General features: G+C 40.9%; 1 protein-coding gene across 1 annotated transcript; it reads left to right on the top strand.

The window, feature by feature from the left end:
• Positions 1–230: 230 nt before the first annotated feature.
• On the top strand, positions 231–100,259 carry LOC124622430 (high mobility group protein 20A). The gene is made up of 7 exons (XM_047148125.1): positions 231–622; positions 17,087–17,248; positions 20,789–20,913; positions 42,261–42,410; positions 57,235–57,310; positions 85,104–85,319; positions 99,485–100,259. The coding sequence occupies exons 1-7, from the start codon at positions 394–396 to the stop codon at positions 99,628–99,630; spliced, it is 1,104 nt and encodes a 367-aa protein (XP_047004081.1). The 5' UTR covers positions 231–393; the 3' UTR covers positions 99,631–100,259.
• The last annotated feature ends 21,637 nt before the right edge of the window (positions 100,260–121,896 follow it).

Here is a 121,896-nt window from a genome sequence, read left to right as displayed (position 1 = left end):
CGTGTGTAATGGACAGAGATAGGTTGAATGTTTAATAGTAAACTATAACAAACAAAAAAGCGAAGTTTCACTAAAAGAAGGGGACAGTATGTGAACAAAGGTATTATTACTATACAGCAATGACTGAATGGTGTCTAACGCAAGTGAAAAAAAAATAAAAAATTAAAATCATTCTTTTGAAATCACAATTAATGTCGGTGTGCATTTCGAGTGGGGCGTCTTGACGTTTGGTTAGCTTTGCTAAGAGCAGTATGTTTATGTCTGGTGTTGTTTGTTATGAATGGTGATTTGAAAGTGCTTGTGAATTTGTTAATCCCGTATTAGTTTACGTTTCCCAGTGTAATTGACTCGTATTTGCAATTTCTGTTAACATTCAAAGGACGATTTTTGATTATGGATCCGCTTGTGTCAGATCTTTATGCCATCCACGAGGGTATTAAGGTGGAGCCGGAATCGAAGGAGAATACTGCCCAGGACTCAACAAACACAACACAGTCAGATAGTTCTGGCCATCCACCAGTCGTTCCATCATCCGCTGCCCAACCAACACCACCTCAACAACCTGCAGCAGCCGTCTCACCAAATCATTCAAGTGTGGACAACCAGAGTTCATCACAGAACGGTGCGTTGAGAGATTATTTTGTTCTTAGACTCTTAGAATTTCGCAAATATTGGAGCCGTAAATAAGCTTTCACTTAAACACTTTTCGACAGTAATATTTAGTGATAATGCTACGAATAAGAATAATAAGACCTCCCTCCAGAGCGCGGCAATGAATTGTTTACACATTGTCGGTTGGAAAAAACGCTTTCACTGGCGAACTAGATGACTTTAATTTTATTTTTATCTATATTGGGTTTTGTGTGAGGTGGCCGATCACTCTTTAGTTACATTCTTTGTTTCGTTTTGCAAACAAATCCCTCCCTATTTTATTTCAAATCTATCTTTTAATGATAATTAATTGAAACCCTCAGCTGCCGACAGTTGTTGTTGATATGCCTCGATGTTGACAGCCGAAAATGTGAGCCTCGACCGGGACTCGAACCCATCTCCTACTTACATGGCAGACGCTCTATCCATCTGAGCTACCAAGGACACTGATGAATAGCGCGACTTCAGGGACTTATCCCTTGCACGCTTCCCGTGAGACCCAAGTTCCCAACTGTCAACAATCTACATACGTAATGTTCCTAATAGATATTTGCCCATTCACTCATTAATCGTGCACACTAAGCTGACGATACCCATAAGAGTTTGGGCAACTTGTGAGCATTTTCACAGACGAAGGTCACTGGTCGGGTAGCCTTTAATTATATATGAAGATAGTAACTCTTCTCGAAGCATGCAAGGGATAAGTCCCTGCAGTCATGCTATTCATCTATGTCCTTGGTGGCTCAGGTGGATAGAGTGTTTGCCATGTAAGCAGGAGATCCGGAGTTTGAGTCCTAGTCGAGGCACACATTTTCATCTGTCCGCATCGAGGTATATCAACAACACTTGCCGGCAGCTGAGGGTTTCGATTAATTATCATTTATTTCTAGAGAAGCTGCACGGTCATCAATGGTATCTGTTTTTTTTCGAGAACAGTTACTATCTTCATCTATCTTTTAAGATGAACCCTTCCTGCTCCTTCCAAACTTGCCAACCATTTAAGTAACAGCATGTAGGATCATCGTTTACTCTTATCAGGGCTTATAAATTTTAAGGAAAAAAATTCCGCAGTGTTCTGTACAACTGAAAATGAGTTTTTAGGATTAGTAAACAACATGATACCGCGCCGAGAGATTGAACACACTGTTAACACGGTGGAGATGCCAGTAACTAGTAACAACAACACTAAAACATTTGCTAAACAAATATCAAGAAACAAACAAAATCTTCCAAGGATAGTGTTTTTTGGTGGAGAGATATTAAACATTTGAAAACATCGTACTGCAGTGGGAAAAAAAGTTCTCAACCAGATGTACTACTAGAAACTATATAGTCTATTAATTAAAGATTTTTGTGACACACTTATTGGTTTCGCCAATTTGCAACTACTTATTCACCTTCCAGCATAACTGAAGCCTAGGGTTATGCTACATCTTTTGGTCTATCACCACAATCTTTTTTTCCTTTTAAATCGCTTCTTATCGTGATGTATTTTGTAGCCTTTTAACTCACAACCAATCAATTGCCTTTCAACCTGACTTAGGCCCCAGGCTACCCTCAGATCAGCCAGTCACCACAACAACAAGCAAAATCCAGTTCACTAACCATCTTTGTGAGACATGTCTCAATTTAATATACAATGCGATCTATGCCGCAAATCAGAATAACTAAATGTCATATTGTTTGTTTCATATTCCACGCATCATTTGTATTATAAATCAAAATGACCTGTAAATAAAACACAGACAATGTACAAACAAAACACTGTGTGCAGCAATTATGTAACATATGACATTACATTTCAAAGAATACAGCAATGATTTCTGTTGTTCATGAGATCCACATTTCTTTCCATCAGTATTTTGAGCTAGTTTATTACTACATGCCATTATTAACAGTCAGTTTAATCATCCTTGAGCAGGCCACTCCACAAAATTTACATTATGCTCGTTGTGGGGTAACCATGACCCATGTTTTGCAAGAAGGATAATTAATTTGATGATACAGAAAGGGGTAAAAGTTACATATTGGACCTCCCTTTCATTTTTCAATATGTCATTACCAGTTAATTTCTAACCACAACCATATTTTCTGCTTTCACATTAATTGGTTTCGTCAACTCATGACCAAATTGTCACCTTCCAACCTAACTAGACTATGGGCTACGCTGCAGATCAATCTGTCAGCACAACTAAGATTTCAAGGGGGGGGTTCCAGTACATAACTTTAACCCAGGACAGGTCTAATCTTAAACTGTTAACATATTTTCGAAAATAAGCTATTACACAGACGTTTTGTAAACATGTAGGGTAATTTTATGATCTATCAAAAGTAAAGATTTGATTCTAAATCAAGAAAAATAGCCTAAAACCATTACATCACATCCACTGAAGTTTACTGTTACAGTAATTATTTCGATAAATACGTTTTACCAAGTGACTGATGGGCCAACATACACTCACATTACTGTGTCTTCATGTAAGGTGTCTCATAACTTCATCAGACCTGAAACTTCCTGGCAGATTAAAAATGTGTACTGGATCGAGACTCGAACTCGGGGGCAAGTGCTCTACCATCTTGAGCTACCCAAGCACGACTCGCGGCCTGCCCTCACAGCTTTAATTCCTCCAGTAACTCGTCTCTTACCTTCCAGGCTTCACAGAAGCTCTCCTTCAAACCTTGCAGAACTAGTATTCTTGGAAGAAAGGATATGGCTTAGCCACAGAATTAAATTTTCACTCTGCAGCGGAGTGTGTGCTGATACAAAGCTTCCTGGCAGATTAAAACTGTGTGCCGGACCGAAACTTGAACTCAGGACCTCCTTCTACTGGTCCTTAGACCAGGGACACTTATATATATACCACTTAAATACAGTTACCCATCCATTCTTGTCATTAGTGAGTTTTGGACAGCTCCTCAAACATGATAATAAAGTCTTCTACATCAAATCAAATTATTCTGTCACTGCCTTTTCAGAAGACATTCTAAACAACCATTACATTGCCTAAATACATCAGCACACTATTATGCTTCACCAAAGCTTCAAAGTGTTGACAGTCTTCAATAACATACATACAACTACTATAATTGTTTATCAAGTGTATCCAAGTAAAAGCTAAATATTTTTAACTACTAACATACATTACAATGGCTGTGATTACCCATCGCAACTTTTTAGGTATATTTAATACAAATTCTGCTATGATTGGTAAAACTTTGTAGCCTAACTGTTTCTTCATGCACTCTCTTTCCATTCTTTTTTATGCGTCTTTCCATTATCGTGGGTGAGATGCTACAGTGATGAAATTTGAGAGAATCATCCTGATGTTGATCTGTTGAAATTTCTGCAAATCTTATTAGGCAACCATGTCACCTGTGGTTGCCTTGTTGGCCACTTTAGTAGAGCTGCAATCTCTCTGGTCAACCAAAAGTTGTGAGTCCGCCCTTCTGTTCACTATTTACAGTTCCTGCTGTAGAAAGTTAAATCTCAAATAGGGAGAGTGAGTGTGGGTGTGTATGGTTTCATTTAATTCAACAAGTTGTACCTGTTCAGTAACAGATGATCAGTCTTATCCTTTATCTCTTTGACATTCCAAGTGCCATTTCCATCTTCCCAAACTTTCTGCTGTACAGCCATTCTTGATAGGTCTTCAATAACCTATTGAATTGACATCCACATTTTATTGATTGTTTGTTCATGTATATGCAGAATTGCCCAGTTTTTACAGAGCCATTGGAGAAGTGGAGGTCAACATCCAGGAAGGCAGCATGCAAAGCTGTGGAGAAGCAGCTGGGAGATATGTTTTCCAGGAAGGCAGCATGCAGAGCTGTGGAGAAGCAACTGAGAGAGAAGATGTTTAGGCTGGGAGGAATGTTGATAGTGTTTTGACTTTGGGCTAAGATCACGATGATACGGGCAGTGAACTGGGATCTGACAGGTGCATGTGATTATGGGTTGCTAGGGAGGTTTCCCAAGGCCCACAAACGGATTGGCACAGTTGTATGCCATAAAGATGTCTTAGATTTGCTTATTCCCTCAAGGAGAAGCAGTTGTGGGCAAAGACCTAGTAGTCGGGTCTATAAGCAATGAGGTGGTGACACTGAAGTCTAAGACTTTTGGAGAGAGATGTTCAACATTATCAAGGTCACAGATATTAGTGAGGGTAGTAGGGGGAGGCTTGTGTAGGCAGGTGGTGTCATTAGTGACAAGTAGGGTCCATGTGCTTATAAATAAGCAGATAAAAGTGTCCATTCCTTCCTAACTAACTACATAAATGTCAACCAGATGTGGCTCAAATTTAAGAAATAATATTGATAAGTTTTATACCAGCTAAATTGCCAAGAGACGGCACAAATCCCTGTGGGACGTAAACCAGGTTCGAACACATTCAAAGGCAATGAAAAAAGCATAACAGATTTAAAAGAACACAAGATCTTCAAGACTGGCAATGATGTATGGTAGTTCGAAATTTAGCTCTTGTTTTTAGTACTTTCCTCAGTGTTTAATAGTTTCCATAACAATACTCTGTTACAAAATCTGGCAGATAATCCAAAGAAATTCTGTTCATATTTAAAGTATACTAGCTCAAGTACACAGTCAGCACCTGCACTGCACAGTAGCAATAGTAACAATGCCGATACAACACCTGTAAAGCAGTGTTACTAAATGTAGTTTTCCGAAAATTATTCACTAAAGAATACTCAGTAAATATTCCAGAATTCAAATCAAGAACATCAGCCAAGATGAGTAATTTAGAAGTAGACACCCTCAGTATAGCAAAGCAGTGTAACTCATTTAATAAAGGCCAGACTTCCAGCCCAGTTTGTATGTCAGTTAGGTTCCTTTCAGGATATGCTGATATATGAAAGATCCTTACCTAAAGATTGGAAAATTGCTCAGGTCACACCAGGCTGCAATAAAGGGAATATAATTAATTTGCTGAATTATAGAGCCATATCATTAACACAGATTTGCAGTAGAATTTTGGAAGGTATGCTGTGTTTGAACATTTTAAAATACCTGAGAGACAATGATGTGTTAACAGACAACTATCACGGATTCATAAAATATCATTCTTGTGAACCATAACTGAGACGTTCTTAATGCAAAGTAATGAGTCCTATCAATGAGGTATTGCAAGTTGATTCCATGATTCTAGATTTCTGGTAGGTTGTTTACATCATTCCTCACAAGCAGCCTCCAATCATTTTGTGTGCCTGTGGAGTATCGTCTCAGTCATGTGGCAGGATTTGTGATTTCCTGTGTGTTCGTAATAATTAATGCATAGTCATCTAGTAGAACAGAAGTGATATCTGTGGTACTGTAAGGTAGTTTTACAGGCCCTCAATTGTTCTTAAACTATATAAATGATTTGGAAGATAATCTGAACAGCCCTCTCAGATTACAGATGATGCTGTTGTTTACCACCCAATGAAGTTATCAGAATATGAAAATCAATTGCAGAGTGATTTAGACAACATATCTGTATAGTGCAAAAAATATGAGGTCTTCCACATCAGTACTGAAAACAAAAGTTAATAAATTTTGATTACACAATACATCACACAACACAAATTGATTACACAGAATGTCACACAAATGTAAAGGTTGTCAAGTCAGCTGATTACCTTGTGATTTCAGATACAAACTGCTTAAATTGGAACCACCATATAGAAGAGGTTTGTGGGGAAGGAAAACCAATAACTGTGTTTTATTGAAAGAAAACATAGAGATGCAAACAATCTACTAAAGAGACAGCCTACAATACTCTTCTCGATCCTCATGTGGGGTATTGTTTCATGATATGGGATCAGTACAGTTAGGATTGATGGAGAACATCAAAAATGCTCAGAGAAAGGTAACTCATTTTGTGTTACCATGAAATTGGTGAGAGAGAGTTAAGAATATTATATGCATGTTTGAGTGGCAGTCATTAAAAGAAAGACTTTTTCGCAGTGGTGCGATCTTTTCACAGAATTGTAATCATGAACTTTCATCTCTGGATGTGAAAATATTTTGCTGAGGCTTACCTACCTGGGGAGAAATGACACTCATATTAAAATAAGAGAAATCAGAGCTTGCAGGGTTTAGGTCTCCATTTTTCCCACGTATTATTCGAGAGTGGAATGATCGAGAAGTAGTCTGAAAGAGGTACTATGAATCCTTTGCTACATATTTTAAGTGTGAATAGCTGAGTAGTCATGTAAAACAATAGAAAATCCCAGATAGATCAATATGTAGACCACGGGAAAGGCAGCTGCTCACCTATAGCAGAGTGAACACAGACACACAGTAACAGCAAACAGTAGTCATGCTACATTTAAAGCTCTTGCTCTTTTCCTAGCAAACGTACACACATTCACTCATGCAGACACACAGAAATCCAAGCATGCACTCCTGTGTCCACGGGAAGATCAATTTAGTGGGAGTGCATGTTTGAGTGTCGGTGTGGTTGTGTGAATGAATGTGTGTACTTTTGCTAAAAAAAGAGCAAGAGGTAGAAAGCCAGTGTGGATACTGTATCCTGTTACATGTGTCTGTGTTTCACGCAGTTATAGGTGAGTGGTTGGCTTTGGAGATGGTTGGCAGATGTTGAAAGAATTCGATTGTGTCTACACTGCAGGTGATGGGTTGGAGGTGTTGGTAACCAGTTAAAATGTGGCATCCTGGGTTGCTAGACTTATGGATTTTGGGAGGAATGTAGAAGGTGGTATAGAGGAGCGAAATGGATTCAGGGGAGAGGTTTGGAATGGGCGTAAGGATTTGAGTAGGGATAGAAGATTGTTGTTGTGGTTTTCAGTCCTGAGACTGATTTGATGCAGCTCTCCATGCTACTCTATCCTGTGCAAGCTTCTTCATCTCCCAGTACTTACTGCAACCTACATCCTTCTGAATCTGCTTAGTGTATTCATCTCTTGGTCTCCCTCTACGATTTTTATCCTCCACGCTGCCCTCCAGTGCTAAATTTGTGATCCCTTTATGCCTCAGAACATGTCCTACAAACCTGTCTCTTCTTCTTGTCAAGTTGTGCCACAAACTCCTCTTCTCCCCAATTCTGTTCAATACCACCTCATTAGTTATGTGATCTACACACCTAATCTTCAGCATTCTTCTGTAGCACCACATTTCGAAAGCTTCTATTCTCTTCTTGTCCAAACCATTTATCATCCATGCTTCACTTCCATACATGGCTACACTCCATACAAATACTTTCAGAAACGACTTCCTAACACTTAAATCTATACTCGATGTTAACAAATTTCTCTTCAGAAACGCTTTCCTTGCCATTGCCAGTCTACATTTTATATCCTCTCTACTTCGACCATCATCAGTTATTTTGCTCCCCAAATAGCAAAACTCCTTTACTACTTTAAGTGTCTCATTTCCTAATCTGATTCCCTCAGCATCACCCGACTTAATTTGACTACATTCCATTATCCTCGTTTTGCTTTTGTTTATGTTCATCTTATATCCTCCTTTCGAGACACTGTCCATTCCGTTCAACTGCTCTTCCAAGTCCTTTGCTGTCTCTGACAGAATTACAATGTCATCGGCGAACCTCAAATTTTTTATTTCTTCTCCGTGGATTTTAATACCTACACTGAATTTTTCTTTTGATTCCTTTACTGCTTGCTCAATATACAGATCGAATAACATCGGGGAGAGGCTACAACCCTGTCTCACTCCCTTCCCAACCACTGCTTCCCTTTCATGCCCCTCGACTCTGCCATCTGGTTTCTGTACAAATTGTAAATAGCCTTTTGCTCCCTGTATTTTACCCCTGCTACCTTTGAAAGAGAGTATTCCAGTCAACATTGTCAAAAGCTTTCTCTACATCTACAAATGCTAGAAACATAGGTTTGCCTTTCCTTAATCTTTCTTCTAAGATAAGTCATAAGGTCAGTATTGCCTCACGTGTTCCAATATTTCTACAGAATCCAAACTGATCTTCCCCGAGGTCGGCTTCTACCAGTTTTTCCATTCGTCTGTAAAGAATTCGCGTTAGTATTTTGCAGCTGTGACTTATTAAACTGATAGTCCAGTTATTTTCACATCTGTCAACACCTGCTTTCTTTGGGATTGGAATTATTATATTCTTCTAGAAGTCTGAGGGTATTTCACCTGTCTCATACATCTTGCTCACCAGATAGTAGAGTTTTGTCAGGAATAGCTCTCCCAAGGCCATCAGTAGTTCTAATGGAATGTTGTCAAACTCTTCATGCAGTATTGTATCTCCCATTTCATCTTCATCTACATCCTCTTCCATTTCTATAATATTGTCCTCAAGTACATCACCCTTGTATAGACCCTCTATATACTCTTCCACCTTTCTGCTTTCCCTTCTTTGCTTAGAATTGGGTTTCCATCTGAGCTCTTGATGTTCATACAAGTGGTTCTCTTTTCTCCAAAGGTCTCTTTAATTTTCCTGTAGGCAGTATCTATCTTACCCCTAGTGAGATAAGCCTCTACAGCCTTACATTTGTCCTCTAGCCATCCCTGCTTAGCCATTTTGCACTTCCTGTCGATCTGATTTTTGAGACGTTTGTTTTACTTTTTGCCTGCTTCATTTACTGCATTTTTATATTTTCTCCTTTCGTCAATTAAATTCAATATTTCTTCTGTTACACAAGGATTTCTATTAGCCCTCGTCCTTTTACCTACTTGATCCTCTGCTGCCTTCACTATTTCATCCCTCAAAGCTACCCGTTCTTCTTCTACTGTATTTCTTTCTCCCATTCATGACAATTGTTCCCTTATGCTCTCCCTGAAACTCTATACAACCTCTGGTTTAGTCAGCTTATCCAGGTCCCATCTCCTTAAGTTCCCACCTTTTTGCAGTTTCTTCAGTTTTAATCTACAGCTCATTGTTGTCAGAGTCCACATCTGCCCCTGGAAATGTCTTACAATTTAAAACCTGGTTCCTAAATCTCTGACTTACCATTATATAATCTATCTGATACCTTCTGGTATCTCCAGGATTCTTCCATGTATACAACCTTCTTTTATGATTCTTGAACCATCTTGTCTCATCATACATTTCATCAATTTCTTCATCAACTGCAGAGCTAGTTGGCATGTAAACTTGTACTACTGTAGTAGGCATGGGCTTCGTGTCTATCTTGGCAACAATAATGCGTTCACTATGCTGTTTGTAGTAACTTACCCGCACTCCTATTTTTTTTATTCATTATTAAACCTACTCCTGCATTACCCCTGTTTGATTTTGTATTCATGACCCTGTATTCACCTGACCAAAAGTCTTGTTCCTCCTGCCACTGAACTTCACTAATTCGCACTATATCTAACTTTAACCTATCCATTTCCCTTTTTAAATTTTCTAACCTACCTGCCCGATTAAGGGATCTGACATTCCACGCTCCGATCTGTAGAACGCCAGTTTTCTTTCTCCTGATAACGACATCCTCCTGAGTAGTCCTCGCCCAGAGATCCGAATGGGGGACTGTTTTATCTCCGGAATATTTTACCCAAGAGGACGCCATCATCATTTAATCATACAGTAGAGCTGCATGCAATTGGGAAAAGTTACAGCTGTAGTTTCCCCTTGCTTTCAGCTGTTCGTAGTACCAGCACAGCAATGCCAGTTTGGTTAGTGTTACAAGGCCAGATCAAACAATCATCCAGACTGTTGCCCCTGCAACTACTGAAAAGGCTGCTGCCCCTCTTCAGGAACCACACGTTTGTCTGGCCTCTCAACACATACCCCTCCATTGTGGTTGCACCTACGGTACAGCCATCTGTATTGCTGAGGCACCCAAGCCTCCCCACCAACGGCAAGGTCCATGGTTCATTGGGGGGGGGGGGGGGGGGGGGGATTGGAGATTATGCGATTGTAACTCTATAGCAGGGCTTGAAGGTGAAAGAAACAGACAGTTGATGGGTACCTTCAGTCAGGTAATTACTCTGATTCATTGTAACAGCGTTCATAGGTAGGATAATTGAGGTTGAGGATGGCTGTTCTTTCCTTTGCCAGGAGGTTTATGTTATTTGGAAGGAACTTATGAAATAGGGTAAGCACAAATTGGAGGTAAGAAAATCCAGGAAGGTATCGATGAGGTGGTTACATGCGAGTGAGGGAGGGTCACAGTTGGATAGTATTAACCAGAACAGATAAGATTCAGTGTTAGCTTTTGGTCAGAGAGGTCGGTGGCAGGAAATTGTTTCCGCAGTAGGAATCTGGAGAAGGAGAGTAGGTATTTGACAAGTCCAGCTTGATTAATTCTGGGTGTGGAGGCCGCAGATGAAGCCTCTGGGTAGCACTGAAACTTCTATGGGTTGGTGTAGCAAGGAATCAGGTCTACGTGGCATTTCGTGCTGTGAACATACATTAGTTGGTAAACTGTTTGAGAGGTTTTTTATGTTTCCCTGTCTCTGAACTGTTAAGATTTACCAGTGGTGGGACTGGAGCAAATAGTAGTAGGTCGAGGCATGAGGCAAGTTTTACATTGGTAACAATTGGGGTATGGATAATGTTCTGGATATGTCATATGGTTTTAAAAGGACAAATGTGTGTGCCAAAAGTAACTATAGGTGGTATGAAGAGATCATAGAGAGGTGACCTCATTTTAGGACTTGACCTCAGAGAGTCAGCCATGGAAGAGTAATGTCTTGAGATATGGATGGGCTGGCTGTCAGTTGGGAAGGAAGGGAATACTGATACTTTTTGCAGATGCAAGTTTTTTTTTGTCTTAGTATCAGAGCAGAAGACTGCCTTGGAGAGTTGGTTGTGGACAAGACCTATGTGGTAACTGCAAAGAGGAAAACCAACCGGTTATACCAAGTTTAGATGATGAGAGATTTGGTGTTGGAACCGATATATTTACCCAAGATGCCTAGGCTGTAGGTATAGAAGCATTTGATATGGAAGAGTTGGCAGTTATTGAAGTTGAGGTATTGTTTTTTAAAGGTTCATGGCCAGTGTGTGAATGTAAACACCAATGAGCTGCATGTCAACATCAAAGAAGGTGACTTTGGATTTGGAGAAGGGTCATATGACATTGAGTTTGGAAAATAAAATAAACTTTTGCAGAAAGTGGAGGTGTTTCTTGTCACCATGAGTCCAGACCACAAAGATGGAATCAATAAATATCTACTAAGCCTGGGAGCATATCTCCAGGATAATGAAGAACATTTCTTCCTTGTGGCCCATATGTTTATCTGAAATTCAAACAGCCCCATAATGGTGATTTTCTTCCAACTCTATCTATCTTCAAAGGAAAATAACACTGCATTTATGTTGAAGGTCAACATTGTAACAGCACACGGACAATACCATACGTGGGCCTAATTCAGTGAGCCTGTGAAATTGAGTTGTGTAAAGATCAAACAATAATTTTCATGTCTCACTGCACTGTGTGTGATCATTGCAGCATCCTACTCAGATGCTATGCCTCGTTGTTATTGCTGTTGAATCGGTCTTATGGCAACTTGCAATCTGTGGAGACAACACTATAGTGCAGACACATTGTTTGTTTATGTTGCACAAAGTGTGAACAAATGAGTGGAAGATGTAGCCAAATTTTTAAAGAATATGGTAGTGGTTTCCAGAGGTTCCAGTAGTCCAGGACAGGACCACATAGAGCTATAGGGGTACAGTTGACCATTATTTGTTTGTCAGTGTCTGACTGTGCCACTGTTGCACCTCACAATAATTGGCATTTTGCAATCACACCATCTGCTGCCATCTATGTACAAAGACAATTAACGACTTTGTGCCTGAATAAATTTCTAATTGAAAGATAAAAATCAAAAACTGTGGTGCTTTAGAGGTACCCAAAACACTCAGGAGAATGCGCCACTTGTCAGAAGTGTTGTTAGCTTCATGAAGAACAAGCATCTACTGGCATTGGTATTCAAAAACAGTTAACCTTCCAGTTAGCACAGCATTGGTATGATGCGAATTCGCTACACCTGGCATTGAGATGTTCATATCCAAAAGTCTTAGGAGACAGAGACCAGTTATACAGGTGGCTTGGTATCTTTATTCCTTTGATTAAGTTATGAAATACATTGAAGAGCCAAAGAAACTGATACACCTGCCTAATATCGTGTAAGTCTTCCACGAGTACAAGGAAGTGCCACAACACAATATGGCATGGACTCAACTAATGCCTGAAGTAATGTTAGGGGGAAATGACACCATTAATCCTGCAGGGCTGTCCATAAATCCGTAAGAGTACGAGGGGCTGGTGATCTTTTCTGAACAGCATGTTGCAACGGATCCCAGATATGTTCAATTATGTTCATGTCTGGGGAGTTTGGTGGCCAGTGGAAGTCTTTAAACTCAGAAGAGTGTTTCTGGAGCTACTCTGTTTCAATTCTGGATGTATGGGGTGTTGCATTCTCCTGCTAGAATTGGCCAAGTCCGTCGGAAAGCAAATGGAGATAAATGGAAGCAGGTGATCAGACAGGATGCTTACGTACGTGTCACCTGTCAGAGCCGTATCTAGATGTATCAGGGGTCCCACATCACTCCAGCTACACACACCCCACACTATTACAGAGCCTCCACCAGCTTGAACAGTCCCCTAATGACATGCAGGGTCCATTGATTCATGAGGTTGTCTCCATACTCATACACGTCCATCCGCTCGATACAATTTGAAACGAGACTCGTTCGACAAGACAGCACGTTTCCAGTCATCAACAGTTCAATGTCAGTGTTGACGGGCCCAGGCGAGGTATAAAGCTTCGTGTTGTGCAGTCATCAAGGGTACATGAGTGGGCCTTTGGCTCCAAATGCCCATATCGATGATATTTCATTGAATGTTTCGCATGCTGACACTCATTGATGGCCCATCATTGAAATCTGCAGCAATTTGCGAAAGGGTTGCACTTCTGTCACATTGAACGATTCTCTTCAGTCGTTGTTGGTCTTGTTCTTGCGGGATCTTTTTCCAGCCACATCGATGTCAGAGATTTGATGTTTTACAAAATTCCTGAAATTGACGATACACTCATGAACTAGTCATACCGGAAAATCCCCACTTCATCACTACCTCGGAAATGCTGTGCCCCATCATCCATTTTCCAACTATAACACCACCTTCAAACTCATTCAAATCTTGATAATCTGCCATTGTAGCAGCAGTAACTGACCTAATAACTGCACTAGACACTTGTTGTCTTATATAGGCATTGGCGACTGCAGTGCCATATTCTTCTTTTCCATATCTCTGTGTTTGAATATGCACACGTATACCAGTTTTTTGGCGCTTCAGTGTAGAGCACATCTGACCTCCTACTGTCAGCAAGTCAACTGGCTGATGAACAGTGGGCCATTATTCTCTTCAAATATGAATCTGGATTCAGTCTACAAACTTAAATGCGAAGAATTCACATTTGCAAAGAACTAGAAATAGTTATAGTGTAAAATACACAGGAACAAGACCAATATGGACGCATTTTGTTAACGTCAAGAGGGATCATACAGCAGGAAAACCATGTTTGTAAACCCATGAGCAGTAATAGCACCAGGTATCAAGATGAGATTTTGAAATGTAGTGTCCAATTGTGGTAAGGTTCTCTTGACTGTGATTCCCTAATGTTGAACAATACTCATTCACGTAGAGCATGCCTGGTGGATTAATTCCTCCAATGTTGACAGTGTTTTTCCATCTAAATGGCTAACACTTCCCATATGCAAATGCTGTAGAGTTTGTTTGCGATACTGTTTGCCATCAGTTTGCTGTATACCAGCATCCACTGCCAACATTCTTATGATGTTTCTTACTCACCCGAAGAAGGAGCTATTAACTGTCAACACTAGAACTGCTGACTAGATTGATGGTATGCAATAATGTTATCATACCACTCATGCTGTTAAAACTTGTTACAGACAGAGAATGGTTTCCACATTAGTGACAAAAAGTTTGTGTACACAGTCATTTATTTTTGCTAGAAGTTCTTAATCTATAAATCTCTTTTTTTAAAGTTTGTTGAACAGCATTCATTAGGTTCAGCAAACTCATTTTTGGTTGTTTGATCAATTTTTTGTGTGTTTCTAGTTTGTTAGTTGTTTGCATGTTCCCCAAATCTTAATTGTGATCTCTCACGTCATGGGGAATGTGTTAGTTTGTGGACATCAGTGGTTTTTTTTTTTTTTTACTACCTAATTTATTGATGAAACTAATTGATTACATTTTTATCTTTGTGCTTATATGAGATGGTTGCAGATGTTGGGATCATTTCTGGAAAAGACAAGAGGACACATTTTGCTTCAGTCCCTCGTGTTCCCCGTATATCAACTCTCCATCACTTTTGTGTCAGTGATACCTATAATTACTATAATAATAAAATATGTAAAATATTTTAATATAATATTAAAAATAATAATTTGTTTACATCGGTGCTTAGTACACTACTTTAGTACAAATACCGGAAAATTGCAATTCATAGAAATACAGAAATGAAAAATATTCATCCAAAAATTTGAGAAATATATGGGTCATGCAAATGATTTAAGACTATGATAGTAACATACTCACAGCTTCAACAACTTCAAAATTTTCTCATTATAAAATCAAAATGTACACACACATCATCATCAGTATTTCACTTGGCATTACGATTGTGAACATAGGACTGTGGATGTCGACGTGGTCTATGACTGTGCGAGTTTGTAAGTGAGAAGAATTTTTTTTTGCCTCTCTCTTTTTTTCCAGTCATCTCCACCTAAATTTGAGAATTGGTTCTTCCTGTTATGTTGTTCTTAGTAGGAGCAAGTGTATCTTCCCCTTTCTGTTTTGGCTTGTACCCAACTTCCATTGCTTTGGTGATTAATACTTGTGGACTCCTGAACTATGTCTCTTTGTTGTTGGCAGCAGGTACAGTTAGCCTGTGGATGGGTGCCTTTACCAGGCTGGAATGCCCTCCATAGGCAGTTAGGATGCGAGCCCATCCACCTGGGCAAGAAACTGAATAGTATCCAATGTTAAACAAAGCTTTTAATTTTCTGCAATTTCTTGCCACTTTTAAGGCTCTTAATTTTCAAACTGTTTTGATCTTCAAAAGTTACCTGAAAAATTTGAAAATTGATAAATGTAAAAATATAAACACTTTTACTGTAACGTTTCTTTTTTTACCCTCTGTTCATTTGGATTTGCAATTGATTTGAGATCATGGGAGCTTCTGTGTCTATATTTTCTGTTAATGCTGTTGATCTGCATTTGATTTTAATATAGAAGAAAGAAAATACCTAGCAATGATAGAGATGGAACACATTTGCAGTACATTGCTATGATATGAAATTTATTTGCACTTGCTTACAAAAGGAACACGTTTTCCAGTGGATATATGTCTATATTAAAGATAGTTAAATGAGAGGAGTGTGCTTTTGTTTTTATACAATATGTACTTTATCTGTACCCCCTCCCCCCGTTTCAACACACACAAAATATTCAAATGTTCTTGCCATTAAAATTGATTTCACTTTATTCTTAAAATACCATCAATTATCCTTTATTTCTCTATGGGGGAGTCAAATGATGTTATGACAGACACTTGCTGTGCCAGAATCAATTTCATTTGTGAACAAGGGCGGCTGTTTATGATTATTAATGCTACTATTGCATTTCTCAGATTCTGTACAGTTGTCCTTTCACAATATATCTAGGAGTAATCAGGTTTGATTCCATGAGAGTAATTTCCCCCCATGACTGTGATATAATCCAAGACAGAAAAAAGGTTAGCATCACTTGTAAAGTCATCTACATTTTCAAGCAGATGTAGATTTCAGCTATCATCAGTGCAGTGTAGGTAGCCTAGTCATGTAGACTCAGTGTGGTTATAACTTTGGTATGTACAGGCGTCAATTGAGAAAGAGTTCAACTGATGCTTGTATATGCCAAAGTTATATTGTAATTGTGTCATTATAACTACGTACACTGAGTATGCATGACTGCCTATAAGGCAAGCAAGGAGGAAATGGACAGGGATTGCAGATAGGTGGCACTCAATGGGAGAGTGGTTTGGCCATGAGGCGTGCTGAAATAGTCCGCTTAGTTGCATTAACACTGTGTCCTAGATGGCACAGTGATCTACGCACCTGCCTAGCAAGCTGGAGATCCTGAGTTTAAATCATGGTCCTCTGCTGATTCCACTTAATGCGCCAGTGCAGCTGAAATCAGTAATCCCTTCCTGTTCCTTTCCTTTCCTTTCTCCCTCCATCCACCTTCATTTTACATAAAACATAAAGTACTCTATAAGGTTTTTGTTCAAAAGCCTTTAAATCAAATGCTGTTTATCATTCCTTCTACATAATGACAAAAAGTGTTATAATGATATTTAAGTTTTTAAGACAGTAAAGTATAAGGAAGAGTTTGTCAAACAAATTGAACTGTTTATAGTAATATTTAGATTTTTATCTACAAAATAGTATTACTGCTTAACACTTGATTTATTGCATGAAATTTGCAGCCACACAGCCAGTGACAGCAGTGACAAAAGGAACTGGGAGCTCAGATGAAAAAGCTCCAGATTCATCAGACAATGGTAATAAACCTCGTGCTGGTTGGCCTAAGGGAAAGAAGCGGAAAAAGAGCCAGCGTGATCAAACTGCGCCTCGACAACCACTGACAGGTAGGGCTAATGCATGAAATTTTTCAGTTAAGTTACTTGATAAAGAGAAGAGTGGGGCCACTATTTCAATCAGTGATACCCTATAACGACAATTCCAAGATGAAATAATATGTAAAATAAAGGAAAGGCAACCACCCACCCATGGGTGACTGATATGTGGCACACAGAAACACTCAACAGGAAACAGTATTTAGATTAGCTTTCAAGCTTGTTGTTTGTCAGGTAAAAGTACACACACACAGCCTGCAGACAGACATCTGGTCCAAGCATCTGGAGATGGCGGTCAATTGTGGGTGATGTGTGTTTCTTGTATAAATACATGTGTGTGTATTCTTTTTTGAAGAAGGCTTTGACCTAGAGCCAAGTGCGTAACTGTCTTTGCATTGTGCCTATCTGCAGCATGAAGTGTCACCTTGACAAGTGGCAGTCTATTTTTTCCCATTGTTTTATAATCGTTTATGTTTGTTTCTATGGTGAAATAATGTATAATCTGGTTATCTGTAAACTGAGATAACCATTTTAATCTACTCTTGGAATAGTCTCATTATTTGTAAGTTCAGTAATTTTGTTTGGTTGCAAAGATTTATACAGTGGCATTGCTTTGCTACAAACTTTTATGGTAGATTGGAGATAATGTTATTTATCTGCCTCTGATATTTTTGTCAATGGTACACTACTGGCCATTAAAATTGCTACACCATGAAGATGATGAGCTACAGACGTGAAATTTAACCGACAGGAAGAAGTGCTGTGATATGCAAATGATTAGCTTTTCAGAGCATTCACACAAGGTTGGCGCCAGTGGCGACACCTACAAAGTGCTGACATGAGGAAAGTTTCCAACCGATTTCTCATACACAAACAGCAGTTGATCGGCGTTGCCTGGTGAAACATTGTTGTGATGCCTCGTGTAAAGAGGAGAAATGCGTACCATCACATTCCCGACTTTGATAAAGGTCAGATTGTAGCCTACCGCGATTGCGGCTTATCGTATCGCGACATTGCTGCTCATGTTGGTCGAGATCCAATGACTGTTAGCAGAATATGGAATCGGTGGGTTCAGGACGGTAATACGGAATGCCATGCTGGATCCCAACGGCCTTGTATCACTAGCAGTCGAGATGACAGGCGTCTTGTCCGCATGGCTGTAACGGATCGTGCAGTCACGTCTCGATCCCTGAGTCAACAGATGGGGACGTTTGGAAGACAACAACCATCTACACGAACAGTTCGACGACGTTTGCAGCAGCATGGACTATCAGCTTGGAGACCATGGCTGCGGTTACCCTTGACACTGCATCACAGACAGGAGTGCCTGCGATGGTGTACTCAACAACGAACCTGGGTGCGAGAGTGGCAAAATGTCTTCACACCCCCCCTCCCCCCCCCTCCCCCCCCCCCCTCCCCCCCGCTTCGAATGAATCCGGGTTCTGTTTGCGGCATCATGGTGGTTACATCCATGTTTAGCGACATCACGTTGAACGCACATTGGAAGCGTTTATTCGTCATCGCCATACTGACGTATCACCCGGCGTGATGGTATGATGTGCCATTGGTTACATGTCTCGGTCACCTCTTGTTCACATTGACAGCACTTTGAACAGTGGACGTTACATTTCAGATGTGTTATGCCCGTGGCTGTACCCTTCATCCATCCCTGCGAAACCCTACATTTCAGCAGGATAATGCACAACCGCATGTTGCAGGTCCTTTACGGGCCTTTCTGGATACAGAAAATGTTCGACTGCTGCCCTGGCCAGCATATTCTCCAGATCTCTCACCAATTGAAAACGTCTGGTCAATGATGGCCAAAAAACTGGCTCGTCACAATATGCCAGTCACTAATCTTGATGCACTCCTGAATTATAGCTTCTGAAGTAATCCCCACTCTCCATTACCATGCATGAGATCTCTATTAGAAATATTACATGTATGACTTCGTTTTCCAGTGAGCTGTTTTCTGTTGAATGAGAGATACTCAGCCCATGACATACAGCCTTTAGGAAGGGTGGTTTTTGTTAGTCGTTGGTAGGACTAACAATCAGTTGATGATGGCCTGGTTCCACGTTTTTAACTATTTTTGTTGAAGCCTATTTCTCCTGACAAGTTTAGTTCATATTGTTTGTTTTCTCAGTTTATCTTGTTCTAACCGCATTTCTATCATAGCTCATTTGATGGTAGTGAAGTATTCTACTTTCTCAGTTCACTCCTAGACGTATCTGCTTAGACAGTTAATCTGGATTGTAATTTCCAGAAGTTGAGCTGTTAGTGGTATATTGTCTGCACTGATCAACCACTCTTTACCTCAACTATTGTTTACCTTTACTCCTTCCATTATTTATTTTCCACAAAGGACTTGTCATTACGATGTTTAATGCAGACTGAAATTGAAAATTTTCTTAGGACAGTACTGACATTAGAGTAAACCTTCTTGTTATTCACATGCTGGACTGTCCAGTTTCTGCTCTGACATCTTAAATACTTTATGTCAGTAATATCTCCCTTCTCGTGGACAGGGCAAATGGAAGCTTAACCCCAGTCACAGAGCAACTTTTCCATTTTGTCAGCAGTTATATTAACCTAAGTGGAATGTAATAGGTCACCCACAATGATGTCCTCTCCAGCTGTCTTATTATTCTTTTGTAGCATAATAAAGAGACTTAACTTTCCACTACAGGAGCTAGTGAGTGAGTTTTGTAATTTGTGCTTGCTGACAGTTGAAGTTTTCATTGGGTGGACTGTAATTGACCGTTTCTTTACACACTCTGGTAGGGTATTACTTGTAAGATATATGGCTCTTTGAATCTCTAAAGTAAAGGCTAGGGAGACTATATTTTCTGAGATTCTGATTTATTGTCTAATGTCCATGTTTCAGAAACATATTCTGACATATAGGTTAATTATTTATGTGTAAATAATTTTAACTGCAGGCTTGTAATTGTGCCGTGATAGAACGTCTCAACAAACAGTTCACCATTCGGGAGGACGACGGTTCAATCCCGCGTCCGGCCATCCTGATTTAGGTTTTCCGTGATTTCCCTAAATCGCTCCAGGCAAATGTCGGGATGGTTCCTTTCAAAGGGCACGGCCGACTTCCTTCCCCATCCGCCCCTAATCCGATGAGACCGATGACCTCGCTGTCTGGTCTCCTCCCCCAAAAACCAACCAACCTAACAGTTCACTTGAAAGGGGAAAAGTAGTTTCTATTCATAAACGTGTGTCCTGAACAGAAAAGACTACACCTTTCATGACAGGCAGATGTTGGCAACAATTCATGTACCAGTTTTAATTGGTATTACATGTCCGCATTTTTGTGTGTTTCTGTGGAAGAAAGGATACTTACTGCTCATTCGTTAAAAAATAACTTTATGTGCCTTCAATTTTTTAGTAAATTTTATATCTTGTTTTGAAACAGTACTTTTCAACATTGCATTCTTAAGACTGGAAATTCAAGTTGTTTGAGAACTTTGTGTTGCTACATTTTTTTACGCATTACATCATATGAAGCACCAATTCTTGCATTTCGAATTCTGTTACCAGGTTATGTGCGGTTTTTAAATGATCGCCGTGAGAAGGTGCGAGCAGAAAATCCAAACCTCCCTTTTCCAGAAATAACAAAACTGCTAGCAGTGGAATGGAGCCAGCTCCCTCCAGCCCAAAAACAGGTATTCCAAGATAGCAAAGCTGTAGATAGTGACAAATATTGTTTATATAAATGTAGTGGAGATTGCCAGCCAAAGATTTGTATTTATGAGGGTTCCCTGCACATTTTTATGAACAACCATGAACTGTAACATTATTATTTATTTTAAGAATTGTCATTTGTTATTCTTAAAGAAATGTCAGCTCAGAAACTGAATTTGTGATAAAATGCAAATTTCACATGAAGATATCTGTTTTTTACAATTTTATAAAGAACTAACTCATCAGTAACACCTTAAATCCCTTTGTTCACATTTAGTTATCAGTCGCCATCAGAAAAAAGCTCTTTACCCAGTTGATTTGTAGAATTTCATTGTGTTCATGTTCTCTCTAGTGATAATTTTTTTTTAGCTCAACTTCAATATAGAGGTATCCATAGACATATCAAAGCCTGCAATGTGTTTTATTTTTCATGAATGTTCAGCTAGGTCTGTTTCTGATGGATTCTACACAACTATCACTGAACCTCAAGAACTGTGTCTCTATTGGTGTAAGAGAATGCTCAAAAATTTCAACAGAGGAAATACAAAATCTCCATACAACATTATAAAAGGAAATAAAAATTGGATGTATTCATATAAACTGGAAACTAAGCAATAATCGAGTGTTTGGATGTTCCAGGATGGACTAAAACTAACTAAACCAGTTCATTTGTGAAGCACTTGCAAGAAAATGATCATTTGTTTTCTTTGTTAAGCTGCACTGGTCATGCCCGTTGCTTTAGAAGATCAAAGATCAAAGGACAGTTAATACTGGATGGTATAGAACAATTTTTCTGCCACAAGACTTTGATGAAATGACTTTAATAGGTCAAACCATAAGAGTCCTGAGTGACGCAGCAATGAATTTTAGCAGTCGAGCAAGATTTTCACAGCTATATTGAATGACTTGTATTTTGAAAATTTTTGGGTGCAACTGTAAACAATAGTAGATAAAAAAGAATGTGTGGAATAATGTGTTACAGAGAACCTAGGGCAGTTAGATGTAATAGTTATCTCTTGACATTTTTTCTATAAATTAGATTTCAGCCTCCTTCTTCTTTGCATTTTCCTGTTTGTCTGTGGAATCAGCATTGTTGGGCCACGGCAATGTTAGTGGTAGTTGGTAGCTGAATGTCCTTCCTGACGCCACCAGTCCTCCCGTGGCAGGCTTTGTACGCCATATCGATCTGCGTCTAAAGTAAATCTCATTTCCATGAAGTGAGACTGTTTTCAAAACGTTTGCATATCGTGTATCTGAGAAGGGGACGTGGGAGCCAGCTGGGTATTTACCTAGGTGGGTGTGGGAAAGTGCACAAAAATGACATCCTGGCTGGCCAGCACATGAGGCCTTGTCATTAATCCACTGGACAGATTCTATCCAGGGCCTACATGCTTTCTTATATCCCAGAAGCTGACACTTTTACATGCTCAGTGATCCGCGTTCATACTAAATTGATCCTGAATGATTGGGAAATAATACTTTTTGTAACATGTTTATTGTTATACAAGGTGCGTGAGAAATGTAGTGAAACTTATAACACTTGAGTGATCTGTAAATGCTGTGTTGTTCTACTTGTGTAGACTGGTGTGTTCACCCCATCCAGATGCCCAGTCTGAGTTTCATCTCCATACAGCCATCACATGAGTTTTGAGAGCGCAATCAGTGAACTTGCATCTTTGTTTTGTGTTACGAAAATGGAAGAGTGGAATTTAGAGCAACATTATGCCATCAAGTTTTGTGTTAAATCATCACGCATCATGACAGTGCCACATGTCAGACGGCCAGTTCTATTAGGGGTTTTTTGACCTCAAAAGGCATTCCTATTGTTCCACATCCACTCTACTCACCCGATCTGAGTTCTTGCGAGAGTTTTCTTTTCCTGAAATTGAAAAATGTTTTAAAGGAACATCATTTTGGAATTCTGGAGAACATTCAAAAGAATACAACCAACATATTAAAGGCCCTACCAGTTGAAGCCTTTCAGCACTGCTACCAAGACTGGGAATGACGACTCCGCCCATATATAGCTACTGAAGGGAACTACTTTGAAGAGGATAATATTATTGTTTGAAAAAATATAACCTTGTTAGATAAAAAATCAGTCTCATTACTTTTCTCTCACCCCTTGTATTGTTCGTGATTCAGAGAGGTCCATGAGCAAAATGTTTCTACCATTCTTCTCCAGGCGTCTTACATGTTTCACATTTTCTTGCTGTCTGATTTCTTCTACTGTTGACTATAATCAATCAGTTTTCTACCCATGATTTAAAAGCTGTCAAATGACACACACACACGCACACACACACACACACACACACACACACACACACACACACATTTAAACTTTTGTGACTGTTAGTTATCATATTCTGTCATATTTTTATCCCAAGATAATATAATCAGTTTGCCATAACCAAGAGGTGTCATTTTACATTGTATTGTGTTCTCTGCCTTTGTTAAGCGCCAGTCAACGTTGCAAAAAGAACTGTTATTTACAGGCATTCATTTCTTTTTTTAGCATCACATGGCTTTTTTAAGCTGTAAATCAAATTAATGTTAACACCTTGTTTGAATTCAGTGTTCTGATTTATTTTTCCGACACTATCTTGTACATTTGTTGTTGTTATTGTTGTTGTTGATGATGATGATGATGATGATGACAATGATAATTATTCAACAGCTTTGATTTCAAAAATCATCGCAAATCATTTTCTGCTAATCATTTAATGTAAGTCAAAAGTAATAGTATGCCCACAAAAAACAGGAGATTACTAACCCACATGCAAGTAAACACAAGAATAGCACAGCATAGTCAGCAGTAGAGTACATCAGAGGATGAGCACCTGCCGTACCGTCCTTACATAGGGAAAAGCTATAGTAGGCAGTATAGTGGGGCAGGTGCTGTGCTGTATGCATGAGTTATAGCAACCTCTTTAGCCAGCCTCTATAGTCGGGGATAGTGGAGGCCTGTCCAGCAAACCCTGCTGAACTAGGTGAACAGCATAGCATAAAACCAGATCGGCAGCAACATCAGTTGTGATCTGGGAGCCAGTAATAGAAAACCCTTAGAGAAAAGGTGCTCCTCCGATGTGGGCATCAGGACAACTTGACGCATCCATGGTGTCTGTGGCAGGCACTGCAGGTGATGACAGCAGCAGCGGAAGGAGAGTCCAGGCTGGAACTGGTGAATAAGAACAGAAGTGGCACAACCGTGGATGTGTGCAGCAGCCACTAGCCCTCGAAGTAGCAGAAGAGGTGATGAGTGACAAGGGTACAGAAAGCATCTCGACATCCTGAACCTTGATGTAGTGGAACTGTGCTCTGCTGGCGAATCAGTGACAAGGGGAGGGGGGGGGGGGTCACAGCCTGCAACGGGGCTTCACAGGGAGGTCCAGCAGCAGGCATCGGGGCACTCCAGAGGAGAGGCATGAGGTAGTGACATCTAACAGGAAGGTGGGTCTGCTCTCACAGAAGGGGCGCTCTGCGAGATCTGGACACTTGCTAAAGGAGGACAAGGCGGGGGTGTCAGACGTGCAGACCTTGCCGTGGCACAAAGAAGTAGCTGGTCATGATGACACGCCACCAGCCTGTCACTGGCGTTCATCATACAGAGGTGGCTGCACCAATTGCTGTGGAAAAGGAGGGGCTGTCATATGGCAAATGCCTTAACAAGTGCAGAAATCAGGCATTGTCTGAGACACAAACTGAGGACCATTATCCATTCCAAGTGTACATGGCAATCCTTCAGTAGAAAAAATTTTGGGAAGGGTCTGACCCATAGTGATGGTTGACATAGAAGGACAGCAGACAACTTACAAAAATTGAGAGAAGCCATCAACAACCAACAACCAATAAGAAGTGAGGAAGGATCCCACAAAATCAATGTGGATGTCTTACCACTGGCAGCCTACAAAGAGAGCAACACCCTTATCACCATCTGTTGTGTATCGCACACTGATAGCAAGCCACGACAAGACAAATAATTTCACCGTTGATGCTGAGCCAAAAAACATGCTACAGGTCAGTGACTTGGTGCATGAGACTCCCCAATGCCCCTGGTGTATGAATTGTAGCACATCCCACTGGAGGGCTGGTGGGACCACCAACCTAGGTTGCAACATGTCCGTAGCTTTAAAAAAAAAAAAAAACTCAGCCACTGAAAGGCACTCGCAGAGGGCAGTATAGTTATGTAAAGAATCAGAAGCCTTGCCCAGAGATGTGGCTGGTGAACCATGTTGAACAAAGTGAACAGCCTGGTGCAAAACCTGATCAGCAGCAACAGCAGCTGTGATCTGGGAGCCCGTAATAGGAAACCTCCCACTGTATGTTGTGCTTCAACATCTAAGTTTAAATATTGGAGCTCATTGTGATCAAAAGTACGATCTGGCCCCATTGGAAGCCAGGACAGTGCATTGGCATTGGCATGCCACATGGTAGACCAAAATGTATTTCATAGTTCTAGTGAGATAGAAACAAGGCCCAACATTGGATATGATGTGCTGCCTTTTTGAGCAATGAAGCAGAAGGATTAAACAATGAAACCAAAGGCTTGTGGTCTGTAATGAGGTGGAACTTGGACCCTTATAAGAATACATTAAACTTTTTGAGAGCATAGGCAATATCAAGCATTACCTTTTCAACTTGGGAGTAGCCCTGCTGAGCAGAGAAAAGCATTTTTGGATGCATAAGCTGTCAGACAGTTGGAACTATTATAACAATGAGCAAGAGCGGTCCCAAGGCCTTATTGGGACTCGTCCATAGCCAAGATTAGGTGGTGGCCAGGATGCAAAGTAGCCAAACAAGGAGCAAAATGTAATTTACTCGTAGATTTCAAAAGTGTAAACACCTGCTCGCAGGCCAGTGTCCACTGAAGAGAAACAACCTTGTGAAGTAATTCGTGGAGAAGGTGGGCCAACTTGGCCACAGCCGGAATGAATTTAAGATAGTAGGTAATTTTTGGTATAAACGCTTGGAGATCTTTGACATTTGTTGGACGAGGCTGAACCGTGACAGCTGTGACATGGTAACGCAAAGGCTTTTGCACCATCCCAAGAAACCTCAAACCCCAGATTCACAATTGATGGCTGCAAGAAGTCAGAGTTAACCAAGTTGCACTTGAAACCAGTATGTGAGACCAAGTGAACAATGAGCGTAAGTGTCCATCCGTGAATTCACGTATCATGACGATGTCATCAAGATAGTTGATGCATCCTGGAATGAATATCATCAATTGTTCCAAAAAAAGCTGAAAAATCCCAGGGGCACTAGCCGTACCAAATGGGATGTGCTGACATTGGTACAACCCAAAGGGTGTGTTCATCAGAAGGAGCCATTTCCAATCCTCATCCAACAGAATTTGTACATAGGCTTCAGATTTTAGAAAAAAACTGACCCCCTGCGAATTTGGCCAATAACTCTTCCTGACGGGGTAAAGGGTAGGTGTCAAAGACAGATTGACCGTTGACAGACACATTAAAGTTGTCACAGAAGTGAAGCTGAACATTTGGTTTTTTAACAATCACATAGGGGGTAGAGCACTCACTTGGCATAAAGGCTGGATGACCCCAATAACTTCAGTACGTTCAACTTGGATTTCACTGTATCATACAAGTCCATTGGAATAAGTCACGCACAAAAGAAATGCGGCCATGCCGTAGGTTTCAGAGTAATGTGGGCTGTAAAATTAGTGGCACAACCCAACCCCTCCGAAAAAAGAGAGAAGAATTCAGGACATACAGAATCTAATTGCTGGTAAGGCACCTGGTCAGACTTGAGGTGCACTGCATCTGCAATAAAAAAAAAAAAATAAAATAAAATAAAAAAACCAAAAGCAGTGAAAGCATCCAGACCAACCAGATTGTCGACAGTAGTATCATCCATTACCAAAAAAATCAAGGAATGAACCACCGATTTATACACAGTTGGTGTTGTAAATTCCCTCAAAATTGGAATATGCTGCTTGATGTAACTCACCAACTGTTGAGTAACAGGAGATAACACCAGAGATCTGAAGTTGATGTAAGTCTGTGTGTTCAGCAATGTCACCGCTGCACCCATGTCGGTGTTGTAAATTCCCTCAAAATTGGAATATGCTGCTTGATGTAACTCACCAACTGTTGAGTAACAGGAGATAACACCAGAGATCTGAAGTTGATGTAAGTCTGTGTGTTCAGCAATGTCACCGCTGCACCCATGTCGGTGTTGTAAATTCCCTCAGAATTGGAATATGCTGCTTGATGTAACTCACCAACTGTTGAGTAACAGGAGATAACACCAGAGATCTGAAGTTGATGTAAGTCTGTGTGTTCAGCAATGTCACCGCTGCACCCATGTCCACTTGTTGCCGGAGCACTTTGCTCATCACTCACATTTCAATAAACAATTTTTTAGTTGCATAAGGGCTGCAGATACACAATAAGAACCATGTCCACATCTGCAGGAGAAGGATGAGAACGACACATAGATGCTACACACTGATCAGCCAGAACATTATTACCACCTCCCTAATAGCCAGTATGTCCACCTTTGGCACGGATAAAAGTGGCAACGCATCATGGTATGAAAGCAGTAAAGCCTTGGTAGGTCGCCGGAGGGACTTGGCACCATATCTGCACACACAAGTCGTGTAATTCCCATAAATTCTAGGAGGGGGTCGATGAGCTCTGACACTATGTTCAATCATGTCCCAGGTGGGTTCGATCAGGTTCAGATATGGTGATTTGGAGGACCAGCACATGAATTGGAACTTGCTACTGTGTCTCTCGAACCACTCCTGGCCTTCTGACACGGCACATTACCTTGTTGAAAAATTCCATTGCCATCAAGAATCAAGATCATCATGAAGATGTGTATGGTACTCATTGGCTATCATGGTGCCTTGCACAAGTTCCAGTGGACCCATGAGTGCCCATGTGAATGCTCCCCAGAGCATTACGGAGCTTCTGCCAGTTTGTCTCCATCCCGCAGTACAGTTGTCAAGGAGCTGTTCCTCTGGAAGATGGTGGATTCGCACCCTCCCATTGGCATAATGAAGGAGGTGTCGGAATTCATCAGCCCATGCAGTGGTCAGCCACTGCACCAATCTCCAGTGCCAATGTTCATGTGCCCATTTCAGTTGTAGTTGCCAATGTCGTGGTGTTAACATTGGCACATGCATGAGTCATCAGCTGTGGCTGCCCATTGTTAGAAATGTTAATGCACTTCATGTGCAGACAAATTTTTACTCTGCCCAGCATTAAAGTCTGATGTTAGTTCCACCTGTCCTGTTTTACCATTCTGCCCAGCCTACAATGTCCGACATCTGTACTGTGGAGTGGCTGCCCAATCCCACAACATCTGCATAGGGTTTCACCGTGGTTTAGCCACGTGTTGAAAATTCCACCACAGCACTTTTCGAACACCTGATGAGTTGTGCAGTTTCTGAAATGCTGTGCCAAGTGTCCGGGCCACTACAATCTGCCGTCTGTCAAACTTGGATAAGTCGTGTGCCTACCCCATTCTACACATGAACAGCACGCACACTGATACTACATGCACCACGCATGTGTCCGACTAGCAGTCGTTCCTCACCAGGAATATTCTGGCTGATCAATGTGTGTCCTTTTATTCTACAGTTGTTGCAGGTCACCCAGCACTTAGTGCACACAGCCCTCTCATGTTTCATGAAGCAGTATGGGCAAGATGGGAGTGCCTACCACTGCCATTGCTATGGTTGTGGCTGTTGTTGTTTGGTATGTTGCTCTCCACCGCAACGCAGAGGGCACGTTTGTACCACTGCCACATCACCTTCCCCCTGAGAATGATGCCAAACGACCAGGAGCAGGATCCACCGTGTTAACATCAAACCAAGCCTCAGTCTGATCGCCAGCACCATGAGACATCTCAAAAGATTGGGCAATATTTAACCCTTCAGCCAAAGACAGATTTTTGCACTGTAGTGCACACTGATGCACCTCCTTGCCAGGAGCCAACCAAACTATAGGACCATAGAATCAATGTAGGAATCGTGATGGGCATCGGTAACAAACTGACATTTGCGGCTGAGGCCATGGAGTTTGGCTGCCCAAGCCCCTAAGGCTGATGCGGCTGTTTATGACAGTGCCAGAACTCGACACACATCGCAATGACTTGCATGCATTTATGGTGATAATTAGACAACAACATACACATTTTGTCAAATGAAAGTGATGATGGTTCCTGGAGTGGGGCTAACTGGCACAACAACTGACAAATACGAGGGGAAATCCAAGAGAGAAGCAAAGCCTTGCACATATTAGCATCAGTGACACCAAAGGCAAGCAAGTGTTGCTGAAGCAACTTCTCCTAAGCTTCCTGGTCTTCAGTCGCATCATCGTAGGGAAGGAAGGGTGGCGGGTAGGCTGATGGCCTAGAAGCCTAAATAGTCACAATGACCTACAAATTCATAATAGTAACCATTAGAGTCCGTTGCTGCTCAAGGAGAGACTCGAGCATTGCCTCCATACCCCTCAGGGGGCTCACCACTCTTTAGTAGGTCTCTGCTTGGCTACCACAGGGCACCAGCCTTTGCAGCATCTTTTCCCTTCCCTGTTGAATGTCTATCTTCTTGCTATTCTTTTTCCCCTCCATTGGAGATTATGTCTGGGGTGTTATTGGGAATGTTCTGCATTGCCCATCGCTGACATAGGAATAACCTCACCACTGTTTTTCGTTCCCTTTTCCTTTCTTTGTTTACCTTCTCCTGCCCTTCCTCTGCTTTGGCGTTTGAGGTTGCTCTTTTTCTTTTTCCTTCCTGTGTTCCTCTGAAGTTCATGCCACGTGTCTTGACACATAACAGGTGGCCGGGTAACGTAATTCCCAGCCCCAGGTCGACAGGTAGGGTTCGCATTTACCCCTGGTTACGGGCCAGGCCCAGGGAGGGAGGCCTGAGCTCCCCAAATTGCCGATTGATCCCTCTGTCAGGTGTTCAGGAGGTGTGATCTGTGGTGTGAACAATCACTTAAGGCGGTTGCACCCCCTTGTGAAGGGGGTCCCCACTTGGGAGGAGCACGCCATTGGAAACACTGGTAATCATGGTGGATTTTCTTGCAATGAGCCAGTCATCTTCACAGTCAACATTATGAAACCTAAACGGAATGAAGCTAACGATTCGAAGACCTTTCCAGCTGAACCACAGTTCGTCATAGTTTCACATACTGAAGATGGTCAGTCCTTCGCAATGGTAAATCCGCTTATTATTCAGAAAGGTGTTGGTGCAATTGCCGGTCGTGTGAAATCCTGCTCTCGTTTAGGGAATGGCACTTTGCTTTGGAGACTACTTCTGATTCTCAAATACTACAACTGCTTGCTGCTTCGCTTCTCCACAGCTATCCTGTTCGTGTCAAGGCCCATAGAGCTCTGAATTCTTCCCATGGTGTTAATTACTACAACTGCTTCCTGCTTCGGTTCGCCACAACTATCCTGTTTGTGTCGAGGCCCATAGAGCTCTGAATTCTTTCCATGGTGTTATTTACACTAGGCTGCTCGACAGTCTGACTGAGGCCGAAATCCAATGATACCTCTCTGAGCAAGGTGTCATTGCTGCCCCTCGGGTGATGAAAAAGGTAGATTCCTCCTTAGCGCCCACACACACTCTTCTTCTCACCTTTGATAGAGTGATGCCTCTGTCCAAGATCAAAGCAGCTATGAAATAATCACAGTCCAACCGTACATTCCGAACTAGATGCGCTGCTACCAATGTCGTTGTTTCAACTACTCTCTAATGTCTTGTCGACACCTGGCCAGACATGTAACCTGTGGTAGGGATGCGCATGAGGTTGATTGTCCACCCCCTTCTCCCCGCTGTTATCAACTGCAATGGTGACCGTGGTGACCATGCCACCACCTCTCGAAATTGTCCTGTGTATCTGAATAGGCTGTCCAGGAGATCCGGTAAAGAATAAAGTGCCTTACAGAAAGACTCCAAGAAGTCGAACAAAGGCAAACAGTCTTCTCCTTCGCCAACTCAAATATCCTCTTCAGCGGTGTCGCCACGTGATACCCTCTCCTGGCTGACCTCCATATCACCAGTGTGCACCAATAAACATTTTTCTGCCCTGGACTCTGCAGATCGACAGAGGGAGAATGCTGACACCTCTGTAGATCTCATGCAGCAGGATCTTCCGGCCCCTGCACCCGGCAGCTGCTGAGGTGACATCCCTTCATTTTTTCCCTCCTCCTCTTTCCTCGTTATGACTCTCCTTCAATAGAACCTTCGTGGCCTTTGATCAGACAAAGAGGATTTATGGCTGCTCTTAGAATTCTGGTGTCATCTTGTTCTCTGTATCCAGGAAACAAAATTGCATCCTCATGACTGTTTTGAGCTCCCGCATTTCTTCTCGGTCTGTTTTGACCTACCCTCCAAGGATGACATTCCATCTCATGGGGAGTCATGCTGCTCATATGGAATGACACTCAAAGTCATCCCATCTCCCTGACTAACCACATTGAAGCTGTTGCAGTTCACCTTTTCCTCCCTCACTTGACCTTTTCCCTTTGTGCTGTTTACATCCCTCTGTCATCCAATGTCACCAGGGCAGACTTCCTCCAGCTTACTGGGCAGCTACCTCACACCTTTCTGCTGCTCGGTGGCATTAAAGTGGAACATCCCCGTTGGGTTCTCCCAGAACATGTCAGAGAGGTACCCTCTTGGCTGACCTTCTTAATCAACTTAACCTCTTCTGCCTCAACACAGGAGCACCCACATTCCTTTCTGACTCCTCGCACACTTGTTTCCTTTTGGACTTATCCTTCTGCACTGCCCAGCCTGCCCATTGTCTTGAGTGGTCCATTCTTTCTGACACCTACCCGAATGACCATTTCCCATAGTGATGTACCTTTTGCATTTCTTGCTTACCGCTGCAGAATGTTCCATTCCTTGCACTTCCTCTTTACCACACCGTGTCCCAGTCCCTTGGTGGACTGAGGCGTGCTGCAATGCAATTCATGAACAGAGACATGCTCTCCGTGTTTTTAACCATCATCCTACATGACAAACTGCAGTCATTATAAACAGATACGTGCACAGTGTCATCGCGTTCTTTGGCATAGCAAAAAAGTTAGCTGGATTTCATTCAACCATTCTTTTAACATTTCCACCCCCTCCTCTGTCGTGTGGGCCAACTTTGACAGCTCTCTGGGACCAAGATCCATTCCCCAATTTCCGGCCTGACAGTACAGACTATGTCATCCTGGGCCCTATTGCTATCTCCAACACCTTGGGCCGCCATTTTACAGAAATGTTTAGCTCTGTCTTCCTACTATCACCCTGCCGTCCTCAATAGGAAACGAGTGGAGGAGACTTGGTTAATACCCTTCTCTTCTCAGATTTGAGAGTGCTACCATGCCACCTTTACTATGAGGGAACTAGATCATGCTATCAGTTCATCCCGATCCTTCGCCCCGGGGGCAGGTGCTGTTCACCTTCAGATGTTGCAGCACCTTTTTCGTGTGGGCAAGCACTTTCTGCTTAATATGTACAACCACATCTGGGCAGAGGGCACATTTCCCAGATGCTGCTGTGAAGCCACTGTCATACCCATACCTAAGCATTGTAAGGACAAACACCTTCCTTCTAGCTAACACCCCAACTCTCTCACCAGCTGTGTTTGCAAGGTGATGGAACTTATTCATGCCTGGCTGGTATAGTGGTTCGAATCACGCCATTCTGCAGTCGACCATCTTGTCACTTTGTCCACCTGTGTCATGAATGGTTTTCTGTGGAAATCCCAGACTGTGGCCGTGTTTTTCGATTTGGAGAAGGCCTATGACACCTGCTGGTGAACTGGTATCCTCTGTACTCTCTGCATGTGGGGCTTCTGTAGCCGCCTGCCCCATTTCCTTGAGGAATTTTAAAGACCGAGTTTTCAATGTGCGTTTGGGTTCTGCCTTTTTCGGACACCTTTATCTAGGAAAACAGTGGGCTTCAGGGTTCCGTCCTGAGCGTCTTCCTCTTTGCTATCGCCATTAACCCTATAATGGCCAGTCTCCCACCAGGCATCTGCAGCTTCCCTTTTGTTGATGGTTTTGCCATCTATTGCAGTTCTCCGTGGACCTGTCTCATTGAGCGACATTTTCAACACTGTCTCAGTCATCTTTACTCATGGAGCATCAACAGTGGCTTCTGTTTTTTTACTGACAAAACTATTTGTATGAATTTCTTGTGGCGCAATTGGTTTCTCCCACAGTTTTTACATCTTGGCCCTGTTGCTATTCCATTCATTGAAACTACGAAATTCCTAGGGCTCATGCTCGATAGGAAACACTCTTGGTCCTCCCATGTGTCTTACCTGGCAACTCACTGTACAGTCCCTCAATGTCCTATGTGTCCTCAATGGTACCTCCTGGGGTACAGACCGAACCACCCTCCTCTGTTTGTACCAGTCCCTTTTCCATTTGAAACTAGACTATGGGTGCTTTGTTTATGCATCTGCATGCCTGTTCCCCTTAGGCCATCTCAACACCACCATCACTCAATACTCACCATCATGGCATCCGTTTGGCCACTGGCGCCTTTTACACTAGCCCAGTTGAGAGTCAGTATGCCGAAGCTGCTGAACTACCGCCGTCTGACTGCTGTGACTTTCTCTTCAGCAGGCATGCATGCCATTTGTCAGCAATGCATGACCACCCATCCTATGCCTCCTTTTTCAGTGACTCCATTGATCGCCAGTATGGGGCACGTCCCTCTTCTCTGTTACCTCCTGGAGTCCACATTTGGCTCTTGCTCTGGCAACTTGAAGTTATAACGATTGGATCCCATCCTTGTCACCAATTGTTATAACTTCAAGTTGAACAAATATATTTCAAGGACAACGCAATACATGAAAGTCACAGATCAAGTAAACAGAGTAAGACATGTGTACACTTTAACAGTCAAATCCTAACTGAGTCCAAGTCTAGCGGCCGCTGGCTGGCTGGCCACTTAGGTGACGCTGCTGCTGCATGGCTGGCAGACAGCGCCGCATGTAGAGGACGCGTGTGACTGCACGGCGGCACTTTGAAAGATCGGCAAGTCACAACACATTAAAACCCTGATATTCATTTATAAACACCCTGTAAATTTATGTTAATCGAACCTAATGGTAATAAATGTAGCACCCCCCTTCCCCCTTATGAATTTTTTCAATGTCTTCCTTTAATCTGACCTGGTGGAGATCCCAAACACTGAAGTCATACTCAAGAATGGGTCATACTAGTGTTCAAAAAACGAAGATGATGTGACTTACCAAACGAAAGCGCTGGCAGGTTGATAGACACACAAACATACACACAAAATTCAAGCTTTCGCAACCAACGGTTGCTTCATCAGGAAAGAGGGAAGGAGAGGGAAAGACAAAAGGATGTGGGTTTTAAGGGAGAGGGTACGGAGTCATTACAATCCCGGCAGCGGAAAGACTTACCTTAGGGGGAAAAAAGGACGGGTATACACTCGCGCGCGCGCGCGCGCACACACACATATCCATCCGCACATACATAGACATCTCTGCCCAAACTCTTTGCCTTTACAAATGCTGCCAATCAGCTGCTGATAGTGCCTGCACACGCTGTACATGGTACGGAAACAACTGGTTCTCCCATAGCACTCTCCATACAGTGACGTGGTCAACATTACCTTGTACAGCAGCAACTTCTCTGATGCTGACATTAGGGTTATCGCCAACTGCACGAAGAATTGCCTCGTCCATTGCAGGTGTCCTCGTCGTTCTAGGTCTTCCCCAGTCGCGAGTCATAGGCTGGAATGTTCCATGCTCCCTAAGACGCCGATCAATTGCTCCGAACGTCTTCCTGTCGGGACACCTTCGTTCTGGAAATCTGTCTCGATACAAACGTACCGCGCCACGGCTATTGCCTCGTGCTAATCCATACATCAAACGGGCATCTGCCAACTCCGCATTTGCAAACATTGCAGTGACTGCAAAACCACGTTCGTGATGAACACTAACCTGTTGATGCTACGTACTGATGTGCTTGATGCTAGTACTGTAGAGCAATGAGTCGCATGTCAACACAAGCACCGAAGTCAACATTACCTTCCTTCAATTGAGCCAACTGGCGGTGAATCGAGGAAGTACAGTACATACTGATGAAACTAAAATGAGCTCTAACATGGAAATTAAGCGTTTCCAGACACATGTCCACATAACATCTTTTCTTTATGTGTGTGTGAGGAATGTTTCCTGAAAGTTTGGCCATACCTTTTTGTAACACCCTTTATATGCGGTCTCCTTTAAAGGTGAACCGCACTTTCCTAAAACTCTCCCAGTAAAACAATGTGAGCCATTCCCCCTCAACGTTACAATCCTTAAATAGTAGTTCCATTTTATATTGCTTTGCAACATTATGTCTTGATATTTAATTGACCTTGTTGTGTCAAACACCACACTACCAATGCTGCTTTGTAACATTACAGGATTGTTTTTACTACCTATCTGCATTAACTTACATTTTTCTACATTTACAGCTAGCTGCCATTCATCATACCAGCTAGAAATTTAGTCTAAGTCACCTTGTATACTCCTACAGTCACTCGATGATAACAGTTTCCAGTACACCATAGCATCATCAGCAAACAGCCTCAGATTGCTTCACCTTGTCAGCCAGACCATTTGTGTATATAGAGAATAACAGCAATGCTATCACACTTCCCTGGGGCCCCTCCTAATGGTACCCCTATCTCTGATGAACATTTGCTGTCAAGTACAGTGTACAGGTCCTAGTATTTCAGAAGTATTCAAGTCACCAAAAGGTTCAAGATTTGATACACGGACTGTAGTGAAGACAGTGTATACTTCTGACCATTAAAATTTCAAAAACAGGAAGAATATCAAATAATAAAATTTTACTTATTGTGTGTATACAGTATGGTGGAATAATAAGTGGTTAGATTTGTAAGTGATGTGAATGCATACAAGGTGTAAAATTTAGTTCACAGAGCTTCCACCTGTGGCAGCAACAGCAGCTCTGACCTGGCTGGACATCACGTTGAACTGAGAGTGGATGACAGATATGGGTACATCATTCCACGTTGCATCATCATTCATCAGTCACAGTGGCAGGCCAGTCTCTTAGCAACACATAACCAGATGTTTTTAATGGAAAAGACATCTGGAGAAATTACTGGCCTGGACTACAGTTTTTTTGCATTCTTGCATTTTGTTGCTGAAAGATAACATGAGGAGGACATGGAAGTTACAGCAGTGCCAAGAGTCTTAACTCGTCTGAAATGTTAGAGCTGCTGTCCAAATAACCAGTTATGCGACCAAAGGTGTCCAAATTACCGATTATGCAACAAAATATGTCTTACTTACCAGTTATGTGACCGGAGGTGCACATGATTTGTGCTCAGTGGAACCCAGTGCCATCACACCAGGTTCTAGGCTGTAAGATGAATTGCAACACATTCTAGTAGACATTTTTTCTTTGTACAAGAGGCACAAAGTGGTCTTTTGACAAACGACCAACATTCAAAATCAATTTGTGACTGAGAACCTGCTGTGTAATCTTTTCTTATATGCAGAATTTAGGTGACATTACTCCTACCTACTTGTGGGAACTGGGCTACAATGCTTATCATTTCTTTAACCAAACATGTAGTAAACATCATACCAATATTATGAAAAGGAAAGTTGCTGCTCACCATATAGCGGAGATGCTGAGTCGCAGATAGGCACAGCAAAAAGACTGCCATCAACCAATTTTGAGATTTGATGCACGTCATCTTCAGTATGTTACAGTTTTAATGGCCTACAAAGTACTTTGGGAGGAAAGTGATGAAAATACTGGCAATTATGAAACAAATACTTCTCATGAAGTTAACAGTGAAATCAGTGATGACTGTGATTAGAAGGGTGATATTGCTGTTTAATTTGTCTTCATTGCAACATAAAAAATGTGATTAAGGTTGACCATATTGTGAACAGTTTTTGTAATTGTGTAATGTGTGATATTTTTTCTCCACTGATTTTTTTCTCTTTCTTCTTATAGTCAGGCCAGTATGGTATGTAGAAACTATCTCTCTAAAATTTATTGCTGATACACAGTGATATAAATCTTGATTTGTATGCTGAGATATATTAATTTACGTAATTTGTTTATGTAGACATTTTCACATTAAAGTACATTGTGAGAGCAATCAAAGATATCAGATTCAGTGCGGATACCTAGTTTCTTGTCACTGCACTTGCATAAATTATTCCCAAGTTGTACACGTATAAATTATAGAAATCAAGAATGCAGTGTGCAAACTTTTATTTGATCCATTGAAAGTCATTTTATGTTTTATAGATAACACAATTATACCAAGAGTTATTGAGTCTCTGTAACGTAATTTATCAAAATGTGTAATACATATAAATATGTTATTTAAGTGTAACTTTGGGAAAACCATGAAAAAGACTTCATAATCTGTATGTATTATTACAATGTTGTGGCAGTTGCATAAGGCACTGGACTCAAGATCCAAAGGAGTATGGTTCATACTTCACGTAGACAGCAAGATAATTTTTTTATGTATTTCCATTAAGCAATTCAGTAGCTTGGCTTTATGATTACATTGAAAAATGCCACACCTGGTTCCTTTCCACATCCTCCACCAGCTAAGTTTGTGCTCAGATTCTTAATAACATTGTAAATTGATGAGACATTCGTCTTCTTTATATATATATATATATATATATATATATATATATATATATATATATATAGACACACACACACACACACACACACACACACACACACACACACTTATCGCGAATGGACCCAGAAGGATCACGCAAAGCTTTCTGACGTCGTTTCTTCCATACTTCTTTCATTCGTTCTCCATGTTTTCTTTTTCTTTCTTCTGTCCATTTTGTTCCTGGTCTCTTTAGTGCTTCCTTCTCCGACAATACAATTCCTTCTCCGACAATACAATCCACTTTTCCACCTTATTTCTAAAAGTTTTTCTATCTTTGACATCTTTAAGTTCAATATTTGCTTTTTGTAAATCTAATTTTACTTGGCTAATCCATGGTGTTGTTGATTTGACTTTTTCTATGTAGGTGAGAATTCTGTTGGTGAGTCGTGTGGGGGGAAGTCTAGTGACATGTCCATAAAATTTTAATCTTCGCCTTCTTATGTCTGCTGCCAGGTTTGATATAGTTTCTGTGGTTCTTCTTGATTGTATCCGGTATCCTTCTTCTGTTAATTTTGGACCTAAAATCTTTCTCATAATTTTTCGTTCTTCTTTTAGTATTTTTTCTAAATCACATTTTGTGTGGAGTGTGAGCGTTTCACTAGCATATAGTGCTGCTGGCTTAATTACTGCGCAGTAGTGTCTGATTTTTGTGTTCGAGGAGATGCATTTTTTATTGTATATTTCATGTGTCATACCATATGCTCTCTTCATTTTCTGTTGTCTGATCTTCTGTGCAACTTTCTCTCCTCTGGTTGGCTCCAAAATTTCACCTACGTATTTAAAATGTTTTACTCTATTTATTTTTCCATATTTTGTGTTCAAACTGTGTATATGGAATTTCGTACAGAAAAATTCTGTCTTTTGAAACGAAATTTGTAAACCTACTTTATCCGCGCATTCCTTAAGGATCTCTATTTGTTTGGTGGCGATTTCTTCATCATCTGCAAGTATGGCCAAGTCGTCCGCGAATGCTAAACAAGATATCTCCACGTTGTCTTTGGTTCTACCAAGATGGATTGGTTTCCAGTAGGATTGATTTTTTAATTCTTTTTCCCATTCCTTAATGACTTTATCCAGGACTATATTAAACAGAAGTGGAGATAGCCCGTCACCTTGACGTACTCCAGTTTTTATGAGAAAAGGTTCAGAGATTTCTCCCCTGAATTTAACTTTAGATACAGTGTCTGTCAGTGATTCTTTGATAAGCCTTAGTGTTTTGGAGTCAAGTCCAAGTTCCTCTAAAATGTTAAACAAAGATTGCCGGTCAATTGAGTCATAGGCTTTCTTAAAATCTACAAATGTACAAATTATGGGGGCATTTCTAATTGCTTTGTGTTTTAATATTGTCTTTAAATTAAATATTTGTTCTATGCATGAGCGACCGGGGCGGAAGCCTGCTTGATAATCACCCATTTGGCGTTCCAGCTGCTCTTGTGTTCTTTTCAGCAGACATGTTGAGAGAATTTTGTAGGTGACTTGTAAAAGTGAGATTGCCCTGTAGTTATTGACATTTGTTCTGTCTCCTTCTTTATGTAACGGGTGAATAAGGGCACATTTCCAATCCTCTGGTAATTTTTCTGTTTCCCATATTTTTGTTATTATTTTTGTGAGCTCTTGCAACGTCTTTGGTCCTAGGTTTTTTAATAGCTCTGCAACAATGCCATCTTCGCCAGATGTTCTATTATTTTTTAAGTTTTTAATGTGACATTTGATTTCTTCTTGTGTTGGTGGTAATGAATCCGGTTGAGCGTTGGCACTGATTTCTTTGGGAAACCTTAAACTAGGTTCTGGGCAATTTAGTAGGTTAGAAAAATATTGAGCCAATACTTGGCAGTTTTCCTGGTTTGTTAGGGCTAATTTACCATCTGGTTTTCTGAAACATAAATTTTGAGGGATATATCCTCGTATTTTATCTGCGAAAGTTCTGTAGAAGTCTCTTGTATTATAGTTTTGGAAATTTTCTTCTATGGCATCCAGTTGTGCCTTTGTGTACTTCCTTTTTGCTTGCCTAATAGATTTTGAAACCTGTTTTCTAACCTCGTTAAATAAATGTAGACTTTCTTGTGATTTTTTACTGTTATATTCTTGAAATGCCTTTTTTCTCCTTTCCAATGCATTTTCACAGTCTGAATCCCACCAAGGGTGTTTGAATATCTTTTTCAAGGGAATAGTTTCCTTAGCTATTAGCGTGATTTTAGAATGAAATTCTTCCCATGTGTTTGCCTTTTCCTTCTCCCATTCTTCTTTTACTTTAGATTCTTTAATCTTCTTGGTGTCATATTTCTGTATTTCTGTTTTCTTCTGATGACTTCTTCGTGCTGTAAACTTGATTTTAATTCTAGTTAGGTAATGGTCTGAATCAATGTTTGCTCCTCTGCGTACTTGGACGTCGTAAATTTCTTTTTGTACTGGGTATGAAATCGCCACATGATCTATTTGAAACTCGTCAATTTGTTGTATAGGAGATCTCCATGTCTTTTGTTTTCTTGGACATTTTATTAGAGATGTTGACATTATCTTCAGGTTATTCTGCTTACATAGTTCGACGAGCCTTGTACCATTTTTATTGGTAAATTTATGTGCAGGATATTTGCCTACGGTTTTTTGGTGGATTTTCTCTCTACCAATTTGGGCATTAAAATCGCCGAGTAGAACTTTTGTATCATCTTTTGGAATCTTGGCCATTATATTCTCCAAATTTTCCCAGAACTTTTCTGTTTCTATGGGGTTTTTCTTGTTGTCTCCGTTTGTGGGAGCATGAACATTAACCATTGTGTATGTTTTGTTGGCACATTGTAAGCGCATCGTCATTATCCTATTATTTACGGGAGTAACTTCCTTGATGGAGCTGAGCACGCTCTTGTGTATGATAAACGCCATCCCGAGATGGGGGGCTCCTCTTCCGATTCGTTTATCCGTCTTGCTCTTAAAGATGCGATAGTTGCCATAATCTGATGTTTCTTCATCTGTAAAACGTGTCTCCTGTAAAGCTAGTATTACTATCTTTTGCTTTTGAAGTTCTGTTGTAAGGTTTAGAAGTTTTCCTGGTTGGATTAATGTATTTATGTTAAAGGTTCCAATGTATGTAGGTGTTTTAAGTGGAAGTTTGCCAGAGAGCTCCGACTTTCTCTGATGTAATCGTGTAAGTCCAGGTTCCCCAGAATCCGAATTCCTGGTTGCCATCTGTTGATGGGTGGATTGGTTACCACCTGGGGTAATGTTGTTATTACTTGCACGAGTCATACTTGCTTGTAATCAAGTTGGTCCAGTGTTTCCACTGGGTGTTTAGAACCAGGGATTGTTAGTTCCTGGCGCATTATAACCAGCCGCACATTGTGTGAACAGACGCTGACCAGGATACCGATGTTTTTTTAAACAAAGATGATGTGACTTACCAAACGAAAGCACTGGCAGGTCGACCTGCCAGCGCTTTCCTTTGGTAAGTCACATCATCTTTGTTTTTTGATAAATTTTTCCCGTGGGAATGTTCCCCCCCCCCCCCCCCCCCCTCTCTCTCTCTCTCTCTCTCTCTCTCTCTCTCTCTCTCTCTCTCTCTCTATATATATATATATATATATATATATATATATATATATAATTTTATGTCAGTTATGTGGAATGAGTCTGTTTAGCAAGTACTTGCACACAATCTTAAGAGCAAAACTTCAACATGCATAGTCACGATGGAGTGGCATGTAGACTGACTGAACCGTAATTTACACAATCCTTTGCTGAGTATATATATATATATATATATATAAAAAATAGAGGGAAACATTCCACGTACGAAAAATATATCTAAAAACAAAGATGATGTGACTTACCAAGTGAAAGTGCTGGCAGGTCGACAGACACACAAACAAACACAAACATACACACAAAATTCAAGCTTTCGCAACAAAGTGTTGCCTCATCCTGATGAGGCAACAGTTTGTTGCGAAAGCTTGAATTTTGTGTGTATGTTTGTGTTTGTTTGGGTGTCTATCGACCTGCCAGTGCTTTCGTTTGGTAAGTCACATCATCTTTGTTTATATATATGCCTCTTGTACTTTGAATTACTGTAGTTAGCTAATTTCTTATTCTGTACTTCATTTGCACAATTTTATGTCAGTTATGTGGAATGAGTCTGTTTAGCAAGTACTTGCACACAATCTTAAGAGCAAAACTTCAACATGCATAGTCACGATGGAGTGGCATGTAGACTGACTGAACCGTAATTTACACAATCCTTTGCTGAGTATGTGCTGAAGTTACCTTTCTGTATCAAAATAGACATTGACTATGTATTATCCTATTACAAAAATTAACCTGAAAGTAAGTAACGATATAATTAATAGTAAAATTTATATTTTCATTTCATGAAAAGAGGAAAAACATATTGAGAAGGTTACAAATAATTCCGTGTAAGATTAGGGAAATTCCAACAGTTGGGTAATTTGCATTATTTAGCAACAGATTATAGGAATTCAGTTCATTCTGTGACATGATTAAAATAATTTTTCGACATTGTACTGCATATAGTCTGCAGGTACCAAATCTGCATGGTTGTTTATTTGTGAAAACAGCTTTATTAGTTTGAATCCATACATGTATGCACTTCATAATTTATTATCAATTTTATTTCAATTCCAGAGCTATCTAGATGCTGCTGAACAGGATCGTGAACGCTATGTCAGAGAACTAAATGCCTATAAACAAACAGAAGCTTATCGTCTATTCACACAGAAGCAAGTGGAGAAGAAACAGCGTCAAGATAAACAAGTAGAGCAAGTTGTCCAAGAGGTAACTTTAAAAAAATCATTGTTGATTACATCAGCTCTGTGACTTTAGAACATACCTCTGTCCAGACTGCTCCTGAATCACAAGTGTGGACCTTCCAACATTCTCACTATGGTATTTGACTAAACATTACATCACTTTATATTAAGCAGGAGGCCTTAATTCAAATTCATTCCATGATAAGCTGTACCAAACAGAGATAACTGGACATTCATGAGGAGACCTTTCTTGTTGCACTGCTGGAGTAGCAGTTGGAGAAAGTGTACCTAAGAAGATGATAGCAAATATTGCAAAGCTACAACTATGTTACAGTTATAAATTTGATTATTTTTATTTTTCACTTTATTTTGCACATTTTTGGCGTAGAAATTAAGTGAATTATTATAAACCACATATATTTCATAAATATAAGGGGCAGTCAAATGAAAATGAGATAGATGGAAAAAAGTAAGTAAAACTGTGTGGAGCAATAAGTAAAATAAGAGAAAGACAACCAGATTAGATTAGATTAGTACTTGTTCCATAGATCATGAATACGACACTTTGTAATGATGTGTAACGTGTCAGGATAATAAAAGGTGTCTATACTTTTTTTGTGAGCGTTGGCAAATTACCCACTTACTATATCCAAAAACTCATCCAATGAGTAGAAGGAGTTGCCATTAAGAAATTCTTATAATTTCCTTTTAAATGCTATATGGCTATCTGTCAGACTTTTGATGCTATTAGGTAAGTGACAAAAGACTTTTGTGGCAGCATAATTTACCCCCTTCTGAGCCAAAGTTAGATTTAACCTTGAGTAATGAAGATCATCCTTTCTCCTAGTGTTGTAGCCATGTACACTGCTATTGCTTTTGAATTTGTTTGGATTGTTAATAACAAATTTCGTAAGTGAATATATATATATATATAGAACCATTACACCAACAACCTGAAAACAACTTTCGCATCCCGCAACTACCCTCCCGACCGTGTATAGAAGCAAATAACCAGAGCCACTTCCTCATCCCCTCAAGCCCAGAGCCTCCCACAGAAGAACCCCAAAAGTGCCCCACTTGTGACAGGATACATTCCGGGACTGGATCAGACTCTGAATGTGGCTCTCCAGCAGGGATACGACTTCCTCAAATCCTGTCCTGAAATGAGATCCATCCTTCATGAAATCCTCCCCACTCCACCAAGAGTGTCTTTCCGCCGTCCACCTAACCTTCGTAACCTCTTAGTTCATCCCTGTGAAATCTCCAAACCACCTTCCCTACCCTCTGGCTCCTACCCTTGTAACTGCCCCCGGTGTAAAACCTGTCCCATGCACCCTCCCACCACCACCTACTCCAGTCCTGTAACCCAGAAGGTGTACACGATCAAAGGCAGAGCCACGTGTGAAAGCATCTACGTGATTTACCAACTGACCTGCCTACACTGTGAAGCTTTCTATGTGGGAATGACCGGCAACAAACTGTCCATTCACATGAATGGACACAGGCTGACAGTGTTTGTTGGTAATGATGATCACCCTGTGGCTAAACGTGCCTTGGTGCACAGCCAGCACACCTTGGCACAGTGTTACACCATCCGGGTTATCTGGATACTTCCCACTAACACCAACCTGTCAGAGCTCCGGAGATGGGAACTTGTCCTTCAGTATATCCTCTCTTCTCATTATCCGCCAGGCCTCAACCTCCGCTAATTTCAAGTTGCCGCCGCTCATACCTAACCTGTCTTTCAACAACATCTTCGCCTCTGTACTTCCGCCTCGACTGACATCTCTGCCCAAACTGCAGACATATCTATCCGCACATACACAGACACAAGCAGACATTTGTAAAGGCAAAGAGTTTGGGCAGAGATGTCTGTGTATGTGCGGATGGATATGTGTGTGTGTGCAAGTGTATACCTGTCCTTTTTTCCCCCCTAAGGTAAGACTTTTCGCTCCCGGGATTGGAATGACTCCTTACCCTCTCCCTTAAAACCCACATCCTTTCGTCTTTCCCTCTCCTTCCCTCTTTCCTGATGAAGCAACCGTTGGTTGCGAAAGCTTGAATTTTGTGTGTTTGTTTGTGTGTCTATCAACCTGCCAGTGCTTTCGTTTGGTAAGTCACATCATCTTTGTTTTTTTATATGTATATTTTGTGAGGCTACAGTGAAGATTTCTAGCTCTTTAAATAAGTGTCTGCAGGATGATCTTGGATGAGCTCCAGCAATTATTCTGATTACACGCTTTTGTGCAGTGAACACTCTTTTACTCAATGATGAGCTACCCCAGAATAATGTGCCATATGAAAGCAGAGAATGAAAATAGGTGTGGTAAGTTACTTTACTCAGATGTATATCGCCAAAATTTGCAATGACCCTAATAGCATAAGTAGCTGAACTCAAACGTTTCAGCAGATACTCAGTGTGTTTTCTCCAGTTCAACCCCTCATCAATGCATACACCTAGAAATTTTGAATATTCTACCTTAGCTACCAATTTCTGATCGAAGTCTATATTTATTAATGGTGTCATTCCATTTACTGTGTGGAACTGTATATACTGTATTTTGTCAAAGTTTAATGAGAGCCCATTTGCAGAGAACCACTTAATTATTTTCTGAAAAACATCATTTACAATTTCACCAGTTAATTCTTGTCTGTTGGGTGTGATAGCTATACTTGTATCACCGGCAAAAAGTACCAGCTTTGCATCTTCGTGAATATAGAATGGCAAGTCGTTAATATATATTAAGAACAGCAGAGGACCCAAGACCGAACCTTGTGGCACCCCATTCTTGATTGTTCCCCAGTTTGAGAAATCACCAGTTTTTTGCATATTATGTGAGCTGTTTATTTCAACTTTCTGCACTCTTCCAGTTAGGTATGATTTAAACCATTTGAGCACTGTCCCATTCATACCACAGCACTTGAGCTTATTGAGAAGTATTCCGTGATTTACACAATCAAAAGCCTTTGATAGATCACAAAAAATCCCAACGGGTGGCTTCCGGTTATCAGAGAATTTCATATTTCATTAGTGAAAGTATATATAGCATTTTCTGTTGAAAAACCCTTCTGGAAACCAAACTGACATTTTGATAAAACTTTATTTTTACAGAGGTGTGGAGCTACTCTACAATACATTACTTTTTCGAGAATTTTGGACAAGGCAGTCAGAAGAGAGATTGGGCGGTAGTTGTTGACATCAGATGTATCCCCTTTTTTATGCAGTGGTTTAACAATGGCATACTTCAGTCTATCTGGGCAAATACCCTGCTTCAGAGAGCTATTACATATGTGGCTAAGAGTCCCACTTATTTCTTGGGAACAAGCTTTTATTATCCTGCTGGAAATGCCATCAATTCCATGTGAGCTTTTATTCTTGAGAGAGTTTATTATCCTCCTAATTTCAGAAGGAGAGGTGGGTGGAATTTCAATTGTATCAAATGGTGTGGGTAAGGCCTCTTCCATTAACTGCCTTGCTTCTTCTAATGAACATTTCAATCCTATTTTCTCTACAGCATTTAAAAAATGATTATTCAAAATGTTTTCGACTTCCGGCTTCTTGTTTATCAAGTTTCCATTCGCTTTGATGGTGATGCCGTCATCCTGTACCCTTGGTTGCCCTGTCTCCCTTGTAATAATATTCCAAATTGTTTTGAATTTGTTATCAGACATGGTGCACATGCTTCTGGACTTTTTAATAACCTTTCTTAATGTAGCACAGTAGTTTTTATAATATTTGGCTGTTTCTGGGTCATTACTCTTTCTTGTTGTTAGATAAGTTCCCTTTTGTGGTTACAAGATATTTTTATTCCTTTAGTAAGCCAAGGTTTTTTGCATGGTTTCTTGTAATTAGATTTAACTACTTTCTTGGGGAAACAGTTTTCAAATTCTCTTACAAGTGTATCATGAAATAAGTTATATTTTAAATTAGCATCAGGTTCCTTGTACTTCTCATCCCAGTCTAATTGCCGAAGATTTTCTCTGAAATTTCTAATTGTTGAGTCATTAATTGAACGCACAACTTTGGAGGGTAGTTTTGAATTACTGAATGGAGCTATGTCATATACTGTAACTAGCCGAGCATCATGATCGGAAAGCTCATTCTCAACAGGACAAGAATTTATGTTTTTAAACCTATGTTGGTCTATAAAAGTGTTATCTATCAATGTGCTGCTGTCCTTTACTACCCAAGTAGGAAAATTAATGACAGGTGTCAAATTGAAAGAACCGAGCAAGACTTCCAGGTCTTCTTCCTATTACACTCTTTCAGTGAATCAACATGTAAGTCCCTACAAATAAAAATTTGCTTTCCCCTATCTGACAGACAGCACAACAAGGCATCCAAGGTTTCCAGGAATAAATGAAAGTTTCCTGAAGGGGACCTATATACTGTTACAACTATAAAAGAGCCCTCCTTCAGTTTAAGTTGGCAGGCACATGCTTCTATATGTTGCTCTATACACAACGTTTTTTGTATCTAAGCTTTCTACACAGTGATAACTTTTGACATATATGGCAACTCCTCCTCCCACCTTATTCTCTCTACTCATATGTGCAGCTAGTTTATAACCACTGATATCTACCTTTTCTGTATCAGACACAATGTGATGCTCAGACAGGCATAATATATCTATTACAATATCAGATTCAATGTCATCTAAACAAACCAGGAGTTCATCTACTTTATTCTTGAATCCCAGAATATTTTGGTGAAAAATGGTAACATTATTTTTTACTTTACTTTTGTGAGAATCTACTTTCTTCTTTAATCCACCAATATTTTGGTTAAATATGGTAACATTATTATTTACTTTCCTGTTGTGAGAATTTTTTGAGCTTTGGACCTCTTTGCACCTGCCTGCCTGAACTTCTCATTGGATACTGATATTAGTCTAAAAAAGAGGTACATCCATGAGTACTAGTGTCCCCCCTTATGGATTTCGCTAACAACCCTGCCAGTTTACCCTTCCCTTTCCTACTGAGATGTTGGCCATGCCTTGTGAAATCTCCCCTATCAATAGCCTCGACAGGAACCAATCCAATGTCTGACAGAGTGGCCGCCCTACGCAACTGATCCACCTCCATATTTACCCTTCTGACAGAGCGGTTCAACTAGGGCTGATCATGCCGCACGAAAGCAGGCAACAGCCCAACATTCGTATGGGTCGTTACAGAGGCTATTTTCACCAGGTCACACTCAATACTGTAGTCCTGATCCCTATCAGTACTGTTTCCCACTCCACCCACTATCATCACATGATACTGCTTTGTGAATCTCTTGCACAAGGAACCTATATCCTCTACCAACTGGGTAAGACTTGCACTTGGCTTGAAAAAGTTTGTGACCTGGTACCGTCACCTAATTTTTCCTGCAAAATCTGGCCCACACCTCTTCCATGGCTGCTACGTAGCAACAGAACTTTCCTCTTACTTTCTACTTTTTTTGAAACAGTTGGTTTCTTAGTGAGATTCTGTTGCATCTTAACTACATCTACTTCTACTGGAGCCTCTTCCTTACTTAACTGTGGTAGCAAGGCAAATCTATTGGTTGTGCCAATTGGGAAACTGTCAGACACTGTCCTCTTTCTGTGGCCCCTGTTCCCAGCTACCACTTCCCATTGCTGTTTGCCCTCCTCCCCCCTTAACCTCTTCAGTTCCTCCCTCGCTCTGTCCAAATCAGCCTGAAGGGCTCTAATTTTCTCCTCCTGTTCAGCTATAATCCTATCTCTTGAGCAAACCCTGCAAAAGAATGGAAGAGTCTTGTTTGCTTCTGCAATTCCCACGCCGCTACAATTTCCCCAATGAAACCACCTGTCACAACAGCTGCACAAAACCCCTGAACTAACTTTCCTACTGCAGCTCACACACTTAGTATCCATGGTAGTTTGGAAATTAATTAAGAGATTTACTAAGTGATAACGATAATATATTAAATACAGATGCAAAAGGACACTAAATATGTTTTGGAAACTAATATGTAAGTAAACTATTACTAAATGCACTTAAATTTGTGGTATAACGCTAAATATGCACGATCAAAAATTAAACCTAAACAGCCGAATGTAACCAAAACAAACTTTTTGCAGTAAGTGGAAGAATACGTAAATAAAAGAAAAACCTTTAATGGCAAGCTTGAAGAGCACACTAATGAATGTATTTAATTAGTTAATCTATACCAAATGCACTTAAGATTGTGGTATAACGCTAAGTATGCACACTCGGAAAGTAAGGCAAAGCCGTGAAATATAAACAAAACAAACTTTTCGCGATTACTGGAGCAATGCGCAAATAAAAGAAAAACCTTTAATGGTGAGCTTGAAAAGCACCCTAATGAACATATTTAGTCAGTTAAACTACAGCAAATGCACTTCCAATTGCGGTATAACGCTAAACATGCACACTCGAAAAATTAGGCCTAAGCAGCAGTTAGTAAACAAACGAACTTTTCGCGATTACTAGAACACTACGCAAATAAGAGAAAAACTTTTAATGGTGAGCTTGAAGAGTACACTAAATAATGTATTTAATTAGTTAAAAGTGTTCAACTACAATTAATTACAACCTAAATTACTTATCTTTCACGAGAGCTCTGTCTCCGTACGTGCGGGCTTGTGCAGGGATACCAACCAGCAGATCGAAGTGTGGAACACAGTAACACATTACAGCAAACAGCATTCACGCTAGCTTTCGAGCTCTACCTGACTGCTTTGATCTATGGTTTTCAGGATGTCATAGGAGAAAAGTGTGAATTGGGGTTTCACATGACTGATATGTGCTGAATCTTGCTGGTTGGCACTGAGGATGTCTTTCTGTTTGAGTTACAATGTTATGTTTGAGCTCAAAATTATTCTGAGATTCTATAATAGACAGATGTCGGATATTGGGTAGTTGTTTTGTGGATCACTTCTGCTACCATTCTTGTAGATGGGTGTGATGTGCTGCTTCTTCCAGCTATTGGGCACGGTTTTTTTGTTCAAGGTTTATTTGATGTATTATGCCTAACTCAGCTGCAATTTATTTTTAGAATCTAATAGGGATTCCATTGGGACCTGGCATTTTGTTCAGTTTTAGTAATTTCAGCTGTTTCTCCATGCCATTGATACTAATATTTATATCTATTTATATCACTCATCTTTCAGGTGGTGCTAGAATTAAACTGGGGCGGTACACCTGTATTTACCTTTATAAAGGAAAAGTTTCAAAATGGAGTTCAACTATTCTGTTTTTGCCTTGCTATCAGGATATACTGTTAAAAGAAGTTGACTTGTTAAATTCTTGGGATTAAAACTTCATAGTAAATTCATATGGGAAGTGCTGAACCTTGTTTCCTCCTCCTTTTTTTCCCCAATGCAGATGTTATCAGCTGCAGATGACATAAAAATTAAAAAAAAAAAAAAAAAAAAGTGGCTTGCCTTCATTCCACATTGGCACACAGTCTCACTGGTAATTATCAAACCCAGCTGAAGTTTTCTGGGTTCAAAAGCATATAATACAAATATTTGTAGTTTGAATTCAAGAATGTCTTTCAGCCACTTGTTCAGAGAACTGGGTAAACTAACTGCACTATGGCTTCTCAGTATATTTATTCATTTGTGAAACTTGGCATGAGCAGTCTCTTTCTTTCAACCCTTAAGTTCGTTGTACAGAATCCGTTCCAAGAATAAGAGTTCTATTCATAGTCACTCAATCCAAAAAGTCATTGTATATTCAGGTGTAGACATTTTCAGTAGCTTGCCAGCAGCTGCAAAACTTTGGCTAGTAATGAAGTACAATTTACAGAGAGCCCAAAGGGTTTATTATTAACCAACTCCTACTCCACTGCTGAATTTCTTAGTAGAATCAGTTGACAAAATATTATTAACAGTATCATGCGATATGTGAGGTGTTTAACTTTTTTTTAAATTATTCCACATTCTTGAGGATCTTTTCAGTTAGTATCTGTGGAAGGGACAAAAGTACATCAGTTCTTTTGTAATTAAGTATTATGTTTTTCTGGTCTTTTCAACATCCTCAAGGATCTTCCCACTATTGGTCTGTGGAATGAACAGTTTATCTGATCTCCTAACTAATCTAGTATTCTGTGTTGCAGAAGTATGCTTAGGTTTAATCTTTCTTCCTCTTTTCAGTGTGCTATCATTTACATATAAGGAGTAAGACCATAATCTATATTTCCAGCAGGGCACAGTAACCAAGTCCCAGTTGCATGTTGCATATCTGATAGCTTCCAGGGGTCAACAAAAATTTAATTTTCAATGCTTCATACAGTTAGTGACCAAATTTAAAAATTTAACATTTGTCATAATATAATCATTAAGAATTACAATCAGATGTGACAGTTTTAACACAGAAAGACAAGTATTAAAGTTGGAAACTATGTACATGTCCTGAGATAGAGCCAGAGCCAGTTCGAGAACATTTTTCGACAAAAGTGAGTTATCTTTGCCCCCCCCTCCCCTGTCAGTCCACTCTATACTCCCTCTTTTTGCCTTGCTCTCACACATTTTACTCACATCAGTTTATGCTGCTAATTGTGATAGACATTTGTATACAGATCATGCATACGGGTGTCCCCCTCAGCTTGATGCCCCGAGCAGAGCAGTGTGCCCATGGAGACAGCATATTCATCCAGTATTTGTTCATTGGAGCAGTTACTGACTTCCAACTAACTTTAAACATAATTTCAGACCTTTTCTAAACTTTTTGTTGGTTGCATATTTAACATATTAACTCATTCGTAAACTCATCAGAAGTGCGAAGCTCTTTTGTACGTTGAAGTTCAGTATTTGAAACGATTGGGGTTTTACTGGTGATGATACAAACCACCATTTCAACATCATTAGTGTTACTCTAGGTCAGGAAGACCAAAGCATGTGCTGCTTTTGTGTCATCATCAGTACTGTGATTCTTCAGTCTCCTGATCTTCATGAAGACAGAATGATTCTGAGGCCTTTGGATGGATATGTGCGTCCAACAGTCAAGATATTTTGCAAAGTGGCCATGCTACCATCATGATGTTGTTGTTGTTGTTGTTGTTGTTGTTGTGGTCTTCAGTCCTGAGACTGGTTTGATGCAGCTCTCCATGCTACTCTATCCTGTGCAAGTTTCTTCATCTCCCAGTAACTACTGCAAACTACATCCTTCTGAATCTGCTTAGTGTATTTATCTCCTGGTCTCCCTCTATGATTTTTACCCTCCACACTGCCCTCCAATATTAAATTGGTGATCCCTTGATGCCTCAGAACATGTCCTACCAACCGATCCCCTCTTCTAGTCAAGTTGTGCCACAAACTTCTCTTCTCTCCAATCCTATTCAATACCTCCTCATTAGTTATGTGATCAACCCATCTAATCCTCAGCATTCTTCTGTAGCACCACATTTCGAAAGCTTTTATTCTCTTCTTGTCCAAACTATTTATCGTCCATGTTTCACTTCCATACATGGCTACACTCCACACAAATACTTTCAGAAATGACTTCCTGACACCTAAATCTGTACTTGATGTTAACAAATTTCTCTTCTTCAGAAATGCTTTCCTTGCCATTGCCAGTCTAAATTTTATATCCTCTCTACTTCGACCATCATCAGTTATTTTGTTCCCCAAATAGCAAAACTCCTTTACTACTTTAAGTGTCTCATTTCCTAATCTAATTCCCTTAGCATCACCCGACTTAATTCGACTACATTCCATTATCCTCGTTTTGCTTTTGGTGATGTTCATCTTATATCCTCCTTTCAAGACACTGTCCATTCCGTTCAACTGCTCTTCCAAGTCCTTTGCTGTCTCTGACAGAATTACAATGTCGTTGGCGAACCTCAAAGTTTTTACTTCTTCTCCATGAATTTTAATACCTACTCCGAATTTTTCTTTTGTTTCCTTTACTGCTTGCTCAATATACAGATTGAATAACATCGGGGAGAGGCTACAACCCTGTCTCACTCCCTTCCCAACCACTGCTTCCCTTTCATGCCCCTCGACTCTTGTAACTGCCATCTGGTTTCTGTACAAATTGTAAATAGCCTTTCACTCCCTGTATTTTACCCCTGGCACCTTCAGAATTTGAAAGAGAGTATTCCAGTCAACATTGTCAAAAGCTTTCTCTAAGTCTACAAATGCTAGAAATGTAGGTTTGCCTTTCCTTAATCTAGCTTCTAACATAAGTCTTAGGGTCAGTATTGCCTCACATGTTCCAATATTTCTACGGAATCCAAACTGATCTTCCCTGAGGTTGGATTCTACCAGTTTTTCCATTCGTCTGTAAAGAATTCGTGTTAGTATTTTGCAGCTGTGACTTATTAAACTGATAGTTCGGTAATTTTCGCATCTGTCAGCACCTGCTTTCTTTGGGATTGGAATTATTATATTCTTCTTGAAGTCTGAGGGTATTTCACCTGTCTCATATATCTTGCTCACCAGATGGTAGAGTTGTCAGGACTGGCTCTCCAAAGGCCGTCAGTAGTTCTAATGGAATGTTGTCTACGCCTGGGGCCTTGTTTCGACTCAGGTCTTTCAGTGCTGTGTCAAACTCTTCACACAGTATCGTATCTCTGATTTCATCTTCATCTACGTCCTCTTCCATTTCCATAATATTGTCCTCAAGAACATCGCCCTTGTATAGACACTCTATATACTCCTTCCACCTTTCTGCTTTCCCTTCTTTGCTTAGAACTGGGTTTCCATCTGAGCTCTTGGTATTCATACCATCATGAGCATCGCGTTTTTTCCGAAGAATTTTTCCCAGTAGACTCACAATCTGTTTTTCAGTACTAATTAACAACAGCCCTTTTGATTCTTCAGTCTGAGTGTTACAATTTTATGCAGAACTTGCTGTACCTGGCATGTGTTACAGTGCCGTGGAAGGCAAGAAATTGTTTGATTTTATGATCTTTTTATTCAAGTGCTTTTGAATATACAATATTATTTTATTTTTTCGTCTGATGATGTGTTCACAAATATGTCAACATGGTTTCCTGATGTGTGAGCAAGCCACATAGTGTTGTCCATCTGAGAAGAATGGATTTTTCACATTTAGTCCACACACTTGTACTGATTGATTGTCCCTGCACCTTGTTGATGGTCATTGCAAATGGGGGTCGCATCAGAAACTGCAGTTGTTTGATCTCGAAAGGCGTATCTGTTGGAATCATTGTGATGCAATTAGGAATATTTACTTTTTCAATTCATTTGTTGCTAATAACAAACCTCAAAAAATTCTAGACCAAAAGATATGATTTTGACACAGTGTTGCGTTGGAATACACATTGGTTTTGTATACTTTTTTTAGAACATTTGTGAAATCTATTGTGGATAACTTTAGTAGTAAATAAGTAATAAAACAAAATGTCATGTCACGTGTGGCAGTTTCTCATGCATCTCAATGTTTATGATGTCATATCTCCTGCACTAAGTGTTGAAAAGTGATATAAATTTAGTGATATATGTGGACACTGTATGCAAAATATGTTGTGAATAGAGTTAGTAGTAACAAAGTAATATGTTAAAACATCATGCCTGATGCACCAGTTTTATAGCATGTACAGTGAAAATGTAGTAAACAATAACCTTTTATCGTTTCATCATTTTGTGGGGAATGTCAGCGAGATAAATTTTCGTAGAGGTTTGAAACTACAAATTATGTTAAGTTTGTTGCCAGTCAGTAAGTGCCCTCATCCTCAAGTGGTGGATGCATAAATCTGGATATTTTCGTACTATGGTGTGTTATTGCTTATGGTGTCATATCTCCTGAACTATGTGTTGAACTCTTTTTGTGTGTGTGTGTGTGTGTGTTGGGGAGGGGGGGGGGGGGGGGGGGGGTCCTAGGAACCTTCTGGCCAAATGGAGAACAGCTCACCAAAGTTTCTTCGCACTCTGATAAATGGCTTAGGACCGCGCAGAGGACAAACATACAAAGAAACATTCATTTTTATTTGTATAGTTATACAGTTTATTTGCCTATTTTTATGGAAGCTGTGATACATTATTGCTGTAACATTCATATCGGACATTTCCATCAGGTCCTCAGTACTTTTGACATCTAACCACTGCAGTCTTTGCTGAAAATTTTAACATGTACCTGAATTAATCAACAGACACTTCTGCAAATTGCTGATACATTATTTTGGCTCCTGTTCATCAAGTTCAACACAGGAGAAAGCAGATAACATCTTAGCTTAAGAAGAGCAAATAATACGGAGAGGAGGAGGATACTACAAATCAAATCATTTTCCTCTTGTTTTTAAAGAATTTGTAGTGTCTGCGGACCTGCATAACAGAAATTAATAGAAGGTAGATAGTCCATGAGTGAGCGATATGCCTGTAAATAAAGTTGATTCACTCCCAAAAGGAAGGAAATATTTATTTTGCTTGTGGCTTTATTGCAGTTCCATGCCTTTGGATGTGTTTCAGTTACAGAATGCAAAGTAAAGTAGCAACCACATTTTATTAGAAAATTTGAGAATACATTTGTGTGCTTAATTATTTTTTAAGCATTGTGATATCCTTTGACAACTCATAACTAGCTTAATAGAACAATTTGTTAATACATGGTGACTGTTACAACTGACTTAAGCTAAAGTAAGGTTTATGTATGATTACCAAGGTGTCTTTCATCACTGCTCTGCCATTATCAGTGTTTGTTTTTTACTTCCTCTCTTTACTACCCTTTTTTACAATATTCTTTCAAATTTTCTTACAGTTTCATTTTTTGAGCTGCATTTGCCATAATATTACTAACTGATATATACAGGGATAGGCAAAATAATGTGAACAGTGGTAACAATGGAATGGTTGTGTTTGACGGTCAACAATGCAGGTAAGGCACATGCCATGCTGGACTGTGCATGTTCAGTACAGACTAGGCATTGGTGCAGGATGTTTACGAGTACTGCACACTTTTCCATTCAGAGCCCAAGGTCAACACGCAATGAAAGACCTAACAGAGTTACAAAGATGGCAGATTGTGGGGGCCTGATTAGCTGGAGCATCAGTAACCAAGGCAGCCAAGTTATTGAATGTTGCAAGAGCAACTGTTTCAACAGTCATGACAGCCTAAACAAAACATGGAAAGACACCATCTTGTAACCATAATATTGGGTGCAAATCAAAACTAAATGACTGAGATCATCTTATACTAATACGAATTGTGTCAAAACAATACAAAACTACAGCGACTAAAGTAACCGCAGAGCTCGGTATCCACCTTCAAGACCAGCTATCTATTGACACTGTCTGCTGAGAACTCCATTAAGTGAATATTCATGGGCGAGCTGCTATACTGAAATCATTAGTGACGACAACTAATGCAAAGAAGCATAAAACATGTTGTCAGGAACATGAATCCTGGGCAGCTGATCAGTGGAAACACGTCATATGGTCTGCCGAGTCAATGATTTTGTTATTTCCAACATCGGGCTGGGTTTATGTCTGGAGAACCCCAGAAGAAGCCTACAATCCTGATTGCTTGATTCCAGCAGTGAAGCATGAAGGTGGTACTGTGATGGTGTGGGCAGCCATATCATGGTATTCTGCCCGTCCCCTCATTACTCTCAAAGGCCGTGTCACAGCCAGTGATTATGTGAACATTTTAGGTGATTAGGTGCACTCCATGATTCAAATGTTGTTCCCCAACAATGATGCCATATGTCAGGACAACATAGTACCCATTCACACAGGTAGGGCAGTACAGTGATGGTAGGAGTAGCATGCAGCTGAACTGCAGCGTCTTCGCTGGCCAGCAGAATCCCGGACTTGAACATTATCAAACCCTTGTGGACAGGATTATAACGCAGGCACTGGAGCAGACTTCTGCCTCACTCATCACTACAGAAGAGGTTCTGATCGAAGAGTGGCATAACATTCCACTGGAGAGTATGCAATCATTATATGCCAATATTCCAAGAAGATTCACAGGCAGTTAGGGGTCCAACCCCATATTAATAAACCTTTCCCAAGTAAATACAGGTGTTCACATTATTTTGCCTATACCCTGTATATATACATCTACAACAATCATGACCCCCATTACTTCAGTGCCTCTGAACAGATTATCTAGTTGGACATAACTCATTTGATACATTTTTCACACTATGGTAATTTCATTGGCATGTTTCATACTTAACTGTTTCTTCAATAGTAAGTATCATTTGATTACCTATGTAATTTCTGTGTTTGCTTAGTTTGTCCTGGTTATGAAAAAGAAAGCTAAAAAAAATATAAGAAAGTTTATATTAGGCTTCTTCTGGGGTTCTCCAGACATAAACCCAGCCCGATGTTGGAAATAACAAAATCATTGACTCGGCAGACCATATGATGTGTTTCCACTGATCAGCTGCCCAGGATTCATGTGTGAAGTCTCATCATGTTAATTTAGAAGTTGGTGGTCAGTGTGCTGAATTTTACAAGTCTTCAATCTTTGTAGTGTATGAATGAAAATGTCTATGTTTTACCATCTTATTGTATAATTTAGAGCATGGTTAATATGTGTGTTAGTCAGTCTTTCTGTGTAATCGTTATGGGCTACACTTTATAAACAGGGTGTATAATTATCCACCTTCTTGCCAGCTGATCTATTTAGCAGTTTACATCTGGTATGGAACTAGTAATAGAAAGTATAAATGTGTAGAAGCAAAGAATAGCACATTTCCTGAAAGTGGGGAAGTATATCTCATGTTTTAGGTGAGTCGAAAATATAATTTTTTAAATATTATTGAAAATTGTCAAGCAAAGTAGTACTTGTTCTAGTGTCTATTATCACTGTTGTACTGCAAAAATTGTTAGTATCATTTGCATAGTGTTGCACTTAAATGTGCTTTCAAATATCGGACATTTATAAACATTAAATATTTTCTGCAGGATACAGAGAAGGATGCAGATTTCAATGGACTTGACATCCCCATATTCACAGAGGAGTTCCTTGATCATAATAAAGGTTTGTACCCTAGCTGTGGCATGGAAAGCATTGATCTAAAACCAGTTCACACAAATGAGATCTGACTTTGGTTAGGAAAAAAAAAAACTTTGCCTCCATAACATACACTCCTGGAAATGGAAAAAAGAACACATTGACACCGGTGTGTCAGACCCAGCATACTTGCTCCGGACACTGCGAGAGGGCTGTACAAGCAATGATCACACGCACGGCACAGCGGACACACCAGGAACCGCGGTGTTGGCCGTCGAATGGCGCTAGCTGCGCAGCATTTGTGCACCGCCGCCGTCAGTGTCAGCCAGTTTCCCGTGGCATACGGAGCTCCATCGCAGTCTTTAACACTTGTAGCATGCCGCGACAGCGTGGACGTGAACCGTATGTGCAGTTGACGGACTTTGAGCGAGGGCGTATAGTGGGCATGCGGGAGGCCGGGTGGACGTACCGCCGAATTGCTCAACACGTGGGGCGTGAGGTCTCCACAGTACATCGATGTTGTCGCCAGTGGTCGGCGGAAGGTGCACGTGCCCGTCGACCTGGGACCGGACCGCAGCGACGCACTGATGCACGCCAAGACCGTAGGATCCTACGCAGTGCCGTAGGGGACCGCACCGCCACTTCCCAGCAAATTAGGGACACTGTTGCTCCTGGGGTATCGGCGAGGACCATTCGCAACCGTCTCCATGAAGCTGGGCTACGGTCCCGCACACTGTTAGGCCGCCTTCCGCTCACGCTCCAACATCGTGCAGCCCGCCTCCAGTGGTGTCGCGACAGGCGTGAATGGAGGGACAAATGGAGACGTGTCGTCTTCAGCGATGAGAGTCGTTTCTGCCTTGGTGCCAATGATGGTCGTATGCGTGTTTGGCGCCGTGCAGGTGAGCGCCACAATCAGGACTGCATACGACCGAGGCACACAGGGCTAACACCCGGCATCATGGTGTGGGGAGCGATCTCCTACACTGGCCATACACCACTGGTGATCGTCGAGGGGACACTGAATAGTGCACGGTACATCCAAACCGTCATCGAACCCATCGTTCTACCATTCCTAGACCGGCAAGGGAACTTGCTGTTCCAACAGGACAATGCACGTCCGCATATATCCCGTGCCACCCAACGTGCTCTAGAAGGTGTAAGTCAACTACCCTGGCCAGCAAGATCTCCGGATCTGTCCCCCATTGAGCATGTATGGGACTGGATGAAGCGTCGTCTCACGCGGTCTGCACGTCCGGCACGAACGCTGGTCCAACTGAGGCGCCAGGTGGAAATGGCATGGCAAGCCGTTCCACAGGACTACATCCAGCATCTCTACGATCGTCTCCATGGGAGAATAGCAGCCTGCATTGCTGCGAAAGGTGGATATACACTGTACTAGTGCCGACATTGTGCATGCTCTGTTGCCTGTGTCTATGTGCCTGTGGTTCTGTCAGTGTGATCATGTGATGTATCTGACCCCAGGAATGTGTCAATAAAGTTTCCCCTTCCTGGGACAATGAATTCACGGTGTTCTTATTTCAATTTCCAGGAGTGTATATACAGCACTGTCAAACTCACATCAGTATTGTAGAAACAGTTGCATATCCTCAATTCTGTTATTACTTTAGGCTATGTTCCTCAAGCTTGACTGCAACTTGACAAAGGTGAGTTGGATCAAATTCTGATAGTGACAATAAATTTTCATTTTTGTGTTTTTAAATAGACTGCATGTACTGTTTGAAACAACATATATATGACACTACTCTATGTTCATTCTTAAACACATTTGAAGTATTTTCATATAGAGAAAAGAATACTCCCTTTGAGGATTATGTATTGTATTTTGAGTACGATTTAGTGGCACGAGTGAGCTGTATGCTAACATCAGAATGTACATTTCTCTGTATCCCATTTACAAATTAGTCTATGACAACAGATGTAAATAATTGAAGGAGTATAGGTAATAACTCGTGTAGTTGAGGTGTTAAGTTGTCCTTAGACACATAAACAAGACTGAAAATATTGCTAAGCTTTCAGAGGCTTTCATTCTTCACAGATGCATGACTACATTTTTCTCCTGGCTACATTGTATAAGCACTGCAGCTCACATGGGGTTGTAGTGGATGGAATGGGCCAGAGGAGAAAGGAGACAGTGAGTAGGAGGTAGGCTTGGAGGGAAAATTAGTCACCAGCTGGACGGGAGAGGCCAGAAGTACATGGGATAGGAATGTGGCACCAGTAAACTAGCAGCTGCACAGGCAGAGGGAGTAAAGTTGGCACACAGTGTCATGGACAAGAGGACTGGGAATGGAGGTAGAACAGAGGAAGAATGAGACTGCAGGAAGGAGGTTATACATGAAATGAGGGAGGGGGATATTGATGAAGGGGTGGAGGTGAGTGTGTGAAAGAGGCTAAAGGAGACAGGCTTTGAGGATTGTGGGCGCAAAAGGAAGCAGGTATTCGAGTAGGATCCAGATGACACAAGCTGTGAAACAGCTGCCGAAGTCACAACCTGTACAATCTGGCTCATCTCCTCCTCCTCCTCCTCCTCCTTCTCCAAATACTAACGTCTTTGAACTGTCATACATATATAAGAATTGTCTTTATAACATAAACTTCGATCTTGTAATCCTTTTAACCTTGATATCTGCTAGCCCCTCCTGCACCCACTTCCACCCCAGTTCCCATGGTCCCCACTGCACTTCTACACTCACTCTGAATAGGAAGTTTATTATATCACAAAAAAGTGATTTTCTCCAATGGAAAAATGGAACGTTCTTGAACAAGAAACAAGAAAATGTTATCTAAGGCAAAAGGCCTGGAAATGCCACAGTAAATTGAAAGTTCCGTAATCCAGTGTCCCTGCCACAATCAAAGTGTGGAAGGGACATGTCAAAGTCCTGAGAGGACAAGTAATTTTTTAAGTCTGGCATAGTGGCAATGACAATAACAATAACAAATTTTAGAAGTCCGGCTACTGCTCATGGTGTCAGAGGCCATGTGTCTTTGTTGTAGAGATCAAGCTGGCAATTCCTGGATGGGAAGGTTGACAAGGGTGGGATATCATAGTAGTGGTGGCTCCAACTGTCGTTCTGATTATGGGAATGCTTTTGCAATTGGTGCATGGTCCAGGAAACTGACTCAAAGTGAAGTGGCCCATTGCACTCCTGGTGCCAGCGTAAATATTACCCATGCTCCAGGATATTGCAGTAATTATTTTTGATCATACAGCCTGTGGAGGAGTAATGGTCCATGAGGCCAGCGACCTCTGGTGGCGTACAGTTGGCAAAGCTTAGTGCTACCCTCCTGTCTGTTGTCTGCAGAGAGGTCTGTTGCCTGTATAACCTATCTGTGTTGTCCCCCAAAAGGGGAGAGGAGGCAGTAGAACATATTGTGAGCCTGAATGAGGCTGGATTCCCACTGGTGGCTGGGAGGTTAAGGTTCACCTCCATTGGTTTTGGTGCTGGTGTGGCCTGTGGGGCAGCTTAGGACCCCTCCAGAGTGCCATTTGCAGTCAAAAGCTGAGACAGGCAGGTGGTGTCCAGGATAGGCATTGTTAATGATTCTACCTCTGGAACAAAAGGTGATGGTAGAATAACAGGCCCCAGAAAAGGACCACAGCAAGGCTGCAATTGGTTAATGTGCTTAAGGCGTACTGTGCAGTCTTTGAAGGGTCACGTTGGTTATGGCCTGAGTCAGAAAATTGAAACAACCACAGGGAACCAATGCTGGTGGCGTTTGGTGAAGACAAGGGCCCTCATAGATCTTGGCGAGAAGTACCTCACTGCCAACTGATAGTTCCACCAAAGGCAGCAGTGGAAAAATACCCAAATATACAATGAAGCCCCCCATGAACCATGGACCTTGCTGTCGGTGGGGAGGCTTGCGTGCCTCAGCAATACAGATAGCTGTACCGTAGGTGCAGCCACAACGGAGGGATATCTGTTGAGAGAGACCAGACAAACGTGGTTCCTGAAGAGGGGCAGCAGCCTTTTGTTATTGGGAGAAAGAAAACTGGTGTTCTATGGATTGGAGTGTGGAATGTCAGATCTCTTAATCAGGCAGGTAGGTTAGAAAATTTAAAAAGAGAAATGGATAGGTTGAAGTTAGATATAGTGGGAATTAGTGAAGTTCAGTGGCAGGAAGAACAAGACTCCTGGTCGGGTGAATACAGGGTTATAAATACAAAACTGAAAAGGGGTAATGCAGAAGTATGTCTAATAATGAATAAAAAAAAAAAATAGGAGCGCAGGTAAGCTACTACAAACAGCATAGTGAACACATTATTGTTGCCAAAATAGAGACAAAGCTCCCGCCTCCCACAGTAGTACAAATTTATATGCCAACTAACTCCGCAGATGATGAAGAGATCGAATAAATCTATGATGTGATAAAAGAAATTATTCAGATAGCGAAGGGAGACGTACATTTAATTGTCATGGGGGACTGGAATTCGATAGTAGGAAAAGGAAGAGAAGGAAAAGTAAAAGGCGAATATGGAATGGGGGTAAGGAATGAAAGAGGAAGCCGCCTGGTAGAATTTTGCACAGTGCATAACTTAATTGTAGCTAACACTTGGTTTTAAGAATCATGACAGAAAGTTGTATACATGGAAGAGGCCTGGAGACACTGGAAGATTTCAGGTAGATTGTATCACGGTTAGATAGAGATTTAGGAACCAGGTTTTAAATTGTAAGACATATCCAGGGGCAGATCTGGACTCTGACCACAATTTATTGGTTCCGAAATGTAGATTAAAACTTGAGAAACTGCAAAAAGGTGGCATTTTAAGGAGATGGGACACGGATAAACTAAAAGAACAAGCGGTTGTAGAGAATTTCAGAGAGAGCGGTAGGGAACAATTGGCAAGGACGGAGGAAAGAAATACAGCAGAAGAAGAATGGGTAGCTTTGAGAGATGAAATAGTGAAGGCAGCAGAGGATCAAGTAGGTAAAAAGACGAGGGCTAGTAGAAATCCCTGGGTAACAGAAGAGATATTGAATTTAATTGATGAAAGGAGAAAATATAAAAATGCAGTAAATGAAGCAGGCACAAAGGAATACAAACGTCTCAAAAATGAGATTGACAGGAAGTGCAAAATGGCTAAGGAGGGATGGCTAGAGGACAAATGTAAGGATGTAGAGGCATATATCATTACCGATGAGATAGATACAACCTACAGGAAAATTAAGGAGACCTTTGGAGAAAAGAAAACTACCTGTATGAATATCAAGAGCTCATGTGAAAAACTGGTTCTAAGCAAAGAAGGGAAAGCAGAAAGGCGGAAGGAGTATATAAAGGGTCTGTACAAAGGCAGTGTACTTGGGGCTAATATCATGGAAATGGAACAGGGTGTAGATGAAGATGAAATGGGAGATATGATACTGCGTGAAGCATTTCACAGAGCACTGAAAGACCTAAGTCGAAACAAGCCCCGGGAGTAGACAACATTCCATTAGAAGTACTCATAGCCTTGGGAGAGCCAACCATGACAAAACTCTACCATCTGGTGAACAAGATGTATGAGACAGGCAAAATACCCTTACCCTTCAAGAAGAATATAATAATTCCAATCCCAAAGAAAGCAGGTGTTGACAGGTGTGAAAATTACTAAACTATCAGTTTAATAAGTCATGGCTGCAAAATACTGACATGAATTCTTTACAGACAAATAGAAAAACTGGCAGAAGCCAACCTCGGGAAAGATCAGTTTGGATTCTGTCAAAATACTGGAGCACGCGAGGCAATACTGCCCCTCCAACTTATCTTAGAAGATAGATTAATGAAAGGCAAACCTGCTTTTCTAGCATTTGTAGACTTAGAGAAAGCTTTTGACAATGGTGACTGGAATACTGTCTTTCAAATTCTGAAGGTAGCAGGGGTCAAATACAGGGAGCAAAAGGCAATTAATAATTTGTGCAGAAACCAGATGTCAGTTAGAAGAGTCGAGAGGCAAGGAAGGGAAGCAGTGGTTGGGAAGGGAGTGAAACAGGGATGTAGCCTATCCCTGATATTATGGAAACAAAAGAAAAATTTGGAGTGGGTCTGGTACTGCGCGCCGCGGCATTTGAGTCTGCGTCAGACGGCATGGAGGTTGAAGACCCCTACAGGTCTCTGCACCATCGCGCCGTAAGCCGTGGCTGCGCATGCCTCCTGGCCTACATTTAGTGTGGGGGCGCCACAGTGGAACACGTGGTCCTAGCAGCCAGTAGCGGCACCCCCAATCGTGTATTTAAGTGCCTGCCTCTCACTCAGCCAGCCAGTTTAATCTTGCGTGCGTCTCTGGACTTATCAACTTGCTTTAGACAGCGTCTTTACTTTCTAGTTTTGTGTACGAGTGGACGTGGTTTTCTTGTGATTTTGTTGTTTCGATCTTGTTGTTAGTTAGGTCCTTCATTGGTCGTGTCCGTTCTCTCCCATTTGTGTCGTCATTCGCGGGCTGCTCCATGGGTCCCTCCGCGCTTTCTGTCCTTTCAACCCTGCAACTGTTCTGGTCGCAGTTACGACATTTTGATGATGAGGTAAATGGTCGTCGTTGTTGGCATGGAGGCGAAGTTGGTCTGTCTACTTTAGCAACAGCAGCAGTTCATGCAACAGTAGTTCCAGTTAGTCATCTTACAGCAGTCGCTGTGATTGCTAACAAACGGAGTCGATGTCCAGGACGCATTACCACAACAACTTCTGAGTCCTCGGTTGTCTGATGCGTTCCCACTCCCGTCATTGTTCCCACCATTTAATGATGCTAAAGAAAACTGGGAGATGTACTTACATCGACTGAAACAGCATTTCACGGCTTTTCAAGTCACGGGCGACTCCTTGTAGCGGTCGTTGTTTTTGTCTTGGGCCTCCCCAGACACATTCTTTCTTCTCCGCAAGTTGGCGTCGCTCTCTGACCCTGTGGCCCTCTCTTTCCAAGGGATCTGCCTTTTGCTGACAAACTATTATTTCCAAAGCTACCATATGGTCACCTCTTGGCTGGAGTTCCACCAGTACCATAAACAGCCTGGTCAATCGTATCATTCCTGGGTCATGGACTTACAAGGTCTCAGCCGTCGATGCCATTTTACATGCACCCATCACCAGTGTAAGGCTTTGTATGCAGACTCCCTTATCCAGAATGTGGAAGAGATCCTCCACATTGCCCACTGCTTTGAAATTGCTCAAGCAGCTAACGAGCATCTCATGGCGCGGCCACAGGTGGCGGCGATTGAGGCGTCACGTACGGGCTCCACCGTTGTGCCGTCGACATGGCCCGGCCGGCAGAGGCCAGCGCCTTCGGGACTCCTCATTGTCCAATGTCTCTATGGCATCGGCGCCTCCGGACGCCCCTCATTGCCGGTCGCGCGGCCCACTTTCATCTTTCCTCCAGTGCTTTACTGCACATTCTGGGGCTGACCGATGGAAAACTTGCACGCTGTGTGACAAAGAGGGCCACATTCAATCGGTTTGTCGTAGTCGCTCGACTCACTCCAGTCCTGCCCCTCTTGGGCCTCAAGATACCGTACATGCTCTCCAATCGGTCGTCCCACAGGATGACCCATCAACACGGAAGCTTTTCCTAACATTGCCTTTTCACTGAGGATGTCAGTTTTCAGGTCGACACTGGGGCCACCGTCTTCCTGATTAATACCCGGCTGGGCTCTCCTGAGTTGTCACCTCCCTCTCGCTGTATGCTCGCCTACAGAGACAGTTCTATTCCCCTTTGTGGACAGTGCGTCGTCCAGGCAACGTACAAGCGTGTTCACCGGCTCCTTACTCTCTTTGTCATTAACCGTCCATCAGCTTCGAATATTTTCGGCATGGATGCATTTCAGCTGTTGGGCTTTTCAATTTCTGACAAAATTAAGGTCGTTTCCACGGCTGTTCCTTTTCAGGACCTGGATGATCTGTGCTCCGCTTTTGCGTCGTCATTTGCAACGGATCTTGGATGTGCTTCCAGTTTTCAAGTGCACATCACCCTTCGACCGGACGTGCAGCCTCGCTTTTTCCGGCCCCGGCCCCTTCCGGTGGCCTTACGGCCAGCAGTCAAGCAGGAACTTGATCAGCTCCAGGCTGCTGGCGTTCTGGAACCTGTGACTTACAGTGCCTGGGTGACACCATTGGTGGTAATACGGAAACCCAATGGGTCCCTTCAGCTTTGTGGGGACTTCGGCGCTACTGTCAATGCTCAGTCCCTCGTCGACACTTACCCCATTCCCCAACAGGAAGACCTTCTCACCAAGCTTGCTGGGGAAGAGTATTTTTCAAAGATCAACCTAGCTGAGGCATACCACCAGTTACCCTTGAATGCCAAATCTCAGAACATCATGGTTATCACACACCTTTCAGATTGTACAACTACAAGCACCTTCCCTTTGGTGTCTCTTCAGTGCCGGCCATTTTCCAGTGGTTCCTGGAGCAGCTTACACAGCCTATCTCCGCTTGTGTAAATTATCTGGATGACATCTTAGTCACCGTGTGTTCCCGCCAGGAATATTTGCAAAATCTCAGTGCCTTATTTCATGCTCTGCAGTCAGCGGGTTTACGCTGTCAGCTGGACAAGTGTTTTTTTTTTTTAACCGGTAGTGGAATACTTATGCCACTGGCTTAGCAAAGATGGCATTTGCCCTTCAGGTCGTAATGCCGTGGCCATTGAGGCCCTTCCTTGTCCCTAGGACTTATTTGAACTCCAGGTGTTTTTGGGCAAGATTACTTATTACTTAAAGTTCTTGCCCCAGGCTGCCTCCGTTGCTCAATCCCTCTATCTCTTTCGTTGCAAAGGGGTACCTTTTGATTGGACTCCTGCCTGTGACCAGGCTTTCCTCCATTTAAAGGCAATGCTGCAGTCTGCTCCTTGCCTTATTCCCCTCTCTCCGGACCACCCCATGGTTGTGGCGGCTGATGTGTTGGCCTACGGCATTGGGGCCATCCTTGCGCATCGGGATGCCGATGGCTCCGAACAGCCCATCGCTTATGCCTCTTAAGACGTTGACCCCAGCACAACGGAACTACTCCCCAATTGAAAAGGAGGCCCTGGTGATCGTGTTCGCCGTCCTAAAATTTCACACCTATCTTTTTGAGGCAAAGTTTACCCTCCTGACAGACCATAAACCCTTGGTTACGCTTTTTGGACCCCAATCTCACCTTCCAGAGCAGACGGCTCAATGTCTCCAGTGCTGGGTGTTGTTTTTACGAAATTATGCTTACACCATCCTGTATAAGCCCACCACCCACCATGCTAATGCGGATGCCTTGTCACATCTCCCAGCAGGTCCTGATCCTGCCTTTGACCAACAGGAGGTCCTCTGCTTTCACATTGATTCCGCCTGCCGGGATGCACTGGACGGTCTGCCTCTCATGGCTGCTCACATTGCTACGGCTACCCGCCGCAACCCTATCTTGCAGCAGGTTCTCCACTACGTGGACCACAGTTGGCCCTTTTAAGTTACTCGTTGGATGCAGTCCAATTTCAGCCCCTGGCACTACCTGTCCCACATGCTCTTCGTGGTCGATGATGTCCTTCTGTTGGCCATGGAGTCAGATGCCCATCGGGTGGTCATCCCTCCAAATTTACGGCTTCGGGTGCTCAGTTTGTTACACCTTGGGCACTGGGGTACGTCCCATATGAAAGTTTTGGTTCGCCGGCATGCGTATTGGCCCGGCATCGATGACGATATTGACCACCTGGCCCTTGTGTGCACTGTGTGTACATGTCACCAGGCAAGCCTCCCTCAGTCTTTTGCACCTGGCCTGTGCCTCACCGGCCCTGGGATCGCATCCATGTCGATTTTGCGGGCCTGTTTTTGGGGTCCATGTGGTTACTTATTGTTGATGCCTACTCCAAATACCCATATGTCGTCCTCATGGCATCCACCACCACAGAGGCTACACTCATGGCCCTGGCCCAGGTTCTCGCCATTGAGGGCCTGCCACACACATTGGTCTCTGATAATGGCCCCACTTCACGGCGGCGTCCTCCCAAAACTTCCATCAGGCCAACGGTATCAAACATATCCATAGCCCTCCTTTCCACCCTTCATCCAATGGCACAGCGGAGAGGCTTGTCCGCACTTTCAAACAACAGTTGACAAAGGCAGTCAACACATCTCCAACCACATCGGCCCTCACCCTGTTTTTGAGCAGCTATCGCACTACGCCAATTGACGGCCATGGTCCGGTGGAGCTCCTTCATGGACGACAGCCACGGACCCTGCTTCATTTGCTGATGCCATTCCCCTTCTGCCCCCACTCCCGGCCCTCGCAGCGTTATGCTCCTGGATGCGGCCATGTGGGCCTGCAAGTATGGGCGCAAGGTGGGTTGGACGCCCGCCTATGGGCGGCGTATGACGTCAGTGCAGATGTCGAAAGGGTTGGAGCACTGCCATCATAATCAGCTCCATCCACGTGCCCCCTTAGGACTCGCGCTGCCACCTCATCCCTACCTCTTTCGGGTACGGACGTGGTCCTCGAGTCGCCCCCCCTGCCCCCGTTTGCAGTCTCCCCGCTGGCCTGCCACTGACCCTCCCCGCCCCCAGGTGGATCGGCAGCTCCCTCCCCCACCCTGGACTCTGCGTTGGCCATCGTGAATCCCTCGGGTGTCCCTCCCCCCCCCCCCCCCCCCCCCCACCACCACCACCACCACCACCACTGGCGGTTGATGAACCCGGCTCTTCTTCCCACTGCCGCCCACCTCGGCACCATCCGGAGCATTTTCTCCCCTACACACAAGTTTCAGGGGGGAGGGATCTGGTGCTGCATGCTGTGGAATTTGAATCCGCGCCAGACAGCATGGAAGTCGAAGACCCCTAGAGGTCTCTGCAACATCGCGCCATAAGCCATGGCTGCGCGCGCCTCCTGGCCCAATTTAGTGTGAGGGCGCCACAGTGGAACACGTGGTCCTAGCAGCCAATAGCGGCACCCCCCATCATGTATTTAAGCACCTGCCTCTCGCTCAGCCAGCCAGTCTAATCTTGCGTGTGTCTCTGGACTTATCGCCTCGCCTTAGACAGCGTCTTTACTATCTTGTTTTGTGTGCGAGTGGACGTGGTTTTCTTGTGATTCTGTTGTTTTGATCTTGTTGTTGTTAGTTAGGTCCATGTCCGTTCTCTCCCGCTTCTGTCGTTGTTCGCGGACCACTCTGTGGGTCCCACCGCGCTTTCCATCCCATCAACCCCATGACAATTCTGGTCAAAGTTACAACAGTGGGAATTAAAATCCATGGAGAAGAAATAAAAACTTTGAAGTTTGCCAATGACATTGTAATTCTGTCAGAGACAGAAAAGGACCTGGAAGAGCAGTTGAACAGAATGGACAGTGTCTTGAAAGGAAGATATAAGATGAACATCAACAAAAACAGAACAAGGATAATGGAATGTAGTCACATTAAATAAGGTGATGCTGAGGGAATTAGATCAGGAAATGAGACACTTAAAGTAGTAGATGAGTTTTGCTATTTGGGGAGCAAAATAACTGATTATGGTCGAAGTAGAGAGGCTGTAAAATTTAGACTGGCAAAGACAAGGAGAGTGTTTCTGAAGAAGAGAAATTTGTTAACGTAGGGTATAGATTTAAGTGTCAGGAAATCCTTTCTGAAAGTATTTGTATGGATTGTAGCCATGTATGGAAGTGAAAAATGGACTATAAATAGTTTAGACAAGAAGAGAATAGAAGCTTTCGAAATGTGGTGCTACAGAAGAATGCTGAAGATTAGATGGATACATCACCTAACTATTGAGGAGGTACTGAATAGAATTGGGGAGAAGAGGAATTTGTGGCACAACTTGACTAGAAGAAAGGATTGGTTGGTAGGACACATTCTGAGGCATTAGTGGATTGCCAATTTATTATTGGAGGAAAGCGTGGAGGGTAAAAATCATAGAGGGAGACCAAGGGATGAATACACTAAGAAGATTCAGAAGGATGTAGGTTGCAGGAGGTACTTGGAGATGAAGAACCTTGCACAGGATAGGGTAGCGTGGAGAGCAGCATCAAACCAGTCTCTGGATAGAAGACCATAACAAGAACATAGAATGAAGGAAGATGATTGCATCACAAAAATCAATCTTCTCTGATGGGATTAGTTGGAACACAATAATAAAAAAACAGAACACTTCTTGAATAGAAATCAACAAAATCATATCCGAGGCAAAAGGCATGAAAATGTCCAAGTCCGATATCCCTGGATAATCCCTGCCCCAATCAGAGTCTGGAAGGGATACCACAAAGTTGTGAGAGGCTGAGTAAAAGTTTAAGTTCAGCATAGTGACAGTGGTAACAAAATTACAAGTCTAGTGTAATTTTTCCTCCTATCTACGTAATGCTGTAGCTCTCAATTCGTTCGAGCAATCGATCATTCATGATAGGAAACACAGTCATAGCTCAGGCACTCAAAATGATTCTGAAATTTTACTTGTTAGAATGAAATCAGGCGATGATTCTTCTTCTCTGCAGGCTCGTGCTTTGCGGCAGTCTGCTAATCTGTACAAATAAAATGCCTCGTAATTTTGGGAGCGTTGTATAATCAGTCGGGAAATCTCATATCAAGCGGATATTTGGCTTTGATGAAGTTTAACCTTCCGAAGAAGTAATGGAGCTCTTGGATTATTAAATGCAGGTTCGTATCCAGTCTTTCGGAAGTTCCCTTCTGATTAACAACTGCGCAATATATCAATAAATATCATTAATTCTCAAATTTCAAATACACACCTTTTATTTGAAGGAGCAATCTATATACATTTCCTTTTAATCGTACAGTTCGTATCAGTTATCTTCTGTGATAAATCTCAATAATCAGATTACAGTTCTTCCAAACCAAGCTCAGGTTAATCGGCACGTAGACAATCTCGGAAGCTTTTTTTTTTTTTTCTTTTTTTTTTTTTCTAACAACCACCAGAGAGAGTACTACAAAGAATACTTATGCGCTCATGGCATAGCTATTGTATGAACTACTTTTCGCATGGATTCTGCGAGTATGAAGATAGAAAATTAGTAAACGTCATTCAAGGGTAGAATTGTATCTGAATAATTCATCGAATATAAAGAGATATTACAATTGCCCCTCGCAGCAAACAAAGTTAATGATAATACACTTTGCAAGCTAACAAAAAAAATTTGTTGGGTTGTTTATTCAAAAGAGGAATATTTTGAATTAGTAGAATTTTACTATGGAGAGTATGGGTAACATGTTAAGACAATAAGTTACGAGAATACCTAAGCTGTAGCTTTTACATGTACCGGGGTATACCCGCATCCCGAGTACATAACCAGGGAAGATGTAGATTGGTGTAATTGCGAAAAAGGTCTACCCATTTGGGAACTGGCCTTCACAGGGAAACCCTGGAAAACCCGGAAGAATAGACCCCAGCTCAGGTATTAAAGAAGATAGGAAAGCCTAAATCCAGTAATTTTGAAATATATAGAAGCTCCATAGATTATATCGAAGGAAAAGTGCCTCATAGCCAAAAAAAATTTTACAATATTGCTCCAAAAAAATTTTCAAAATTCCTCTTTCGACGATGTAGCCGGCGATCTCGTTGTGAAGTCGATGGAACAGGAACACTGGGTACGGACACCGGGTAGGCGACGTACAGCGTTTGGTGGAGGCGGCACGGACGACAGGCGATGGCTTATGGTACAGGATAGAAGCTGGTAACGTGCCGTAGAAACAGGAAGATGATCTCAGGAACAGATGGTCAGGGACGTGAACATGAAACAGGTTTAAAGTGGAATAAGAAAAGGTTCTGACTAAATAAATCCCTGGAAGAGAGTGGATTAAGGCAACGAAGTCCATATTTCATCATTGAACTCAAAATCGGAGTGGATTCTTATATTCTTCCATCTGTACTAGACTGGAACATCCATCAGTCCTGACAATCGCGAATTTTTTTTTTGTAGTCCTCAATACCAAAGTTGTTTTGCATTACAACTGCTGATTGTCCAAAACATTGCCAAATAGACTGTGGGCATTTAAATTTTGTTGTAGCTCATATCGAATGTATTCCTCTCAAAAAAAATTTTAATCTAATCTTCGTTTTGTTATAGTGCAGGTGGAAGTAGAGCATTGAATCAGTCCGAGGTTTGCTTTCAATTACGAAATTATGGATAAAATTTAAGTTTACACCTGATGAAAAATTTTAAACGTAGGCATATGACACTGGCTCCACAAAAGGAATAATTTGAAAAATTTTCATTATTCTTATAATTAATTGATTTATAGATCCACTTGCAAATAAATATCATTAATGATGACGTATGTTCATTTAACAAATCATCCACTCGCAGAATCTTCTTCATCCTCTCATGAACATTTATGGAAATATATTTCAACAATTATGTCCATAATATGAAACACACAAACTGCTATTCTTAAAATGTTAATTAAAATTCGTAGATTAATTCTCCTGGTAAAGAAGGCATAATGAAAAAATCTAAAAATTATAATAATTTTCTCTCGCGCAACCAGAGAGTTTCTTCAATTGTTTGCCACAGTGACATTATCGACTGTTGCTTCATTTCACAGTTCATTTTATTTTTCTTGCTCGAACAGCGCACATCATACTCACAGCGTATTTACCTACATATCCCACACTATTCAAGTTTCACATGCAATTCTCACATAAGTGCCGTGTCTTGAGGAAATGTAGATGCACTTTCGTTGTATATCACTGTGGCTTCTGCTCATAGTCCACACTTACAAACACTAGTAATTAACAAATTCTTCTACCTATCTTAAAATTTTTGTGCTAAACTATCACAGGAGTAATCTCATTGTCTCTTAACCTATCACAGGAGTAATCTCACTGTCTCTTAACCTATCACAGGACTAATCTCACTGTCTCTTAACCTATCACAGGACTAATCTCACTGTCTCTTAACCTATCACAGGAGTAATCTCACTGTCTCTTAACCTACCACAGGAGTAATCTCACTGTCTCTTAACCTCTAGACAACATTAACGTCTTGATATTTATGTACACATTCGACTCATAGTCAAATTCCACTCTAAATTCTTCTCCATATTTGGTGTCACAGATCTACGATCCTTCAAAAATTTCTTAATATCATTGTGCGGGAATAATCCCTTTATTCTTTTTGATTCGGGATATGCCAACAAGTATGATCCAGGATTTGGTATATTTACAATAACATATGGTCCGGTATAAATAAGATTCCATTTCTTTATGTTCTTCATCAGTTTCGAGGAATGGATGTGTCGCCTCAATAAAACCTTTTCTCCAAGATGAAACGTCTGAATCCGGTGAATCCGTTTATCATATGTCAATTTCCATTGTATTGCCTTTTTAGTTAAATTAACAAGTGCGAGTCGAATCTTTTCCTCCCATTTTAAATTCTGGTCTTCATACTTTTCTTCCGTTGCCTCCAGGTTTTGGAACGACTAAGAGCGGAGAACAATATGGACTAGTTGATGGCTCAATCAAGTTCCATTCTAACATTCTATTTATCTCCATTTGAACGGATTGTTTTAAACGCCAGGGGATCGGATAGTGCGTGCAACAGTAAGTCTGATGTGGCTTCACTTGTAGGTGACAAATATATCCTTTAATAATTCCTGGTTTCTCATCAAAAAATTTCTTCATATGCCTCTAACATATAATGAAGCTGCACCCTTGGTTCTCCAGCAAGCTGATTTGATTCACTAGCTTTTATTATTGTTGTTTGGTTAAAGTCCTCCTGTTGTATCAAATCCTTTGAAAGCTCCTTCCAACGACCGTTTGTAGTGTCAATTAATTGAATTATGGCACCGCGACAATATTTCTCATGCACTGTTTCCTTTCTATTTAAATCCAGTGCTATCTCTTCTCCATTTAATCTAATTTTAACTATTCCTTCCAAAAAATCAATCTGACAATCGTACTGACAATCGTACTCCTGCATACTCCCAATACCAAGAATACAGTCCACTAATAACTTCTCCACTACAAGGAACGTGCATTTTATTGCTACATTTCCCATTTTCGTCTCTAATTGTGTTTGTATTTTGACATTGGGAGAGCGTGCTCCAACAGCTCCGGTGATTTTGCAGTTCTGTACTGGCAAAATTGGTACCTTCTTCTTCCTAATAATTCTCCGAAAAAGAGCGCCTGAGATGACATTGGCGGAAGCGGCGGTGTCCAATATCACATTCGTTGGAACTTCCTCTATTTCAACAAATACTTCCGATACCGGAACACTCGATCTGTCATTATGACACGTTATTAAATCCTTTATTAACTCTTCAGTCAACAGCTCACCATCATTATATCTTAACAATTGTAATTTTACTGTTTCACCCCAACAGATCCCCTGACCGCTCCTCCGGGGCATGATGCGGTCATGTTTAGTTTGACTGATTGTTGGTCCGATTGGTATTTGTCTCTTCAGCTACTTCAGTGATTATCAGTTGTTGTGGTGAATTCTGTCTATGTTGTCTTGCTTGATTCGTGTAATTATTGTTGTTGTTCTGCTGGTGTTGGTAGAACTGTCCTGTGTTGTCCTCGAACTTCCTTTAACCCTTTGTTGAAAAAATTCTCCTCGGAACTCTCTGAAATTGACTGTAAAGCTACTTTCACAGTTTCTTCTATGGTTTCCGAAGGAAATTTTTGCCGCTCTAATGTCATTTCTGAAAACTTTCCCGCAAGTACATTCATTCTATGTTCCACTGTCTCCTGTTTTTCCTTCACTTCGTCAAATTGCTTCTTTAGATTATCTTGGGATTCTATAATTTCTGGTATCATAGCTACGGAACAATGTATGTCCTCTTGAGCTTGTATTACTTGAGGAAACAGTTCTACTTGTTTTTGTATCGTGTCAATTTTGACGGATACATATTCGGTTAGTTCCGCTTTTAATTTACTATTGTTTTCTTGGCATTGTTGGCAAACCTGCTCAATTTGAGCAATAAGATTCTGTTCGGTCCTTCCTGCCTGTTCTTTTGTTTCCTGTGCCTGGGTATTTAATCTCTGATCTAATTTGGTAAAGGTTGCTCTTAACTGATTTTGTAATTCTGTTTGATTTTCGGCTAATTGATTTTGGAGTTCATTTTGTATAACGGATAAGTCTCGTTTTACCTCCGCTTGGCCTTCGGCTAATAGAGACAACTGTTGCATAATAACAACTAATGTGTCAACAACAGTCTGATCAGCTGTTGTATGAATGTTTTCTGAACCAGCAGGATTATTTATATTGCTACCGCTAGCCACAACAGTCTCAGAGTTGCTATCCACAACAGTCTCAGAGTTGCTATCCGTGGCCTCTGCTCCTGCGCAAACAGCTGAAGGCTGTTGCACTTCTCGTTGCTGATTCAGTGACATTTTAAATGCCGCTCTAGTCAATACCATTAAATAACTGTCAATATCAGGTTCTAATCACTAAATACAGTTTCAAATTTACTGTCGTAGACACACTTAACTTTCAAATTACTTCACAGATGGTATAAAGTTCAATGTCCAGATACGAAAATCACACAATATACAGTTCTACAATCTAACTGCTATCTGGAAGAAAATTCTTTCTAAATTGATTTCAAACTATTTTAACTACAGGATAAAAAAATTAGATTTCTCTGGCCTTGTTCTGTAGTCTCAGTGTTGTCCAATAGTTGAAATCGTTTCTTGGTATCAGCAATCTTTTACTATAGGCACCGAATCTCTCTTCAGATTAGTTACCTCTCGTTCTCGTTGGTTTTCATGAAACAAAAAATACATATATTATATAACAATCCAAGAGAGTTCCGTCACACTGGCGCCACTGTAATTTTTCCTCCTATCTACGTAATGCTGTAGCTCTCAATTCGTTCGAGCAATCAATCATTCATGATAGGAAACACAGTCATAGCTCAGTCACTCAAAATGATTCTGAAATTTTACTTGTTAGAATGAAATCAGGCGATGATTCTTCTTCTCTGCAGGCTCGTGCTTTGCGGCAGTCTGCTAATCTGTACAAATAAAATGCCTCGTAATTTTGGGAGCGTTGTATAATCAGTCGGGAAATCTCATATCAAGCGGATATTTGGCTTTGATGAAGTTTAACCTTCCGAAGAAGTAATGGAGCTCTTGGATCATTAAATGCAGGTTCGTATCCAGTCTTTCGGAAGTTCCCTTCTGATTAACAACTGCGCAATATATCGATAAATATCATTAATTCTCAAATTTCAAATACACACCTTTTATTTGAAGGAGCAATCTATATATATTTCCTTTTAATCGTACAGTTCGTATCAGTTATCTTCTGTGATAAATCTCAATAATCAGATTACAGTTCTTCCAAACCAAGCTCAGGTTAATCGGCACGAAGACAATCTCGGAAGCTTTTTTTTTTTTTTTAACAACCACCAGAGAGAGTACTACAAAGAATACTTATGCGCTCATGGCATAGCTATTGTATGAACTACTTTTCGCATGGATTCTGCGAGTATGAAGATAGAAAATTAGTAAACGTCATTCAAGGGTAGAATTGTATCTGAATAATTCATTGAATATAAAGAGATATTTCACTAGCATTGGAGGCCAAATCTCTTCAGTGTAGAGGCCAAGCTGGCAACTTCTGGATGAGAAGGTTGATGCAGGCAGTGACTTCATAGTAGCAGTGGCTCCAGAGAGAGATCCTGGTTGTGGGAATGCTTTGGCAATAAGCATCTGTCCCCAGAAGCTCACTCATAGTGAAATGGACCACAGTAGCTGGATGCTTGCGTAAATACTGCCCGTGCTGCTATTTCTGGTAACGTGGCCTACACAAGAGAACAGGTCTGTAGGACCAGTGAACTCTGGCAGTGCTCAGGTTGCCTTGTGGTGGCAAAGCGGAGGTGGCCTTCTTGTGTCTGTCATCTACAGAAAGGTCTATTGCTTGTGTAACCCAATCTGTGTTGTTGGTTGCTGTCTAAGTCGGTGCAAGGCCTTGACACTGCATATCTCCCTTTCCAAGTCCACTCCTCCAAGTCATGTGTGCAAGACACAACTGCTGGTACGATATAGTCGACTGGGATAATTAAGCCCTTGTAGGTATATGTGTGTGTATATTCTGTATTCTGTTAACCCAAATATAATGCCATTTGTTACCATACAAATCCCACCACTCCATCTTTCAGTTAATGGTACAGCAACTTCTTGAGATGTTGAAGAAAGGATATCAGCCTCAGTTGCAGAATGGTTTTTTATTTATTTAATTTGTAAGGCATTTCACTCTCACAGCAATATTATCAGACATCCAGGGAAAACCAAGTTCCCTCAGTACAAATTTATGAGCCAGGAATCAGCTATAAAGCTCCATTGTCAGTTAAATAAAGCAACTGGGAAACCACGACCCGAGTTGTGAAATGAGCATAACCAAAGACAAACTCACCAAGTAAAAAAATTCGAGAATCACTGGCAAGTATACAGAAATTTCAGCAGCCACCAAAATTGGCACGTCATCAATAAAATTTACAGGACACATCCACCAGGTAAAAACATTCAATGATCACTGGCAAGAGTACAGAACATCCTACCATCACCAAAAATGGCTTGTCATCCAATAAAATATACAGGACACATCCCCCTACAGAAATAAATGAGCATATGTTTCAAGGCAAAGAGAGGTAAATGAAAGAAACATAGAAACCACACAAATAAGGGTGGAGATAAAGGAACAAATATTGAGAGCTAAGAGACCTTGGCTCATTGGTCCTTGGCGGTCCTGGGCTCTTAAAATAGACTCTTCTCAAAATCTCAAATTCTTTTGAGGATTTTCATCATCTTGCCTTTTTGTACAACATGCAAAATATGAAGATTGTTTATGTATGGTGGGTAATAATCCCTTTTCTGGTCCCCTTTTGTTATGACTTGTTTAAACTGTTTAGAAACACTAATGTACAAATTGTGTTCTCTAGAAATGTGTGAACACAGTTCCTGGTTCCTCACAAAGGGGAGTCTAAGTCTTTCCCCTTCTCGAGATCAGGAGTGTATAAAATTCAGAGCCCTGATTGTGACACACATTAAATCGGCCAAATGGGGAGGTCCTTTATAGCACTTTTCAGTGAGCATCTTTTAACAAAACAAAAGGACAACTTAAAAAATATTGTCCCTTCGCGCAATACATGAAAACTTCTTGGCGTTGCCCATCCTCCATAAATGATCTCGACATTTTGCACGTTGTACAAAAAGGCAAGAAGATGAACATCCTCTAAGAATTTGAGATTTCAAAAAAGCGTCTGTTTTAAGAGCCCAGGCCTGTCCAGCGAGCAACTGATCTTTCACAAAAAGGGTTACTTCGAGGCTATGTTTTTACTTTTTAAATAAATATGCACATGTGGCTTTGGTTTATAGATTGATGTTTAGTTCTGCTTCCTTGTTTTTATCTTATATAATGGATCTAATGTCATCATTACTCTGTAAACAAGTTCTCTCTTTTCCCATATGACGGTGCCACCTAGTACAGTGTCTATCACTTTGATTCATGGCTCTGTAGTAATAGCTGTAAATGTGTGCCACAAGTACACTTTTATACATCTGGCATATTTCTTCCATTTAGGTTATAAGCACACAAGCACTTGAGACAACAATCTTGTTATTTGTCATTTTATGAGGCCAAGGATAATTGGCTTTTCTTGTTCAGTTGAAATTCAAGTAAATGTTTTCTAATTTCTGCCTTGAAGTTCTGTATTTGCATTGTGTTTCCTGTTAGCTTCTGAGACAATACTTACACATTTACCACTGAGGTGTTCAAGAGGATTTTAAAGATTACTTTCATCCTGACTTTCTACAAGGGAGGGGAATCCGCAATGAGTGGAGGCACAGTTTTGGAGCAAGATGATTGCCCCAGTCCAACATCAAGGTCCACCGCCTCTGAAGAAGATTCGAGAGACATGTCAGAGGGGATGACATTTACATTATCGGACTATGTACTTCCCATCTCCATCAGTGGGCAGTTTCTCACCTTTGATTTTGATTTTTTGCTCTGAGGAGGCTTCGGAGCCACACCATGGAAGTGGTAGTGTCAGCAGTGGACAGAGGACCAGACTGATTCCCCAACATAAGCAACCATGGCCTTTTCTGAAGTGCTGGGGGAGGGACAGGCTTCAGAATGACTGCAGCAGCAAAAGTGCATTGACAAATGCAGGTACCAGTGCTGGCACTAGCAACCTCTTTTTGTGTGGCAGCATCAACTTCCTGCACTGGCTGTTTAAGAACCACAGGAAAGGAGATATCAAACATGGGGGGCAGCATGGCCTTATACATCTTTTTGGCCTCTCATACTGGATGCAAATCAGAGCCTTTAGCTCTTGTACCTTCCATTCTTCAAGATATAAGCTGCAGTCCCAACTCCAGACAGGATGAGCGCTGGAGCAATTTACAAACTTCAAAGGAGATGAACAAGTGACTCTTTCGTGGGGAGTCTTACCACATTTGCCACAAGTGGCTTCTCTGTGATACCTGAGATTGGCTGTTAGTGCCTACCAGCGGCCAGTCCTTTCCATGGGAGGAGAAGGAGAGAATTTCAAGGGTTCCACGTCGATCCCTTGAGGAGTTACAGAAATAAAAGTCCACCTACACAGAGCCCCCGCATACCTAAGTAAGCCTTATACAACTGAGATGCATCAGGCTTCACAGAGGTTGCCCCCAACGACTGTTCCATGGTGGTTGTTGAAGCATGTCCAGCTCCATTTTGGTAATCCTCCATCCAGTATGTCAATGTGGAGTTGTCACTGGATTGTAGGTTGTCAATAACTTCCCACTGAACATGGTCCAGGAGGGCTGGAGAGCAGAAAGAGAGGCCAATGGCTGAGAATGACCCAGTAGCAGCACAGAAATGAGTGGGAGTACTTGTGTTGAGAATGCAAAGCTCATGAGATGTTATGAGGCTCTGCAAAACGCGACCCTGAGGATGAGGTTGAGGTCCACAAGACATCATGGGCGTTGAAGTCTCCCAGTAGCAGAAATGGTCAGGGGAGTTGTTCCCTAAGATCTGTGAGAAGTCTCCCAGTAGCAGAAATGGTCGGGGGAGTTGTTCCCTAAGATCTGTGAGAGCTTAAGAGTCTATTGCACATTGCTGAGGTAAACAAAGCAAGCAAACAGTGATCCTCTGACACACATGAATTTGAACTGCAATTGCTTGCAAGTCAGTAGCCTGGGGTAGAGCAGAGGAGTGGAGCGCATTATTGACAAACACGGCGACCCCTCCCTTGACCCTTTTGCCACTCAGATCATCTTTGTAATGGAGCATATAGGCCCACAGTATGTGATAGAACATATAGCCCCACAGTACAGGGGCATCATGTGCTTTAAAATGTGTTTCCTGCAAACACAAGCAGAGGGAGTGTTCCTGTGCTCAGAGTTTCAGTTCCTCCACATGTGGCCAAACCCACTAATGTTCCACTGTAGGATGGGAGCCATCTATTGTGGGGGTTGGACTTTTAAAGATGACTTTTCCTTTTTTTAAGGGTGGGAAATAAATAGCAATTTGATCTAAATTGTCTACTTCTTGTTTTCCTTTGTTGTATTCAGTAACGACTGCTGGTTTATGTTTTCCATGTCCAGATTGATCTCTGGTGATGGAACTGTGTCTAAAATGTTTTGTATTTACAGAAAGAACACTTACCTCCTGTCTTTCCATTTCCCAATTGTAATTCCATCATGTGGCTTTACCTGCCATTTCACCCTTTTTATGCCGTTTTTCATATTTATGAAAGTTGCCATCTGTTCTTTTCAGTGTCCTTACCAAATTTATCTTCTTTCCAAGCAGCTGTTTTACAAGAAGAATGGATGTATAACAGTTATCTGTAACAACTGTCACCCTACCCAAAAAAAAAAAAAAAATATTGATAAGCTGCCGTTTGATACCTTCTGCCAAGTTTTTAGACACAACATTTGTGCATCCTTTATATTCACCATGTATAGAGTATATGTAATTCAGTCGTATAATTTGAAAATCTTAATCCCATATTATGGCCTTTAACTGAAATATAAGGTAAAAGCTAAACTCGTTTTCTAAGTGATCCATGGTGATATTTATTGTTTCCGTGAACTTAAGAGTTTTATCACCTTTAGCTGACTTATTATCTGTGAAATGTTTTAATGGATGAGTAACTGTAGACAGTTTCTGCTTATTATTTTAGGCAAAATGTTATACTTGAACAGAGCATTATAGTCAAGTAATTTTCTATTTTGGGATGCATTATCAGTTATTTGCACTTAATCATGCCAAAAAATCTTTGATTTTCTTCACAATTCATTTCCTTCCAACACTTATTCAGCACACTATGACTTAGATAGTTGCCATCTAAAAACAGTGCAGCATATCTGTTGGGCTCAGTAACAGTGAAATTAATTACTTCCTCTCTTTTAAATTAAAAATCCTCAGGGCCTCAGCATGCTTTTGCTGAGTACAGGCTTGGTGATTCCGGCTTTCCTGAGCTGGGGACTGGTAAGCACCACCAGTCCTCTGTCACTGTGAACTGGGCATGCTTCAACAACCACTGTGTGGCACGGCAGGGGAATGTTGTGTGTTGCAGGGAACAGGGATCTTGGCTTGACCAACCAGATTGTGGGGATGGTAAAACCTCTATAAAAAAACCTTTCAGTCTCAGGGTGTACTGCACACCAATGAGGTGAATGTCTGTTGAGACGGAACAGTCGTTGGGGGCTACCTCTGGGGTACTTGATGCTTCTCACTTGTATAAGGCTTACCTAGGCAAGTAGAAAGCATCACTTGTGGGATATTCAGCTTTTCCTTTTCTGACACAATATCTTGTGAATGGTGGACAAAGGACAACAGACATATTCCATGTTTCTAGATTTCCAGAAAGTGTTTGGAACACTGTAATTTGTTATCAAAGCACAGTGGCCTGTAGATCATCATACACCATATTGGGATGTGTTACCATGTCACTTACAAGCTGTTACTGCTATAATGCTTAATTTGTACAACAGGCGCACACCATTGTATAGTTCTGGAAATTAAAGTAATTATGACACAGGTTCTGTTTTGATGGTCATCATTAAGAGTAGTTGTAATGTTCAAAATTTGGATTCCCTTATCAGTGTCTTGTTCGTTCATTGCTATAAAAAATCACAGATGTACATTTTGTGCAAACTTAACATAGGGTTTTACTAATTCTGGTCTGTCAATACGCAATTTGACATTGTCTAGAACCAACTCTTGAATTATAGGCCCAATTAAACTTGTGTAGTCGATCATAAGAAATGCTTTTAGCTTGATTTATTATTTTATGACCAGTTCCTTCCCAGGTGTGACAGCACTCTGCTTTAATATCACACCTGTTGTAATCTATAGCAATCAACAATATTAGGAATATTGCTTGTTTAAGCTTTGCTTTACTTGCAAAGATAATATCTTTACTGTTATTTTGGAACTGACACTCAAATACTTTTTCACAGTTTAATTCATCTTTCATCAGTCCATAATTGAAATAAAGTCAGTCCAGCATTGGAAAGTAGCCTTCATAACATTTCACTCAAATATTGTGAAATAAAATCACCCAAAACTCAGTATCATAACTTCATTAATTATGTTGCTATTCAGTATCAGTTTTTTAGTTTTTACGAAATACATTTTAAATGGCATTTCAGCTTAACACAACTTTACTTGCTGTGATATACAGGACATAAAATCCCGTCTGAGGCCTGCGATCATTTTTATGTTAATAATTGACAACCAATGCTGTACAATCACAATAAAGTCATGAGATGTTCAATTGACTCTTAATTAGAACATGTTAAGCATTTTGGGATTACACCCATCTTCAGACATCTGTTACAAAAAAGTATGAGGCGTGTTTATGAAGTAAGTACCATTTTGAAATTAAAAAAAAACGTGCTAAGATATCTCAATAATTTTATTTTTACATGAAAGCCTGTACCTTAATCTACTTTTCTACATAGTTTCCGTCAATATTGAGGCACTTATCATAACATTGTACCAGTTTTTGAATACCCTCCTCATAGAAGTCTGCCACCTGACTTGTTAACCACTGCATCACCACTGTTTTGACTTCGTCATCGTCTTGAAGACGCTGACCGCCCAGTGTTTCTTCAAGTGCAGGAACAGATGGTAGTCACTGGGCCCAAGATCGGGGCTGTACGGAGGATGATCTAGAGATTCCCATCGAAAAGATGTGATGAGATCTTTGGTCTGATTCACCACATGTGGATGGGCATTGTCTTGCTGCAAAACGATGCCCTTGCTCAACTTCCATGGACTGTTGCTTTGATTCTGGTGTTACGTGGGCCACCCATGTTTCATCGCCCGTAACAATTTGGCTTAAGAAATCATTACCGTCATTGTGGTACCGCTCAAGGAAAGTCAATGCTTTGTCTAAACGTTTGATTTTGTTCACATCCATCATTTTTGGTACCCAACATGTGCACAATTTTCAGTAATTCAAGTGCTTGGTCAGATTGCCATACAAAACACTACAAGACACATAAGGAAAGTCATCCTGCAAGGAGGAAATCGTAAAGCGTCTGTTTTCTCTCACCTTATTGTCCACTTCCTGCATCAAACTTTCATTAACGACCGAAGGACGCTCACTCCATTGTTTATCATGCACATTTGTGCGGCCATCTTTAAATGCTCTCACCCACTTTCTTACCATTCCATCACTCATAATGTTTTCTCCGTAAACTGCACAGATCTCACGATGAATATCGATCGCTTTTAGGCCTTTAGCACTAAGAAATCTTATAACAGCCTGTACTTCACAGTCGGCGGGACTCACGATTATCGGAGGCATCTTAAACACTCAATACACAATGTAAACAAGGAAGAATCAGACTGTAATAGAGTCAGTGCGTAGATTAAGGTACAGGCTTTCAAAAAAAAATTAATGAGATATCTTAGCACGTCTTTTTTTAAATTTCAAAACAGTACTTACTTAGAAAACACTCCTCGTACAAAACATAAGTAAACAACACACTCAACACATCTCATCATTACAGGGAAAAAAAAGAAAAAACACATCGAGACATGTTGAGTGTGCTGTTCATTTATGTTTTGTACTTTTTTTGTAACAGATGTCTGAAGGTGGGTGTAATCCCGAAACGTGTAACATGTTCTAATAAAAGAGTCAATTGAACATCTCATGACTTTATTGTGATTGTACAGCATTGGTTGCCAATTATTTACTTGCTCTGAAAAAACTTTCACCTAAGCCAGTTATTCATGAAATGTTCTTCACGGAGGATTTAAATCTTCCAAATACTTTTGCTTACTTTTTTAGTCTTTGTTACATAGATTTTACGTACACTGATAATATCACCACCTCTCATACATTAATGAAATGCACCAACTGCTTCCAACTAATTGTGGCCAAAGCTGAACACATTATTTAATTTTACAATTCAAGGTACATTTTGTCATCATTACTAATCCACGGTTGGACGAGTTGCTTCAGGATGGCTTCTCTTTAAAACAGCTGTCAGTTCGACGTAAGTGTTGCCCAGTGATGGAGGACAGAAACATGAAACATAAAAAACGACACACATTTTTACATCATATATTCACACAAAATATACAAAATCTTTCATTTTTATTAACAATACAAAACTTACAGCTACACATTGTCCACATATCGTGTAGTGGAGAATTGTTGATGGTACACATGGTTTACAAGGCACTGTATCGTCTCAGAAGGGTCCGAGCATGTGGAACAGGTTCTCAGATATGTGAAAGGCTCGAAGACTCCTTGAGTAATAGAACCCAGTATGTTGTCCCATGTGGTGAATGTTCATCAGAGACAAGGGTGTCTGTCATCAGGAGTGCCCCAGGAAGAACTTTACTTGTTCTTTACATACATAAATGACCTGACGGATAGAGTGATCGGTAGTTTGTGCCTGTTTGCTGAGGGCACTTTAGTGTATGGGAAAGTGTTGTTTTTGAGTGATTGTTGGAGGATACACAATGACTTGGACAGAATTTCTATTTCGTGTGATGAATATGAGCTTACTCTGAGTGTATAAAAATGTAAGTTAATGTAGATGAACAGGAAAAACAATCCTGTGATGTTCGACTACAGTATTAGTGGTGTGCTGCTTCACACAGTCTTTTCAACGAAGTATCTAAGTGTAACATTGCAAAGCGATGTGAAATGGACCGAGCACAAGAGGACACTAGTGGGGAAGGTGAATGGTCAGTATCAGTTTATTAGGAGAATTTTAGGAAAGTGTAGCTCATTTATAAAGGTGGCCACACATAGAACACTAATGCTACATATCCATACGTACTTTTCAAGTCTTCTGGAATTCCCACCAGTGCAGATGAAAGGAAGACACCATACTAACGTACAGTCATGCTGATAGGTTTTTTACTGGTATATTTGATCAACACTTAAGTATTATAGAGATGCTTCATGAAATCAATGGAAATTCCAAAAGAAAGATGACATTCTTTTGCGAAGCATTGAGAAAAATTTAGAGAACAAGCATTTTTGGCTGACTGCAGAATGACTGTACTGCCACCAGTGTACATTTCACATCAGGATCATGAAGACATGATGAGAGAAATTAGGGCTATTCTGGAAGCATACAGATAGTCACTTTTCCTTCGCTCTAGTTGTGGGTGGTTTAGGAAGGGGAATGACTAGTATTAGTAAAAGTGACACTGCCTTGTACCATATGGTGGCTAGTTGAGTACGTATATAGATACAGATGTAGACGCAAATGTGCATGAACTGTTGTAGAAAATATTTATATACTTCAGACTTTCAATAATTTGGATTGTGGAACTTGTCCAAATTAGTGCGGTTTTACTGTAGATTCTTTAATTTGCCATCTTCAAATCTTACTGTTTCACATTTTCAGTCCTTTGAGTATTTATTTGGTTTCACATTATATTTACAAAACCTCTCTTTCAGCTCGTGAGGCTGAACTGCGACAGTTACGAAAGTCTAACACAGATTATGAACAACAAAATGCTATTTTGCAAAAGCATATTGAAAACATGAAAGCAGCTGTCGAGAAGCTGGAGGCTGAGACAGTGCAACAGCAGAGTAGTAATAATGCACTCCAGCAACATCTGGAACATCTGAGGACAAACCTCTCGGCAGCATTTTCATCACTCCCTCTCCCAGGTACTGTTAAGATTTGTTTTATCATAACATAATTTATGCGTAATTACTATTTACGGTGGAAATGTTTTAAAGCTGTCACTTTTAAAAGATACTATAGTATACTAGAAACAGATGAAAATATGTAAAATAACTGGTATGGATTATTAAAATACAGGGTGGTCCGTCGGTGCTTAAACAGAAGCTTAAAGTCAGTCAGTATGTGACGGAATGGAGGCTGCCCTGTATTCATCCTCAAGTTAACTTGCGTTATGTGTGGCCAAAATTCTCATTACTCATTATTATTAGTTACTTACTTGTACATTCCGTACATCATTATTGCAGCCTAGTGTTTACTAGTGTTCCTTTTATTCTTTAACTGTGATAATTTGTCAGCAACAATGTCATAAATGAGTAAATGTCTGCAAGGCTGTTGTCAGTATGCCCAAATAAAGATCTAACTGCTAGAGGTTCTAGAGCAGACATCACACATTGTCCTTGTTACACACTTCTATGCAACAAACACTTTTTTCCTGAATGACAAATTACCATAGAATATAATGTTGCAAGACATTTGTGAATGAAAATAGGAAAAGTAAATCAACTTCTTTACATTTTCATCTCCAAAAAGATTTTATGCTTAATATAAAAGTTACAGAGCTAAGATGTTTAAGAAGGTCTGTAACATGTATTGATTTATCCTCATGCTTTATTTCTAATAATGCAGTCAGAACTTGTGCAGTATTGAATTGTGTGTATTTTGTTTTATGTAAATTCAGTGATAGTCAATTTGCGGACATCCAATTATTAATTTTCAAGAAAATATTATTTACATCTTCAAGTGTTAAGCTTACTCTGTTAAGTTTGATTCTGATACTGGCATCATCAGAAAAGACAAATATTTCTGCTTCTTGGATATCTAATGGAATATTAGTTACATATAAAAACAAGTGCACACTCAATGTCGATCCCTGTGGTACATCTGCAGTAATAATCCCTTATTCTGAAGATTCTGTTTCATTGTGTACTGATCCTCTTACTGCAACACCCTGCGTCTTTTTAGCAGGAGAAAGTGTTTGTAAGGGTTTCTCTTCTATGATTAGGCACAGCTAGGATACTAGATAAGTGAAACCTTGTGCTGCAATTATAATGAGATGACAAATCATGATCTCTAAGTCAGGTATTTGCGTGAGTGCATCGTCATTTTGTAATGGGTTTGAGTGTTCTCTCTCTACTGGAGGTTGGTGAATCAACATGAAGCAAAAACATCTCATCATTATGAGAAGCCTTTGTTTACTTCCCAACACGGTGTACTGATGGCTTCTAACCACGTCAGTTGGCACTGGATGGCAGCAGCATACTCTTGAAGTGTAGTCATGATGCAGCTGATTGTTGCTACATCTTGCGCAGCCTGGCAATGACTTTGTGAAGTAGTCATTCCCAGGCAGCTCGTTGATGCTGACTCAGCTGTGTGTGAATTTACACAACCAGGCTTAGCCATAGGCAAGGCTGCCTGATGCTCAGTGTCCTAGTGGTGAGGAGAGCCTCAGTTCAACTCGCAGCTCATGAATGCTGCAAATGGGCCACCTGGCAGGAAGTCTTACTAGGGTGACGATGGAATGGTGGAGACCTCATGGCAGTAGCCAACACTTCAGCAAACACTCACTCATTGACTCACTGGTTCCATGACCAGCCTGACCAGACAGCCATGTATTTATACTCTCCAAATAGGCTTTATTGTGATGTGGCTGCCTCAAATGTTATGCATGACATGCACTTAAGTGTCCCTGATTGTTGGTTGCTGACCGACAGAAGGGCTACAGCCCATAGGCAGATGCTGTGGCACACTGCTGCATCTCATATTTTGGCAACTGGCTTCATTATGGTTTTTCCTCATGGGTGCTGACACTGCTGGTATAAATCTGCACATGAAAGATTGGTAGGGGCGGGATCTGTGCAACTCTACACTTGAGTCAGCAATACACAGTGCTTATCATTAGCAAAACTACGAGTAGGACTGACATGAAGGCTCACCATACAGTCTGTGCTGATTTTCATTATGATACTGCCTTAAAAGTCCAAATAGTGGATCCATTGACAACTGACCATTCTGGGAGGCTAGCATTTAGTGCAGAGAGGTGAGAAGGAATGAACCCATGGTAGCATTCAGGTATTTCAGATTTTCCCTTTGGAAATATTCGTTTGTACCTGTCATCACATTCCAAGGACACTCTTACACACGTTTCTCCACACAGAACAGGTTGAGCTCTCATGATCCTGACACTATATGTACTAGCTTTGTAGGGTATACTGTGACTTGTTTGACATGACACAGCAGCAGTTCTGGAGCTGAGAGTAATGCCTGGACTCACTATCACAACCTTTATTAGTGTGACATTGTACACACTTCGGAAAATAATTGACATATTGCACTACATACCGTATTTACTCGAATCTAAGCCGCACCTGAAAAATGAGACTCGAAATCAAGGAAAAAAAAAATTCCTGAATCTAAGCCGCACCTGAAATTTGAGATTCGAAATTCAAGGGGAGAGAAAAGTTATAGCCCGCATCTCCAAATCGAAACAAAGTTGGTCCATTGTAATATGAGACACAATTTCGGTCGAATGAATGACGATACAGCTACAGTAGTTTGGTTCGAGTCGTAAGCTTAGCAGTTAAGCTTTACCAGGTAGCCATTGATATGCGTCAGGCGCTCCGTCCGTATTTATACGGGTACCCTTCCTTTTCCATGTGCTTAGTTTGGTTTGAATTGATTACTTATTTTTCTTTGATCTGATAAGCGCAGTTTTCTTTGTTATGGGTGTTTACGTCACTCTAAGCTGAAAATGCATTACTGTACTGTGTCATGCATTGTTTGACGCATTCTGATAGTGCGTGTTTACGGCCTGTCGCCGCACGCGGCATGGTTTGCTTTTGTGCGCGCTACCGCAGCTTTTTTTTAAAAAAAAAAAAAAGAGGAATCGTCTAATAATAGACTGCGTATGATAGATGTTCTGAACGAGAGTTTAGCGAAATTTTTTCTCCGTTTTAAAATATTTGCAGGCACCTCTTTAGTACATTACATTCTACACAGAAATTAGAGTCATCTTAGATTTAAAAATCTAGTCAATTGCCGTGCTTCATTTCTGACTGTATCACTATTAAGCATAAGAATAATACGAATATAAACATGACATGGTATGTATATTCTTCCACGTTTGCTGTTGTCTCACTCTAGTTTCGTAGTTTATTAGGCAGATAGGATTTAAATGAGATAGCAGCAAACATGAAATAATACATGGCAAAAGGTTTACATTCGTATTATTCTTATGGTGGCGAGAATACTGCATGTGATTCACAATTTATAAAAGTTGCTATTAACAACCATCTCTTCTCACAGATAGGAAGAAATGCAGAACGTAGAGTTGGCCATATTGACAAACATCCCAAACAAGTCTTGCCAGTCGGATTTTCGTAGTACATTGAAATGCTGCTACATTCGAAGATGAACAATACGGAATTTGTATTTACTTTGTTGGATAATGTATGAAAATGCAGGGGTCGAAACTCGGGGCGGAGAAAAAAAGCTCGTCTTCCACCTTTTTTTTTAATTTACTGACGCAGAGGATGTGGTGCTAGTATTTATCTTTGTGCCTACAAAGCATTCCTGTGTAGCGCTACATATATTCAACGGCAGAAGTAAGTTGTGGCGGCACCCACCATTTTTCAGAACTTCCGCTTGCATTGCACTCGATTCTAAGCCGCAGGCGGTTTTTTGGATTACAAAAACCGGAAAAAAAGTGCGGCTTAGATTCAAATAAATACAGTATCACCAATGTTTCCTACCAGATCAAATTAAACACGCAAATTTTCTAGTATCATCACTGCACATACTGTAATGGGCCAGCCCACAACCTTGGGCATGCCGTTGGAGTAACTGTAGGAGTAGTTCGTTTAGTCCACCGTGTCTTAACTGTCTTCTCCCCCCAACTCTCTCCCCCTGTGGAGGAAGCAAACAGTAACTAAGTCAGGGCTTCCAGGACACCCTTAGAAGAGCAGGTATGTCCCATGTGCACCACAATGGTAAAAATTGGGAGATGTATCTATATGTTGACACAAGAGGTCATTTCAGTTACCTGATAAAGCCCCTGTTTTTAGCAGACCTCCCTACTGCTCTAGGGCTTTTGTATTTACTTTTTTAACCTGGCACCATATGCCCCTCATCTCTAGAAAGGTTACGTATAGCTGATACATCTTCCCTAGATGGCAATTTAGACTGTTTGATAGGGGAGGGCATCTTCTGACTATAAAAAACCTCATATGGTGATGTTCCTGTACTTTGATGCACTTTTGAGCAATAGGCTGCTACCACATGTGGTAGTAGAGTGTTATATTCACATAATAATTTAACATTTTCCTTGTGGTTCTGTGCACCTTTTCTTTCCTCTCTTGTAAGTGTAGTGCACTTGTCAGCAACTTCTGAATCCATAAAAGTTGACACATATGTTTCATTAGTTCAGAGATAAAATTAGTATCTTGAACATTTATCAAGGTTTCCCAAACCAGACTTAAAAATCCATGGTTCACCATTTCCAGAGCTACTGTCTGTGCCCACTGATTCGGCACAACAGTCATAGACAAGTAGCGTGAAAGGTGATTGATGAGTCAAGACATCGAGTACCTGCCAGTTTCTGTGTGAATGGTCCAAGAATATCCAAACCAATCATCTGGAAAGGCCTTTTGGCGTCTGGCAATCCCTATAATGTAATTTGCTGATGACTGAGCATAGCCCTCTTCACACTGTGTGTGCTGTTTTTCGCATATTGCTCCATGTCCCGCTTGCTTGTTTTCCATCAATAATTTTCCACAATACTTTGCTCAGCAGTTTGACGACCTCCATGCCCTGCTAAGCTAAGAGTTGTGGACCTGTCTGAACACTTTGTCGCATAAACTTTCTGGTACAAACGTACTTTGTTTGTACGGTACTCCATCATCAGCAGAGAACTGGGGTTGCATCACAAACTGCTGACAAACTTGGTCAACAGCCTGAGCCCTCCGCCAGTCCACTGCAGAAAAACCAACCTGCTCCATTGTATGTACCTTGTGACTTTACCATGCATTGCTGTGTGTTTACCTGGGGTGGTGTACTACGGCAAAATCAAACTCACTGCGCCACAAAGCCCATCAGGTGAAGCAACTCACTGGGTCTTGAAGGACCATGAGTCATTTCAATGCTGCAGGACCTGTTATGACTTTGAAATGTCTAACATGTAGGTTGCAATGGAAATGTGTGATACAACAAATCAGGCTGAGTGTCTCTTTCTTTGTAGTTGAATGATTCTTTTCTGCCTTATTCAGTTGTCTAGAAGCATAGACTAATGTGCGCTCTGCCCTTCTATTGTCTGGCTTAACACACATCCTAAGGCTTGGTGCTGGCACCACAAGATAGTATGAATTGTTTTTGATAATCTGGGAAAATGAGGCAAGGACCAAGGACCAGAGTTCAACAGCTCCTTTACACCCACAGAGTCTTGCTCGTAAGCCAGAGACCACTAAAACTTGATTCCTTCCTTTAACAGATGTCTGAGATGCCTCACTACTTCTGCAAACTTTGGTGCAAACTTTCTGTAATAATTAGCCAAACCTAAAAAGGACTGAAGATGTTTTTGCATTGTAGGAGCAGAATATTCACGCATGGTTTGTATGAGCCAAGGGTCTGCTTGCATGCCATCCTGACCAATAACATGGTCCAAATAGTGAACTTTCTTCAATATGAAATGACAGTTTTCCAAAGTGTCAGCTGTGCCACTCAGAATTGACTAAAGACGTCCCATAAATATACCATGTGTTTTTGAATGTCTTTAGAAAATACTGTAATATCATCTAGATACACCTTACACTGTTTTGGGTTTAGGCCTTGTAATACCCTGTCCAATAGGCATTGTAATGTCAACGGTGCATTCTTCAATCCAAACATCATTTGGTGGTACTGGTAATGACTAGATGCAGTCTTAGGCTTGTCCTCCGATGCTACTACCAACTGAAGGTATCCACTTCACAAGTCCATTGTTGTAAAATAAAAGCATTGCCCCAGGTTATCCAAATGTATGTGATTTATGGCTTTGGGTATGCATCTCGTCTGTATGCTGATTCAAATATTGATAGTCCCAACAGAAAGTATAGGCCCTACTGCTGTTAGAGTTCTTCTTTGCTACAGTAAATACCAGCACTCCAACGGATGGTACCCTCTTCAATTAATCCGTCATGGAATTGTTTGCTTATAAATTTCTCCATCACCAGTTGGAAGTTACGTGGAACTCAGTACGGTTTTCTGTACATTGGCAGTACATTCCCAGTGCTCTGTTTTTGGCATAGCTGGAATGGTCTGGGAGGGTTGAAAAATTTCTCGTATTCCACTCCCAACTTTACCATTACCTTTGTATCAGTTTCTTGCAAATGTGAAACATTTCTCCCCAGTGTTGCTGAATCGGCAGACTGTTGCAGCTTAGAATACCTTATATTAAAATCTCTAATTCTTCTTCCTCCATCATTTCCAGGTTGGCTGTCAGTGCACCTCCTGTTAACTCCACTTTCACTGACCCAAAGTTATCTATGTTGATGGGCATTACCAGGCATCTACCAACTTCTTGCACTTATGACAAACTATAGTGTACAAAGCACCATGCCTTTTTCAGTTCCACAACTTCTGCCAAGGGTTCAGCTGGCAAATCTACTCCTATTTTTACCCACGCCAGCTTTCCTATACCTTTCAGTATTTTGTCCTAAAAGTAGAGTCCAATGGACCATACATACAGTCTATATAGTTCCTGCTACATCTGTGGCATGCCATGCAGCATTTCGGTTTTTCCAGCAGTGAAGCATAAACAGAACCATTTCCCATCCAGCTCTATGCGCACTGTTCCAGGTTGACTTTGGAATTATCAGAAAATACAGTGCAAATATGACATCTTAGCTATTGCCAATTCGAGGTACTTCTTCCATGTAAGCTGAAAGTCTTTCCCTCCCACTCAAAACTTGATTTATGCTGAAGCGAGTAAATGAATACTACTCTCACATATGCTGCCTAGTCTACAAGGAGGTGGGTTCAAATTCTTCATACCACGTACACCCCGACATTCTACAAATACCTGTGGCCCCATATCCAGTAAAAATCTACACATCCTACCTCCTACATAGCTGGTCAAACAAAAGTCTGCCACTGATTCAGCACACAGGTATCCTGTGCTCACAAACTGGGAACACTGCACAGTGGCCCCATTATGCCTTTTCTTGTTTAAGCGTGGGGTGCAAGCTCTAACCTGCAACAAACTTCCCTGTGCTTGTGAAAACCTGCACAAATATTCCCATTGTGACTGTTCAGCTCTCTTGCATCTCCCAACTAAGGTTTTAGACAGTTTTGCCAAATGTGAACAGGTCGACCACATTCATAGCATGATTTATGGTTTAAAGACCATCTTGTTGTTCCTTGTTTTGGTCACTGCATTTATCTTCACTAATTCTGTTGCAGTTGCTACAACTTCATTTAAAGATCCTGGGAATTCTACTTGTGCTTAGCAGAAAATTTTGGTTGGCAAACCCAGCAAGAACATATGCAGCACTCTCTGTTATGCTTCCTGCAGAATGACATTGTTGGCACCCTTCAACTCATAAGTGTTAATTTTTAATTTTCTTATCTGATCAACAAAGCTTTCTACAGACTCTCCCTGCCTTTCTGCTATACTATTAAGCTGCTCACTGTAATACATAGCAATATTTTTCCTCCTATACCATTCTACTAATCCTTCCTGCAGGTTCTGAAAACACTGAGCATTTCGCAATTTCTCTTGGCACATTATGTATGCCATAGCATTTGTTGTTAATTTTAACCAAGCCATACTTAGTAATTGTTCAGCATTCCATCCCCCCAGTTTGTCTTTAAAAGCCAAGATAGTTCCTCCTCTTGCAAAAATTTGGTCCACTGAATTCCTGATCCAATGTGAGGCTAACTGAAACAGATACTAAGACACATTTAGAAATTTCCCACAGTTTTTATAGTTCCAGTCAGTGGCTTGCTCAGAAAACCAGCACTAGTCCTGCGAATACCAGGATAGTTGATACATGTTATTACACTTTGGCTTTTGTCCACACTATATTACTTACGTAATTCATTCACTGCTTTATGTGACAACTCTTCAGGCTGTTTTGCTGAGGGGTCCATAACAGATGTACAGTCTATATGATGTTGATCTGTCCGTTTGGTAGCAAGGTCAAACCACCTCATAGAGGTGGGATTGGAGATCCCAGGAGGCATCCTGCCACATACTCCTGCTTGATATGTCCAACATTATAGAATTATGCTCTTTTCCATGAATTATACATAAATCTATACCTAGCTCCAACAACATATCAGTCATCTTCATCAACATAGTTACACAATTTCCCATGTTACACATTATCCTAATAGCTTATTACATCCAGAATGAGATTTTCACTCTGCAGCGGAGTGTGCACTGATATGAAACTTCCTAGCAGATTAAAACTGTGTGCCCGACCGAGACTCAAACTCGGGACCTTTGCCTTTAGCGGGCAAGTGCTCTACCATCTGAGCTACCGAAGCACGACTCACGCCCGGTCTCACAGCTTTACTTCTGCCAGTATCTCGTCTCCTACCTTCCAAACTTTACACAAGCTCTCCTGTGAGCTTCTGTAAAGTTTGGAAGGTAGGAGACGAGATACTGGCAGAAGTAAAGCTGTGAGACCGGGCGTGAGTCGTGCTTCGGTAGCTCAGATGGTAGAGCACTTGCCCGCGAAAGGCAAAGGTCCCGAGTTCGAGTCTCGGTCGGGCACACAATTTTAATCTTCCAGGAAGTTTCAGCTTATTACATCTTTTCACTACATCATGAAACAAGCACAGAAGCTTGACTAAATGAACTTAACAAAAATTGTTTACAAAGAAAGAATCTTTGGCAAAGTCACTGCAGTAGCATTTCTGATCATTACATGTGGAGAACTATCACTTGAATCTTAGATTTTCAAAGTTATCCTCTCGTCCCCAAGAGCCATTCAGTGTATCATACTCAGTAAGCTCTGTGATGCTACTGACTTATCAGTGAATCATACTCTTTATGCTCTGTAGTACTACAGACATATTTATTTAACCACATGTACTCTACCAGCTGCAACTTGTACCCTCTTAATTCAAGTCCCATTACTCTATAATATTTTACCCTTGTCAATTTCTCAGAAATCTGATATGTTCTCTCATTGTGACTCCAGTTATGTCTTATACTGATTCCAACAGTTATCTTAGGTAAATTATCTGCTATCTCGCTGTCACGACTTCGAGATACTAGGAGTGGTATAACAGTGACATCATGGCCGGAGACGAATTTCACATCCATGATATCTCAGTGCCTTGCCACACTATTTTAAGTCAATAAAGCATGAGGGGAGGAAAAAAAGAAAACCTGAACCAAAATACACTGTTGCAACAGTAGCCTATTTGCTATTCTGTCAGCTTTGTACCACAGCTTAAAACTACGTCACTAGAGAATAGGGTCAGAGATACAAGCAGAAGGAGTACAACACAGAAACGGAAAGGAAGAGAAAAGCTCCACACACAACACAGGTACTCTGTGGACATTAAAGTACATACCTGCTAGTGTAGATTACTGGAGGACTCTTAAATTTCATAACTCATGTGACAGCACTGTTTACAATAAATTATACCCTCATTCACCTACTATTTACATATTTCTAAGTCTCCCTGATTCCCATGGCCTACCACTTCTGAGCCACAAACTGTCCTCACATTGCCTGGTATAATGACTTGTTTGTCAACATTTCTAATGTACTACATAATGTGAACCAGAACATAAGAACCGCATCACCTGGTGGGCTACACTGTGAGCACATAATTGAGTCATCTATTTGTTCCTTGGGCCCTTCCCAGAAACCACGAACACATCTATTCTTGACATAATCAAGACACATCAATAGAAGGGACACAGACACAAACCAAGGAAGCAAGCAGTTAAAGAATATACGTAGTGCTACTTACTCTCAACTGCATCGATGGTGACTGTATCACCTAACCTATCTTGTCTCTGACACCACTTATAACAGGTGTGAGCATCCTTTGGTGGAGGTCAGTGGTTCAGGGTGAGTCAGAAACAGCTCACCATTTGGTGAAGCTGTTATTTGCTTTCCAACCAAGCGTACTGGTGGCTTGTGCCCATGTTAGGAGGTGGTGTGCTCTTGAAGCATATTGGTGATGCAGCCAGCTGTTGTTACATTTAGCTCAGCATGGTGGTGAGTGGACCTTGCAACTTTGGCATCCTTCGGCAGCCAGCAGTGTTGGCTCAGCTGTGGTTCAGGTTATACAGCTGGGTTTACCAGTAGGGGTTGCTGGCTGATGGTCACCCTGGTGTGAGGCGGTAGAGGTGTATGGTTACATACCCTAGATCTGCATCTGGCTGGCAGCAACTAATGTTGGCTGACATTCAGTGGCTCTATGGCTTCAGTTGGAGACTTGCACAACGGCAATCAAGTGTATGCTCCTATGTCACGCATTCTCTGACTGCCAATTCGGTAGTGTTCTGAGCATTCTGCTATGAATGTTGTAACCAGTGTGAGCATTAAACGATGTTGTAATGAGTTATTTAGTGAATTTTTATTCCATTTGTTCCAAGTTGTCGTGTCTGATGATGGTGGTAAGTGACAAATTCTACATGTCATTATTTGCAGGATACAAGCTATCTTCAAGCACAAAGCCCTTCTATGTGTGTACTGCAACTGTAACTTCGAACAGGCAACACTGCAATCTCTGTCCATGCCCCAACTGCATGACCCTCCAACATTTATGAATCAGGCTATAGGGGAGCCTCAGTTCAATCTTTGGCCCATCAATGCTTTGGTTGGATCTCCTGGCAATCAGTCCTGTCCAGGAGACAATGGACCAGTAGCAGCCTCATGGCGGAATCCAACACTACAGCAGACTCTGCCATTACACATTGCAGTGGTTTGCATATGAAATGTCCTGGATGGGATGCAAATAATGTAACGAGTAAATGCACTGCATACGGCTATCATCAGTATCCTGCAAGATGCAGTGTCTACTGTGCTTCATGATGTGTACTGAAAGATGCCTGATCAACAGTTGATGTTGCTTAATTAGTAACCATTTCAGATCATCCAGCTTTTTCTCTGACAGAGCACTGTGGGTATGAGTAGTTTTCCTGGAGGTGCTGACTGAAATGGTTTTTCACTCTGCTCATATCTGCATGATCTCAATCTGTTTGGCTTGTGTTAATGCCATCAGCTTTATGAAGGAAAAATCATGTCATAAGTCAAGAGTGCATAAAGGCTCAGTTGTTTTTTTCATGTAATTCGTATTTATGTGAAGTGTCATATGACCATCTTTCCATTTAAAAATTACGATTTGTGTCAAGAAGCTGATAACGTCGCGTCACATCTCATGCTATTTAACTTTGAATTTCAGTCTAGATATCTATTTTTGTTTTAGAATGGTGGTTCCACACCTGTAAACCATCATTTACATATCTCATTATTAATTTTGGCAAAAGGAAACCCCAGGAAGTCAAACATACAACACAAAGAGTTTATTGGCAAGCTGTAGAGCTTTGAATGGTCTGAAGCCTGATCAGAAATTGCTTACTTGGTAATTGATGCTCCAGCTTGTAACACTCCCCTTCATAAATTCAAATAAAAATTGACTTTTGCATTGCATTTTGCTCCTATGAAAATATGAAACATGACAAAAATGAGATAATTTTGGTAGAAGAATGAAGAAATTTTTAAAAATTTAACTTATCTAATAAATCCAGCTGTTGGCGATAGTGATTATCAGTGTGCTTGCAACAATATGAGTTGTGGGATCTGTATTTGAGTGATCATAACAATACGTGAAACTTCCTGGCAGATTAAAACTGTGTGCCCGACCGAGACTCGAACTCGGGTTCCCGAGTTCGAGTCTCGGTCGGGCACACAGTTTTAATCTGCCAGGAAGTTTCATATCAGCGCACACTCCGCTGCAGAGTGAAAATCTCATTCTGATAACAATACGTATGCAAAATTTATGATCTTATTCACTTTTTAAATCATCTTTGATGTTGCTCCACAAAAATCAAGACAGCCAACAAACATGATTTTGTGCTACTCCAAAAGTGAACTTACAACATTCCTGACTACCCAATGTGAACTGCCCAAAACTGCATTGGTGGATACAGCTGCCGGTGTATAAGGAACATTCTAACAATTAAAGGCAGTGTAATTATTGTTGATAATACAATTTTAATTACAAATACAAAAAATAATTATATTGATATTGACACACACCATGGCATCCTTTGTAAAACGTAAATACAGATTTTCTGCTAAAAAATAAGAAATACGCATAATTTTAGTTTCACTTTATTTCCTGGCAATCAGAATTAATCAGGTTTTAATTAAACCTATAGTAGTTTTTCAGTTCCATTACTAACATTGGTGGTATAACTGTGTATTTACAGATTCACATAAGGTTCCTACTTTTATTTGTAATTACAAAAATAATTAAATGTGATAAAGTTTACATACCAAATGAATGTACCTTTTAATAATTGAGTAATAATGGCATCACTTATGCTTATAGTTATTGTAATAAATGGTAATAAACATTAGTGAAAAAATAGAGGTGCAAGATTGATTATTTATGTACATAATTAAAATTAGATCAGTTGATACCCTAAACTTGTGTATCGCATACTTCAATTATTACTTCTCAGTCCATTACGTTAAAATCTCCATGTTTCACTTTGCGTGTGAAGCGAAAGTTTTTATTTCTAGGTTTTTTTTTATGAATTTTCATTAACTAGTGATTTTGAGATATGAGGTGTGATCAAAAAGTAACCAGAATTTTTTAATTTTAAGGGCTGTATAAATCCAATTTTCAATTTTTTTTCCCCGAATGCTTAGCAAATATTTAATAATGAAGAAGATGGATCAAAGAATTTTCACTAAATTTTCCTTGAAAAAGGGAAAAAAGTGCAGCACCACATTTGAAATGTTACCTTTGACTTTTGGCAAATCCACTATGAGTAAGACAAGAGTTTACCGGTGATATAAATGTTTCAAGAAAGGTCAGGAAGACATTGAACACAATGATGCTCTAGCACAGCAATTACTGGCGACAGTGTGGAAGGAGTCAAGAAAATGGATCTGGAAAATTGCCATATCACCATCAGAGAGGTTGCTGATGATGTCAGCATATCCTTTGGCCCATGCCAAGTAGTTTTTTCAAATGTTTTGGGCATGAAACATGTAGCAGCAAAGTCTGTTCCAAAATTGTTGTCATGTAGACATTGGTCAGGAATTGCTGAATGAAGTCGACAACAATCTAGACCTGCTAAATAAGATTATAACAGATGATAAAATGGGTATACAGGTATGACATCGAAACTAATGCCCAATCATCCCAATGAAAACTGCTTGCAGAGCCAAGACAAAAAAATTCAACAAGTTCAATCACACTTGAAGGTTCTTCTCATTGTTTTGTTTGTTTATAGAGGAATAGTGCATCGTGAGGTCTTGCCTGGTTGTACAGTCATTAAGAATACCTCCTGGAAGTTACGTGCCATTTGCCTGAAGCAGTCCCAAGGAAACGACCGGAATAGTGGCAAAATCACTCATGGAAACTGGATCACAAAAATGCTCCCAAAATTGCATCATGATAATGTTCCCACATGCACCTCAATGCTTGTTCATGATTTTTTTGGCAAAAAACAAAACAAAGATGTTGCCTCAGCCATCGTATTCACCAGACATGGAACATGTGACTCGCTCTATTCCCAGGGCTGAAGAGAACCATGAAAGGATGTTGTTTTGCTTCCATTGATGAGATTAAAAACAGAATCGCTGAAGGATCTGAACACCTTAACAAAAAATGAGTTCCAGAGTGCTTCCAAGATTGGAAAAAGCACTTGCACGACATTTTTGTATCTGAGAGGAATTGCTTTGAAAGGGACAAAGTTGATGATGTTAAATAAATAAAGGTACTTTAGGAAAAACAAAAATTCCCATTACTTTTTGATCACATCCCATTTATTGCATTAGAGTAAACATTGGCCAGGAATCCATTTCATGCAATGCCAGCTGTGTTTGTAATTCAACTAGTAATTTGTCTGCAGGAACTAATGAGCTGCCCACAGTTGCTACTGTTGACGGCTATATAACAAGACTTAATGCAGTTCTTATGGACCAGTCAGCTCCAGACCATGACGGACTTGCAGTCCGTGTGCGAGAGTTGGTCAACAGTTTAGAGTTTCCAGGATGACCTTTCAGAGTGACTGAAAAAATAAGGACATTATAGCCACAAACTCTAACAGACAATTTACTATAAAATATTTCATTTCTTATCGTAATTTTCATTGTACAAGATACTGCAGTTCATCTGTACATTAGCTTTAAAATAAAGTGACGTGGGTATGCTCTCTCAAATAGCAATTTCTTATTGTAATATCCTACAAAGACTAGAAACAATTTTTAAAAAGTGAAAGTACAGTGATCTAAGTATGAAATTGTATATTTTAATTTGGTTCATATCAGTAATTAAAGTAAAAAATAAATCTCTTCAGAGCTGTGTTTATTGAAAACATGTCCATTAATCTTCAAAAGAACAGTAAGCACACGTTTTGACTTTCTTTAAGATTTCTCAGTTATTTCCATACTTATTATCGCAGGGAAAGAACGTAAATAAGGATGTTTGCTCTGTATTTTGTGTATCAGAAGCTCAGTTTACAAGAATTTCATCTCCTATGACACAGTACTTGCTTCCTTCCAGACTTCATTGTGACTGTTACATTGTCTTTTAATATACTTTACTTGGCCTTGTCATTAGTATCAGCACAATTTTATTGTATGCTTGTATTGACTCAGATGAAAAAAAAAAGTTTGTTTGCAGAACATCATTTTTCCCAAGTGTTTGAATTCCTATTCATTCATATTAATGACATGACCCTTTAGATTCAGGACTTCACTTCAATCAAATAAGACAGTAGCTATAAGGAGGGTAATAAACTGGACTATGCATGTTGTTCCAGGAATTTTCATTGACCGCAGTTTGGGTAAATGTCGTTGAATCACTTGTCCAATTGTTAGTAAAAGTTGTTGACAAAATCTTCATACATATGAATTTTGTGGAAGTAATGTTGTCTTAGGTTGAAGTACTGGGCCTTTTTTTTTTTTTTTTTTTTGGGATAAATATGACAGCATGCTCCCATCCCTTAAAAGTATCTCAACCTCTTTATAGAGTTCTTCAATGTGTATATGGAAGATAGAATGTACCAAACCAGAGTGCACACACACACACACACACACACACACACACACACACACACACACACACACAGTATATAATGTATACACACGAGTTACCAGGGAGAGAATGAAATTGTAAGGAAAAACATCACAGAAACTTTTCCAGAATTATCTATTCTTTATCACAATACACACGCTGTTAAAAATAAAGTACAGCATTTGAACAGCCCACTGGTATGCATTACAGAGCACTGAAGAAGAAACACTGAAGTAGACCTGTAAGGCTATCGTCAACAGGGTGGTACATATTGTATTCATAAATTGCAGTTGGCTGCCCTGATGAAATACGCTTTGAATGCTGCACAGATATACAGACAGATATTGCAGCTGTGAAAGTGTCTACCTGAACTAGTCCTTTTATGGAAGCTCAGTGGTCATTGCAACGGACCAGAAAACATAACCATTTGGCTGTCCTGAGAAAAACAGTACTCTCAGGTGGGTGAGGCAATGGAGGGGTACTGGTAGTGTTTTGAATCAGCAGTCACTAGGCTGGAGAAGAAGTGTTTGAACATGGGAGAACCTGGAACAACACAGTCACAGACATTCAACACAGCAACGTGCGCAAACATGACATCTGTCACACTTGGCTGCTTACTGGATTATTTAAATTTTTTTCATATTAACAGCAGGTGGTTTAAGAATCAAATCCTTTCATGACTGGTTATTTTAATAATTTCCAGTATTGGTCTGAAGAAAATCCACAATGCTTACATAAAAAGCCCCAGGTGAGTCCGAAAGTTGTTGTATGGCGCAGTTGGCACATTGAGGTTCTTGGCCTCTGTGTCTTTGAGGGCGACACCAGGTGTGGAGCAAAAGTGAATGCCGACCACTACTACAAATTGTTGCAGAAATTCTTTATTCCAGAACTGCAGGCAAGAGAGTTGCTGAATAACACTTAGTTTCAATAGGATGGTGGAATAGCTCACACAGCACTCCAAAGAAAGGCTGTTCTCCAACAAATGATTCCAAACCAGGTGATATCCCACTTCGGTAGTGTGAGATGACCAATCCAACCGCCCCCCATGTGCCATTCCTTTAGGTGGTGGTATGAATGCTTTCAGCAATGCATCCAAGCAAATGGGGCATGTGTAGAAAATTATTTTCAAGGTGTATTGATGTCTGCCAATGTATTTACAAACTGTTGTGTACTTTTTATTTCCAAATATGTTAAACTACTACTTCCATTCACCATTTTTCTGTTTTCGTGTCCAGATGGTAAATGTAATATGTGCCACCCTGTATGAACACGCGAGTTGCTATTGGAAAACTATCTTACATTGTGGGGGATCATGTATTTGCATCAGAAATGGCATATGTTTTAAAGTTAAGGAAGATCTAATTATAATGAGTGCAGATAAACATTTTGAATTGGCAGCCCTTGAACTAACAAAGCTGAGAAATCACAAGCGGTTAATCATTCTGTGCTTGAGGCAACAATAATGCAAATTTCTGGATGGAGCATTACGTAAAATAAGTGAGAGGCAACCATTCACCTATAGTGAATCAATGAGTGGACTACAATAACACATAACAGAAAGCAGCATTCACACTAGCTTTTAAGCATTAATTATTTGCCAAGCAATAGTACACACATTCATATGCACATCCACATAGACACCCAAACACACACTCCCACGGGCATGGAAAGACTATTTATTGATTCTCGATTTTGAAAGCAGTTGCCTGAGCTGATGGGAGGTGGGGAGGGGATAGGTAAGGATACAAGGAGAGGGTGGTGGAAAACAGGCATGTCTTTGGACAGATGACTTCATGGCCACACAACAAGATGAAAAGAATACAGAGGGTACAACAAAAGAGATGTAAGCAGAGGGAGGGAGGGGGGGGGGGGGGGGTAAATGAAGGGGGAAATGGGGAGGGGGAGGTGAAGACGGAGAGGGGGAAAAGGAGAGGAGAGAGAAGGCAGAGGGGTTGAAAGGGACTGGTCCAATGGAAATATTTTTTGGAAATACTGGGAAAATATTTTCCGTGTGCAGCCAAATGTAAATGAGAACGTGCTGTTAATACTTGGCAACCAGGAAAGTCATATCACCATGGACAGTTTCATACTAGCAAAGGATAAATCTTTCTTATGTTGCCACCACATAGTAGCCACAAGCTGCAGCTTCTAGAGAAAACTGTCTTTGGTCCATACAAAACTTTCTATAACACTGCATCTACAGAAAGGCTGAGGTCAAATTCTGGTAACCCTATAACCATTTACGAAGTTGCTGAAGTTGCAGGTCGAGTTTATCCATCAGCATTCACACCTGTGAATATTCAATCTGCATTTCGAGCAGCTGGGATGTGGCCCATAAATGGGAACATTTTCGAAGATGGTGAATTTCTCACGTTGTATGTGATGAGTAGACTGCAATCTACATTGAATAAAGAGGCTGCATCTAGGAATGATGAATTGGCAGCAAGACAAAGTGGTATCTCTACTCAGCCACCAACGAAACTACAGTCGCCCCCTACACAGTCACTATTACCATTATTGAAAACCCTTCCACAAAACAGTGGGTGTACATAAGGGAAAGGAAGGTGTGGTGCATCAAGAGTGTTGACTGATCCACCTGAAAAGCAGGCAATAGATACACAGTGTACCGCACGAGAAGAAAAAAAGAAGGGATCGTCAGCTAGGAGAAGGATACTATCTAAGTCAAATGCAGAAGGAAGCAAAACTAAGAAGAAAATTATAGATGACCCCAGTCCAAGTAGTTTGTGTGAGGATAGTGACAGTGACATGAGTCTGAATGACTTCTCATTGCAAAGATAGTCAGACAAAATGAAGCAGATGGTATTTCATTTGATGTACACAGATGTACAGGAAACACTACATTCTAGACAATGGGTTTTGGTGAAAAATAAACATTTTATGGGAAGGATTGTTTGTGTAAAATGTGAAGACCCAACTGTGAAATTTCTACAAAAGGGAGGAGAAAGTGGAACATTTGTGTGGCCTTTAGTAGATGATGGTAAAGTTTCACAAGAATATGTTGTCAGAGCATTTCCAGAACCAGCATTAGGAAGGCTTTGGGAAGTGAGTTTCCCTCTTCATTTTCATGGCTCCAACATAAATTAATCAGAAGTGGATTAAACCTTCTAATAGACGTTAACAATATGCCAGTAAAGAGTAACAATATAGAAGTGCTGCAGAGGCTTCAAACAGTAAAAGTAACTTTTGTTTTTTAACTGTTAAATACATGCACTTTAAGGCCTAATTGTTTACAACAGATGCAGTACTATTTTCTGTGTTTATCTGGATGTTCCATGTAATAGCCCTGAGTTTATGTTAAACAATTATATTCATAATAAATGACTTGTGGATTTATTTTCAACTGTGGCTCATGATACATGACCACATTGTACCCTGAGCCAAATACATTTTGTAAAAATGTCCCTATAACACAGCTGCTTAACAAATTGATTATGGCCAGCCAGAGTGGCCGTGCAGTTCTAGGCACTACAGTCTGGAACCGAGTGACCGCTACGGTCGCAGGTTTGAATCCTGCCTCGGGCATGGATGTGTGTGATGTCCTTAGGTTAGTTAGGTTTAATTAGTTCTAAGTTCTAGGCGACTGATGACCTCAGAAGTTAAGGCGCATAGTGCTCAGAGCCATTTGAAATTGATTGTGTGTTGTGATTCATTTGATGGGAAGTAAGAGAATCACATTGAAAACATTATTGCATCTGCCCAAGTTACAAGCCCTTCCCGTGTAGGGATGAGTAGGGATCCAGGTATTATTAGGATGGGGATGGTTGGGAGACATTGAAGAAAGTAGTTCACGTCTTTGGTACGAAAAGCTAGGCTGTTGACAGTGGGTTGGAGGTGTATGCCAACAAGAACAATTCTTTCTGTGGGCCCACAGTAACTATGAGACTTCCAGATTTGTTAGATTTATTGATTTTGTGAATCATGTGGTTGGGTGAGGAAAGAGATGGATTCAGAAGAGAGATTATAGTATGGGCATAAGAATTTGAGTAAACATGGAGGTTATAATGCACTTCTTTGATGCTTGTATGCAGAAGAGTCAGACAATAAATGGATGCCATGGAGTCTTTCTCTGCAAAGAGTTGATTGTATTGGGTAATGTCTTAAAGCTGTGGATGGCTGTTCTTTCCTCTGTCATGATGCTCATGTTCTTGGGAAGGATGCTAGGAAGGGAATGTGAGGCCCAGTTGGAGGTAAGGAATTCTTAGAAGGTAACTAGATGTGATTATTGATAATGGGGTAGAAGATCATAATTGGACAGTTATGAACTGGGAGGTACAAGGGTCAATGTTTGGTTTTAATTGGCTTTAGTTGGTGGTTTGCATGGAAAAAAAACAGTGGAGCAGGAAAGTGTCTTTGGCAAGTTAAGCATAACTGAACTTGGGTGTAGGGCTGAAAATGAGACTGAATCTGCTCCCAAAGTGCCTTTTCTTCATCCACCTAATTTACATAACATCACAGCCCACACTTCTCACACACTAGCCGCCAATCCCTTGCCACCTGGATCATATCCATGTGGGAGACCTGTTGTTAGGTATCTTGCGCACTTACTCAACACATCCAATTCCTGTTCCAATAACGTCATATAATATGAGGCAGGGTCAACCATGAAAGCAGTCATACCACATATCAGGTTTGCTGTAACATTTTCAGACCTCTTTAATTTAGCCTGACCACCAACATCTAACCACAGGCATAGTTGACCACACAGTGGGAGAGCACACTGCTGAGAACAATATGCTCAGTTTCAGTGTCAGTTTCACAACCTGTGCCATTTGGATACCTGCGCTCAGCAGCAGAGTCTCAGAATTACATGCAAGTTGATGGGAACAGCTCTTACAACACATCCATCAATTCCATAAACCTCCGGGCCTCAACACCTGACCCACACGCATAAATATCCCTACCGCATTGCCCTAACTTCACTCACTCTACATGCACACACACACCTTGTTCTGTCTCTTCCTCTCAATCCACTCCTCCATCCTCCATGTCACTGCATTGCTATGCACAACTGCTGTCTATGGTCAGAACAAAGTCACTGTCACCACTTTCTTATTCCGTATGCCCACTGTGTCTTCCTCCCAGTTGTCAGCTACCGTTCCCCAACACTTCCCGTTAATACCCTCACACAATCAAAATGGCTCTGAGCACTTTGGGACTTAACATCTGAGGTCATCAGTCTCTCACACAACCGCTGCTTAATTTCTGCCTGAAGGCACCAAATGGTCTTCTGGCACCTCCCACTCAATTTTATTTGCACTCTCTGGAACAAGTCAGCCCTGGCGATCTAAAACAGTACAGGTTTATTAAATCGCAACCTACGTATAATTTGCTATCATTAGGCTACATACAGGGTGTCCAGAAAAGGACTCCCTGATTTCAAAATTAAATATCTCGAAAACAAAGATCGATAGAGGAATGCAGTAAACGGTATGTTTATTGCGAAAGCTGTAAGAAGTTTATACAGCAGTTTGAAATAATAGCTACAAAAGCTGCTAAAGTTACAAAAGCTGCTAACAGATGGCGCTGTAATCGCCATACGTAATGCCTAGTATAAATAGTGATCCGAAGCCCAGAGCGGTCAGTTCCACTATTGAAACGTGAAAGGAGGTTAGAGTACCGAAGGAAGAGATTAAAACCACGTACTCCATTGAACAACGCGTTTTTCTGGTTCTAGAGTACCACGGGTTAGAAGAGAGACCTACGGCAACAAGGCGAAGTTTTCAAGCACGATTTAATGTTCCAAAAGGACCTGATGTGAAAACCATTCGTACGCTCTTCGCAAAATTTCAACGAACAGGCAGCGTAACTGATGATCTAGTGGGGCATGTTGGCCGCAAGCAAACCGCAGTTACGCATGAAAATATCGCCACACTTTCTGGAATTATTCAGCGAAATCCAATGTTATCCGTCCGTAGAATTGCATCTGAGACTGGTTTGAAGCATTCCAGCACGCAGAAAATACTGAGAAAGAGCCTACACATGTTTCCATTCAAAATTCAAACGCACCAGGCCATACCCGTACGAGCTGTGCAACAAAGGGTTGCCTTTGCTAATCAGATGCTCACAATGATTGATAGTGAAGGATTTGATGTTGGCTGCATCTGGTTTACAGATGAAGCACACTTCCACCTGAATGGATACGTGAATAAGCAGAACTGGCGATTTTGGGGTTCCGAAAAGCCATATTGGTGTGAAGCGAAACCCCTGTATTCTCCTAAAGTTACTGTGTTTGGCCGCAGTATGCAGCAGAGGCATTATTGGCCCTTTTTTCATTCGAGAAACTGTCACTGGTGCACGTTACGTTGCAATTTTGGAACAGTTTGTCGCCTAACAGCAAGCGTTAGAGGATCAACCAGGTACTGAATGGTTTATCCAAGATGGAGCCCGACCACATCGGACCGAACAAGCGTTTCGCTTTCTTGAGGAATACTTCGGGAATCGAGTCATTGCTTTGTAATATCCCAAATTTACTGGTGCAGGCATGGATTGGCCTCCATATTCGCCGGATTTGACTCCTTGTGACTTTTTTTTGTGGGGCACAGTGAAAGACATGGTCTACCCGAAGCATCCCGCCACGCTGGACGAGCTTGAATCAGCGATCTCTGTGGCATGTGAATCCATTTCGGTTGAGACACTACGAAATGTGATGGCGAATTTCATTCTTCGTTTGCACCACCTCTGTAGTGCCAGTGGTGAACATTTTGAAAACATTGTGATGTGATTGTTTGCAAAGATTGTTTTCATACGATTATTTCACTTACGTATATGAGCTGTACAGCGTACAGCGCCATCTGTTAGCAGCTTTTGTAACTATTATTTCAAACTGCTGTATAAACTTCTTACAGCTTACACAATAAACATACCGTTTACTGCATTCCTCTATCGATCTTTGTTTTCGAGATATTTAATTTTGAAATCAGGGAACCTTTTCTGGACACCCTGTACCAGTAACCTTCATGTGGGCTGTTTTTTTGTTTACAGCTGCCAGCAGTCTCAGGGATCTACAGTTAGTACAGTATAACCACAAGCCAAGATAAGCCGAGCATCCTTCTGATTTCTGAAGTTGTGATTGACATATATAGCCTATTGTTTTGAACTGCTCGCAACCTCAGCGATCAAGTAGCATGGCGATGTCGTGCTACTTCTGTTAATGAGAAATAAATACTGCAAGGAGTGTTTCAACATGAGTGTCTGTGTAATGTGCTTTCACGAAATCTTGTATCTCGTGTGTTATAACTTACGCCACAGCTGCACGTACAGCACACACGTGGCTAACAGTTGGCAGCCTTTTGAGTCAATATGTAAACATCCTTTCCCTCAAAAAGAGGGAGCACTTGTTGTCGTCGGCCCCCAACCCCCGGAATGTGGAGTATATAGTTTTTATTCATTACAGAACTTTCATAACCTTCTAGAAGTGATTCCACAAACTCTATGATTTAGCAATTTGTAGCGTTATGTGGATGATTGCAGTGAGACAATATTATAGCAGTTACCAACTTCTCTTTAGAAAATGTAACACCAGACAGTCGATTATGAAGTATAGATTTCATACATTTGTGAGTCGTTCTCCTTTCGCTAATAATGAACACACCATTGTACTGTGGATCAAAAGAAGGCGGAATAAGAGCTGCTCTTGTGAGCCATGCCGACTTCCTTAATGGTCCATGCATTATGGAGAAGTCACTGCAAAAATTTATTACCTGAAAACAAAAAATATGAGCATATGGGAAATTAAATTTTATATAACTTTTTTTTATGAAACTCTGTGCAAGATGGCGAACATGGCAAAAATTCCGCAAAGTTACAAAAAAAACGGCTTTTCTTAAATAAGTAAAAAACTATTCCGCCGATCAGGAAATGTCAAACGAGAAAGTGGAAAGTCTTAAGATGTATTGATTGCTTTTTGTTAATTTTTATGTAGATATTTATTGATGTATTTTACGAGAGTGTTTCAGAAAGTCAGTTCCATTTCGATTTTTCTCCGCAGCACTGCTACGATCACGATTCCGCTCTTGCATAGTATAACTGTGGTTCCTGCAGCACAAACTGACGCCATTTCGAGTTTGCTCTGTGTTGTGTATCGTTCGTAGTGATTCTTTATTATGGCATCGTTGATCGAAAATCCCACTGAGTGTAAACTGAGATCTGTGATTAGCTTTATGAATGCTAAGAACATTAAACCAAGTGAAACTTACCGACAAATCTGCGAGGTTTACGGAGAAAATGCAATGAGTGGTTCAGCAGTGAGAAGATGGTCCGACAATTTAAGGAAGGATGTGATCAAGTGCATGCCGAAGAACGAAATCGACATCCATCTGTGGTTTCTGACGAACTGGTTAGTGCAGTCGAAGAAATGATGAAGAAAATTCGTGGGTTTACAATTTATGCTATTGGCCATCAACTATCACAAATTTCACATACAGTGATTTCCGAGATTGTTACTGAAACAACTGCGTTTTCGTAAACTTTGCGCTCATTGGGTGCCTAAACTTCTTGGTGAACAACGCAAAGAACTCCTTCAGAGCTTTGGCTGGGGCGTTTTCGGCCATGTTCCATTCATACCGACCTAGCTCCTAGCGATTTTCATCTCTTTCGGTATCTGAAGTCGTTCCTTGATGGTAAGCTTCAATAAGGATGAAGAGGTAAAGAACATGTTACCACGTGGTTGACAACACAGGGGGTAACATTCTGTGACGAAGGAATACATAAACTTATACCACGCTATGAGATATGCCTGGAAAATTACAGGGGCTTTATTGAGAAGTAGTATAGGTGTTATAGAGTTTTGTGCAATAAAGTGCTTTCTTTATCTGCGTTCGATTCCTTTTTTATTGTCAAACGGAGTTTACTTTCCAGGGTACTCTCGTATTTCGAGATCAAGAAACCATTATAAACTTGGTCCTCGAATGCCAGTTCACACTGCCCGTCATGGCATCATCATGTCACGGCACAGTGCTGTGACGTCAGGGTGTCTTATACTCTCCGTCACATCAAGTAATGTCGAATCGATTCAAGCTGGGTACATTCATTTCGCAATACGATTTGCAAACATGCCGTTATTTTGATGTTATGCACAGTATCGACGAATACAGGAATTGCTATCAACTTTGTGAGAAGGAAGAATATGAATGTTATTGCTCCTTGTTCCACTCACAGAAATTTAAGCTGTCCTCTTTGGTTCCAACCTAACCACACACTCGGAAATTGCCACATAAGGCCAGTTCACACTGGCCGTCACAGCACCATCATTTCACAATGCAGTCATGCCAGAGTGTAGTCACACTGCCCATCACATCATAGCATGTCAAGTCACGTGACCTCAACTTGCATGACTGTCCTCAAATACTTTTTTCACAGGAATTGCGATCTTTGCAAGATCATTTTCAATTAGTTTACACATGAAGTGCACATACATCATGCAGTAGCTTACATACGCAGATGATGGAGTCCACTCTCATATGAAAATTTCGTTTGTTGGAGTCACATGGTTTGAAGCTTGCAGGGATATCTTGTATATTAGAATAAGGAAGACAGGAGTGTGAAACAACACAAAAAATCAGTATGAAACCAAAAAAGTCATTACGTGTTACCAAAGGAGTATTTCACACTCTGTACTAGGAGCTGACGAAAGAGGAATCTGCACTTTTATCAATATTTTAGAAAGTCGAAACACCAAATTTTTTCATTTGTTATGTCAAATTGCACCCATAATTACTAAAAGGAACACAGTGCTACGATCTCCCATTACATCCTGTGAAAAACTGGTTCGTTTAAATTTAGTTGCAGTATAGTGCCTATTTTTGTGCAATAGTCACGTCTCCCTCAGTAACATCCCCCTCAAGATTTATACGTTTTCTTTACATCTTGTGTTTGCTTTTAATAGTTCACATGCCTTATTTGTACTGGGATTAGCTAGTCGAACCACATAAACGTTGACCACAGATACCTGTAATAATGTTCCTCACACAAATCAGAGAGCTACTTAACAATAAATAAGGCTGCTACAAACACACATTTAAACAAATAACTCTCATACATTACTTGATGCGTACTTCATAAAGAAAAGCATTGCCACTTTTTGTGTGTCTGAAGCTTTCAGCCCATTTATTTATGAAACATGACAAATGCCCAAAATATAAATTACACTTATCAATCAAATTGATTCTAAGTACACCACTTTTTTCACTTTAGTTTGAAGCCATATTGCAATTCATTTTATTGTTTCATATTAAATATGGCACTGTTATGTGTAAAATCCACTTTATAAATGTAATAGAGGACAACTAATTTAGTATAGGCATGTTGTACAATTCAGATGCTGCCTCATTGCTTCAATTAATCTTTCGCCATTCATTATAAAATTATAAACTTTAACAAAAGAAGTAACAAAACGAAATAATGTATAGCAAATAAGAATATTAATGAACAACAAAGACTTAGAGTAACAACATACATCAACCACAACGAAATGAAATTTGGAAATGAGTACATGGCTGTGTACCAGGAGGAAATTTGACTGTGGGTCATGTGGTTAATGACAGATGATATTGTCAGCTGTCAGAACTTTCTTCCCTAGAAACATTGATGGCACTGTGATGTGACAGACACTGTGCATGTCACTATTTGAAATGCACTGCAGAATGTTTTGATGGGACATGACGTGCCATAGCAGCCAGTGTGAATCTGCCTATATTCGAAAATAAAGAATCAAATACTTGTGAAAAGCTGTCCTGTTAGGTTCCTGCATTACCGCACACTTGGAAATCACTACATATTTATAAATAATGAATGAAATATTTGTGAGAAGGATGGATGTCAATTTTATTGCTGCTCATTTCAGTTGCAGCAATATAAGCTGTTGTGGGAACTCAATCAGTGAGACTCCTCAACTCAACATCTCTAGCTATTGAGCAGAGCTGAGTAGATACACTCTGCCAGTTTAGTCTGGACCGGCCGATGCTACATTAGGATGTTCAGTCCACAACAGTGTATATACGTTGTATGGATCTGTGTCCTGTCTTACTGCATCATATTTTCTCATTCAACTACCAAGCAAGTTACCACTCAACAACAATGCAGCCATTATTGTACTCCATCGCTAAGCATTTTGTGCAAACTGACAGCGATTTTCCTGCATCCTTGTATTAGAAACCACACTACGACATAGCATATTCGTGTGCAATGCATCAAACTGTCATCAGACCTGAAACAATGCCACAACTGTGCAGTGTACTGATCATCCAGTGTATCCACAGTGTTGTGCCCTCCATCAGTGCACAAGCAGCAGCTTGTTTGGACTCTCATGTTTGATAATCTGCAACAGCACTTTCAGCATTCTCCATAAGACTTAAATTCAGGTATGAAGTGTCATTACAGTGCCAGACAGACATGCTATGCAACTATTTAAAAAGCACTGCATTCACACAGTAAACATTTTCACAATTTACCTTTCAACCAGTTGAACATTGCTCAGACGTGTTTCTCAGCCCTCCTTGACTTGTGTAGTCGATAATATACAACCAACACCATCGACAGTGGCCGCCATCTGGCCTCGCTCCAACTTCATTCACTCGCAAGCACCCAAATATGCAAAAATGCAGCCAACCATTACCGATCTCGACACTCTCGCTCCCATACATTTCCAGCTGTCTGGTACACTACGACTTCGCCCAACCATCACTGGAAAAGCTGGCATCCCCTCCTCGCTGTGGCAGTCGGCTGTGACGTCACACCTCCATCCGAATGACACCAAGATGGTGCAACCACCTTGCGAGGATAAGACACATTCCTCCAGCGGCTGCCAGATGACATAACAACTTTAGATGTGGCGGAGGCCTATCTTCCACCATGTACCACATGCCTGTGCTGGTTCCATCTGGATCTTCCACATGCATGTGCCAGTGACCATGCACGCTTTGCCACCATGTTGCATGACCCACATCTTGCATGCTGAATCACAGAAGCTACCCAAGATGCTCACCTACCAAATACGATAACACCCTCAACGTCGTCATACTGCAGCATTTACGCCATCTGGAGAAGATGTTCCAGTAACATACTGTGATTCCACTAACATATTATAGTGAGCAACTTGTTATGCACAGCCAGTCTTGCAGCCAACCAAGATGCAGGTGACAATATGAACCTGTATGAAGATGACTGCAACATTCCACTTCTCTCCTATCCTCAGACCTTGCTCTGCGCTAGAGGTGGGGGATGGGGGCTTTGTGGGGGCTCGACCAGTGAGACTCTCCAACATAATATCTCTTGCTGTCAAGCGGTCCTGAGTAGATACTCTCTTCCAGTTTAGCCAGGAGTCAACCTGTGTTACATAGGACGTTCAGTACACAACTGTACACAAATACTTTGAAAATAAATTAGTGATCTCTAATGTATGGATCCATGTCGTTTCTTATCACACTCATCCACACTCAAGTTGCTACACTGTCCACTAAGGTTGCTGCCTAACCACACACTTGGAAATCGCCAGATACTCATTTCATCCTTCGTTCTCTGATCAGACGAAAATTTAAATATTGCTAAAATACTTGTATTACGTTCCTAAGAAAGTCCCAGGATCTTTTAACAATGCTAACATGAGAAAACTGTATCTCCATGTGACAATATTTGAACCTACATCTTTTGACTCCAGTAACCACAACATTAACTACTACACTAGCGCTTAGTCACGTTATTTTAATTTCCTCTCTTAGTTATCACAGTATCTCTTGAAGGCTTATATCATTGATGTGTTATTAACTGACATTTACCGATAATAGTGACATGTTAGAGATATATTTCCAGTGCAACATTACCTTGAAACGACTTACTGCAAGCTATAATACAAGCGTGTTTCATATATAATTAGTAAATTCTTGATGATAACAACTCACTCCTGAGAGAGCATCCTTATATAAAAACATTAACTGTCGATAAATCATTATTTGACATTTAATTATAACAATGATTACATTAAATTGTTCCAAGAACGACATGTTTTTATAAAGCTCCGATATTCGTGCATTAAGTCTCGTGAGAGACTATCGAACACTAACGGAAGTTGATAGCAGTTCCTGTGGTCACTGGTACTGCGTGACGTCAAAGTGACGTCGCGTTTGCAGAAAGTCTATGAAATGAGTGTTACCCATTCAAGTTATGTGAACTCAACTCGCATGGTTATCCTCATCTGTTTTAAATCTGTAACGACTAACAAGAAATAACAAAGTACAGTCTCGGACCAAGAATAACAGAGATGCAAAAACCATGACCAAAAGAAAGCACGATGAGGTGAAGTATGAAGATGAGAGCACGGCTCTGTACCGAGAGGAAATGACCTTGGGGATCACGTGATCGAGAATGGACGATGAAGTCACCTGTTAAAACTTTTTCCCGAGAAACCTTGACAGTTCCTTGTGTGACATGACATAATGTGACCACCAGGGAGAATGCCGCCATTTGAAATGCATTGTTTAATGTTCTACGTGCTGTAATGTGATGTGACGACCAGCATGAATTGGTCTATACACTGAAATAACTCTAAAAGCCAATTCACACCGGCCGTCACATCACTTCAAGTTAAACCATACCAGAGCGCATTTCAAATGGTGGCATTCATATAGGCCACAAACGTGCCATCACATCACGTCCAGGTTTCTCGAAAAGAAAGCTTCAGTGGTGTCATCGTCTGCTAACATTGGGAGTTATCCTATTTTCGCCACGCTCACTCATGTAACAGTAGTGGATTTTTTGTATCTTCGTAATCTTTTGACATCCTCTACATCCAACAAATTTGTTGGTGTCGTGTGTTCCACCTGACAACTACTGCCAGCTGACCCTAGCATCTCACCTGCTGAGGCATGGCTGTACTATAATCAACAAATCTATTCCTGTCCTGCACATTATCATGCTGAACGAAATCTGTGTTTGATTTCACATCCATAATTCTGCCCACTTTGCCCGTAACTTGATTTTGCTATTGTAACAAGTCTATACACGTTTAGACACAGCACATAAACATATACACTTATAATCATGCATGTTCAAAGCGAGTACTCTTACAGTTGCACAATGCTAACTTTGGTTGTAGTGACTAAGTGGAAGTTAAACTCAACAACATTACATTGTCTTTATATCAGCAATTGTTCTAAAATTGCAACTTGAAATGAATTTCTGCCTTACCATGAGTCATCACTTCAGCATTGCATGGCAAACTTTATTGGAGCAACAGGATAGTATGCATGGTAGTCCTTACCTTCATTACTATATTCAGTATTGTTTTGTCTTCATTTTCAGATTGCCAGCTCTCTCCTTCACATATCTTAGGTTGGTTTTCTTCACATCCATATAACATTCCTTAGATGCTCGTAATTTTCATGTAAAAGAAGTTTGCATTCTAGTAAATATTATGAATTACACATAGAAATATACACACATAAAAACCTAAAAAATACAATTATTACTGAGAAATTCTATTTGAAATTGTCTATATTTTCTATTATTCTGGCCCCATTGGCAAAGGGCGCCAGTTGTGGTATATATATATATATATATATATATATATATATATATATATATACCACAACTGGTATATATATATATATATATATATATATATATATATATATATATATATATATATATATATATATACCACAACTGGTATATATATATATATATATATATATATATATACCACAACTGGCGTGGGATCGTGTATAATTATTGAAGTTACTTAGATGAATCCATGCTCGCAACCAGTTAATCATTATAGACTATATACACACAAAAAAGTATTTCACCATTTTCAATACATAAGGACCTAAATGTGATTTAATATGTCTTAGTGCAGCCCAAGTCTGTGTCCTATTGCAAATAACATAAATCGTCTGAATAAATCGGCAAGTACTTTGAAAATGTCAGTTTCCTATAGATCATGAATGAAACGAATAATATCGCCCATCTCCAGTGTTACCTGTGGAAAGAAGGGGCTAACAATTACGATAATTTAAAATTGCCGCTTAATGGCAGCCAATTGTCTCCGTCCAACGATGTTCAGCTTGTTTCTGGCAGGGCGTCTGAAATTCTTTTAAAAATTATGGGAGAAGCAAATGGAATATGTGGTGTAGGTTACAGTTAAAACTAACAACAACAATACTTTAGACATATATTGGAGCTAACTCCTCAAATAATAAAACATGTAGATTGTGCACAATGGCGACTTATCCGAACAAGACGAAGTAAGAGAGAGTCTGGCGCTTTTTGTTTGACACTGACACAAAAACAAAAATAATAATACTTATCTTTCAGATAATAGTTTTTCTTTATAATCACATTATTCCTTGACTTTCAGCAGAGTTTCTTTTACATATGACAAATATAATTGCTTAATATCGTGGAAAAATATTTAATAACTTTTAGCTTTCCTAATCTGGGCCATGGGACGTCATACACAGCGCATTTCAACTGGCGGCATTCATATAGGCCACAAACGTGCCGTCACATCATGTGGAGGTTTCTCGAGAAAAAAGCTACAACGGTGTCGTCGTCTGCTAACATCGGAAGTTATCCTATTTTCACCGCACTCACTCATATAACAGTAGTGGATTTTGTGCTTTTGTATTCTTTTTTTTTTCATTATGGTTCTTTATTTTCGTGGGAAATTGCAAATGTTCCATGAGGACTTGGATATTTTTCCTCTGAACGTTCTTCCACAAGCGAGATCAGATATCTGAAGGTGAAAATTTATTTAGGTTTACAACAATGGAATAGAATTGGGACCCACACTGTATACAAATACAACAAAGTTGATGAAGCAGTTTTGATAAAATAAAATTTTGAGTCAAAAAGTTATTTCTACTGGAGAGGAAAAATGCTGTATTTATGACCTATTAGTTATTTAAGTAAAGAACATAATGGGTAAAGTAAACAGGCTCTAAGCATTCCTTTATAAATATTGTATGATGTGTTTGCACACTAAGTGATCAAAAATATTCGGACAACTGGCTGAAAATGACTTACAAGTTTGTGGTGCCCTCCATCGGTAACGCTGGAATTCAATATGGTGTTGGCCAACCCTTAGCCTTGATGACAGCTTCCACTGTCACAGGTATACTTTCAGTTAAGTGCTGGAAGGTTTCTTGGGGAATGGCAGCCCATTCTTCATGGAGTGCTGCACTGAGAAGAGGTATCGATGTCGGTCGGTGAGGCCTGGCACGAAGTTAGCGTTCCAAAACATCCCAAAGGTGTTCTATGGGATTCAGGTCAGTTCTCCATACAGGCCAGTACATTACAGGGATGTTATTGTCGTGTAACTGCTCTGCCACAGCCTGCGAATTATGAAAAGGTGCTCGATCGTGTTGAAAGATGCAATCACCATCCCCATACTGCTCTTCAACAGTGAGAAGCAAGAAGGTGCTCAAAACATCAATGTAGGCTTGTGCTGTGATAGTGCCACGCAAAATAACAAGGGATGCAAGCCCTCTCCATGACAAACACGACCATACCATAACACCACCGCCTCCGAATTTTATTGTTGGCAATAGACACGCTGGCAGATGACGTTCACAGGGCACTCGCCCTACCCACATCCTGCCATCAGATCGCCACATTGTGTACAGTGATTCGTCACACCACACAACGTTTATCCATTGTCCAATCATCCAGTGTTTACGCTTCTTTCACCAAGCGAGGCGTCGTTTGGCATTTACTGGCGTAATGTGTGGCTTATGAACAGCCGCTCGACTGTGAAATCCAAGTTTTCTCACTTCCCACCTAACCGTCATAGTACTTGCAGTGGATCCTGATATAGTTTGGAATTCCTGTGTGATGGTCTGGATGGATGGCTGCCTATTATAAATTACAACCCTCTTCAACTGTCGGCGCTCTCTGTTATTCAACAGACAAGGTCAGCCTGTATGCTTTTGTGCTGTGGATGCCCCTTCACTGAGCGAGGTGGCGCAATGGTTAGCATAGTGGACTTGCATTCGGGAGGACCACGGTTCAATCTCGCATCTGGCCATCCTTATTTAGGTTTTCCACGATTTCCCTAAATCGCTTCAGGCAAATGCTGGGATCGTTCCTTTGACAGGGCACAGCCAAATTCCTACCCCATCCTTCCCTAATTTAATAAGGCCGATGACCTCACTGTTTGGTCTCTTCCCCCAAATCAATCCAATCCAATCCATGTCCCTTCATGTTTCCATTTCACTATCACACCGGAAACAGTGGACCTAGGGATGTTTAGGAGTGTGGAACTGTTGCATACTGACGTATGACACAAGTGATATCCAATCACCTGACCATGTTCAAAGTCTGAATTCTGCGGAGCGCCCCATTCTGCTCTCTCACGATGTCTAATGACTACTGTGGTCAATGATATGAAGTACCCCCGCAGTAGGTATCAGCACAGTGCACCTAATATGAAAAACCTATGTTTTTGGGGTGTCCAGATATTTTTGATCACATGGTGTGTGTATATGTTTTCGCTAACAAATAAATGTCGATGCTTTGAAATTTTGTTTCTCTTCCAGCACATTTCCACGTAAGAACATACGTTATGAAGTTTGTTTTGGACACTAATAAACTTTATCATTCTTAGTTCCTCAAATTCGATTTTATAATCCAACTTTTTGTATCATGGATAGTTGCTCATAACCGCACTTTCATTGTTCGGTATTGGATAAGCAAATTGACGCTTTGTGCCATGGTGAGCAGTGTGAATACATCCTGATATGATGGTACCATGGCATGATGTTAAGAGTCTAATGTTAGACTGGTGATGTGATGTTGATAGCCAGTGTGAATTAGCCTTAAAAATGGTTACACAACAAATTTCGTGTATCTTCGAAGAATGAGATTTCTTAAAGAAATAGCAATTTCAAATTAATTATTCGTTTTGTAATTTCAGTTCCAACTCCTTTAAAGTATTTTACTACTATAGGTCTTTCTATAACGCATTTTAAATATTTTTTATCATTTTTAAGTAGTTTTATCGATATTGACAAGTTACTATAGCAACAACTGTCCATGTATTTTAGGTCATAAAATCCAGGGTCTGTGGTTGGAGATCCTTTTTATACGTGTAACCCATTAACTGAGGTACACTGTAATGGATCTCACATATTTTTTCAGTTACTGTGCAACCAGAATGAAATGGTCGAGCTCCTTATTACACTTTCTTCGTTATTGGCAGGTGATGTGCATATATACTGCTGCCTATGAGGTACTTTGAATGTGTAAGAAACAAATCCATCGAGTCTCGGTCGGGCACACAGTTTTAATGTGCCAGGAAGTTTCATATCAGCGCACACTCCGCTGCAGAGTGAAAATCTCATTCTGGAAACATCCCCCAGGCTGTGGCTAACCCATGTCTCCGCAATATCCTTTCTTTCAGGAGTGCTAGTTCTGCAAGGTTCGCGGGAGAGCTTCTGTAAAGTTTGGAAGGTAGGAGACGAGGTACTGGCAGAAGTAAAGCTGTGAGTACCGGGCGTGAGTCGTGCTTCGGTAGCTCATTTGGTAGAGCACTTGCCCGCGAGAGGCAAAGGTCCCGAGTTCGAGTCTCGGTCGGGCACACAGTTTTAATCTGCCAGGAAGTTTCATATCAGCGCACGCTCCGCTGCAGAGTGAAAATCTCATTCTGGAAACATCCCCCAGGCTGTGGCTAAGCCATGTCTCCGCAATATCCTTTCTTTCAGAAGTGCTAGTTCTGCAGGTTCGCGGGAGAGCTTCTGTAAAGTTTGGAAGGTAGGAGACGAGGTACTGGCAGAAGTAAAGCTGTGAGTACCGGGCGTGAGTCGTGCTTCGGTAGCTCAGTTGGTAGAGCACTTGCCCGCGAAAGGCAAAGGTCCCGAGTTCGAGTCTCGGTCGGGCACACAGTTTTTATCTGCCAGGAAGTTTCATATCAGTGCACACTCCGCTGCAGAGTGAATTCTCATTCTGGAAACATCCCCCAGGCTGTGGCTAAGCCATGTCTCCGCAATATCCTTTCTTTCAGGAGTGCTAGTTCTGCTAGGTTCGCGGGAGAGCTTCTGTAAAGTTTGGAAGGTAGGAGACGAGGTACTGGCAGAAGTAAAGCTGTGAGTACCGGGCGTGAGTCATGCTTCGGTAGCTCAGTTGGTAGAGCACTTGCCTGCGAAAGGCAAAGGTCCCGAGTTCGAGTCTCGGTCGGGCACACAGTTTTAATCTGCCAGGAAGTTTCATATCAGCGCACACTCCGCTGCAGAGTGAATTCTCATTCTGGAAACATCCCCCAGGCTGTGGCTAAGCCATGTCTCCGCAATATCCTTTCTTTCAGGAGTGCTAGTTCTGCTTGGTTCGCGGGAGAGCTTCTGTAAAGTTTGGAAGGTAGGAGACGAGGTACTGGTGTAATTGAAGCTGTAACTTCATAATCTTTATTGGCTGTTCGTGCATATTTCTGAGTAATGTTCATTATCTGACATATTGTTTGTAATCTCAATGTCAGCAGCTTTACCTATTCACTATAGATGACAAAATCAAGAACTGATTTTGCAATCACTGACGAAACAAGCATGGCTGCTCCATGTCTTTAGTTGTTGTCTAGTCCTACAGAATAGTACGAATGTTCTCCTCTGGCATTCTGACTTCCAGGCGACCTTACATCATAAAATCACAAAACGTCGAATTTTAATCTGCTTCTCTCTGTCGCAGCATTTGCAAGTTTTGTTTTCATTTATCGGTTCTTATTTTCATAGATCTGATTGGGGGAATAGAAACTCTGAACAATTGTCATTCATCGCAACCATACTGTTAATTTTATAGGTATACGTTCCAATATTTTGAGTGCAGTGGTTTCTCATTGCCTTCTGAGTCCTGATGCTATTAATCAGATCTAATTTCTACACCTTTAGTGACATTTTCTTACACCAAGAGCAATAGAGAGCCCTTATCTATACCCACTCCTCAGTTTTCAAGGACATGGGAAGCAGCTGGTAGAGCTCACACAGGACTGCTTGGCCGGTGCGCAGAAATGCATTCTCGTTCGCAGCGCTGGACAAGTCCACCCCTGTGTTCCAAAGGTATGTTCCCACAGTTTTCTATTACCTGCACAGCTGTGAGCTTCATCCATTACGAATGAAACATTCTCTGCCTGCCCAGCTACACTGCGAGAATGGAGGCGTGCGAGCGCCAGTTGCACTGAAACCTTTCTCAAACGATTTTGAAGGAACTAAACGGTAAAAAATTGATTCTCACTCATCTCATAGCCTCATTTGTCAACTTTGTGATGAACTGCCTATTATATCGTTACCAGTAATAGTTACTGAGTTAAATTCGAATACTTTGTATTGAAAAATTGTGGTCGCTATGTGTTTCATGCCTGTTAATCCAAATGTTGCTAAACGAAATTGACCTAATATAATGAATTTTTCTTCAAACTTGAGATGAGTTCTGTGTATGTAGTGTACTCACTTCTGATCGTCTGCACAAACGAGAGTGGAAGTGAAGTATTAATATCATCATTCAGATCTCATGAATGGTTTGAGATACTGAAATGAATTTTTGGTAAATGATAGCATGCAAAGTGGAGAGTATTTTGCCACTTAGGTAAGGTGCAGAACTTTCTTATCTACTACCAATTTTTTCAATGGAATAATATAATCATCACGCAGCCATAGATGTACTGAGTGTGTAGTTCTTTGGAGATGAATTGATCACTTTCACCACAGCGCTGTGGGTTGCATGGGCCTTAGAGGACTGAATGTGTTACTTCAATTTTTTTAAGAAAGTTTAGCTGGTCCTCAGGAAATTGTTCTGGTGAAGTCTCAGTGAAGCCACCTGGTACCTGTAATTGTTCACCAAAGACTAGTTGTGCTGGAGAACAGGACAAATTCTCTTTTAATGCTGGCTGGAAGCCAAGCAGTGCTCATGACAGAGTATCAGTCCCCGACTCTTTGTGACACATAATGATAGCTTTGAGTGATTGATGCAGGTGTTCAACCATGCCATTGCTAGCACAGTGATAGCTTGTGGAACAAAAATGGTGGGTGTGACACAAGTTGAGCAGGTGGTTGAATAACCATGCTTCAAAGTGACAGCTGTGGTCAGTTGTGATGGTGAGAGGAATGCCTTGGCGAGAGAACCATATGTTAATCACTGCTATGGCAACAGATTCAGCATTGAAGAGGTGTGGCGTCGGACCACTTGGTGTAATGATTAACAATGGTTAGGTGCTGACATTGACTGCTAATGCATAGTAGTGGGCCAACCAGG

Source organism: Schistocerca americana, chromosome 7 (assembly GCF_021461395.2).
Source record: "Schistocerca americana isolate TAMUIC-IGC-003095 chromosome 7, iqSchAmer2.1, whole genome shotgun sequence".
In the NCBI taxonomy this organism is placed as follows: Eukaryota; Metazoa; Arthropoda; class Insecta; order Orthoptera; family Acrididae; genus Schistocerca; species Schistocerca americana.
This window is presented reverse-complemented; position numbering and strand designations above follow the sequence as displayed.

Bases quoted from the DNA above. Each gene is read 5' to 3' on its own strand.
- LOC124622430 (XM_047148125.1), top strand. From the start codon at position 394: ATGGATCCGCTTGTGTCAGATCTTTATGCCATCCACGAGGGTATTAAG. The intron at 623-17,086 runs GTGCGTTGAGAG...TGAAATTTGCAG, and splicing joins CCAGAGTTCATCACAGAACG to CCACACAGCCAGTGACAGCA. The intron at 85,320-99,484 runs GTACTGTTAAGA...ATTTGTCTGCAG, and splicing joins TTCATCACTCCCTCTCCCAG to GAACTAATGAGCTGCCCACA.